General features: G+C 38.5%; 1 long non-coding RNA gene across 1 annotated transcript; it reads right to left on the reverse strand.

Moving 5' to 3' along the window:
- Positions 1-5,845: 5,845 nt before the first annotated feature.
- LOC113913519 lies at positions 5,846-112,674 on the reverse strand. The gene is made up of 4 exons (XR_003517245.1): positions 112,489-112,674; positions 20,754-20,857; positions 6,264-6,366; positions 5,846-5,934 (listed from the first exon to the last, which is right to left on the reverse strand). It is a non-coding gene; the product is annotated as an uncharacterized LOC113913519 (long non-coding RNA).
- Between the last annotated feature and the right edge of the window lie 31,505 nt (positions 112,675-144,179).

A 144,179-nucleotide genomic window follows, 5' to 3' on the forward strand; every position in this document is an offset into this window, starting at 1 on the left:
CTCTTTGCTGAGCAAGGAGCCCAATGTGGGGCTTGATCCCAGGACCCTGGGATCATGACCTGAGCTGAAGGCAGCCGCTTAACCAACTGAGCCACCCAGGTGCCCCCAAAGGAATTTTTATATGTTAAAATAGACTTACAGGATACGGGGAGCTCAGGCGAAGACTGCATTTTGCCCTTGGCAAAATATTAAGCAGCTGAGGCAGCTGAGTTCCTAGGGGAAAGTCACTCTGCCTGTTTTAAGGACTTGTCAATGGGCTGTAAGTAATAAGGAAGTTTAATTTTTCTTTTGCCTTTGTTTCCCACATCAATGTCTAATCAAATTTAAAAATTATTTCTTACTATCATCAAATAGACAGTCCATGCTCAAAGTTACTTGACTATTTCAGAGAGTAAATCTGCAATTATTTTGTTCAAATTGGGATTTACATCAAGTCTAAATACTTGATATATCAAGTCACTTTTTTTTTTTACTCTGTGACACAGTTTATTGAATGAATTTCAAATATACAGGAAGCAATGTAGGTTAACACATTTATGGCAGGATACCAGTGGGATAGATCATACTACTCAATCCCTCCCTCTGTCCCTCCTTCCTTTTCTACCATTTGCTCTCCTACATCAGCGTTCCCCACTATAATATGGCTATAAGGACCAGAGCTGAATGTAGTCAAAGTGGCTTAGCAGAAGGAAGATGTCTGGAAATAACACACAGGCTTATTTTATGGAAAGGATGCAAGGGCCAGACTCCTGGCCAGGAGCTGTAGCTCATTTAACTTGCTATGCAGCTATGGCTTGTTTCTACATGTCTCTGATAGAGGCTACATAGGGCCACATGGGTGACACAAATGGGTTCTTGATTTAAAGGTGATATAACTGTCATAAAATTTGATGCTTCTTGAATATGTAATACTTGTTCATTCTATCTCCTCCTCTCTGTGTCAGCACACAAATGATCTATTTACTTTATCTGTATCTAACATGTTTCAGAAGCTTCTTACTTACCATATATATTTTATTTTACTATCTTCTGTTGTTCATTTCTCATTCTCCTCATACAATGTACTATTCTTAAATCACAAACACAATAATGTCACCTGATCTGATCACAATAAAATTAAACAAGAACTCTGGAATAAAAATTTAACTGAAATAAAAATAAATGGAAACTTTTTAACAAATCAAAAATATTTAAACCTTCCAAGTTTTTAATGATAAAAACAACCATAACAAAAATCCTGTCACCTTTGAAGGGTGTAAGTGAACCAACGAGTATTTTGAAAAATGGTAAATAAAAGTAACTAATCTAGTACCTTTTCTCTTTTATATAAAAACTGTTCACCATGATAACTCAATTGTTCATGAGAAAGTTTCCTCTTTGCAGAAGCATCACAGCTAAAAAGGATTATTAGACTATCATCTCTTTGTAACCCCTAATGAAGTGAAAGATGCTGGCAATACTCACCAATTGCTCTAACATCACAGAGACAGATTATTTACTTCTAGATATAAGTATGAAACACTATCTATGAAGTGGTTTTGCTGAAACTTTATACCTGATTTTGATCAAACGTCTAAGTCTACTTCCCAATTCATAAGGGAAAGAGTAGATAAAAGACAGAAACATGTTAATAGACATGGGAATGTAATCAGCAAAATTCAGATTAAAACTTCCTAAGGTTATACCACCTGGTTTCTTCAGTAAAAAATAAATGCAGGGGTGCCTGGGTGGCTCAGTCGGTTAATTGTCTGCCTTCAGCTCAGGTCATGATCCCAGGGCCCTGAGCGCGCTCTCCTCTCTCTCTCTCTCTCTTTCTCTCTCTCTCTCGGTGGCTCAGTTGGTTAAGCGTCTGCCTTCCGCTCAGGTCATGATCTCAGGGTCCTAGGATCAAGCCCCGCATTAGGCTCCCTGCTCGGCGGGAAGTCTGTTTCTCCCTCTGTACTCTCTCTCTCTCTCCATAAATGAATAAAATTTGGTAATATGTCAATAGCTTGTACTAAATTTTGGCTTAAATTCTGCTTACAAAGTATGATGAAATCCACTTGGTTTGGTTTGATTAATCTGAAGAGAACCTGCAAATTCTGTAATTCAGGAACAAGGTGAGGATATCTGCTCTTACTACTTCTATTCAGCTTAATAATAGAGGTCCTAGCCATTTTTATTTTAACACCCACATTCCAACTGCAGACATTCTGACTCTAATGAGCAACTGTGGTTGAGATCCCTGGATTACTGCTTCAGCTGGAAATACAATTCAAAGGGCAGGTTCTATTGACAGAAGAACAATAGGACCTTTCTTAATATCAAAGGCAGCATATTTTATATCCCTGTCAGGTTACTTCCGTCTGCGAAGGGCTGGTGCTATCGCTGTTAAAGTCAACCAGCTCAAGTCACTTTTAACCTACAGTTCCCCCCCCTTTTATTTCCTTTATGAAGAAGCTAAATTATAGGTACTCTAGAGATTTCCATTGTCTGAATAAATCAAAGAGGTGTCATTTAACATGTTCCTCTTCCCCTGTATTTTCTTTCCAACTTGGTAACTGGATCTAGGGATTCAACCAGAATCAGTTGATATTTTGTCAAAAATATAGACCACGTGTTTCTATCAGAAAATAAATACTATAGGCTGTCTTCTTTTTTGTAATGTTAGCAGCACTGATGATCACTGCCACATTTATTCTTTCATCTCAGATTATAAAATTGTAGTATCTTAATTCTACAATGTCTTCCTTTATTAGCTAGAGTGTTTTGATAAATAAAAATCAGTATTCAGTAACTATTTGGTAACTCTCATGTATGGTCCCTAAAGAAAAATGAGGATAAATGCTTAATTCTTTTCTCTAATTTACAAGTTTTGAAAAGAATAATTTGATTTTCTAAAATCCTCCAAAGGTGGTGATGAGGTTTTCATTTATAGTATCATTATGAATTCATGGATTTAAATATATTTGATTTGTACAGTCTATTTCTGTGATACTTATTAATGTTCAAACTATCCTAGATTTAGCCCATGGGAGTCTCCTCAAGTTGATTCCTGAGTTCTTTTGATATAACCCTAGAAGGCTTCAGTAGCTTTCTTCTTTTCTATATGACAAAATGCATTTTTTAATTTAATATATTTAAAATTTTTTATTGAGATATAATTGACATATTGTGTAAGTTTAAGTTGTACATAATGTTGATTTGCTACACTTACATACTGCAATCTGATTACCACTATAGTATCAGCTAACAACTCCATCACATCACGTAATTACCATTTCTTTTTTATGGTGAGAACATTTAAGATCTAAAAAAGACAAGAAATAACAAGTGTTGGCAAGGATGTGGAGAAAAGGGAACCCCTGGAGCGCCTGGGTGGCTCAGTCGTTAGGTGTCTGCCTTCAGCTCAGGTCATGATCCCAGGGTCCGGGGTTCGAGCCCCACATCGGGCTCCCTGCTCAGCGGGAGGCCTGCTTTCCCTCTCCCACTCCCCCTGCTCATGTTCCCTCACTCGCTGTGTCTCTCTCTGTCAAATAAATAAATAAATAAATAAATAAATAAATAAATAAATAAATCTTTAAAAAAGAAAAGAAAAGGGAACCCTTGTGCGCTATTGGTGAGAATGTAAATTGGTCCCGCCACTATGGAAAACAGTATGGAGGTTCCTCAAAAAATTAAAAATAGAACTACTTTATGGTCCAGCAATCCAACTTCTGAGTATATACCAAAGGGAATGAAAACAAGAAACATAAAAGATATCTGCATCCCATGTTATTGCAACATTATTCACAACAGCCAAGATATGAAAACAATCTAAGTGTCTATCAATGGATGAATGGATAAAGAAGATGTGGTCTATATGTACTGTGGAATACCATTTAGCCATGAGAAAGAAGGAAGTCTTGCCATTTGTGACAATATGAATGGGCCTGAAGGGTATTATACTAACTTAAGTAAGCTACACGGAGTAAGACAAACACAGCATAGCATTACTTATATGTAGAATCTTTAGGGAAAAAAAGTCAAACTCATACAAACAGAGTAGAAAATTGGTTGCCAAGGACTTGCGGGTGGGAAAAATAGAGAGGTTGGTAAAAGGGTACAAACATGCTGTTAGAAAATGAATAAGTTCTGGGAATATATTGTACAGCACTGTGGTTATAGATAATAATATTGTATTACATGCTTGAAAGATGCTGAGACAAAATACATTTTAACAATTTAAAAAATTATTTGCCAATATTACATGTTCATTTTTGGAAAATTGAGAAGTTAAAAAAATTGGTGCAAAAAATTAAAAGGACACCTAAGTCACCTGTCAGAGATTAATCATGTTTTTTTTAATTTTATTCTTTTTATATATGTATATATTTTATCAAAATGACAAACTTTGTTTTACTCTTTCTTACTAACAGGCTTATTTACAGTAGTAGAAAACTGGAAACAACCTAACAGGATATGTGATTTTAAAAAATTATGGTACATCCAAAGAATAGAATATAATGCAGCTATTAGAAATAATATTTTAGCCAATAAAATGAGATATGAATAAGTCAATGAAAAGGCAGTGAAAAATAAGAAACTCCTGATTAATACTGCCAAATTATGCTCCAGGAAAGTACAAATTGGTACTTATGTCAGTAATACATGAGTGTCCATTTCCATGAAAATTCACTGGGTATTTTAAAGTATTATTTGAACTTCCAGGTACCCTGCTTTGGAGGCAAGTCCTACAATCAGCTTCAGTCTTCTGCTCCAAAGGATCATGGCCCTCTCTCCCTGAGTTACCACTACATTTTGTCATTTCTCAGAATCAAGTCTGGCTGTGATACTCTACATCTTGCAGTTCCTGGCTTCAGGTCCAATGTGACCTCCATCACACTGTGGGACCTTCTTTACAGTCATTCCTAACCTCACTTAAGTTTTAAAGAGCAAAGCATTACCACACCGGAGTTTTTTTAATGCCTATCCCAAGCGGTCCTAGAAGCATATTTTGTGGCTTTATTTTGGCCATTTTTTACGTCAGGTGAGATGCAGGAAGGGCAAACCCAAGTCACTGCAAATATAAGCACAGCAGCCAATAGCCGACTCAGAACGTGTGCCAGAAAGACACTTCTCTACGGTAAGGTTTTAGATTCTGTGACAATAAACTGTGAATAAGCAGTTCCTTACAGTGTAGTGAAAGTAAGGTGGTAGGACAAACATTAAACTTGAATGTGTTCTCAGGTTGTATCCACCCCAAACCAAATTATAGGAAATCATCTTCAGTGTTCATACATCAACTGGAAGTTCAAGCCCTCGTACCGGATTTTGTGAGAGCTCAGATGAGAATTGTTTCTTCTCCCCCAGCCATGACACATGATGGACCAAAAGGAGAGGGTAAACAAATTCCACTGGAGGATGGGCAAGTGCCATCCAAGAAAGAAGAGACTATTTACATGTTGGATATTATCAAGAAGAGATGTAAGTTCCATCTTCTCCTCTCTGATTGACGGGTTCAAGATGAAATGTGCCTTGGTTTGAAAAGACAAATCATCCCAATCCTCTCAGTTCTCCATAATAAAATGGATTTGTCTGGCTCATTCAGGTTATCAGCTTCCCAGGCACAAGAGATTCAAATATCTGACCCCAAGAGCAGAGTATTAGAACAGTACTTTCTAACAGTATTAGAACCAGGCAGGGTCAGGTTCTGCCTTATTAGGTGGATGATTCCATGCAAAATGCCTCCTAAGCTTCAGTTTCATCATTTATAAAATTGGGATAATGATATCTCATAATATATCTCATCACATTATGAAGGATTAAATAAGATAGAGTTAATCAAAACACATGAACCTTACCTACAGTTCCTGAAGAGGAGAGCATCCAGGGAATTTGGGACTCCAGGCTTGGTTTCGAAGGGTATAAAGGCAATTTTACGTGATGGAGAGGAAACAGTTTGATCATGTAACTCTATCAAAGGACAGAAATGATTTATTATGCCAGGCTTTTACTAAAATTATGAATGCAGTTAATGTTTCATTCTGTGGCACCGAAGGGAGTTGCTGATTCCCCTGCTGCAACACCAAGGAGTCTAAGACATAAACAGTGGGAAACTGATCCAACACAAAACCAGCCATCTATTCTCAGCACTGCTGCTACTTTACAATGCTCTTCCTTCTTCTGCTCTTTCCCATGTTCCTGCATCACTGAATCCAAAAGGAACTAAGCCTTAAAAATTGCAAAGCCCTAAGGAAGTAGGAATCATTTAAGATACCTACCCATACACTTTTACTACATACCTTTTTTGAAAGGTTGCTTGGGCATGAGTTCAGCATTTGCATTCTTCTGTCAATTTCTGGCTTCTGGAACCAATTCTGCTCACTTACCCCACATCACTATGCTCTGGGAGAAGAAAGTGATAATATCACAAAGATACTCTATAATGGAGCTAAGACCATTAAACAGGAAAGGAAAAATTATTATTTTCATCAAACTGAAGAAAAACATCAAGGATGTTTTGCTAACAGTGTGTGTGTGTGTGTGTGTGTGTGTGTGTGTCTGTTATCTATGCACGCTCACACTCATTTATCTTCCTTCCTGACAAAAAGATGAAAAAATATTAAAAGGTGAATACTTTTCTTCTTATTTTTTTCGTATTAAACTTTAAGCAGTCTTCAATAACATATAAGCAAACTAAGTCCAGAAACATAAAAAGGATTATATAAAGTGACCAAATGAGATTTATACAAAGAATGCAAGTTGTTTTCACATCTGAAAAAATAAACTGTACCAATAGAATATTGGACAAAATACATATAATCATCTCAATAAATGCAGAAAAAGCTTTTGAAAAAATCCTACACCGCTTCATGATAAAAAAACAAAAACAAAAAAACATTGGTGGCTAGGACTGGAGAACATTCCTACAACTCAATAAAGGACATCTATGGAAAACCCACAATCAGCATCATATTTAATGGTGAAAAATTATTTCCCCTAAACATCAGGACCAAGGTAAGAATATCTATTCTCACCACTTCTATTCTATTCAACATGGTACTGGAAGTTATAGACAGGGCAATCAGAAAAGACAATGAAATAAAAGGCATCCAGATTGGAAAGGAAGAAGTAAAACTATCTTCATTTGCAAATGACATGACTTGATATAAAGAGACTCCTCAGAAATCTATTAAAAATCTATTAAAACTAATAAAAACATTGCAAGGTGCAAGGGATAGATCAATATATAAAGATCAAAAATCAAATATACATTGGGGGTGCCTGGATGGCTCAATTAGTTGGGTGCCTGACTCTTGGTTTCGGCTTAGGTCATGATCTCAAGATCCTGAGATTGAGCCCAGCATCTGGCTCTCCCTGCTCAGAGAGGAGTCTGCTTGTCCCTCTCCCCTCCCCGCTCCTCCCTCTGCTCTCTCTCTCATTAAATAAAATAAATAAATTATACATCTATGCACTAGAAACCCCAAAATGAAATTAAGGAAACAATTCCACCTATACAGCATCAAAAATAAGAAAATACTTAGGAATAAACTTAACAAAAGAACTGCAAGACCTATGTTCTGAAACTACAAAACACTGCTGAAAGACATTAAAGAAGACTTAAATAAATAGGAAGACATCGGTTTTCATGAATCCAAGGACTTAATATTGTTAAGATATCAGTATTCCCCATATGGATCTACAGATTCAACATAATCCCTATCAAATCTCAGCTGACTTTCTTTTTTCAGAAACTGACCATTTGATCCTAAAATTCATATGGAAATGCAAGAGACCCAGAATGGTCAAAGGAATTTTGGGGGAAAAAATGTTGGGGCCATATACTTCGCAATTTCAAAACTTACTAGAAGTCTACAGTGATAAAGACAAAGTGGTACTGGCATAAGAGTAGATATATAGATCAACAGAATAGAACCAAGAGTCCAGAAATAGACCTTAACAATTATGGCCAATTAGTTTTTGACAAAGGTTCCAAGACAATTCAACAGTGCAAGAAGAGTCTTTTCAAAAAAATGGCACTGGGAAATCTAATATATATATATATATCTCCAGATGAAAAAGCATAGAGCTAGATCTCTACTTAATAGCATACACAAAAATTCACTAAAAAATGCATCAAAGAGCACTGAAAAATGTATATAATTCTTGAATCACTATATTGTACACCTGAAACTAATATAACACTGTATGTTAATTATATTGGAGTTAAAATATTAAAAATAAATAAATTTTTAAAAATGCATCAAATACCTAAGTAAGTAAGAGCTAAAACTATAAAACTCTTAGAAGAAATACAGGAATAAATCTGCATGACCTTGGGTTAGTCAACATCTTCATAGAGATGACACCAAAATCATAAGTGACAAAAGAAAAAATAAGTAAATAGACTCTGTAAAAATAAGAATATTTGTACTTCAAAGGACACCTCTGATAAGTACATAAAAGTAAAAAAATAAAATAAAAAGCTAACCCAGAGAATGGAAGAAAATATTTGCAAATTACATATCTGCTAAAGAATTTATATCTATAATACATAAAGAACTCCTACAACTCAACAACAAAAGACAACTTAATTTTAAAATGGGCAAAGGATCTGAATGGACATTTCTCCAAAGAAGATATATAAATTGCAAATAAATACATCAAAAGACACTCAGCATCATTAGCTATCAGGTAATGTAAATAAAAACCACAATGACATAATCAGTCCACACACAAATCAAAAAGACAAATAGTAACAACCGTTTGGTGAGGAGGTAGAGAAATGTGAACTTCCTGCACTGGTGGTGGTTCTATAAAATGGTGCAGCCACTTTGTAAAACAATCTATCAGTTCTCCAAAAGATTAAACACAGAGATTCCATATGATCTATCAATTCAACTCCCAGGTATATATCTAACATAAATAAAAATATGTGTCCACACTAAAACTTGTACAAAGGAGCATTATTCACACTAGCCAAAAATTAGAAACGACCCAATGTTTGTAAACTGATGAATGAAAAAACAATACATGGTATATCCATATATCCATACAATAATATATTTTTCAGCAATAAAAAGAAGGAAGTACTAGTATATACTACATGGATAAACCTTTAAAACAGTATTCAAAGTGAAATATGACAGTCATAGCATATATTGTATGATTCCATTTATATAAAATGTACAAAATAGGCAAATATAAAAAGATAGAAAGATTAGTAGTTGCCTAGGGTTTAGAAAAAGGAAGAAATGAGAGGTGACTCTAATGAGTAAGAATTTTCTTTTTGGGGTGATGAAAATATTCTAAAATTGATTGTAGTGATGGTTGCACAATTCTGTGAATATAGTAGGAGCCATTGAACTTTATGGTATGTGAATTATATCTGAATAAAACCGTGAAAAAGATTTCAGGTACCACTCTTTGATTTATGAACCTCCAAGTCAGGACAAAGAGCCATTTTCTATCTTACATTATTTTACAATGTTTGTTTCAGACATCTGAAGACACAAGTGGTATTTCCCTGTGGGAAACTTATTGCTTCCAGAAATTATTCACCTAATATTGAAAGAATATCCTTAATTGTCTTTTTCTTCAGATAAGAGTGAAGCTAAAGAATAAGCTGACTCAAACACTTTGCTGTAGAAAAGGGAGGCAGAAAAATACACAAGAGTTATTTTATTCTGCAGAAGATTTTTTTGTTTGTTTTTTGTCCTATTGTGGCCACTAAATCATAGTAAATGCAGGAGGATATGAAAGTTCTATTTTCTGACATGAAAACTCCAAGGTCATGCTTGTCTATGATATAGTACAGGACATCGTTAGATACATTCCGTTGAAGAAGGCCACCTTCTCCAGGATGGGATGAAAATACTCCCCCTTCTCACAAAATAGGAAAATAGTGAGGTAGCATTGTGTTTATTTCAAAACTGACCCAGGGTGAAAAGGAACCATTTATTCTGTGGCTGACAGTTTCAGTTAGTTAACGATTTGAGTTGAAAACTTCCTGATTGGCCTACTGTGCGAGGAAAAGAGTGTATAAGAGATTAAGAGAAGGTAGGATGTAGAGGGTTAAAAAAGATGGAAAGATAGCAACCTGAGAAAGTTTGAAGGAAGCAGGCAATAGAGAAAAATCCCAGGAGACCAGAGCTGGAAAAGTGATCCCAGAGGGGAAAATCTGATAAATATATGACCGTGGGTGTCCACAAAAGGGCTCACTTATTATAAGTGCCCCAACACTACTTAGTATCCTTGATGGCGAACCCAACAGGACTTCACCTGCCTGTGTGCACACATCACCTGGGCAGGAACATCTCTGGCCACAACAAGCCACCACCATGTGCAATATGGAAGATAACTCTGTCATCATCTGGATGTCCCTTACGCATGCCTCCCTGCAGTGCTCCAGGGACAATTATAAGACCAAAGAGTGGGGTTAAAGGGGAAAACTTCAACACCCATACTTGAAGGGACTGCAGTCAACAACCTTGTCCGTCAAGTGGATTCTCTGTTACATAAACGAATATTAATACAGATTAGGTGCTCAGGGCACACACTTTTTAATATGATTGCTCACTTAAAAAATCCTTTGATACTAGCCCTTTACCTGATATGTCATTTGCAAATATCTTCTCCCATTCTGTTGGTTGTCTTTTGGTTTTGTGGACTGTTTCTTTTGCTGTGCAAAAGCTTTTTATCTTGATGAAGTCCCAATAGTTCATTTTTGCCCTTGCTTCCCTTGCCTTTGGCGAGGTTTCTAGGAAGAAGTTGCTGCGGCTAAGGTCAAAGAGGTTGCTGCCTGTGTTCTCCTTTAGGATTTTGGTGGACTCCTGTCTCACATTGAGGTCTTTCAACCCTTTGGAGTTTATTTTTGTGTGTGGTGTAAGGAAATGGTCCAGTTTCATTCTTCTGCATGTGGCTGTCCAATTTTCCCAACACCATTTGTTGAAGAGACTGTCTTTTTTCCATTGGACATTCTTTCCTGCTTTGTTAAAGATTAGTTGACTGTAGAGTGGAGGGTCCATTTCTGGGCTCTCTATTCTGTTCCATTGATCTATGTGTCTGTTTTTGTGCCAGTACCATACTGTCTTAATGATTACAGCTTTGTAATAGAGCTTGAAAATCTATAAAGAACTTATCAAACTCAACACCCAAAGAACAAATGATCCAATCAAGAAATGGGCAGAAGACATGAACAGACATTTTTCCAAAGAAGACATCCAAATGGCCAAGAGCCACATGAAAAAGTGCTCAACATCATTCGGCATCAGGGAAATCCAAATCAAAACCTCAATGAGATACCACCTCACACCAGTCAGAATGGCTAAAATTAACAAGTCAGGAAATGACAGATGTTGGCAGAGATGTGGAGAAAGGGGAACTCTCCTACAGCACCTTGGTGGGAATGCAAGCTGGTGCAGCCACTCTGGAAAACAGTATGGAGGTTCCTCAAAAAGTTGAAAATAGAGCTACCATACGACCCAGCAATTGCACTACTAGGTATTTACCCCAAAGACACAAATGTAGGGATCCAAAGGGGTACGTGCACCCCAATGTTTATAGCAGCAATGTCCACAATAGCCAAACTATGGAAAGAGCCAAGATGTCCATCGACAGATGAATGGATAAAGAAGAGGTGGTATATATATATATATATATATATATATATATATATATATATATATATATATATAATGGAATATTATGCAGCCATCAAAAGGAATGAGATCTTGCCATTTGTAATGATGTGGATGGAACTGGAGGGTATTATGCTGAGCAAAATAAGTCAATCAGAGAAAGACATGTATCATATGATCTCACTGATATGAGGAATTCCTAATCTCAGGAAACAAACTGAGGGTTGCTGGAGTGGTGGGGGGTGGGAGGGATGGGGTGGCTGGGTCATAGACATTGGGGAGGGTATGTGCTATGGTGAGTGCTGTGAATTGTGTAAGACTGTTGAATCACAGACCTGTACCTCTGAAACAAATAATACACTATATATTAAAAAAAAAAAAAAAAGAAGAAGATAGCAGGAAGGAAAAAATGAAAGGGGGGAAGTCAGAGGCGGAGATGAACCATGAGAGACTATGGACTCTGAGAAACAAACTGAGGGTTCTAGAAAGGAGGGGGGTGGGGGGATGGGCTAACCTGGTGATGGGTATTAAAGAGGGCACATACTGCATTGAGCACTGGGTGTTATATGCAAACAATGAATCATGGAACACTACATCAAAAACTAATGATGCATGGTGATTAACATAACATAATAAAAGAAAATTTTAAAAAATCCTTTGAAAGAGGATTTTATTTTGTAGAAAATATTGATTATGATTTACAGTTGACTCTGATACTTGAGGTAGGATTAAGAATAAATAAATTATTTTATGGGAGATCCTACCATTTCTTAGAATGTCTATTGAGTGCAAGGCATGTTAGTCTACATCATTGGTGGTAAAGGTGTTGTTCCTTTTTTTATAAATAAGCTGAATCTCTGAAAGAACAAATGTCTAACTCAGGGTCACACTGCTAATAAAATCTCAGACTCTCATCTTCAACAGGGCTTGCAAAACATATTGTAACATTATTCTTATTTGGTTGACAAATTGCTTCTGAAGAATAAATGAGAAGTAGAGATATCATTTAAAAAAAAGTGCATGGTGATGCCTTTGTAGATAATAAGATAAGACTGTTCTACTGTAGGGGCACAATACGTATTTTTACATCAAATTAATTTTTTTATTGAGATGTGGTCATATTGCCTGAAGGAAGAGAAAAGGGCACAGAGCTGTTTAGAAAACCTCTGATGAGCCTGCATGCTATAATCAGAAGCCTTTTACACCTCCACCAATACCTTGGAATCCCCATTCCTTTGCTAATAATATGATTACACCCTTCCGCTTTGGTGTCGGATCCCAGCAACACCCCCAGATAACGCAATTCCAGAGAACACCCAAGGTGAAATTCTCTCTCTAGTTTCACTAATAATGAAAGCCATACATCACAGCTGCAAATTGCCAAGGACCCTAGAGTAGGCTAAGAGGAGATATTTTAATGGCCTTAGGTAATTACTAAGCACAGACATTTGCCATAATAGGAAATGAAAGAAGCCGTATCTCAGGTATAATCTGCATAGCAAGAGGGCTGACCCCTCCTTTCCAAAGCACTTTAAGATCAAATCAGCTTTGTTAAAAACAACCCGTATTGTAAGGCTGAACAAAGTTGATTATGCAGAAGAAACTGAAGTGTAAGACTGCCCCAATGGAAAAATAAAGAACTATACTTTTCTCCACTTACTAATTCATTTAATAAACCTAAAAACCAAGATAGCAGTCTAATGCTGGGATTATTATAAGGAACTGCTTTGAGAAGACATAAGGGAGATATCTTAAAACTTAAATGAGACTCAAAAGCATCCTGTATAGAATTACACATATAGGCCATATCTTTAAATGAAAGAATACAAATAAGTAATGTTTAAAAAATCCCTCAGTATCAACCAAGTCAGAAGTGAGCTTATTTTTAGCTGTCATTGCCTCTCCAGGATGTGATTGGGAATGCAACATGAGCCCTGTGGTTCTCTTAGCTCCTGTTCATCAGTGAGCACCCTGGGCAAATTTCTCATTACTTTACCCAGTATGGCTGGGTACTTCTTCTGAGGCCATGTCCTATATCTGTCTGTGGCCAAGCATTTAGTTCAATGTGACCACCTGGAGGTCTATTACTGAACAGGGGCAAGCTCAGCTTAATTTCCAAATCATACCAGCTTTCTATTCATTTAGTGTCAAGATCCCCAATGATTTTCATATTTTCCAATGGACAGTTCCTGGTCCTTAAAACACATTTTTCACTTGACATCCAGGATCCCAAACTCTCCTGGTTTTCCTCCTACTACTCTGGTTCTCTGAATTCTTTACTGATCCCTCCTCATCAACCTGCCCTCTAAATTTTGGAGTATTTTAGGTCTCATCTGTTAAGCTTTCTATCTCTTCTATTTGCATTCACTCCCTTAGTGATCTCATCTAATCTCATGGTCTTAAGTGTCATTTAAATACATTCACAAATGTATTTCTCAAGTTCTGATCTACTATTTCCTGAACTCCAGACTGTCTTCTGCCTACTCAACATCTTCATTTGTATGGCATATGAAATTTATAAACACGCACATACACACACACGTATGTGTGTTAAATATATAAAGTAAACACACACACATGTATACATATATATATGTATATATATATATATACACAGTTGATCCTTAAACTACATGGGTTTGAACTGTGGGGGTCAACTTATATGCAGATTTTTTTCAGTAAATATATTGGAAAACTTTTGGAGATTTGTGACAATTAAAAAAAACTTCACAGATGAACCACATAGCCTAGAAATACCAAAGAAAAAAACTAAGAAAAAGTCAGCTATTATTGTAAGAATATAGTATATAATACATACAACTTACAAAATATGTGTTAATCAACTGTTTATGTTATTGGTAAGGCTTCTGGTCAACAGCAGGTTATTAGTAGACAAATTTTGGGGAAATCAAAAGTTACACACAGATTCTCATTTGTGTGGGGGTTGGTGCCCCTCACCCCCATGTTGTTCAAGGGTCAACTGTATATCCATTTCTCTATCTCTCTATATCTATAAATGCATTTCATCACTTTCTCTTACAGTCCAAATCCAACCCAGCAATAAATCTCAATGGACTGCCCTTTAAAGTATATCCAGAAGCTTACCACTTTTTACCACACCCACCTAGGGATCCAAACAACTAACCTGCTTACCTAGATTAGCCTAACACACCTCCTTATTTTTGGCTTTGTTCCCTTGTATTCTATTCTCAGCACAACTAGAGAGATATGTTTTAAAAGTAAGTCAAGCTACGTTAGTCTTCTATTCAATACCTGCTAATGGTCTTCTATCTCACTCAAAGTAAAAGCCGAAGTCCTTACAATGGCTTAGAAGGCTTTTAACAATATGTGTCCCTCCCAATGCACCTCTCTGACCTCATGCCCTGTGATTCTCTCACAGCTCACTCCACTCTGGCACAATGGCCCCTTCTCACTCTTCACTGAACACCACAGTCAGGCCCCACTTCAAAGCTCTGCACTTGGTCTTCCTTCGCCTAAAATGTTCTTGTCTTCCTCCCTCACCTTCTTCAGTTCTCTGATTAAAATGTCACCTTATTTGTGAGACCCTCTCTGACCATCCCATTTTAAATTGTAACACCCTCTCAGAATGACCTATCCCTCTTCTGTGCTTTTTTCATTTTTCTTCCTAACACTTGTCATTATCTGGCATACTGTATATTTTATCCTTGTGGATATATTGTCTGTCCCTTCCCATGTATGCGAATTCCATGAAGTCAGGGATTTTTATCTCTTTAAGGCTGTGCTCCAGTTCCTCAAATAGTGCGTGTCAGATCCAAAACAGGCACCCAATATATATTCTGAAGGAATGAAAGAATGATTGAATGAGTGAATTCCACACTTATCCCCTTCATATTTAGTAACATGAAATATTTACTTAATGACTGAGGATCAAACAGCTATAGGGTGCCATGATCCTCAAAATCATCCAGTCCAGTGCCTCTCCCTCTACAGATAACAAGGTAAGGTCTGAGGTAGACTCATGTCCCCTGCTTCTTACTCTGGGTGCTGTCCATGAATGAGTCTCCATGGACCCTGTCCAGGCCTATTTCATAATCTGCAGCTCCATGAGAGCTACAGGGCCCTCCCATTTTCTTCAAGTCAGTTTTCCTGCCATTTTGCATCAATAAGGATGATGATGATGTGATAGCACTAGGTAACATTTATTGTTTACTATTTATTAGTCATTGTGCTAAGATTTTCTTTGCATTATATCACTTAATTCCCACAACAAATCTATCAGGTAGCTGGTATTATTAATCCCATCTTACAAACGAACACAAGACTTAGCAAGATTTAGCACCATGAGGGCGCCTGGGTGGCTCAGTTGGTTAAGCGACTGCCTTCGGCTCAGGTCATGATCCTGGAGTCCCGGGATCGAGTCCTACATCGGGCTCCCTGCTCAGCAGGGAGTCTGCTTCTCCCTCTGACCCTCTTCCCTCTCGTGCTCTCTATCTCTCATTCTCTCTCAAATAAATAAATAAAATCTTAAAAAAAAAAAAGATTTAGCACTATGAAAGAGTTCATATAGCTAATTAGTAACAAGAATCTGGTTATGAACTGAGATCTGCCTAACTTCATAACCCAAGATTTTGGCTCCTACCCTATACTGCCTCCCTCAAGTCTCTGCCTCAGTTGTACTTGGCCCCATCCAGAGATGTAGTCTCCTCTGGTGGTCCTGATCATGGCCACCATGAAGAGAGACATTTAGAAGCACCCAGATGATCCCTGTTTTGAAGTCCTTTAGGTTGTTAAGGGCAGGGCTCCTCTCCATAAATGACAAGAACAGAAATGACTGGCATAATTAATTTTAAGTCATCCATCTGGGTCTAAGCATAGCAAAATTAAATGTCACAAAATTTTCAATAGCAGCCTCTGTTTCTGTTTCCAATACTGGCTAAGACATTAGAAGGAAAATTTGGATTTAATGAAACTCTTAAAGCAAATGTACATTCTCTCTGGTTCATAAACAAAAAATAGCTACATGCAACCCTTTAAGGCTCTTGCCAGCTAGAAATTGACTAAATTAATGATCTTAAAAAGCAATTTTGAAAAATTACATAATGAATTTAATTCTTCTTTCATTAAAATATTTATCTGTTTATTCGCATGGACAAAACATGTATTCATCCCATGAAGCAAAATCCGGTAGACTATTCAAATCCTGGTTCCATTGCTTATTAGATAATAGATTACAGATATTAGGAATGGCTTTTAGCCATGACAGGCCTCAATTTACTCATTTTAAAGGAATTGAATGCCACCTACCTATCATGTGTTTTGAAGACTGAATGATGTTATATATAAAAGTACTTCGCACAGTATCTGACATATAATAAGTTCTCAACAAAGGTTAGCTTGTAATTAGGGGTCTCTAAACAAGTGTATTAATTGGCAAAGTGCAATGGCATGTTATCACTTGTTAAAGGAGTTTCAAAAGAATTTCTGAAAGGATTGTGTTAATCTTGTCATTTGGAGGCAGCAAGCCTTTCCATGGGCTCTTGTAGACCTCACAGATCTGTACGTATGAAGATTAGAAGTAAGATTCTGAGGTCCTGGACAGCCACCCACACATTATTATGAGAAACTGAAAATGTTTCTCTATGTGCTGACACTAAGCCAAGGCCCAGCATGTGCTCTTAGAGCAAATGATGGAGCCAAAATGTCTCATAAAGAAGAACAGTGTGCTCAGAGAAAGAGAAACACCTGATTGTATTCTTTATAATAAATATATAATTATTTTAATAATAATAAGGATTTATTATAAGGAATAAGTTCACATGATTATGGAGGCTGAGAAATCCAAGATCTGCAGTCAGCAAGCTGGAGATCCAAGAGACCAATGTATATATATTTCTGGTCATGGTTCTGCTTCTCTGATTGAAGCCTAAGTGACACATGCTATTATCAACACTGAAGCCTAGACAATGAAAAACCTTCATGACAGTCTATTCTGTCTTTTTTCCAGAAAACCAATTAGACTGCCTGAGGCCATACAAGACCATAAAAAACTGATTTATCTGCCAATAGGTAATAGTTTTAAGTATGTCCAGACATGTCAAGAGCCATAATGAGACTGAGGCGTCATTAAGATTATATGATGATAATATTTCATCAGAGAAACAAGAAATGTTCAAATCCTACTCTTAGCCTACACACCACCTTTTCAAAGCAAGACGAAAGTAACATTTAATGGATTATGGACCTTCGCAACTCGACTGAGATGATGCATAGATGGGTATATGTGTGGTGCATGGTAAGAGGCGCTGTAAAAGATGATTCAATCTCACCTTCCGTAGTGTAAATTCAACAGACCACGGTCAATAATTGAAAATTAACAAGTGCCAACATAAGCACATTACTTAGAAATACAGAGGTAAATATCAAAGGGGTAGCTACAGTAATAGAAAGTGGTTGCCTCGAGAGAGAAAACACAGTGATGAGGGGAAGGGGAGGTATAGTGTTGTTTTGTTTTTTTTTTTTTAAGATTTTATTTATTTATTTGACCGAGAGGAGAGTGAGAGCACAAGCAGGGGGCGTGGCAGGCAAAGGCAGAGGGAGAAGACGGCTCCCCACAGAACAGGGGGAGCCCCATGTGGGACTTGATCCCAGGACTGCGGGATCATGACCTGAGCCAAAGGTAGTCACTTAACCAAATGAGCCACCCAGGCGCCCGAGTGTTGTTTTTTTAATATGCCTTATACACATACGTACATGGTTCTTTAAAATATTGTATGTATAAGTGATCAAAATTTAAAATTAATGTAAAACTATATACACAAAGATTCCCATCATAAGTTCCTCTAAAAATAAGAAAATCTATATATTCATACTCACAAAATGAGTAACTAAATTACTATATGCTACATAATGGAATATACTACAAATGAAATAATTTTTAGAAGGAGTTTTTAGTAGATAAATGCTCAGGTTAATATAGAGTAGGCAGGCTTCAAAACTGTACAATCAGCATCATCTCAAATAGGAGAAAAATTAACTCAAGTAGGAAAAAAAATAACTGAATAATGAAAATATCTGGATGTATAAGTGGTGAGGTATAAATGAGTTTGTTCCCCGCTGCTTTTCAAATGTGTGTCGTGTTTTTCCAAAATTGTTACAGGGAACATAAAAGGGAGGAGGGGAAGAATAGGGAAAATCAGAAAAGAAAAGGGAAGAAGGAGGGGGAGGGGGTGGATGGGAGAGCAGGGCAGGGGGGGACGGTGCGCAGGTATGGAAGTTGCAGTGATGCCTTGAGCATGAGCAGGAGCCTGGCTGGTCCCAGCTGGAACCCTAGCTTCCACACCTCCTTGTCAAGTACACGGAATGGGGATGATGGATACCCTGTGCCTTCAGAGCTACTTTAAAGACTATCTCAGACCATTCTGAAGAAACTGAGTATTATTTTTTTTAAGGGCGGACTGCCCTAATAATTGCATAATTATACATACTCCTTTGCATTCCCTTTTCTACCTTTTAAAGTACAATTTATGAACAAAATGTACCCTTATAAGTTAATGCTTAGATGAGTTTTGACAAGTGTATACACCTGAGTAAACACCACTACAATCAGGATATAGAGCATTTCCATCACCCAGAAAGTTCTTTTGTGTTCCTTTCAGGAAATACAACACTCCCCTAGGAAATCAGTGCAGTTAACATCTATCTCCCATTTTATGCTGCCTGTTAAATACCTTTGTATAAATGTAAATGCAAAGTACATATTCTTTCTTTGCCTGGGTTCTTTTGCTCAGCATAATATTTTGGGGGATCCATGTTGTTGCATGTATGAATATATCACAACTGAATATATCACAATTTGAATCGAATATATCACAATCTGTCCATCTGTTGGTGGCTATTTGGATCCTTTCCAGTTTGACCTATTATAAGAAAATAAAACACTGCTATGAAAAATGGTGTACCTGTCCTTTTGAGGACATATGTCTTCATTCTTTCCAGCAAATACTTAGAAATGAGATTGCTATGCCATGAGGATAGATAGATGTTGAACTTTTTAAGAAATTGTGGAACTGTTTTCCAAAGAGGTTATACTCTTTTATACTCCCACCCAGAAATGTAGAATTACAAGTTGTCTCTACATTTTTACAAACATTTGGTATTGTCAGTCTTCTTAATTTTAGCCACTATACTTAGGTGAAAAGGTATATCTTATGATACTGAATGTGTTTACTTTTTGGCCATTTATATATCTTCTGTGAAAAATCCATTCAAGTTTTTTTTTTTTTTTTTGGTCTACTTTTACTGGGTTGTTTGTCTTTTTATTGAGAAATTGTGGGGATTTTTTATGCTCTAAATACGAACCAATTTGTCAGAAATATGCATTGCAAATATTTGCTCAAACAGTGGCTTGCCATTTTTTTAATGGTGTTTTGTAAGAAGCAGGGTTGTTTTTTTCATTCTTATGAGATTAAGCATATCATATTGTTTCTTTTTTAGTTATTGCTTTTTCAGTTCTAAGATATCTTTGTCTACCCCAAGGTGGCAAATATATTATTCTATGCTTTCCTTTAGGTACACTATTCATTTCAAATTAATTTTTGTATATGGTATGAAGAAAGGATTGAGTTTAATGATTTGTTTTGCTTTTCTATATGGCTCGCCAGTGGTTTCAGCAGGTTCATTGAAAATGTTTTACTTTCTCCATTGAATTACCTTTGTACTTTTATAAAAAACAAATTTGCTCTTTATTAGGGTCCTACAGGCACAGCTTTCTCCCAGAACAGGGGTGGTCGAGAATTTCTATGTTCACCGCTCGCAAGAACAAACAAGAAAGAAAAAAGCCAAATCATTTTGAAATCCTACCGCTTTCCTGAGATGTTCCCTGATGACCATTAAGTACTTCATCTAAGAAAGGAAGCATTTCAAAGAAGAAGCTACATAATGTAGAGAAATCTAAATCTAAATCTCATACATGTCTCAGATCCTCTCTGGTGCAAATCTTGGTGTTTCTAAAGTTTAGCAGAGGGAACAAACATTTACTGAGAGTTTATGTTTTGCCAGGTACTTGAGCAAGCACTTTAAGAATATTATCTCAATTAACACTCTTATTGATACTATGAAGTATGTATCTGAATTCCATTACATGGATAAGAAAACTAAGAGCTTGGCACTTACTTGGCCAGTTGGTGGTAGAAGCAGGATCCGACTCTGTGTTTGCTTACATCCAAATCCACAGTTCTTTTGGATATGTCATGTGGCTGGCCATTCACAGAAGAAATCTAAGGACATCCCCATTAGGAGACAAGAAAATAGATGGAGAATATTTGCAGTTATTCTTGACCAACAAGACCATCGATTGTCTTTCAAACTCCTTAAGTTGTTAGAGTTTTCTTCTCTTTTCCAAATTTACCACCTCAATTTTGGTCCTTGAGCTAAGTTTCAAATAATATAATACCCTGAAGGCCACTAGATTGTGAGCAGATCCCATGAATATTCTCAGGGACAGGGCTGGTAGAGTCAATTACAAGAGCAAATATAGCTTTTATATATTTACAAAGGAATTTTTAAAAATAAATATATTTACCCTAGAGCAAATTTATTGGATGACAAATGGAGAAATTTACTTGTAATTACTTCCTTCCCTGTCATGTGCACATACACCTTAGACACCAATTATTACAAGATTCCTTGACAGTATTTTATTTCCCCATATAGTAAATAATAATCGTCAGCTGTAAATAATCATAAAAAGACAACGTGTGCCAGTTGTACATTGCATAACAGAGTTTCTGTGGTTTGTATGAATGTAAAAGAAATACAAAAGGCAGACGCTTGCCCTAACAATCACAGAAATTTAGGGCGTGCAAGTAAAGTTGTCTTCTGTTAATCCGACAAAATCAGTTACCATTCCTGTATCTTTCTTGCCACATCTTAGAGCGCTGCTAGATTTTGTTTGGGGAGTGTTGTATGCAGCCAAGCATGTATTTATTAAAGTGCATTTGTGTTTTCAAGTAGACTGAAGCATACAGCAATAAAGCTATTCGTATTTGTTACCTCGCTCTCCATGATATTTGCTGGAAATGTGAGAAAACACACACTCTCCTTTTGAAATGATGGCACTGAAGAAAATGTAAGCTTGTGCTGCCATGAGCCTTCCTTTTTTTAAAGATTTTATCTATTTCCTTGACAGAGAGAGAGAGTGAGGCAGCACAAGTAGGAGGAACAGTACAGGGAGAGGGAGAAGCAGGCTCCCCTTTTTCCAATCATTCCCAGGAGAATTTTATAATCCCTAAGAATGAGGATCATCATGAATTGTTTTGCCTGAGAAATAGAGGGAAGCAAAGCACCACCCTAATTTCAAAGAACTCACTATGGTAGCAGGGATAAAGCTAGTGGTTAATAAGTACCTGCTTCTCCCAGGACAGGAAAACTCTTAAACAAGAAAAATTATTTTGGACAATCAAAGGCATTATTACAAAGAAACATTCCATTCTGGAGCTGAAGTCTAGAGGTGAAGTCAGAAGCTGTTTAATGTCCCAACATCAGGCCTAGGAATCTTTTCCAAAATTATTTTTCAGGATAATAAAAGAATCTCAGTTTCAATTATAGGCTTAGAACACAGGGGTTATTTTTGGACATCCATCTCCTCTTTGTTTAGAAGAGATCCACCAGCATGGGTTTACACTTGATAAGTCACTTAAATATCAGTGAGACTAGCCTGTCAGACACCTTCAAACTCTGTGTGATTGGATACCCTTGGGAAATTTCCCTTTAGGGGGCCTGACAGCCCTGGAAGTACCAAATAATGATTTTTTTTCCTTTTTCCAAGAATAGATGTGTTGAATAACTGTAGTTATTTTTTTATGTAACATATGCTATAGTCTCTGAACTCTTTCTAAAATATAAGCTACATATCTACAATACTCAGAAAAATGTGTGATCTAAGAAATTCCTCCCTTAAATTTTCCCTCTATTAAGAAGCCATGCTTGGGGCGCCTGGGTGGCTCAGTCAGATAAGCGGCTGCCTTCGGCTCAGGTCATGATCCTGGGGTCCTGGGATCAAGCCCCGTGTTGGGCTCCCTGCTCAGCAGAGAGCCTGCTTCTCCCTCTCCCTCTGCCTGCCTCTCTGCCTACTTGTGCTCTCTCTCTATCTCTCTGTCAAATAAATAAAACAAAACCTTAAAAAAAAAAAAAAAAAAAAAAGAAGCCATGCTTGCCTGACTTGGGTGTTTCTATAAAAACTGGGGAAGTGTTTGCCCTATGGTATTGGAAGTCAGGTAGGGAGTATTGTGATTTTAAGTGCATGTGATCCTTGATTTCTTTTCTGGGAGAGGAAATTTAAAAGGTTGGAAGAAAAGAGCATATTCCTGGAAAGTGTCTACTTTTTTGCAATTTTTGGAAAATAAATAAATGATCAAAACTTGGTCCAGAAAAGGGAGCCACTTCTTAAAACATCCTAGATGGAGAAGATATGGGTAAGATGGAGCATAAGACATTTTTGAGCACTTTCAATAACATAGATTCATGACATTTTGATGCTAGAAAATCCTTAGAGATCATTTATACTTCATTGGTTCCCAAACCTGGCAGACCATACGGATTACCCTAGACTTACTGAAACAGAATTTTCAGGGGCAGGATCCAGGAATACATATTAATTTTTAAATCCCCAAATGCATCTGGGATCATCTAGGGAGATGAGGAATTGGACGGATTAAACGATTTGTTGAAAGTTGCCTATCCTGTCAAGAGCAAGCAGTTCCAGAACCTGAGTCGCAAATTCTCAGAATTATAAGTATCTTAGAGAGTCTAGCGTATCTATCTAAGAGTGGTCCGTAGAGTATAAAGATTTGTCTGAGGGCTCTCAGACTCCAATCCCCAGCTGAAGGCATTCCCAAATGCTGACTGACTTGAAGCCTGGAAATACGTATTAGTAACAAGCCTCTTGGCTGATTCTGCAGGAGGTCAGCTCCAGGGCACAATTTAGGAAATTCTGCCTGTCAGTTGTCTGAGTCCCTCTTATGATGTTTCTTCTCTTGTTTAAATGCATTCCAGTTAAGGGAAGCTTATTGTAAATCTATTAGGAACAGCCTTTATATTTTTTCCTAGAAACCTGCCCCTGAAACTCTCCCCGACAGGATTTAATTCTGCCTTCGTGGGCCATACAAAAGGTTGGCTCCCAACACTGTATGTTAGCCTTTTTAACATTCATACCTTTTCCAAGACTCCTCTTTCTGGGGGAGATTGGGGATTGAAAATTCTAGTCATCTCTCACTTTGTGTCTTCTCTCATGGCCAAAATCCCCTTCTTCCACTAAGCATATTTAAAATCATTTAAAAAAAAGAAAAAATATATATATATAGTGGCTCACAGCCATAAATGTCATGCAAAGCCACTGGGTCTGGGTCTGGAAGCAGAAGGACCTGGCTGCACAGGAACACAGCCAAACCCGTTTTCCAACAATTAACTTTTCTCAGTCATAGTCATTCTCTGGGACAAAGTCAAAGGCAGAGTAACCTCCTTCCTCCCTGCAGCTTCCCCAGCCTCAAGGGTGAAAGGCAGCTCAAGTTGGGCACCCCTGGGAAAGCAAGTCTGAAAAGACAGACTCGCCAGGTGCCCTGTTGTTGCTGCCTTTTTTCTTCACGGAGCTTAACCGACAGGTCTGCCCAGCTCCCTGTCTCTGCTCAGCACACTCTTTGTTCTCTGCCTTTCCCAAACTCGCTTACTTCTCTGTGTTTGTTTGTTGTTTGCTTAGAACACAGTGCTTTCTTCCATGAAAGGGGTGGAAGCAGACACACTTCTCAGGGACTCCAGAGAGGGAGGGAGATGGAGGACTTATTTAAAGTTGAAAATCATTCAAGGGCACGTGCAAAATGCCCTCAAGCGTGGAGGGGAAACTAGAAACTGTGCTTAAATTTTTAAGTGTTTGAAGTTATTTGAGGGCACGGGCTCATGACAAAGGAACAGGGGAGTAAAGGGAAAGAGGAAGTTCTCAAGACTCAGAGTGAAAAAGACCCCAAAGACACCAGACTCGGCTGTACAGATGCTCAGACATTTCCTCGAAAGCCCTGCTCCTTCTGTCTGACACCTTCCCCCTTGCCTATCTTCTCCCGGGAGACACCAAGGGTGGTGATGTGCAATCACAATACAGGTTCTGAAGCTGGGTGGGCAGGGACTTGTGCATCCCTGCTCTGTCAATCACTAGCCATCTACTTAACTAGTCTGCTCTTAAGTCTCATCTGCCGAAGCTGGAGATAATAAAGCCTATTTGTATTAGAGTGGGCTAGGTTCGGCTAGTCCTCTCAAAGGTTCCGGGGCCCTTTTTGTCACTCAAGCTGCATGTCCCACACCAGTCAGCGGGGGGCTCTATCACCCACCATCACTCCCCATTCCTGCAGCCAGGAAGCCTGGGCTCAGTCATTGCCACAGGGGAAGAGAGGTGAGGAGAGCCTGAAGGACTGCCCGGGGGCATCACACAGCCGTGGCCTCAAAGTGAACTGTGTCCCTACCACTCAGGCGTCGTATTCACATGAACTGGCTTGGGACCTGGCACCTTCTCCAATCACAGTTTAAGTCACTGGGTTTGTGGTATTTTGTTACAGCAGCGATAGGAAACCAACACACTTCAGGATAAGTAATTAATTAGCTGCAGGCACTTAGCAGAGGTGGGAACAAATTTTCATGGAAATCAGTTGATAAGAATTACACTGACAGGTAACTTGGAGTAAATATATGTGTAATAAGCCAAATTTCCTGTAAACTATAATAAGTACCCTAAAATATATACCAGTAATTTTGATGCAGACCATGTAAAGACAAGAATATGAGTGCTTTTTCTGGAAATGAAAAGCAACTAATAAAAACAGAAGTGCACTGAATATCATTTACAGGTTTTACACATATGCTGGGGCATAAAACCTCATGGTTAAGAGCACAGGTGCTAAGGCCAGAATATTTAGCTGTCAGTCATTCATTCTGTTGACCTTGGGCATAAACACTCAAAGTTTGCATTTCCTTATCCATTAAAAAAAAAGGTAATAACATCTACCTTATGGGAGTGATAAAAATTAAATGGGTTAATTCAACATAAAACACAACACAGTACCTATATATAATGAGTTTAAAAATGTCATCTATTTGTATTATATTTTCACTCTTACATTGATAGAATTCTCATTCCAAATGTTGGCACTTTAAGCAAATTATTGTGTTGTTTTCATTAAGACCCGATTAAACAATTGCTCCCAGGATGTTACAGTGTTAGGATTGGGTGGACCCAATGGAAGAATCACCGTTCATATTCAGGTGCCACACAGTAGGAAAAGCCAGGTAAGCATCTCTGCTGCCAGAATTTTGTCTTAATGAGTGGTATTTCTGCCTGGGTGAACTACACATTATAGCAGCATCTGGAGCTAATCTCTGCACCCAGCGGGTGTTTGTGGACACCAATGACTCCCATTCCTACCATAAGAGAAAGGAGTGAAGAGTTGAAATCAACAGAAAAGGAAGGTAGCAGAAACACCCGTGGTTCTTGGCACTACTGAGCCTAAACAATGGCTGAATTGCTTCCTTATGAGGCAGCACAGATGCTACAAACTTGCACCTGTTCTTAGGTGTGAAAAAGGAGGGGGGGCGGAACAGAAACAAGAACATCAAGGGAAAAAGAGACCTGTTCTCAGAAATCACTTAGACCAAAACTCTACGATAGGAGAGTCAATAACCTTTTGGGGACCAATACTCCTCACCAAACTATGAGTTTTTCATAGAAAATGTCTTTCTCACTGTTGTGTCCCACACAGCACTCAACAAATATTTATTAAACTGAGTTTAAGGGTGAAATACTATAAATATAAAATTATGAAATATGTGGTAGGATAATTTAATCATCTATGATATATTTTCCCTACTGCAGAAGAATCAGAAGTGTATATGTATGTATGTATGTGTTATGTATATATATACATTTATATATATATATATAAATGACACCCATCCCTAGGGAGAAGATATTAGGCTTTGTATCCTGAAAACCAGAGACTTCCACAAGAGAATTAAGCTGATTTGTTTTTAAAAGCCAAGGTCTGGGGCACCTGGGTGGCTCAGTTGGTTGGGCGACTGCCTTCAGCTCAGGTCACGATCCTGGAGTCCTGGGATCGAGTCCCACATCGGGCTCCCTGCTCAGCGGGGAGTCTGCTTCTCCCTCTGACCCTCTGCCCCTCATGTGTGTTCTCTCTCTCTCTCTCATTCTCTCTTTCTCAGATAAATAAATAAAATCTTTAAAAAATAAATAAAACAGGGCGCCTGGGTGGCTCAGATGGTTAAGCGTCTGCCTTCGGCTCAGGTCATGATCCCGGGGTCCTGGGATCGAGTCCCGCATCGGGCTCCCCGCTCAGTGGGAAGCCTGCTTCTCCCTCTGCCTCTCTCTCTCTCTCTCTCTCTCTCTGTCTCTGCCTCTCATGAATAAATAAATAAAAAAATCTAAAAAAAATAATAATAATAAATAAATAAATAAATAAATAAATAAAACAAAAGCCAAGGCCTACAGAGACAAAGAACTAAAGTCTACACATAGGGTGCAAGATACAGCGCTGAGATATAGAATGAAAGACACAGCTAAAAGGGAGTGTCCTAAGGCAGACGAAGTGAGTTAGGGCTTTGGGGGAGATTTACAAGGATGCCGGAGAAACAGGATCTTTGACCAGGTGGCTTGCAGATGTTGGAAACCCCAACACTGAGAGCCACAGTGGTGAGAGCTGTGATTTTGAGGCCATAGATAAGCGCCCCGGTATAGTGGAATAGAGAAGAGGGATCAAAACAGCCTCATCAGTGAACATCTCTGGTGGGACTGTGATGGATTAAAGACTCACGGCCCCTCATTTCGGGGGTACCACGTAAATCCTCAGATTTCTTGTGGAACTCTAGGAAAGGAGGACAGCAAAAAGGATGCAAAGACTCATTTAGTTTGATCTGGAAAAATAAAAATGTGGCATGCTTCTGTCCATATAGTAGTAGGGCAAAATTCATACACCTATGTACAAAAGATAAGACTACACTGAAGCATTAAAGCAGTTATATCTGTTTAGGGTTATTATAAGTAATATTCATTTTTTCAATCATATATATATATTTCTTTTAATAATAAAAATACAGAAAGTCCACATTCCTACCCTTCTATTCTAGAGATAATGATAAAAGGATTTTTTTTTTTCCTGGTAATAATGCACCTCGCCTTTCTTTGGAACAAAGTTAAACTTTGTACCTGGTTCTGGCCCTTGAGTAACTGGAGAAGCTGTGATGTTTAGGGAAACCTCTGGCTCCCAAACAGTTTCCATCCTTGAAAAACTCTCAAAAATGGTCTGTTCCAGCCCACATAATGATGCTGTTAGACACTGAAAGAGTACAATGTTCTCCAAGAAAAAAACAAACAGTTCTTCCTTCCACTGGCAACATATCGTCACTGAAATTACTAAAATTTGAAATGTCTCTGTGAGAATCTATAGAAGTGGTGTGTGTGTGTGTCTCTATGTGTGTGTGTCTGTGTGTGTGTCTGCGTGTGTGTGTTTTAATATGTATTATTTCCAGTGCTCTTTATTTCTTTATGAAGATTCAGATTTCCATTCTGGTAAGATTTCCCTTCTGCTCAAAAGACTTCCTATGAGAGAAACATTTTCTTACATTGCCACTGTATAAGTCTCAAAATCAGGATATTACCACTGATATATTACTACCATCTAATCCTCAGACCCCATTCAAGCCTGCTATCCTAATAAATTCCTTTCTAGCAAAAGGATGTGGTTGCAGAATCATTTTGTTGTCATGGCTCTTTCATCTCCTTCACTCTGGAACAGTTCCTCAGCCTTTCCTTGTCAATGGCACTTTTGAAGATAAGAGGCCAGTTTTCTTTCTGTTTTGTTTTGTTCTGTTTTGTTTTGTTTTTGTAGTAAAAATGTATAACATCAAATTCACCATAGGGGAAAGCATTTTTAATGAGTTCACCAATTTCCAAAACTGAAATCTCCTTGATCTGAGGTATCATCTTATTCCTATATTCCTCATACCTAACAAGGTACCTGGAATATGATGGGTTATTAATTGTTGAGTGAACGAATGATATAAACCATTGAAGGTTAGTTAGTGGGCACAGGTTAAGAAATTGTTCTGTCTTCTAGATTAGTTCCTTTATCCATCCCTCAGAACATACTCTCTGACCACCTGCTCTATGCTGACCCTGTTGGTAAAATGATTCTTAATCTGAGGGGGCAGCTAGAAGCAAATCGTAACAATGCCATGACAAAGAGATATGCAGGGGCTATGCAGGGGAGAGCTTAGGACCAAATAAACTGCTACCCAGCCCAGAAAGGGAAGTGATTCACTATGCCTAATGAAATCAGGAAGCGTGTCCTAGAGGAGGTAGCAGTTGACATGATTCTTGAGGGATTAGTAAGTGAAACCAAGAGGGAGGACAGAGAATGTGAAAAGCGGTTTCTTCCTGTATTATCTAGCACAACCTTAAGCTTCCAATTGTAACTCGATATTACTGACTGATGAATAAGAGTAAAATGACTAACCAGTAACTCAGTTGAAATGAAGTGAATCCCAACTTTTGTCTATTCCACCCTGATTCAGTTAATTCGAGGACCTCCGCAGATCTCCTTCTGCATGAGGACATAGTTCATGCACATCCTTCTAAAGCATAAAAGCTGCCTCTCACATATTGCCTTGGTCTTAACATTTTTGGTTTCATTTAATTCCCCTGTAATCTCCCAAACTGAGATTTCTTTGTAATGATCAGATAGTCTGTAACAATGCTTGAATAGACTTGTTGCCTTAAGAGTAGATTTGATTTTATTGATTTTCTTATAATGTTTGTAATTGTTCCAGTTTGTTGGAGCTTTTTTCTTTCCTTTCTTTTGTTTTTCCTAATTGCTTTATCTTTAACAGAAAAGATCTGTTTGTGGCTTGTTGATCTTTCTTTGCCTTCATTAAGAATCTATGTTGCAAGCCAGGCTTGGTAAAGAAAGGCAAAACTCTATTATCAAAATTTCATTATGCCCTCTGATATATGTTTCTCTTTCATAAAAACACTACAAGATGTCTTTGTCCTTCACTTCATGAATAATCGTACTCTTTGGAGGGGGGGAATCTATTACGCTCAGCACTTTGATTCCAATATTGTGTTACTAGTGTTTGGAATAAAACATTTTAACTTGATTATTTGATCTTCTTTGTCCTTCTTAATGCCTCTGCATTATCATTTGCGTTTTAACAAACGAAATCAGTAGCCATCCAAGGTCAATACAAAAACCCTGAGGTAGAGCATTCCTTCCTATGCACGCATTCATTCAACAAACAGTTATTGAACACAAACACAATGCCAAGTAGGTTGTCAATTACTGGGGATAAAGACAACAAAACACAAGTGTCCGGACACTAAAGCTGGGTGAAATTGCAGAGGGGAATGAGGGCCATCAAAGCCTCTACTTGTGATGGTACACAGCACCTAGGTTTCAACCAGGAACTCTAGAACCACACAAGTTTGAGTTCAAGTCCTGGTTTTGCTATAAAGTGAGTAACCTCAGGCTAATCACCTGACCTGAGTTTCAATTCTCCTATCTATAAAATGTAGGTATTAGCAGCACCTCCCTCAAGATTTTTGTAAAAACTAAATTAAATACTGCAGATAAAATGCTAATCAGAATGTCAGGTAGAGATATAGTAAGTGCTCAAGGAGTTTTAACTCTAAGATGTACTGGAAATCATGCTTCATTTCCATTAACTTACTAGGCTAAAAAACATAGAAGGTTCCCAAGGGGAAAAGATGGCAGAGGAGTAGGAGACCCTTTTCCAACTGGTCCCCAGAATTGAGCTGGATATCTACCAGCTGAACACCCACTAAATCAGCCTTAGATGTTAGAAGACAGATCTGGATCTCTACAAACAGAATATTGCAAGTGATTGGTTTTGAGGTATGAAGTGAGGAGCCGTGATTCTACAGGCAGATATCAGAGGATAAATGGCAGTGGGAGGGAGCCTGGCCATGGGGATCCTACACCAGTGGTGAACAATAGCCTCCCACGCTGGGGACGGGGCACAGACTTGCAGACCGGTAGCAGCGGTAGCAGTGGGGAAAGGACTTTAGGGCAACAGCCACCCCACCCCCGAAAGAAACCCAGAGCGGCAAGGTCACATGTGCGAACTAGGGGTGGCTGGCGGTTTTAGAAGCACAGAGGGCAGAGACGTGCCCCGACCTGGAGGCAGGACTGGGAGCACTGTGGAGGGGTGCACAACCCAGGATGCTGCAGTTTATAGCAGCACAGACAGAAACAGCGATAGTGTGGCCTGGAGGGCTCACTAAAGAACAGACAGCAATCTCTCTGCTCTGAGGCAGAGGGTTGGAAATGGTCTCTTCTGCTCTGACTCTCAGAAGAGACAAGGAAAGCTGCCAGGGAAAGCCACCAGAGAACAAAAGCCCCCCAAAACCGGATTTCACTGAGCCCATCCCCTGGCACAAGTGGCAGGGCAACTCTGCCCAAACAGGGTTCCTTAGTAACAGCGCGGCAGGCCCCTCCACCAGAAGACAGGCTAGGAGAACAAGAGGCCAGTAACCACAAGGTCCCTAGAAAACAGGTACATCTTTCTTGGGTTCTGGTCAATAATTTGGACTCTATACATTCCCTCAACCACCCCTCAACAGAATGACTAGGAGGAGGAAACCCCAAAATAGGAAAGACTCAGAGATTATGACTTATGCCACAGATTTACAAATGGATTCAGATATAACCAAGAAGTCGGAGATGGAATTCAGGCTAGCAATTGTGAAGACAATGGCTAAAATGGAGAAATCAATTAACGGCAACATAAAGTCTCTAAGGGAAGAAATGAAAGCTGAATTGGCAGAACTTAAAAATGCTATCAGTGAGATCCAATCTAATTTAGATAATCTAACAGCTAGGGTAAGTAAGGCAGAAGAACGAATTAGTGACCTGGAAGACAATCTAATAGATAAAAAGGGAAAAGAGGAGGCCAGGGAAAAACAACTCAGAATCCATGAAAATAGAATCAGAGAAATAAGTGACACCATGAAACGTTCCAATGACAGAATCATTGGAATCCCGGAGTGGGTGGAGAGAGAGAGAGGACTAGAAGATATATTTGAACAAATCGTAGCTGAGAACTTCCCTAATGTGAGGAATGAAACAAACATTCACATCCTAGAGGCAGAGAGGACCCCTCCCAAGATCAAGGAAAACAGGCCAACACCCTGGCATGTAACAGTAAAACTCGCAAATCTTAGAACCAAGGAAACCATCTTAAGGGCAGTTAGGGGGAAGAGATTCCTTACATACAGAGGGAGGAACATCAGAATAACATCAGACCTATCCAGAGAGACCTGGCAAGCCAGAAAGGCCTGGCAAGATATACTCAGGGTACTAAACGAGAAGAACATGCAGCCAGGAATATTTATCTGGCAAGGCTGTCATTTAGAATGGATGGAGAGATGCAGAGCTTTCAAGACTGGCAGAAGCTGAAAGAATATGTGACCACTAAGTCGGCCCTGCAAGAAATATTAAGGGGGGTTCTATAAAAGGAGAAAGACCCCAAGAGTGATATACAACAGAAATTTACAGGGACAGTCTATAAAAACAAGGTCTTCACAGGCAACATGATGACAATAAATTCATATCTTTCAATAATCACTCTCAATGTGAATGGCCTAAATGCTCCCATAAAATGGCACAGGGTTGCAGATTGGATAAAAAGACAGGACCCAACTATATGCCGTCTACAAGAGACTCATTTTGAACCTAAAGATACATCCAGACTGAAAATGAAGGGATGGAGATCCATCTTCCATGCCAATGGACCTCAAAAGAAAGCTGAGGTAGCAATTCTTATATCAGACAAATTAGATTTTAAACTAAAGACTGTAGTTAGAGACACAGAAGGACACTATATCATTCTCAAAGGGTCTATCCAACAAGAAGATCTAACAATTGTAAATATCTATGCCCCCAAGATGGGAGCAGCCATCTACATAAGCCAACTGTTCACCAAAATAAAGAGTCATATTGATAACAATACGTTAATTGTAAGAGACCTCAGTACTCCACTCTCAGCAATAGACAGATCATCTAAGCAGAAAATCAACAAAGAAACAAGAGCCTTGAATGACACACTACACCAGACGGACCTCATAGACATTTACAGAACATTCCACCCTAAAACAACAGAATACTCATTCTTCTCAAGCGCACATGGAACTTTCTCCAGAATAGACCACATACTGGGTCACAAACGAGGTCTCAACCAAAACTAAAAGACTGAGATTATTCCCTGCATATTCTCAGACCATAATGCTTTAAAACTGGAACTCAATCATAAGAAAAAAATTGGGAAGAAATTCAAACACTTGGAAGCTAAAGACCACTCTGCTAAAGAATGTTTGGGTCAACCAGGAAATCAAAGAACTTAAACAATTCATGGAAACCAATGAGAATGAAAACACATCGATCCAAAACCTATGGGATACTGCAAAGGTGGTCCTAAGGGGGAAATACATAGCCATCCAAGCCTCACTCAAAAAAATGGAAAAACCCCAAATTCACCAACTAACTCTACACCTTAAAGAACTGGAGAAAAAGCAACAGATGATGCTTAAGTCACGCATTGGAAGAGAAATAATTAAGATTAGAGCAGAGATCAATGAATTAGAAACCAGAAACACAGTGGATCAGATCAACGAAACTAGAAGCCGGTTCTTTGAAAGAAACAATAAGATCAATAAACCACTGGCCAGACTTATCCAAAAGAAAAGAGAAAGGACCCAAGTCAATAAAATTATGAATGAAAGGGGAGAGATCACGACTAACACCAAGGAAATAGAAACAATTATTAGAAATTATTATCAACAAGTATAGGCCAATAAACTGAGCAATCTGGATGAAAGGGATGCCTTCCTGGAAACCTATAAACTGCCAAGACTAAAACAGGAAGAAACTGACAACTTGAATAGGCCAATAACCAGTAAGGAGATTGAAGCAGTGATCAAAAACCTCCTAAAAAACAAGAGTCCAGGGCCTGATGGATTCCCTTGGGAATTCTACCAAACATTCAAAGAAGAAATAATACCTATTCTCCTGAAGCTGTTTCAAAAAATAGAAACAGAAGGAAAGCTTCCAGACTCACTCTATGAGGCCAGCATTACCTTAATCCCCAAACCAGGCAAAGACCCCAACAAAAAGGAAAATTTCAGACCAATATCCCTGATGAATATGGATTCCAAAATCCTCAACAAAATCCTAGCTAATTGGATCCAACAATACATTAAAAGGATCATCCACCACGACCAAGTGGGATTATCCCCGGGATCCAAGGGTGGTTCAACATTTGCAAATCAACCAATGTGATAGCACACATTAATAAGAGGAGAGAGAAGAACCATATGGTCTTCTCGATTGATGCAAAAAAAGCATTTCACAAAATACAGCATCCTTTCCTAATTAAAACTATTCAGAGTATAGAGATAGAGGGAACATTCCTCAAGTTCATAAAGTCCATCTGTGAAAAACCCACAGCAAATATCATCCTCAATGGGGAAAAGCTGAGAGCATTTCCCTTAAGATCAGAACACATCAAGGATGCCCACTCTCACCACTATTGTTCAACATAGTACTAGAAGTCCTAGCAACAGCAATCAGACAACAAAAAGAAATAAAAGGTATTCAAATTGGCAAAGAAGAAGTCAAACTCTCTCTTTTCACAGATGACATGATACTTTATGTGGAAAACCCAAAAGACTCCACCTCCAAATTATTAGAACTCATACAGCAATTCAGTAATGTGGCAAGATACAAAATCAATGCACAGAAATCAGTTGCTTTCTTATACACTAACAATGCAACTGTAGAAAGAGAAATTAGAGAAACGATTCCATTTACAATAGCACCAAAAACCATAAGATACCTCAGAATAAACCTAACCAAAGAGGTAAAGGATCTATACTCTAGGAACTACAGAACACTCATGAAAGAAATTGAAGAAGACACAAAAAAAATGGAAAAACACTCCATGCTCAGGGATCGGAAAAATAAACATTGTTAAAATGTCTATGCTACCCAGAGCAATCTATACCTTCAATGCCATCCCGATCAAAATTCCAATGACATTTTTCAAAGTGCTGGAACAAACAATCCTAAAATTTGTATGGAATCAGAAAAGACCCCGAATCACCAAGGAAATGTTGAAAAAGAAAAACTAAGTTGGGGGCATCACGTTGCCCGATTTCCTTCTATATTACAAAGCAGTGATCACCCAGACAGCATGGTACTGGCACAAAAACAGACATATAGACCAATGGAACAGAAGAGAGAGCCCAGATATGGACCCTCAACTCTATGGTCGAAATGGAAAAAAGACAGTCTCTTCAATAAATGGTGCTAGGAAAATTGGACTGCCACATGCAGAAGAATATAACTCGACCACTCTCTAACACCATACACAAAGATAAACTCAAAATGGATGAAAGACCTCAGTGTAAGACAGGAATCCATCAAAATCCTAGAGGAGAACATAGGCAGTAACCTCTTTGACATCGACCACAGCAACTTCTTTCAAGATACATCTCCAAAAGCTAGTGAAACAAAAGCAAAAATGAACTTTTGGGACTTCACCAAGATAAAAAGTTCTGCACAGCAAAGGAAACAGTCAACAAAACAAAGAGGCAACCCACAGAATGGGAGAAGATATTTGCAAATGACACTACAGATAAAGGGCTGGTATCCAAGATCTATAAAGAACTTCTCAAACTCAACACCCATAAAACAAATAATCAAGTCCAAAAATGGGCAGAACACATGAACAGACACTTCTCTGAAGAAGACATACAAATGGCTAACAGACACATGAAAAAATGTTCATCATCATTATCCATCAGGGAAATTCAAATCAAAACCACATTGAGATACCACCTTACACCAGTTAGAATGGTAAAAATGGACAGGGCAAGAAACAACAAATGTTGGAGAGGTTGTGGAGAAAGGGGAACCCTCTTACACTGTTGGTGGAAATGCAAGTTGGTACAGCCACTTTGGAGAACAGTGTAGAGTTTCCTCAAAAATTTAAAAATAGAGCTATCCTATGACCCAGCAATTGCACTCCTGGGTATTTAGCCCAAAGACACAGATGTAGTGAAAAGAAGGGCCATATGCACCCCAATGTTCATAGCAGCAATGTCCGCAATAGCCAAACTGTGGAAAGAGCTGAGATGCCCTTCAACAGATGAATGGATAAAGAAGATGTGGTCCGTATATACAATGGAATATTACTCAGCCATCAAAAAGGATGAATACCCAACTTTTACATCAACATGGATGGGACTGGAGGAGATTATGTTAAGTGAAATAAGTCAAGCAGAGAAAGTCAATTATCATATGGTTTCACTTATTTGTGGAACATAAGGAATAGCGTGGAGGACATTAGGAGAAGGAAGGGGAAAATGGAGGGGGGGGAATCAGAGGGAGAGATGAACCATGAGAGACTGTGGACTCTGAGAAACAAACTGAGGGTTTTAGAAGGGAGGGGGATGGGGGGATGGGTTAGCCTGGTATTAAGGTATTAATGGGTATTAAGGAGGGCACGTACTGCATGGAGCACTGGGTGTTAACGAAAACAATGAGTCGTGGATCACCACATCAAAAACTAATGATGTATGGTGATTAACATAGCATAATAAAAAAAATTAAAAAAGAAGTGATTCAAAACAAAGCAAAACAGACGTTCTTGAAGTTAAAAAAATGATTAACCAATTTATAAAATAATCATCTAATTGAGTAATTTATTATGTTCTTTTAAATTCACTGTGCTCAGCTTAATACAAGTGAGTTTTGTGGTTGTTAAAAGAAAAAAAAAACAACATAGAAAGTTCCCAATAAATGTTTGCTGACTAAAGTCAGTCCAAATATTCTACCCCCAATGCAATCAGATGTAGTGACATCAGATATTAAACTGAGGATTTCCACCCTAAGTTGGGGAAGTTAAATGGGTATTGGGGGTAAGAGGGCAGGGGGATGAATGCATAACTGTGTACTGCAGTCCAAATCTCTCACATTAACACCAGCCTTAAGCTATTTCTTTTTTTATTGTTATGTTAATCACCATATATTACATCATTAGTTTTTGGTGCAGTGTTCCATGATTCATTGTTTGTTCATAACACCCAGTGCTCCATGCAGAACGTGCCCTCCTCAATACCCATCACCAGGCTAACCCATCCCCCTACCCCCCTCCCCTCTAGAACCCTCAGTTTGTTTTTCAGAGTCCATCATCTCTCATGGTTCGTCTCCCCCTCTGACATACTCCCCTTTTCTTCCTCTCCTGTTATCTTCTTCTTTTTCTTTTTTCTTAAAATATGTTGCATTATTTGTTTCAGAAGTACAGATCTGTGATTCAACAGTCTTGCACAATTCACAGCGCTCACCGTAGCACATACCCTCCCCAATGTCTATCACCCAACCACCCCATCCCTCCCACCCCCAACCATTCCAGTAACACTCAGTTTGTTTCCTGAGATTAAGAATTCCTCATATCAGTGAGGTCATGTGATACATGTCTTTCTCTGATTGACTTATTTCACTCAGCATAACACCCTCCAGTTCCATCCACGTCGTTGCAAATGGCAAGATCTCATTCCTTTTGATGGCTGCATAATATTCCATTGTGTATATATACCACTTCTTCTTTATCCATTCATCTGTCGATGGGCATCTTGGCTCTTTCCACAGTTTGGCTATGGTGGACATTGCTGCTATAAACATTGGGGTACACGTACCCCTTCGGGTCCCTACATTTGTATCTTTGTGGTAAATACCCAGTAGTGCAATTGCTGGATCGAACGGTAGCTCTAATTTCAACTGTTTGAGGAACCTCCATACTGTTTTCCAGAGTGGTTGCACCAGCTTGCATTCCCACCAACAGTGTAGGAGGGTTCCCCTTTCTCCACATCCCCGCCAACATCTGTCGTTCCCTGACTTGTTAATTTTAGCCATTCTGACGGGTGTGAGGTGGTATCTCATTGAGGTTTTGATTTGGATTTCCCTGATGCCGAGCGATGTTGAGCACTTTTTCATGTGCCTGTTGGCCATTTGGATGTCTTCTTTGGAGAAATGTCTGTTCATGTCTTCTGCCCATTTCTTGATTGGATTATTTGTTCTTTGGGTGTTGAGTTTGATAAGTTCTTTATAGATTTTGGATACTAGCCCTTTATCTGATGTGTCATTTGCAAATATTTTCTCCCATTCTGTCGGTTGTCTTTTGGTTTTGTGGACTGTTTCTTTTGCTGTGCAAAAGCTTTTTATCTTGATGAAATCCCAATAGTTCATTTTTGCCCTGGCTTCCCGTGCCTTTGGCGATGTTTCTAGGAAGAAGTTGCTGCGGCTAAGGTCAAAAAGGTTGCTACCTGTGTTCTCCTTTAGGATTTGGATGGACTCCTGTCTCACGTTTAGGTCTTTCAACCATTTGGAGTCTATTTTTGTGTGTGGTGTAAGGAAATGGTCCAGTTTCATTCTTCTGCATGTGGCTGTGCAATTTTCCCAACACCATTTGTTGAAGAGACTGTCTTTTTGCCATTGGACATTCTTTCCTGCTTTGTCAAAAATAAGTTGACCATAGATTTGAGGGTCCATTTCTGGGCTCTCGATTCTGTTCCATTGATCTATGTGTCTGTTTTTGTGCCAGTACCATACAGTCTTTATGATGGCAGCTTTGTAATAGAGCTGGAAGTCCGGAATTGTGATGCCGCCAGCTTTGCTTTTCTTTTTCAGTATTCCTCTGGCTATTCTGGGTCTCTTCTGGTTCCATACAAATTTTAGGATTATTTGTTCCATTTCTTTGAAAAAAGTGGATGGTATTTTGATGGGGATTGCATTGAATGTGTAGATTGCTCTAGGTAGCATTGACATCTTCACAATGTTGATTCTCCCAATCCATGAGCATGGAACGTTTTTCCATTTCTTTGTGTCTTCTTCAATTTCTTTCATGAGTATTTTATAGTTTTCTGAGTACAGATCCTTTGCCTCTTTGGTTAGATTTATTCCTAGGTATCTAATGGTTTTGGGTGCAATTGTAAATGGGACCGACTCCTTGATTTGTCTCTCTTCTGTCTTGTTGTTGGTGTATAGGAATGCCACTGATTTCTGTGCATTGATTTTATATCCTGCTACTTTACTGAATTCCTGTATGAGTTCTAGCAGTTTTGGGGTGGAGTCTTTTGGGTTTTCCACATACAGTATCATATCATCTGCAAAGAGTGAGAGTTTGACTTCCTCTTTGCCGATTTGGATGCCTTTGATTTCTTTTTGTTGTCTGATTGCTGTGGCTAGGACTTCTAATACTATGTTGAATAGCAGTGGTGAGAGTGGACATCCCTGCCGCGTTCCTGACCTTAGGGGAAAAGCTCTCAGCCTTTCCCCATTGAGAATGATATTCGCTGTAGGTTTTTCATAGATGGCTTTTATGATATTGAGGTAGGTACCCTCCATCCCTATACTCCGAAGAGTTTTGATCAAGAAAGGATGTTGTACTTTGTCAAATGCTTTTTCTGCATCTATTGAGAGGATCATATGGTTCTTGTTCTTTCTTTTGTTAATGTATTGTATCACGTTGATTGATTTGCGGATGTTGAACCAGCCTTGCAGCCCAGGAATAAATCCCACTTGGTCGTGGTGAATAATCCTTTTAATGTACTGTTGGATCCTATTGGCTAGTATTTTGGTGAGAATTTTTGCATCCATGTTCATCAAGGATATTGGTCTGTAATTCTCTTTTTTGATGGGGTCTTTGTCTGGTTTTGGGATCAAGGTAATGCTGGCCTCATAAAATGAGTTTGGAAGTTTCCCTTCCATTTCTATTTTTTGGAACAGTTTCAGGAGAATAGGTATTAATTCTTCTTGAAATGTCTGATAGAATTCCCCTGGGAAGCCATCTGGCCCTGGGCTTTTGTTTCTTGGGAGATTTTTGATGACTGTTTCAATTTCCTTAGTGGTTATAGGTCTGTTCAGGTTTTCTATTTCTTCCTGGTTCAATTTTGGTAGTTGATACATCTCTAGGAATGCACCCATTTCTTCCAGGTTATCTAATTTGCTGGCATAGAGTTGCTCATAATATGTTCTTATAATTGTTTGTATTTCTTTGGTGTTGGTTGTGATCTCTCCTCTTTCATTCATGATTTTGTTGATTTGGGTCATTTCTCTTTTCTTTTTGATCAGTCTGGCCAGGGGTTTATCAATCTTGTTAATTCTTTCAAAGAACCAGCTCCTAGTTTCGTTGATCTGTTCTACTGTTCTTTTGGTTTCTAGTTCATTGATTTCTGCTCTGATCTTTATGATTTCTCTTCTCCTGCTGGGTTTAGGCTTTATTTGCTGTTCTTTCTCCAGCTCCTTTAGGTGTAGGGTTAGGTTGTGTATTTGAGACCTTTCTTGTTTCTTGAGAAAGGCTTGTATTGCTATATACTTTCCTCTCAGGACTGCCTTTGCTTTATCCCAAAGATTTTGAACAGTTGTGTTTTCATTTTCATTGGTTTCCATGAATTTTTTTAATTCTTCTTTAATTTCTTGGTTGACCCATTCATTCTTTAGTAGGATGCTCTTTAGACTCTATGTATTTGAGTTCTTTCCGACTTTCCTCTTGTGGTTGAGTTCTAGTTTCAAAGCATTGTGGTCTGAAAATATGCAGGGAATGATCCCAATCTTTTGGTACCGATTGAGACCTGATTTGTGACCTAGGATGTGATCAATTCTGGAGAATGTTCCATGGGCACTAGAGAAGAATGTGTATTCCGTTGCTTTGGGATGGAATGTTGCCTTAAGCTATTTCTATTCATATAAAGTTAAGATGATGGTCAACAAGCAGTCTGCAAATCTGCTTATATTTCACAGTTCCAATTTCTGATTAAAGAAAACATAACATGAATGCTGAATCAGAATATACTTCTTAGTGCATCAAATTGTATCTTCCATTATTCAGGCCCAGCTTCAGTCCTTGACCTTACAGTAAAATGGGCATACCTTTAGAGACACGATACAAAGTATACAGGGTTCTGGTCCACAAGGTGTCACCTCCATGACAAAAGGAACTATAAAAATAATACTCCAGAAAAAAGGAGAATTATATAAATCCTTAATGAAAAGTTCACAAAAATTATAACGTCTTAAAAACAATCATGGAAAAAAACCACGTCAACAGTCTTGAGGAGGAACAACCAGTTCCAACAAGAAATCAATAACTAATTATTGAGCACTTTCTAAGCATTCAGCATTTTCCAAAAGCTCATCTAAGAATAACCTTGGAAATTCTCTGTCCATGTAGGTAATGACCTGAACAGGTATCAGGTATAAGAAATGGAATAAACTGAACTCTGCTGAACCAATAAAATCAAATCATCAAAAAAATATGTAGCTAATGTTACATAGCAATAAGGCTTCAGTATAGGACACAGAAAAGTGTTACGGACAAAATCTCTACGGAAGTTAAGAATAAATTTGTTTAAGCAATGTGTTTAAGGCATATCCTGTCAAAAACAGCACATAAGAAATGTAGGTAGTGACTGTGGTTTACAGAATTCTCCTTTTTTGAAGGTTGGTATTTACCATCATCCTGATAAATGCTTCTTTACAGTCTATTCATTCCTTGTTGGCCCATATCCCCCACCGCTAGTATTTATTGCATAAAGGAATGTTTCTCAGACTATTCAGAGATAAATCTCTTCATTGATGGAGGGTTTTCACACTGCCTATTATGTGCCTATCTAGACTCAGCCAACAATTTATTACCAGTTGAAAAAGGAGGCAATGAGGTAAAAGACTGAATTGTTTTTATGTCTGTCTGTATTTCTTAAAGAGTAAAAACCCTTATAAAAGAAATTCATCCTGGAACCACATGAACCACCATTCATTTGGAGTAAAGTGAGCTTGTTATAAAATATTGAAAACAGAATCAAATTCTATGAGGCTGTCACTATGTTTTACTACCAGGAGCTATTAAAATCTCCACCCAGTTATTTTCTGCCTCTTAACAACTAAAATAATGCTGTGAGCTTCCAGATATGAGTTCCTGGAAACACCACAGATTATTGGCTAGAATCAACACATAGCATTAGAACACAGGCCCTCATATCGCTCTCATTTAGGGAGAGTCCCCTCTATTGAATGTGATATGCTGCAGTTTTATTAGCCTTTAAGTATATAGCATGGTACAGTAGAAAGAGTATTAGAATGAGTCACACAATCTCCGTTGTAGTCCCAGGTCCATCACTAACATACTTTGTTAACTTGGACAAGTCATTTAACTTCTCTTTTCATTTTCCTAATGTAAAGAGTAAGAGGGTAGATGAAATAGCCTCCAAGATCCTTTTATTTAGGTTCCACATTACTTGAGTCTGTATTTATCAACCAATGCAAATGGTGTCCAGGCACCAGCCTGCCTCTCCACACCAGATCCACTATTGAGTAATGTACTTTAAGGGGCTGCCTACATATATGCTTTAGTGAGCATTTTCCAAAGCAAGACATAATTGAGCAACATCTATTTGAGAACATAAAGTTTTAACTATGACTAAATGTAACTTTACCAATAGCCATTTAAATTCAGTTGAATGAACAGTTATCATAGGGCTATTATTCTCCAATTGCTGGATAAAATAACCAGACCATTGGCAAAAATAAACAGATTTCTCTTTTCTTCCCATCCACAATGTAAGTGTTAGGATGTAATCACTATCCTGAATCTCAAAGTACAGATTCTAATGGGATCAGCACTGCCAAACCATGGGTTAAGAGTATTTAAGTATCAATTAGATTTTTGTGCCAAACAAATCAACAGAGACAATCTTATCAATAGATAAATATGTTCATCCTTGACTTGGAGAGAAAAGGCAAGGAAAGGCAAGGAAACGTAGAGCAAGGAAAGAGAATACATCATTTTTCAAGTTACTGTTGCTGTAATTCTTACTGTTCTGGCTGCACCATCCCTGGCCCTTTCCATTTTCTGAGAGATCCATTCATAAGCACTAGATGTCTTTGTATGACACTAGAACACCAGAGGATTATAGTCCATTCTGACTGTATATTCCTGCAATAAGACATATGTGGCCCAAACACAAGCCCTGAGGAATAGGCAGAGTGTCCTGATAAATACTCTCTTCAGGGAAGAGACAACTCATGTGCATATATAACCATGGGGATGTCTACCAACCTCATGAGGTCCCCTCCCATAGGTCTAAGAAGAAGGATATCTTAGCAGCAATATTTCCTGGTTCACTGAGATCTGTAAGAAGGCATACAAAAGATTTTGGATCCTCTGGCTCATGGCTGAAAGTAATTTTATCAATTTAAAAATATTATCTAGTTTTATTAAAGGGTAATGGACAAGCCACAAAATTGGCTGATTCTAAGTACACAGATTGATAAGTATTCACAAATGTATACCATAGTGCAACCACCACCACAATCAAGTTTGGGACACTTCCATTACCCCACAGGTTACTTTATGTCCCTTTGCAGACAATCCCTACCCTCCAACCCTAGAAAACCTAGGATACCCTGTCATTATGGTTTTGTCCTTTCTAGAATTTCCTATAAATGGAGCCATCATACAGTATTTAATTTTATATCCATCTTCTTTCATGTATGTTTTTGAGATGAATTCATATTATCAGTATTAATATTTTTAACTCTTTTATCACTATACAATTTCATACTATGACCATGCCAAAATTTATTTATCTGTTTGCCGACAGATGGACACTTGATCTATTTCCAATTTGGGGCTCTTATGAATAATGCTGCTCTGAAAAATATTGTAAAATTCTGCATGCAGACATATGTTTTCATTTTTCATGGGTAGACATAAAAAAAAAAAGAGTGGCTGGGCCATTTGGTAAGTGTCCATTTAACTTTGTAAAAACTGTCAAACCGCTTTCCAAAGTGGCCATAGTGTTCTTCATTCCCACTAGCAGTAAGGATATGAAAGTTCCAGTCATTCCACATCCTTGACAAGACTCATAATTTTTAGTCCTCTTAATTTCAGTTTTTCTAGTGGGTGTCTGATGGGATCGCACTGCAGTTTTAGTCTGCATTTCCCTAGTGACCAATTATGTTGAGTATCTTTGCAGGTTTCTTGCTATGTGCATTCCTTTTGAATGTATGTGAAATGTCTGTTCAAATCTTCTGCTCATCTTTAAAATGGGGCTATATGACTTATTATTGAGCAGGAGGATTTCTCTATATAACCCTGATACAATGTCCTGGTCAGATATGTTTTCTGCAGATGTCTTTTCCAAATGTGTGGCTTGTTTTTCATTTTCTTAACAGTTTTCAATAAACAAGTTTTAATTTTGATGAATCTATTTCATCTTTTTTTTTTCCTTCTAGGATTTGTGCTTTTTGTGTCCAAACTAAGAAAACCTTGCCTAGGGCACCTGGGTGGCTCAGTCGTTAAGTGTCTGCCTTCTGCTCAGGTCATGATCCCAGGGTCCTGGGATCGAGCCCCGCATCGAGCTCCCTGCTCCACGGGAAGCCTGCTTCTCCCTCTCCCGCTCCCCCTGCTTGTGTTCCCTCTCTCGCAGTGTCTCTCTCTGTCAAACAAATAAAATCTTAACAAAACAAAAAAAAAAACCTTTGCCTAACTCAAGGTAAAAAAAAAAGATTTTATCCTGTTTTTTTCTAGAATTTTTATGGTTTCACATTTTATGTTTAATCTGTAGCCCATTTTTAATTAATTTTTCTGTAAGGTGTGATAAAAGGATCGAGGTCATTTCTTTCCATGTGGATATCTCGTTATTCCAGTTCTATTTATTAAAAGTAGGATTCTTTCAATACTAAATTACCTCTGCACCTGTAATTAAGAGTTTGACTCCATTTTGGATGGAGGTTAAACTGCCAACAGCTTTCAAGCCACACTTGACTCTTCCCACTCTGCCCCATAATTGGGCAGGTACCAGCAGGAAATTCAGACCTTCCAAAGCTCTAGCCAGCATACAGACACTTTTCCCAAGGGCAACCCCCAGCCACTATAAAGTTCCAAGCACTCTCTAGACCTCACTCAAGGCAGCCTGAACCTGCTTGTGCCTTACCTGCTCTCCCCAGGAGTTCCTTTTGTAACTAATAGCTTTTCCCTCAAATCCTCTTAGCACAGGTAGTGTCATCATATCCCACCTATTAATTGGGAGGTGATCCATTCACCTTCTGTCCTGTCACCACAAAACATCTTTCTCAGAAATCAATGGACTATATGAGTATAGGTCCATTTCTTAATTCTCGATTCTGTTTCACTGATCTAAGTGTCTATTCTTCTGTCAAAACCATATGTTCTTGATTAGTAGAGCTTCATAATTCATTTTAAAATCACATAGCATAAGTCCCCCAACTTTCTTTTTTCAAAGTTGTTTTGTGTATTCTAGGTGTTTTGAAATTTCATATAAATTTTGGGATCAACATGTCAAGTTATAAAAAACAATTACTGGGATTGTGATATAGATTGTATTAAATCTAGACAAAAATTTATGGAAATTGCTATTAATAACACTGATGTTTTTCAAACCAAGAACATCATGTAATTCTCCATCTGTTTAGATCTTTATCTCAGCAAAAGCTTATAGTTTGAAGTGATAAGATCTTACACATCAAAATTTATTCCTAAGTATTTTTTGTTTGATGTAATTTTCAAATCTTTAGTTGTTAGCATCTACAAATAAAATATATTTTTGCATATTAATCTAGTACCCTGTGACCTTGCTAAATCCATTTATCAATTCTATTCCCAAAGGTTTTCAATAAATTTGACCTTGTCATCTTGAAGAAAGGCATGTTTACTTTTTCCTTCCCAATATGTGTGCCTCTTTTTCCCCTTTCTTTATTGTACTGGCATGGTTTTCCAGGTCAATGTTAAATAAAAGAGGTGAGAGTGAATCTCCTTCTCTTGTTCCTGATATTAGGTAGGAAGCACTCAGTCTTACATCCTTAGGCAGAGTAGACTTAATGCATTCTTTGCCCTACTCTTCACCTTTCCCTCTATCTACAACCTTTCCAGTATAATCTTACAGTATCCTACTACTCTAACCCTGGACCTAACCATGTGACTTTTCTTAAATCATATTTATTTAAATCCCGTTGGTCAAGGTGAGGTTGGAAAAAGTATTTACACATTTCCACTTACTCTCTTGCCCCTTCTCTTATTTCAATAAAAACATGTCTCAGCCTCCTAGAAATGAAGGACACGTGGAACAGAACCAAGTTGACCTAAGCATCCTAGCCACATCTATTGTACCCCATCATTCAGTGACCTCGAGACATATGAGCAATCCCAGCCAAAACCAGCCAAACCACCCAGTCAAGCTCCATCTGACTTCAGGTTTCTGAGCAAGCCCATCTGAGAGTACCTGAGCCGTGTCAAAGCAGCTAGAGCTAGAGTTTGCAAATACATTTATTCTGCCACCGAAATTTTACGTTTGTTATGCAGCATTACTGTGCCTCTAGTTAACTGACACAGTGGATTAGAATCAGCTTATGCCAATCCCATTTGATTTAATCTAAGAATACTGTCATATCTGCATTTCTTCCATATTCTCAAAGCATCAAACACGGCCCTGTTCTTTCAGCAAATGTTTCAGAGGAAAGGGCATGAGCTATTAACATCTCAGTTTCAATGAATTTTTCATATTTGGAAGCTTCCTGCAATAATATTTACAGTGTCCCTGAAAACAGCATTTTTATGTATTAGGGCACAGAGAAGGGAATACATAGCGTAGCTGGAGAGAACCAGGATTTGATAATATCAAATAAATTGGGGCATTGTTACATGCCAAGAGTGCTAGTCACCTGCCACATTTCTTCTTCCAGCTCCAAAAGCAGCCCCTCTTCCTTGCGCTCCATCACGAGAGGAGTTTTGGCAATAGAAATGCAACATTCCTCTTGCGATTTCAATTTCACAGTTGAATAAGGAACAAGCATGAGCAGACAGTAGCCTAAGAAAGGCATGACAAGCATGGCAGATGGGGGAGCCTAGTCATTTATTCTGCATCCTTCCTTCTTTCCTTAGCCCTTTCACTTTGTACAACAACAAAAAAATTGAAAGTGGGCTTCAGGTCCTGGTGAGGTACCAGATACAGCCTTTAACTTCCCCAAATGACTAGATTCCAATCAGGCAGAAACATGGGGTTGGTGTCCTTCCATTAATCTCTGATTGTGCTTCTGCTTTAAGGTTTATTTAAAGAAAAAGCTTCTTCCCCAGGTCTGTGCCACTGGAGGAGAAGGGAAGAGAGGACAGTGAAAGTGACATCTGTCGGCTAGCAGTAATTAAGCAGAGATGTGTCAAGTTTCAGTGCTCTAAATGGTCCCGTTAAAGCGTTGATGAGCAGTGAAATGTCTGATTAAATTTTAAGCACGGATAAATGGGCCAGCCCCACCATAGGACAAGGCTAATGGAGTAGTAGACTGAACAAATTAAACGAACAATGTGTCAGTGCTAGAGAAGGGACAAGCTGGCACAAATATGCCTCCTCTAGGGTCTAAACATAGCCTCCTCTGCATGATCACAAAGAACAGATCTTCTGCAAAGGACCCCCTGAGCTTCAGAGTATGTCAGTGTAGTGGAAAATGCATTAATTTAGATATTAGGGGATGAGAGTTCCAGTTCTGGCTCTGATGCCAACTAAATGACCTCAGGCAAATCATATCACTTCTCTGGGCCCCAGTTTTCTCATATGTAAAATAGGGGGTTAGTTCACAGATAGTCTTAAAGCTCTAAGAAGCTAGGATTTAAATTTCTTAAACGATTTAAGAAAAATCTGAAGTAGTGATCCACAGCTTTTGTAGTATACTTCAAAGCCTTAAAAATCATGGCAATAACTGCAGGGACAAGGTGGAGACATATTTTTTGTGGCTTCAGGACTTCATTCCATCATTGAACCACAGCAGGTTTTCTCTCATCTGCTTTAAGTTTTGGGTTCCGTGCACATTTTTTGTAACAGGCAAAGATTCTAATAAACAAACTAAAAATCACTACATTATTTTTTTCTGATTTTCTGCTCACACATTTTAAGGGAACAGGCAAATATGAAGAGGAAACAGGGATCAGAATAGAACAACAGAATAGTGAATTGTGCACTGATGGAATCTTGGAGAATAATCCATTTCCTCTGACACTGAGTCAGGAAGACCAGAAGCAGAGTGTCTCATGGCTTCTAATGACAAGACTTCAGAACTTGCAAAGGCACATGAGATGTCATTATGTACAAGAAATGCTGAAGATGCTTGTTTTCACTCTTACTGATCAGAAAAGCACTCAGATATCCAATGGAGGAGTAAAATAATTGCAAAGATCTAGAACTCAACAGGACCCTAAAGATGACCAAATCTGAATCTCCTATTTGGAGTTTCTCTCACTCTCTTATTATCTGCAATTATGATTTCACACCTTCTCCATTCTCTTACATTTTCCACCTCCTCCTATTCTCTCTTTCACATGAATGACTTTACCTTATACTTCATGAGAAAGTAGAAATTATTAATCATGAACTCCCACAGGTCTCACCACAAACATGTCAGCACCTTCACGATTCCTTTTGTTTTTAACAAAAGAAGTCCCCCAAACCTCCTATCAAAAGCCTTGGGTCCCCTTCTCCCTTGACTCTTCCAGTAATGTCAGTTCTTAAATTATTCTCTCTTTCTTATATTTTGTCTCTCTCCCTATGGAATCATTCCCATCAGCAATAAACATTCTCTACTATTTATTATTTAAAAAACAATCCATTGGGTCAGCCCATACTGCCCCCTTCTAGGTACTGATATTTCTGTTAATCAAAAATTTGTGCAAGTGTGTGTGCACACGCACATGCATACACACACACACGAGTCACTATACCATTCACACAACATATGGATGGATGGATGGATAGATGTATTTTACTGCTTCTCTCTTACATTATGGCATTTCCCTCATTTTTTTAAGTCAGATTTCGCTTTGAGAAGGATTCCTATTATTAAAGCAAAAAATCCAAGAGAAAGAAACCACTGTTTATATCAATTCTCAAAGCTGACACTTTTAGAGTATATAAACATACAATTAGTTTTGAAGGGCAAAATTGGTCAAGAAAGAAATTGAATTTTCAAATTCCAGAAACTATCTCTATAGAAAATAAAGCTTTTGGTCTGAAAGTGAAGTCTTACCAGGAACCATGGATTAGAGAGATGGAGGATATTATGTGAGCAAGTTTTCATCTCCCCACCTGACAGGAAGTGGGAGATGAAAGCCAACCTAGCAGGTTCTAGATAGGATAACCATGGGAGTGAGGGAGCAGGTGAAACAGTAAGTACATGTGTTCCAGCCCTCCATTCCGGGTCAAAAACCCATAGATAAATAAGCGTTTAAAATAAGGCTGTTTAAGGGGCGCCTGGGTGGCTCAGTCATTAAGCGTCTGCCTTCAGCTCAGGTCATGATCCCAGGGTCCTGGGATCGAGCCCCGCATCGGGCTCCCTGCTCAGCAGGGAGTCTGCTTCTCCCTCTCCCACTCCCCCTGCTTGTGTTCCCTCTCTGGCTATCTCTCTCTCTGTCAAATAAATAAAATCTTAAAAAAAAAAATAAGGCTGTTTAAAATATCCATAAAATTTGGATGCAGAGCAGATTTGAGCTTATTTCTTACTTCTCTGGTCACATATTGGGAAAATTTCAGTTTCCTTTAAAGAAGTACTGGGTTCAATAAGCTGCTATATAGGCTACCAGATAGCTGAGGGATAATTCTAAGAGAACTGATCAAAGAGAGTGCCACTAGAGTCTCCCTTTCCATCCATGGGCTTGGATGGTATCTAGAAATTCCTATGCATTCTCAGTGGAGGAAGCCAAAGATGGCTGAGTCAAGTGTAGGGCCTATCATGGAACTACCTTAAAAAGTCATGAAGCGTCTGATAGTAGAAACTAAAAGGTGATAACTGTATCCATGCATAAGATAGAAGGTGTTACTAAGCTTGAGACTGTCTGCTATGCCAGCCAGAGATGGCGCCAAGGGGAGAGGTATGGGCCCTGACAATGCCATGACAAAAGACTCGCTGCTTCATTAGTAGCAGGCCTCAACATCAGATGCCATCGGGATGCCCAATGACCAGATGGATTAAAGGACATCTCCATGAAATTTACCAAGGATTCCCAGGACGGTGTAATAAGTTACACATGATCTGCTGACCTTTCCCCACATTTGGTCATGAGAATACATATCTGCATCTACACTAAACAAGCAACTTGTCTAGAAGAAAAGTAAATTTGTGTCGGAGTGTTGGAAATGCAATAGGCATCTCTATTGTGCTCCATTCTCATATAGCCAACTACTAACTTGACATCTTTACTTGTATGTCCCAAAGGCATCTCAAACTTATCATATCAAAATAGAAATTCTTGACTTTTCCTTCCTGTTCTGCTCCTCCTTCAGATTTCAACTTCTTATTAAATGACAAATGGCACTTCGTGAACCCATCTATTCATACACTTGGGAGACATTCTTGAGACTTCTTTTATTCTCATTCTTAGAAATCTCATGAGGGAATCTACTGCTCTCTGTTTTCTACTGCCACCTCTCTGATCCAAGCCAGCATCATCTCTTGTCTGGGCTATTGTCCTCAACAATGAACTCAGAGAGTTTTATTCTATTTAAATGTGGGATTTCCAGACATGCACGGTGGAATTTAAAAATGTGTACATAGCTTCCCTCTCGTCAAGCCCATCTTAACTGAGAAATGAAAGAAAAGATGTATGAGTAAGATCACAGACTTCTACATGATGGAAATATGTTGGAAAAGCAGGCAGATCACAAAGAGCCAATTAGTCAGTGCCAGCAGAGAAGAATGCTGATGAGAAACCAACCAATTCAGTAATTTGTACTATAAACATCCCTGAGAAGCTCATGAGTAACAGGTGGCATGCTGGTAAGTGTTAAGCAACTAGCTTGTTTTGTAAAAACAAACAAACAAACAAAAGCACTGACTTGTACCATTTGCCGATTTCCATGATGCAAATATTCTGTGGTAAACTTCAAGTTACTAATGTAATGTTAGTGAATGCAGACTTGAAAAGAAATGTACACAGGGTGCTTGAATGGATCAGTTGGAAGAGCATGCGACTCTTGATCTTAGAGTTGTGAGTTTGAGCCCTATGTTGGATGCAGAAACTACTTAAAAATAAATAAACTTTAAAAAATAGAAATGTACACAATCTGTTAATAGAGATGATATAATCCCTAAATGATATCCATGGAGCACAAAATGTAAGGGTTATATAATTTTTCCCAGGAAGACCCTCAGACATTTGCTCTAGCAAGATGAAAGAGGATCCTGAAAACAGTGACTCTATCTCTGGTTAGAAGTGATGGGAAGTCCTAAGAAAAGAGCTGTGCAGCAGATCCTAAGACCAAGTCTAGAATAAAGCAGGAAGCAGGAGAACCCCAGGAAGTAGTGCTTGAAGAAAAAATGAAAAGGAACCAACATATTCTAGTGCTTAATAGAAATTATACAGCTTGGGAACAATAAAAAATTTAAAAAGAAAGAAAGAAAGAAAGAAATTATACAGCTTGGGAAAAAATTGGGTTTGGGATAAAAGAATTGGTGATAGAGGTAGAAAATTAATAGAGTGAATTAATGAAGAACTTATTAATGCCAGGTAACATGAACAGCTATGCACAAAAAAGAAATGTAGTCAGTGAACAATATTTATTTTGTAAACAATGAGTACTTATTTCAACCGTGTGTAATATTACTGTATTAGTAGAAAGCATTGGGGAGGGTGGTGATACCAGTATCATTCTCCATAGTTGAAACACAATATATAACATCTAAAAGTAAAAATAGAGAAGGAGCAATTGAAGTAACTAGAGAGACTGCCTCTCAAAGGATAAAAGAAGAGAGAGAGGCTGCTATTTTTCTCTTCTGGAAGCTTTGTCATCAGTGTGTGTGATGCTGGGGTTAAGAGCATGGGGTTAAGAGCATGGAGTCTGGCATCAAACTGCTTGAATTTATCACTCTGAGACTAATAGCTATATGACCTGGATGAGTTAAACACTCTCAGCCTCAGTTTCTTCAATTTTATAATGGGAATAGCAAGACTGTGCATTCCATAAAAGTAAATGTGAGAATTAAATGAGATAATATACGTAAAATGCCCAGAACAATATTTAGTACATAGTAAAGAATCAATAAATATTAACTTTTATGATTACTATTTGACATTTTAAAATTACATAGCCAAATTACTCTTATAAATTAAAAATAATAAATGTGATGGGTTGTAAGACTTCAAATGAAGTAGGCTTTATGGAACAAAGTTTATGTATGGGAGGGTCTCATCTGAGGTAGTAGTTTGGGTTTTGGGGGGGAAGAGCATGAGAAAAACTATAAATATGCAGGGTTTTGTTTCCTGGGTGGGAAATGGGAAACTCTGTAACCAGAGATCTTCCCAGGGGAAAAGGTTAAGACCCTAAACCATTCTTCCCAAAATTCAAAGTCATTAAAATTTGTCTAAGTGTGTTGACTTGACCATGATCTAAACCCAAAAACACAGAAGGGCAGTCCATCTCCTAATATGAATAATCAGTGTGAAGGAAGAAAAAGCACTGTGGGCAGGTTGGTACTAGCACTGAAAGTTTAGAATTTTGATATAAGAAAAATATTTATCCAAAGACCACTATCCTTACACAGTTAGTATATGGGCTTTTCCTCATATGCATATGGTTATGTGGTCACCATATACATATAATAACTTTGCTAGGTAGTCTTATTGCCATTTTTTTAATAGCTTTATAATATTGCTCTGGACAGTCATTCCAGAAGTTATTTAGTCAACTCCATAATGAAAGGTATTTTATTTATTTCTAACTGTTCACTATTATAAATAATTCTGTAATAAACTTCTTCTTATGTGTATATTCTAAATATATTTTTAGTTATAGATTTGGCATGCTAAACATTTTCAACTTATTTTGAAGCAAAAGTGAATTTATGATCTACAAAATGTTCATTTTCTCACCAATATACAAAAATACTCTCTTTTTTAATCAGCCAGCATTTGTGTATTAATACCTATTATAATAAGGTCCTGATTATATTTTCATGGTGTCAGATATTGCACTATGAACTTAGCATATATACAATTGGCTATATGAATAGCCCATTTCACCAATACCCTATAAGCAAATATCCTCAGGGTTTTCCTAATCATGAATTATCATGCAAATCATACAAAAAAAAATGGATATAAAAGGAGAAGCATACTCTCAGGCCTGTCATCCAATCTCCTTTATGTACTTAGAATTGAACGAGCTACTAGGCACATGGCCTGGTACTCATATCCATGGCTATAGCAAAACACCCTAGGGGAACTTGGAAGCATGTGCTATGAATTAGCTGATATGTAGGTCCCATCTTTCCATCTCTGTTTTCTGCTATTTGGTCAGGGCTCCTGGGCTCCTGTGCTAGAAACTATGCTACCCCTCTGTGGTGACAAGCAGTACCCTAAGTAACAAATGAGCCTATTACTGCTTTACAGTAGAGGAGACAGGTTAACCCTTTGTCACATCCCTGTGCATGGTGTCCTCTTCCTTGTTCCAATTACTAAGGAAGTGATGGCACTTTCTCATCCACAACCTTTCAACACCTGCTGACATGCATTTAGGACATGGCTGGGTCTGTGAGTCTTAAGCACACTGTGTTCAGAAATTCTCATGGAAAATAAAAGAAACAAAGGCACATAAGAGACTGAGATCCAATACTTTCTAGACTCAGGTGACACCCACTTAAAAACCAGAGGAAGAACTAAGACAAGCGGAGATTCTTTTTCAATCAAAATATGTATTTAAATCCAGAAATAAAATAATTACTGAAAAAGAACTGATCATAGAACATAGAATACCACCATTATCCAACATCTTGATTTTTACTTATGAGGAAGCTGATTTCCTAGGAATCATAGCAACTTGCCGAAACTAGTTTGTGGCACAATTCCTCTGGAAGATACGCCCAGAAACACCATTTGCCTTTTTTCATCATTAGCAATTCATATTTCCTCATTGTAAATAGATTTTTATTCATTCAACAAATAACTTTTGAGTGTCTTCCATAAAATTACTACAGTAGGCACTAGGGATTCAGCCAAGGTTGAAATGTAATGATGCTGGGAATGTAAAATCAAAAGTCATAGTTTGGCAAGGAGATAGGATTACAGACTGGTAATTAAAATGCAGTGTGATGAGTAGAATCAAAACAAATGGAACCCATAGAAGTGAGCTCCAAAGTCGGCCTGCAGGACTCAGGGATCTTCTCAAAAGAGGTGACCCTTGGAGAAGCAAGATGGTGGAGGAGTAGGAGACCTAAATTTTGTCTGGTTCCAGGAATTCAGCTAGGTAGGGATCAAACCATTCTGAACACCTACGAACTCAACAGGAGATAGATGAAAAGAATAACAGCAACTCTCTGAACAGGAAGGTAACCACGTTCTGGAAGGTAGGATGTGTGGAGAAGTGAATCCGAGGCGATATTCGGGAAGGTAGACGGTGGGGGGAGGAAGCCTCCGTTGGCCACTACTGGCAAGTGATAGAGCAGCGGAGCACAAAATCAGAACTTTTAGAAGTTGGCTCTGCTGAGAGACATCACTCCAGTGGCTAAGTGGGGGGTGGAAATCTCGCTGGGACAATGTGGTCTCAGGACCCTCGGGTTCACAGAAAGACCAGGGATGCCTGAGTGTGGCAGAGCTCCCAGGTATCGGAGCAGGGAAGCCGGTGGCAGAGACGGAGCAAGGAGTGGGCTCTCAGCTCGGGGTTACCATAAACCATGATCCGCCACACAGTCGGGCCACTGCTCTTCCAGCAGGGACCCAACAAGTGGCAGATCCAGGGAGACTCCCCTTCTTCCCCTGGGAGGAGCGGCGCAGGAGTGCACCGCAGGGATCTGCTGGGTTTGGAGACTGCAAATGGGGTCCGTGCCAGAGATAGAAACGCTTGATCACAGGCAGGGTGAGCACCAAGTGCAGCCGGAGATGGGGAGACGGGTGTGATTGATTACTTTTCTCTAGGGGCTCATGGAGGAGTGGGGCCCTGAGTTCTCAGCTCCTCCAGGGTGGAGAATGTGAGGCCGCCAATTCACTCTCATCCCCCAAAGCTGTACGGAAAGCTTACAGGGAACAAAAGCTCCCGAGAGCAAATCCAAGCAGATCACTTAGCACTGACTGGCAAGGGCGGGGCAATTCTGCCTCTGGCAAAGACATCTGGGAACCATGGCAACAGGCCCCTCCCCCAGAAGATCAGCAAGAACAGCCAGCCAAGACCAAGTTTACCAATCAATGAGAACGGCAGAACTCCAGAACTAGAGGAATACTGCACATAGAATCCATGGCCTTTTACCATGATTCGTTAGTCTTTCAAAGTTAATTTTTAACTTTCTTTAACTTTTTTTTTATTTTTTCTTTTTCCCTTTTTCAACCATCTTATCAATCCCTTTTTTAAAAAAATCTTTTTTATTTTTCATTTTTAAACTCATATCCTATCCCTTCATAGTAGTTAACCTTATTTTTGGTATATATACATGAGTTGTTCTCTCCTTAAAATTTTACGATACAATTTCTTCTAACAGAACAAAATATACCCTAAGTCTCTAGTGTATGGCTTTCTTCTATTCTCCTAGCTGATCACATTCTCTCCCTTTTTTTCCTAAATCCTCTTCTTTCTTTTTTCAAACAATTTCTTATCTTATCAATTCCTTTTATAAAATCTTTTATCATTTTCATCTTTATAGTTATATTCCATCCCTTCATCGTATTAACCCTCATTTTTGTATATACATAAGTTTTTCTTTCTTTAAAATTTTGGGAGGAACTTTCTTCTAACAGACACCCTAAATCTAGGGTGTGGCACTGATCTATGCACCAGCCTGATCATATTTGATCATATTCTGTTTTTTGTTGTTGTTCTTCTTGTTTGTCTGTTTGTTTGTTTTTATCTTTTTCTTTTTTTTTTCCTTTTTCTTTCTTTCCCATTATTTTCTCCCGGTTTCAGGTCTCTTCTGATTTGTTTAGTGTATATATTTCTAGGGACGTTGTTATCCTGTTAGCATTTTGTTCTCTCATTCATCTATTCTTCTCTGGACAAAATGACAAGATGGGAAAAATCACCTCAAAAAAAAAGAACAAGAGGCAGTACTGACTGCCAGGGATTTAATTAATACAGACATTAGTAAGATGTTGGAACTAGAGTTCAGAATCACGATTTTAAAGATACTAGATGAGCTTGAAAAAAGCATGGAAGATATTAGAGAAACCCTTTCTGGAGAAATAAAAGAAATAAAATCTAACCAAGTCGAAATCAAAAAGTCTATTAATGAGATGCAATAAAAAATGGAGGCTCTAAGTGCTAGAATAAATGAGGCATACGAGAGAATTAGTGATATAGAAGACCAAGAGATGGAAAAAAAGAAGCTGAGAAAAAGAGAGATAAACAACTACTGGAACAAGAGGGCAGAATTTGAGAGATAAGTGATACCATAAGACAAAACAGTATTAGAATCACTGGGATCACAAAAGAAGAAAAAAGAGAGAGAGGGGCAGAAGGTATATTGGAGCAAATTATACCAGAGAACTTCCCTAATTTGGGGAAGGGAACAGGCATCAAAATCCAGGAGGCACAGAGAACCCCCCTCAATATCAATAAAAATAGGTGTTTTTGTGGTTTTTTTTCCTCCTTCTTTTTTCTTTCTTTCCCTTTCTTTTCCCCTGGTTTCAGGTCTTTTCTGATTTGTATACAGTATATTTGCTGGGGACATTGTTAACCTCTTAGCATTTTGTTCTCTTATTCAGCTATTCTCCTCTGGACAAAATGACAAGACGAAAAAAATCACCTCAGCAAAAAGAACAAGAGGTAGTACCGTCAGCCAGGGACCTACTCAATACGGACATTAGTACGATGTCGGACCTAGAGCTCAGAATCATGACTTTAAAGATACTAGCTGGGCTTGAAAAAAGCGTGGAAGTTATTAGAGAAACCCTTTCTGGAGAAATAAAAGAACTAAAATCTAACCAAGTCGAAATCAGAAAGGCTATTAATGAGGTGCAATCAAAAATGGAGGCACTAACTGCTAGGATAAATGAGGAAGAAGAGAGAATCAGCGATATAGAAGATCAAATGATGGAAAATAAAGAGGCTGATAAAAAAAGAAACAACTACAGGATCACGAGGGCAGAATTCGAGAGATAAACAATACGATAAGATGAAACAACATTAGAATATTTGGGATCCCAGAAGAAGAAGAAAGAGAGAGAGAGGGGCAGAAGGTATATTGGAGCAAATAATAGCAGAGAACTTCCCTAATATGAGGAAGGAAACAGGCATCAAAATCCAGGAGGCACAGAGAACCCCTCTAAAAATCAATAAAAATAGGTCAACACTCCGACATCTACTAGTAAAACTTATGAGTTTCAGAGACAAAGAGAAAATCCTGAAAGCAGCTCGGGAAAAGAGATCTGTAACCTACAATGGTAAAACATTAGATTGGCAACAGACCTATCCACAGAGACTGGCAGGCTAGAAAGGACTGGCATGATATATTCAGAGCACTAAATGAGAAAAATATGCAGCCAAGAATACTATATCCAGCTAGGCCATCATTAAATAGGAGAGATAAAAAGCTTCCAGGACAAAAAAAAAAACTAAAGGAATTTGCAAACACAAAAACCAGCCCTAAAAGAAATATTGAAGGGCATCCTCTAAGCAAAGAGAGAGTCTAAAAGTAACATAGACCAGAAAGGAACACAGACAATATACAGTAACAGTCACCTTACAGGCAATACAATGGCACTAAATTCATACCTTTCAATAGTTACCCTGAATGTAAATGGGTTAAATGCCCCAATCAAAAGACAGAGGGTATCAGATTGGATTAAAAAACAAGAACCATAAATAAACTGTCTGCAAGAGACTCATTTTAGACCCAAAGACACCCCCAGACTGAGTGTGAGGGGGTAGAAAACCATTTACCATGTTAATGGACACCAAAAGAAAGCTGGGGTGGCAATCCTTATATCAGACAAATTAGATTTTAAACCAAAGACTATAAAAAGAGATGAGGAAGGACACTATAACATACTTAAAGGATCTATCCAACAAGAAGATCTAACAATTGCAAATATGACCCTAACATGGGAGCAGCCACTTATATAAGCAAATTAATAACAAAAGCAAAGAAACACATCGACAACAATACAATAATAGTGGGGGACTTTAACACCCCCCTCACTGAAATGGACAGATCATCTAAGCAAAAGATCAACAAGGAAATAAGGACTTTAAATGACACACTGGACCAAATGGATTTCAGAGATATATTCAGAATGTTCCATCCCAAAGCAACAGAATACAAATTCTTCTCTAGTGCCCATGGAACATTTTCCACAATAGATCACATCCTAGGTCACAAATCAGGTCTCAAATGCTAACAAAAGATTGGGATCAGTCCCTGCATATTTTCAGACCACAATGCTTTGAAACTAGAACTCAATCACAATCACTTCTCAGCCTTTTGGCTAAGATTAAGTGTAGAACTCAATCACAAGAGGAAAGTGGGAAAGAACTCAAATACTTGGAGGCTAAAGAGCATCCTACTAAAGAATGAATGGGCCAACCAAGAAATTAAAAAAGAATTCAAAAAATTCATGGAAACCAATGAAAATGAAAACACAACTGTTCAAAATCTTTGGGATGCAGCAAAGGCAGTCCTAAGAGGAAAGTATATACCAATACAAGAATTTCTCAAGAATAAGAAAGGTCTCAAATACACAACCTAACCCTACACCTAAAGGAGCTGGAGAAAGAACAGCAAATAAAGCCTAAGCCCAGCAGGAGAAGAGAAATAATAAAGATCAGAGCAGAAATCAATGAAATAGAAACCAAAAGACAGTAGAACAGAACAACAAAACTAGAAGCTGGTTCCTTGAAAGAATTAAAAAGATTGATAAATCTCTGGCCAGACATATCAAAAAGAAAAGACAAATGACCCAAATAAATAAAATCATGAATGAAAGAGGAGAGATCACAACCAACACCAAAGAAATACAAACAATTATAAGAACATATTAAGAGGGGCACCTGGGTGGCTCAGTCATTAAGCGTCTGCCTTCAGCTCAGGTCATGGTCCCAGGGTCCTGGGATCGAGCCCCGCATTGGGCTCCCTGCTTGGCAGGAAGGCTGCTTCTCCCTCTCCCGCTCCCCCTGCTTGTGTTCCCTCTCTTGCTGTGTCTCTCTCTGTCATATAAATAAATAAAATCTTAAAAAAAAAAGAACCTATTATGAGCAACTATATGTCAGCACATTAGATAATCTGGAAGAAATGGATGCATTCCTAGAGATGTATCAACTACCAAAACTGAAACAGAAAGAAATAGAAAACCTGAACAGACCTATAACCAAGAAGGAAATTGAAGCAGTCCTCAAAAATCTCCCAACAAAAGCCCAGGGCCAGATGGCTTCCCAGGGGAATTCTACCAAACTTTTCAAGAAGAATTAATACCTATTCTTCTGAAACTGTTCCAAAAAATAGAAATGGAAGGAAAACTTCCAAACTCATTTTATGAGGCCACCATTACCTTGATCCCAAAACCAAAGACCCCATCAAAAAGGAGAATTACAAACCAATATCCTTGATGAACATGGAGGCAAAAATTCTCACCAAAATACTAGCCAATAGGATCCAACAGTACATTAAAGGGATTCTTCACCACAACCAAGTGGGGTTTATCCCTGGCTGCAAGGTTGCTTCAACATCTGCAAATCAATCAATGTGATACAATTCATTAATAAAAGCTTTCTTTTATTAGAAAAAACAAGAACCATATGATCCTCTCAATAGATACAGAAACAGCATTTGACAAAGTACAGCATCCTTTCTTGATCAAAACTCTTCAGAGTATAGGGATAGAAGGTACCTACCTCAATATCATAAAAGCCATCTATGAAAAACCTACAGTGAATATCATTCTCAATGGGGAAAAACTGAGAGCTTTTCCCCTAAGGTCAGGAACGCGGCAGGGATGTCCACTATCACCACTGCTATTTAACATAGTACTAGAAGTCCTAGCCACAGCAATCAGACAACAAAAAGAAATAAAAGGCATCCGAATCGGCAAAGAGGAAGTCAAACTCTCACTCTTTGCAGATGATATGATACTTTATGTGGAAAACCCAAAAGACTCCACCCCAAAACTGCTAGAACTCATACAGGAATTTAGTAAGTGGCAAGATATAAAATCAATGCACAGAAATCAGTGGCATTCCTATACACTATCAACAAGACAGAAGAGAGAGAAATTAAGGAGTTGATCCCATTTACAACTGCACCCAAAACCATAAGATACCTAGGAATAAATCTTACCAAAGAGGTCAAAGAATCTGTATTCAGAAAACTATAAAACACTCATGAAAGAAATTGAGGAAGACACAAAGAAATGGAAAAACGTTCCATGCTCATGGATTGGAAGAACAAATATTGTGAAGATGTCAGTTCTACCTAGGACAATCTACACATTTAATGCAATCCCTATCAAAATACCATCTACTTTTTTTCAAATAAATGGAGCAAATAATCCTAAAATTTGTATGGAACCAGAAAAGACTTCGAATAGCCAGAGGAATGTTGTAAAAGAAAAGCAAAGCTGGCAGCATCACAATTCCGGACTTCAAGCTCTATTACAAAGCTGTAATCATCAAGACAATATGGTACTGGCACAAAAACAGACACCTAGATCAATGGAACAGAATCGAGAGCCCAGAAATGGACTCTCAACTCTATGGTCAACTAATCTTCGACAAAGCAGAAAAGAATGTCCAATGGAAAAAAGACAGTCTCTTCAACAAATGGTGTTGGGAAAATTGGACAGCCACATACAGAAGAATGAAACTGGACCATTTCCTTACACCACACACAAAAATAGACTCCAAATGGTTGAAAGACCTCAATGTGAGACAGGAGTCCACCAAAATCCTAAAGGAGAACACAGGCAGCAACCTCTTTGACCTCAACCGCAGCAACTTCTTCCTAGAAACATCACCAAAGGCAAGGGAAGCAAGGGCAAAAATGAACTATTGGGACTCCATCAAGATAAAAAGCTTTTGCACAGCAAAAGAAACAGTCAACAAAACCAAAAGATAACATGGGCGCCTGGGTGGCTCAGATGGTTAAGCGTCTGCCTTCAGCTCAGGTCATGATCCCAGGGTCCTGGGATCAAGTCCCGCATCGGGCTCCCTGCTCCTTGGGAGCCTGCTTCTCCCTCTGCCTCTCTTTCTCTCTCGCTCTGTCTCTCATGAATAAATAAATAAAATCTTTAAAAAAAAAAAACAAAAGATAACAGACAGAATGGGAGAAGATATTTGCAAATGACATCAGAAAAAGGGCTAGTATCCAAAGTCTATAAAGAACTTATTAAACTCAACACCCAAAGAACAAATGATCCAATCAAGAAATGGGCAGAAGACATGAACAGAGATTTTTCCAAAGAAGACTTCCAAATGGCCAAGAGCCACATGAAAAAGTGCTCAACATCATTTGGCATCAGGGAAATCCAGGTCAAAACCTCAGTGAGATACCACCTCACACCAGTCAGAATGGCTAAAGTTAACAAGTCAGGAAACGACAGATGCTGGCGGGGATGTGGAGAAAGGGGAACTTTTCCTACACTGTTGGTGAGAATGCAAGCTGGTGCAGCCACTCAGGAAAACAATATGGAGTTTCCTCAAAAAGTTGAAAATAGAGCTACCCTACGATCCAGCAATTGCACTACTGGGTATTTACTCCAAAGATACAAATGTAGGAATCCAACGGGGTATGTGCACCCTAATGTTTATAGCAGCAATGTCCACAATAGCCAAACTATGGAAAGAGCCAAGATGTCCATCAACAGATGAATGGATAAAGAAGAGGTGGTATATATATACAATGGAATATCATGCAGCCATCAAAAGGAATGAAATCTTGCCATTTACAATGACGTGGATAGAACTGGAGGGTATTATGCTGAGCAAAATAAGTCAATCAGAGAAAGACATGTATCATATGATCTCACTGATATGAGGAATTCCTAATCTCAGGAAACAAACTGAGGGTTGCTGGAGTGGTGGGGGTGGGAGGAATGGGGTGACTGGGTGATAGACACTGGGGAGGGTGTGCTATGGTGAGCACTGTGAATTGTGTAAGACTGTTGAATCACAGACCTGTACCTCTGAAACAAATAATACATTATATGTTTTAAAAAAAAGAAGTAGAAGAAGATAGCAGGAAGGGAGGAATGAAGGGGGGAAATCGGAGGGGGAGATGAACCATGAGAGACTATGGACTCTGAGAAACAAACTGAGGGTTCTAGAGGGGAGGGGGTGGGGGGATGTGTTAGCCTGGTGATGGGTATTAAAGAGGGCACGTACTGCATGGAGCACTGGGTGTTTTATGCGAACAATGAATCATGGACCACTACATCAAAAACTAATGATGTAATGTATGGTGATTAACATAACATAAAAAAAAAAAAAGAGGTGGCCCTTGAGCTGACTGGAAGGATGAACAGGAGTTAACAAGGAATGAAACAGGGAAAAGCATAGGAAGCAGAGGGAATATTATATAAATGGGATAAAGTATTTGAAAAGCTACATATAGTTTGACCTATTTCTTCACCTCTGATTCATCTTATTTTTGGTTTCCATGGCACCTTGTTTGTGTCCTCTTTCTCAGCTTGACTGTCAGTATTCCTAAGAGGTCTGTCCTCAGCCTCATGTCTTTTCTCTACACACTGCCTTGTCTTTCATTGCCTTGTATATATCTCCCAGGTCTCTCTCTTGATCTCCAAATTGGCAAATACAACCATATAATGGAAATATTCACTTAAATGTAACATAAACACCTCAAACATTAAATGTCTGAAAATATTTCCAACACTTTCTCTACAAAAACCCCATCCTTTGTTACCTCAGTAAATGGCACCAACACCAGGATAATTACCCAAGAAAGAAACCTCAGTATTACTTCTGACTGTTTTCTTTCCTTCACTCCTCACATTCAATCTGTCCCCAAATCAGCCAGAATTCTTCATGACATCTATTCCACTGCCCTGTCCCAAGTCAGTAATAGAACTCATATGTACTACAGCAGAAAATTTAATTAGCCTTCATGCCTCTAGTTGTATCACCATCTAAAACTATCTCTACACACCAGCTTAATTTCTGAGAAGCAGAACTAATCATGTTACCCGGTCCTGAATACTTAAAACTCTGACAGATTTGCAATTACCTTAGTTCCAATTCCAATTTCTATGATCCGGCCTCTAACTATGTTTCCCACCTCATCTCTTAAAATTACCTCTTCACCTCCTGTGATCCAGTGTTATTCTAACCTGCTTATTCTACTCCATCACACGAGATCATTACTCATATTTCCCCTACTATCTGGAATATATTTCCTTTTTTCTACTTTGCATATTTAACATATTCTTTAACTTTAGGTTTCAGATTAAATGTAACTTCCCCAAGAATCCTTCCCCGATGATATCCTAACTCTCCTTCTCATATCATATTATTCATCAGATTTTGTTAAGATGTTTCAAATGTCTGTCCCATTTCCAGCCAATCAATAGCTTTCTGTTGCTATGGATTAGTTTGCATTTTCTAGAATTTTATATAGGTGGAATCAAACAACAGGTACTCTTTTTAGTCTGGCTTCTTTCACTCAGAATGATTTTTTTTTTTTTTTGAGACTTTCTAATGAGTTTCCTGGCATGGACACATTCTTACCAAGAAAAAGGATCAAGAGAATACAAACTTTCAGATGAGTCAATATTGATTAGAGAGCTAATCAAAAATTGCCTTTCAGATTTTTTATTAATATATTTAAGAAAAGAGTGGAGAATTTTGGCAGATAAGTGAAAATTATTTTAAAAAATGGGTTCACAGAAGTAAACAATACTATAATTAAAAGTAGGAGCTCAGAATAGCTTGACACAGTTGAAGCGTGGATTAATTACATTTTTTATAAGTCCCTAGAAAATGTCCAGATTAAAATATAGAGAAAAATGAGCATAAAAGGGAAAAAAGAGACATATGGATACAGCAAAAAAATTTAACTCAGGTGTAACTGGAGTATGATAAGCAGTGGACTGTAAGAGAGGGCAAGAAACAATTTTTGAAGAGATTATGGTCAAAAATTTTGTGAAATCCATTAAAAACATCAACTCATGGGGCACCTGGATGGTGCAGTCAGTTAAGCATCTGACTCCAGGTTTCAGCTCAGGTCATGATTTCAGGGTGCTAGAATGGAGCCCTGAGTCAGGCTCCGTGCTCAGCGTAGAGTCTGCTTGAGATTCTCTCTCGCTCCCTCTCCCATTGCCCCTCCCCCACTGCATGCTCTCTATCTCTCTCAAATAAATAAATCTTAAAAAAATAATCAACTCACAGTTAAAAGAACCATAATGAAACCCAAGCAGAATAAAAAACATAAATAAAACCACACTTGGACATATCATAAGTGCTAAAAAGTAAAAGCAAAAAAGAAAATCATAAAAGCAATCAGAGATAAAAATGCATTACTTAACACAGAGCAACACTAAGGATTACAGATGACTTCTGGACAGAAATGGTAAGATTAAGAAGACAACGGAATTACGTTATTTAAATACTAAAAGTGTCAACTTAGAATTCTACACCCACTGAAAATCCTTCAGAAGTAAGAACCGAATACAAACATTTCCAGAAAAACAAAGATTGAGTGAATTAGTTACCAGTAGTTCCTCACTAACAGCAATACTAAAAATATAGTAATTTTTCAGGAAGAAGGACAATGACCTCAGATGTAAGTGAGGGAATACAATAAGAAATTAAAGTAGCATTAAGTATTAATATGTAGATAAACATAAGTAATCTTTACAATGCACAAAAGCAATGTCATGTGGTAATTTTTTTTAAAGATTTTATTTATTTATTTGAGACAGAGAGAGAGCACAAGTGGGGAGGAGGGTCAGAGGGAGAGGGAGAAGCAGACTCCCCTCTGAGCAGGTATCCCAGGACCCTGAGATCATGACCTGAGCCAAAGGCAGACGCTTAACTGACTGAGCCACCCAGGCACCCCTCATGTGGGATTTTTTATATACATAGAATTAAAATGCAGAATGACAATAGCACAAAAGATAGAAGAGAGTAAATATAATTAAAGGTTTATAAGATACAGCCAGAAGAAATAATAAAAGTATAAATTCATATTAAATTATAATCAATCAAGAATGTATGTCATAATGTCTCTAAGGCAAACATTAAAAGAAAAAGAAAAGAATTTATTATTAACAAACCAATAGAAGAGAATATTTAAAACAAAATAATCTATAAATTTAACAGGAGAAAAGACAGAGGAAAGGAATCATAATAAGCATGAGATAAATAGAAGACAAATGGTAAAATGATATTTATAAACACAAATGCATCAGTAATTATATGGCATGTAAATGGACTAATACTCCAGTTAAAATACTGATTTAAAACACCATTTGATTATAAAGTGAAGCAGAAGCCCCTTTTTAGAAACATGCAAAATAAGGAAAAAGGGTTTCCCATGTCAATCATCTTTCCAGAGAAAACTTGGAATAAGATGAGAAAGTTGACCAAAGCAAACCATGTATTTATCTATTGTAGAGTGCAACTACTGAATAACATATCACCAGCTTTGGGGCCACCCAAACCAGGACTAGAATCTTGACTCTTCCTATTACCAGCTGTGAGATTTTGAGCAAGTCTATCACAACATCTTACGAAAGTAGCTCAATGGATTTAACAAGAGTTAGAGTCTGTTTAGAATAGTCTGATATATCATAGGCCCACATAAAATCACATGGGGATGGTTCAAATGGGGTAGTCATTTACTGTCCATGGTAACTAACATAAAAGCACAGAAAAATGTCAGTGTGCATGAAGACTAGAGAAAAAAAGATTAGACAGATGAGAGAAGCAAGAAAAAGAGGGAGAGATTGTCAGGGTTAGAAAAAATAAGGACTGGTTTCAAATATTAGCTCAAAGTTAAAGATAAATGCTCTAGACTGCAGGTAGTGATTTGTGATTGAGTTACTTCTCACATAGACAACCCTGTGTAGATTACTCCCTGATGAGTAGCAGCAAGAACTGATTTAATATTATTACATTTACTACTTACTCTACAAGCTTTTATTGGTATACACTCAGTGCCAGGCACTAGGCTAAACATATAGTCAATGTAAGAGATATGTCTCTAGTTTTCAAGCATCCAAATTAGAAGACATGACTAGCATACAGGAAAGAAGCAGAAATAATCATTTTACGACATAGTTGGAGAGAGAGAAAACAATACAAGGGACTTAGAAAAGTCATCTCCTCATTAGCATAAGTTCTATTCCTCAGGAAGTCTTGTGATTGCTCAATATTACCCATTAATTGTGATTACATTTAAATCATGGAAAAGTCATAGAAAGCTCGATTATAGATCTGTATCTAAGTTCCATTTACCAAAATAGCTCTAATCAGATAAAGCTGAGATTTTATGGCTTGCCTGGATGGAAGACCCAGAGCCTCATCTCTGAGGGCTCTGAGCACTTGTTTATCATGTTGTTCTCAGATCGCAGCTGTTGCTACACTTGCCATTTATAGTTAAAACTTGGCATGGTAGTGCCAAGAATATGTCAAATATATGCCTCCCTGCTCCCATGCTATGGTAGCAGCCTTACTTCCTCATGGTGATCAGGGTCAATTTCCTCTTCTAGATTGGTAACTCCATCTGTTCCTGCTGATATATTGGCATGAGAAGCCCAAGGTGACCAGACAATAGCCATAACTTTAAGTTTACTGAGACTCTCAATAGGCCTTGTGTTGGAAGCATCTCCCTACTAGGAATAAGTACTCTGCATCTACAGAGGCTAAAGTTGTTAGGATGGGAACAACAAATTCCCAAAGTAGATCACTGGGAGTGATACAATGGCTGTTGGCTTAAGGGGACATATTACATGTGCTCTCTCCAAGTTGCCCCACAGCTGTATCTTCAAGGGACCATACCACTGCTCTATCAGGCCAATAGTTTCTAGATGGAGTGGCATCATAGATCCAGCTGGTCTGAACCTATGGTGATGTGCCCAGTGATGTACCTTCATTACTGTAATGTGGGTCCTTAAGTTCAAGGAGAAGTTATAAAGAATCCCATGTTGGAAGTGCTCTCAGACCATGACGTTGACTGAGAACTATAGCCAGAAAAGGCAAACCATTCCTCGAATACAGGTCAGGCCAATTCTGGGTGAATTTCTACCTTTTCCAGAATGGTAAGGAGCCTAATATAATCAACTTTACACCGAGTGAGTAACTGGTCTCCTCCAGGGAAGGTACAGTATTAAAGACTCGGTGTCAGTCTCTGGGACTGGAAAGTTGATACTCGGCAATGCCAGTAACTAGATCAGCCTTGGTAAGAGGAAGCCCAGCTTGTGACCTATGCAAAGGCTCCACCTCAGTCACCGTGGCTTTTTCTTTCACTAGTCCACTGTGCAATCAAGGGGTGACAGAGGACAGAGACCAGCTAACATCTATGGTAAGATTCTTACACATATTCAGTTTTTTTTTTTTTAATTCTGCAAAAAATACTCTGTGGTGAGCATTAATGTGGAATACAAAGATCCCCATAATTTTTACTTGCTCCCATAAGTCCAGCCACATGACATTCTCCCAGGCCTCCTTGTCATAGATCTTCCCATCTTCTCTTTCAGATTCCTAATCAACCAGGAAAGCAATTCATCACAGCATCTGAGTCTGTGAACTTCTTTGTCCATACAAAGTGATGACCAAGCACACTAACTGAAGTTTTTCCACTCTTCCCTTTGGGAGAATTTCCACTCACTACTATTTTAGAGGGCCACTCACGAGTAGGGCTATCCTGCAACCACATTCTATTTTTGGTTTACATTAATATATGAGGGCCAACTTCTGCATAAACCAAGCAGTTTGTTTGTTTCCTCCCCTATCAGCTGATCATAAAGAACTCCCCAGGAGGCCACAGGTATGAACTGAGGTTAGGGTCATGAGTGCAAGAATAATGAGTGACATGGAAGTCAGGGCCACCTCTTGATGCAGCTTACCTGTGACCTCTGAAACCAATTCTAGAAGTACTATGGCATCTTGCAATGGATTGTTGATGGGTCCACTAAACCTTAGACTTGGTGGGTCTAAGAGTACACAGTTTGTGATGAATACAGCTGGCTTCACACTCACTTGATTCCCCATGGTCACATAACTGGTTTCTACCAGAGCCCAGTATCATTCTAGCAGCTACTTTTTGAATAGAGTAGAGTTCTTTTTTGCAGATGGTATGGCCTTCCTCCAGAACCTTAGGGAGTCTATGCTGTAACTTTCCTATTGGGGCTTGGCAGAGATACCAGAAAGCATCTTTGCTCAGCACAAATACCTCTGGTAACATGGGATCCTCCAAGCCATATGGCTCAAGTGACAAAGCAACAGCCTGGACCTGCTACAAAGGATTTTCCGACTCTGAGCCCCATTCAAACTAATTAGCCTTCAACATCACCTAAAATGGATGAAAACAGTATTTACAACTGCAGAACATGCTCCTTCTAACACCCAAGGAATCCCGGTCATCCACTCAGATTTATCTCTAGGTTTCAGGAGATTATATTTCTTTAAAAGTTGCCAAGAAGGCCATCTGAATTTCCACACATTGCTTCAAATTGGTGATTCACATATAAGCACTTGCAATTTTCTTCAATGCATCAGTGGTGATTTGCACCACCACCCAATTCCACCATTCCTATGGGTATTGTTCCAGTGAAATTCCAGTGAGGTTGCAAAAGCTAATGTACTCCCTTCTACCTATAGCCTGTCCCAGTTCCTCACAGGTGGAAACCTAAGCAATTTTACTGCTGTAGCACGATACCAGGGCCCATCAATAATCCAACTACCACCTGTGATGGGGTCCTCACTGCTATTCCATCAGCAGATGATTCAACTCCAGAATCCCAGTCTTTAAAGTTAGCTTTCTAGGATCGCTCCTGGTCTTATATCAGATTCCCTAGAAGCAGAGTCTGAGATGGAGTTTTTGTGTGAATGATTTATTGAGAGAATATTCTCAAAAGAAAACTGGAAGAAAGAAAATGAGGACACAGCAGGGCAAGAAGCTCAGCAAAGATGTGATTTTGCTGAAATCTAAGCATTAGACTGATCTCTTGGTGAGCTCTAGAATATACATACACCTACAAAGTTGTCCCCTTTTGAGACTCTTGCACCCCATACTTGTGAGGCATTGACTGCAGTCCACCCCAGAGGATGGGTATAATCTCCCAAATATTTTTATACAAAGAAGCTCGTGTCAGCTAAGGAAAGTTCTCAGGAGATGGATAGCAGCCAACATCTTCAGCAACTAGAAAATAAGTGCACCAGCTTAGTAAAGCATATCTGTATGGGCCACCAAGAGTTTACTGCAGAAAACATGAGTTCCAAGATGCCTATCACTGCACTCTACCCTTGAGTCAAGTAATCAACTACCCTGCTGGTTACCTGCCTAGACTGCCACATGCCACCTTCACCATACTTCCCAAACATCACCCATTCACTGTGTTGTCTGGTACTGCCTGGTATCAACCATCTTTAGATTCTGCCACAATCAGAGAACATGTCTCATCAACCAGCATCGTGCCTAAGTATGAGTCACGGGAGGTCATCACACACAAAAAAATATTTTGTCGCCTTCTCCCCTTTAAATTTTCTTGGTGGGGAGACTTTTTTAATTGCTTCTAAGCGCAAACTCAGGTGGACTCTAGGATTTTTCTCACCATTGTTAAGCAGACTAGAAATTAAAATATCCAACCCAATAGTCAAAATTACAAATTAGCTGAATAGTTCAAGACTCTCCCTTCCCTCCATTTGTTTCCCTAAATTTGGGGAATGGGATGTGGTTTGTTTCCCTTTACACATTGGTGCTGAGGATGGAGGAGAGGTAAAAAGGTAAGGCAAGAGTGTTCTTACTTGACTGGCACTCTAGTGGGTTTCTTTGTACTCTCTAGGCTCACTGTATATAAAAGCTGCCTTTCTCTGAAAGGTACTGTCATGGCTTTTTTTCAAAAACATGGTATTCACCATGGAAATTTTCTTAACTGCAATTTTCTTGACCTTGACAAATAAACCTTATTTCAGCTGGTCGCTTACTCCTTTGTCAGTCCCTAGGAATCTGGTGACAATGTCAGTTTCTGTTGGCTGAAGAGTGTTTACCTATTCATGCAGCCCTAATGGGAATCAAATCCCAGTTCTACCCTGTATCTGGCCCATGGAAAACACATACTCATTCTTTCTTCTAAACCACAGGAATGTAGGCTGTGCCCTATGCTACAGTAACACTCCTTTGCTCCATTCCAAAGCAGGTGGCTGGTCACACTCTTGCCTTTTAGATTTCTCAAGTAGTTTTTAGAAACAGCCCACTGTGTCTTCCAAACCAGAGGGCAGCTGTTAGATACTAACTATTGAAGACACTCATTACGTTTGTGATACAAGTCAGGCAACTTCTCTCTTGCTTCGGGTGAGTGACGGGATTCACAGAACTACAAAAGGTTTCTCCAGAGTTCCTCTTTACAAAGTTTCTTTCCATTTTCACTTTTTCTGTCTTGTATACAATAAGCTCTAATGTGGGTAATCCTCTACCCCAAGAGTTCTTTAATCAGCTCCTTGGCTAAATCTTTCAAAAGTGCATCTGTATCTTGCACTTCACTTTGAGTATGGTGCCCTCTGTATCTCAGCGTTCCCACAGCATTTCACCTTACTGTCACAGCTGGCTTTTGGTTCCAGGTCTGACCTCTTCAGCTCTCTCTCAAAGCTGACATTCTAAAATCATGCTCTTTCACCATTTCTCTACAAGACTTTTCCATCAAGTCGTTTCATCTCACTTAAGCACAATCTTAAACAGACTTATTGAATAGCCAGCTGTTGATCTAAGATCAATTGCAGGCTCCGTCATTTATTGGTTGTGTGGATCTTAGGTAAGTTACTTAACCTCACTGACTCTCATTTGTAAAACGCCTGCCTTGGAGAATTACTGGGATGATTAAATGACATAGTAGCTATAAAATGCCAGTACCTAGTAGAGGCTTAACGAATATTAGGGTCTCTTGCCTTGACCCATAATTTTCCTTCAGGTTGTTAATTAAGATTTTTGCCACATAGAATCCAGTCAAATCCCAGCATCTTCTTCCTTACCATCTTCCCACACAGCAATCAGAAATTAACTATTTTCAGGAGTGATGTCACCAAGATGGAGGAGTAGGAGACCCCAGTTTCCATACCCCAACCCCGCAAAGATCAACTATTTGACAGCTGTCCATGAACACACAGCTCTGAGAGAGCTCAGGAGTCCATTTAAGAAACTTCAACAACAGAGTTGAACAGAAAAATAACTGCACAAAAAGGTAAGGAAAACTAGCTTCATTTTATCCGCATTATCCCACTCCCCAGACAGGCAGTGCTCAGTGTCAAGAGGGAATTCCTCACCTAGAAAGAAATCCCTTCCCTGAGAAGGGAGAGAGGAGTGAGCAACAAGCTTCCTTGGCTTCTTGGGGCACTACACAAGTACCCACCTTGGTATCACCTCACCCAGAGGGCAGCAAAGCTGACATGTACAGAGATGGCTAAGAATAAGGACAACCAATATCAACCTCACAGTGGGAGCAATTGCAGTTCTGTGACTTTCCAAGAAAAAGAAAGAGAGAGAGAACTCAAATAAATAAAATGAAAAATGTAAAAGGAGACATTGTAACTGATGCCAAAGAAAAAGGAACGTTCTTTGGAGACTACTATAAACAATTATACCCAAAATAAATTGAACAACCTGGAAAAAAATGGATAAATTCCTAAAACATAAAATCTACCATTTTGTTCTTGCATTCATCTATTCTCCTCTGGACAAAATGACAAGACGAAAAAAATCACCTCAGCAAAAAGAACAAGAGGTAGTACCGTCTGCCAGGGACCTACTCAATATGGACATTAGTACGATGTCAGACCTAGAGTTCAGAAACATGATTTTAAAGATACTACCTGGGCTTGAAAAAAGCATGGAAGTTATTAGAGAAACCCTTCCTGGAGAAATAAAAGAACTAAAATCTAACCAAGTCGAAATCAAAAAGGCTATTAATGAGGTGCAATCAAAAATGGGGGCACTAACTGCTACGATAAATGAGGCAGAAGAGAGAATTAGCGATATAGAAGACCAAATGATGGAAAATAAAGAAGGTGAGAAAAAGAAAGATAAACAACTACTGGATCACGAGGGCAGAATTCGAGAGATAAGCGATACGATAAGATGAAAAAAATTAAGAATAATTCAGATCCCAGAAGAAGAAGAAAGAGAAGGGCAGAAAATATATTGGAGCAAATTATAGCAAAGAACTTCCCTAATGTGGGGAAGGAAGCAGGCATCAAAATCCAGGAGGCACAGAGAACCCCTCTCAAAATCAGTAAAAATAGGTCAACATCCCGACATCTAATAGTAAAACATACGAGGCTCAGAGACAAAGAGAAATACTTGAAAGCAGATCGGGAGAAGAGATATGTATCCTATAATGGTAGAAACATTAGATTGGCAACAGACCTATCCACAGAGACCTGGCAGGCCAGAAAGGACTGGCATGATATCTTCAGAGCACTAAATGAGAAAAATATGCAGCCAAGAATACTATATCCAGCTAGGCTGTCATTGAAAATAGGAGAGATAAAAAACTTCCAGGACAAACAAAAACTAAAGGAATTTGCAAACACGAAACCAGCCCTCCAAGAAATCTTGAAAGGGGTCCTCTAAGCAAAGAGAGAGCCTAAAAGCAGCATAGATCAGAAAGGAACACAGACAATATACAGTAACAGTCACCTTACAGGCAATACAATGGCACTAAATTCATACCTTTCAATAGTTACCCTGAATGTAAATGGGCTAAATGCCCCAATCAAAAGATACAGGCTACCAGATTGGATTAAAAAACAAGACCCATCAATATGCTGTCTGCAAGAGACTCATTTTAGACCCAAAGACACCCCCAGATTGAAAGTGAGGGGGTGGAAAACCATTTACCATGCTAAGGGACACCCAAAGAAAGCTGGGGTGACAATCCTTATATCTGACAAATTAGATTTTAAAACAAAGACTGTAATAAGAGATGAAGAAGGACACTATATCCTACTTAAAGGGTCTATCCAACAAGAAGATCTAACAATTGTAAATATCTATGCCCCTAACGTGGGAGCAGCCAATTTTATAAGGCAATTAATAACAAAAGCGAAGAAACACATTGACAACAATACAATAATACTGGGGGACTTTAACACCCCCCTGACTGAAAAGGACAGATCATCTAAGCAAAAGATCAACAAAGAAATAAAGACTTTAAATGACACACTGGACCAAATGGACTTCACAGACATATTCAGAACATTCCATCCCAAAGCAACATAATACACATTCTTCTCTAGTGCCCATGGAACATTCTCCAGAATTGATCACATCCTAGATAAAAATCAGGTCTCAACCGGTACCAAAAGATTGGGATTATTCCCTGCATATTTTCAGACCACAATGCTTTGAAACTAGAACTCAATCACAAGAGGAAAGTTGGAAAGAACTCAAATACATGGAGGCTAAAGAGCATCCGACTAAAGAATGAATGGGTCAACCAGGAAATTAAAGAATTTTAAAAATTCATGGAAACAAATGAAAATGAAAACACAACTGTTCAAAATCTTTGGGATACAGCAAAGGCAGTCCTGAGAGGAAAGTATATAGCAATACAAGCCTTTCTCAAGAAACAAGAAAGGTCTCAAATACACAACCTAACCCTACACCTAAAGGAGCTGGAGAAAGAACAGCAAATAAAGCCTAAACCCAGCAGGAGAAGAGAAATAATAAAGATCAGAACAGAAATCAAAGAAATAGAAACCAAAAGAACAGGAAAACAGATCAACGAAACTAGGAGCTAGTTCTTTGAAAGAATTAACAAGATTGATAAACCCCTGGCCAGACTTATCAAAAAGAAAAGAGAAATGACCCAAATCAACAAAATCATGCATGAAAGAGGAGAGATCACAACCAACACTAAAGAAATACAAACAATTATAAGAACATATTATGAGCAACTCTATGCCAGCAAATTAGATAACCTGGAAGAAATGGATGCATTCCTAGAGATGTATCAACTACCAAAATTGAAACAGGAAGAAATAGAAAACCTGAACAGACCTACAACCACTAAGGAAATTGAAGCAGTGATCAAAAATCTCCCAAAAAACAAAAGCCCAAGGCCAGATGGCTTCCCAGGGGAATTCTACCAAACTTTTCAAGAAGAATTAATACCTATTCTCCTGAAACTGTTCCAAAAAATAGAAATGGAAGGAAAACTTCCAAACTCATTTTATGAGGCCAGCATTACCTTGATCCCAAAACCAAAGACCCCATCAAAAAGGAGAATTACAGACCAATATCCTTGATGAACATGGATGCAAAAATTCTCACCAAAATACTAGCCAATAGGATCCAACAGTACATTAAAAGGATTATGCACCATGACCAAGTGGGATTTATTCCTGGGCTGCAAGGTTGGTTCAACATCTGCAAATCAATCAATGTGATACAATACATTAACAAAAGAAAGAACAAGAATCATATGATCCTCTCAATAGATTCAGAGAAAGCATTTGACAAAGTACAGTATCCTTTCTTGATCAAAACTCTTCGGAGTATAGGGATGGAGGGTACCTACCTCAATATCATAAAAGCCATCTATGAAAAACCTACAGCGAATATCATTCTCAATGGGGAAAAGCTGAGAGCTTTTCCCCTAAGGTCAGGAACGCGGCAGGATGTCCACTATCACCTCTGCTACTCAACATAGTATTAGAAGTCCTAGACATAGCAATCAGAAAACAAAAAGAAATCAAAGGCATCCAAATAGGCAAAGAGGAAGTCAAACTCTCACTCTCTGCAGATGATAAGATACTGTATGTAGAAAACCCAAAAGACTCCACCCCAAAACTGCTAGAACTCATACAGGAATTCAGTAAAGTAGCAGGATATAAAATCAATGCTCAGAAATCAGTGGCATCCCTATACACTATCAACAAGACAGAAGAGAGACAAATCAAGGAGTCGGTCCCATTTACAATTGCACCCAAAACCATAAGATACCTAGGAATAAATTTAACCAAAGAGGTAAAGGATCTGTACTCAGAAAACTATAAAATACTCATGAAAGAAATTGAAGAAGACACAAAGAAATGGAAAAACGTTCCATGCTCATGGATTGGAAGAACAAATATTGTGAAGATGTCAATGCTACCTAGAGCAATCTACACATTCAATGCAATCCCCATCAAAATACCATCCACTTTTTTCAAAGAAATGGAACAAATAATCCTAAAACTTGTATGGAACCAGAAGAGACCCCGAATAGCCACAGAAATGTTGAAAAAGAAAAGCAAAGCTGGTGGCATCACAATTCCGGACTTCCAGCTCTATTACAAAGCTATCATCATCAAGAGAGTATGGTACTGGCACAAAAACAGACACCTAGATCAATGGAACAGAATCGAGAGCCCAGAAATGGACCCTCAACTCTATGGTCAACTAATCTTCGACAAAGCAGGAAAGAATGTCCAATGGAAAAAAGACAGTCTCTTCAACAAATGGTGTTGGGAAAATTGCACAGCCACATGCAGAAGAATGAAACTGGACCATTTCCTTACGCCACACACAAAAATAGACTCCAAATGTTTGAAAGACCTAAACGTGAGACAGGAGTCCATCAATATCCTAAAGGAGAACACAGGTAGCAACCTCTTCAACCTCAACCGCAGCAACTTCTTCCTAGAAACATCACCAAAGGCAAGGGAAGCAAGGGCAAAAATGAACTATTGGGATTTCAACAAGATAAAAAGCTTTTGCACAGCAAAAGAAACAGTCCACAAAACCAAAAGACAACCGACAGAATGGGAGAAAATATTTGTAAACGACATATCAGATAAAGGGCTAGTATCCAAAATCTATAAAGAACTTATCAAACTCAACACCCAAAGAACAAATGATCCAATCAAGAAATGGGCAGAAGACATGAACAGACATTTTTCCAAAGAAGACATCCAAATGGCCAATAGACACATGAAAAAGTGTTCAACATCCCTCGGCATTAGGGAAATCCAAATCAAAACCTCAATGAACTACCACCTCACACCAGTCAGAATGGCTAAAATTAACAAGCCAGGAAATGACAGATGTTGGCGGGAATGCAGAGAAAGGGGAACCCTCCTACACTGTTGGTGGGAACGCAAGCTGGTGCAGCCACTCTGGAAAACAGTATGGAGGTTCCTCAAAAAGTTGAAAATAGAGCTACCATACAATCCAGCAATTGCGCTACTGGGTATTTACCCCAAAGATACAAATGTAGGGATCCGAAGGGGTACTTGCACCCTGATATTTATAGCAGCAATGTCCACAATAGCCAAACTGTGGAAAGAACCAAGATGTCCATCGACAGATGAATGGATAAAGAAGATGTGGTATATATACACAAAGGAATATTATGCAGCCATAAAAAGGAATGAGATCTTGCCATTTGCAACGATGTGGATGGGACTGGAAGGTGTTATGCTGAGTGAAATAAGTCAATCAGAGAAAGACATGTATCATATGACCTCACTGATATGAGGAATTCTTAATCTCTGGAAACAAACTGAGGGTTGCTGGAGTGGTGCGGGGTGGGAGGGAGGGGGTGGCTGGGTGATAGACATTGGGGAGGGTATGTACTATGGTGAGTGCTGTGACTTGTGCAAGACTGTTGAATCACAGATCTGTACCTCTGCAATAAATAATACATTATATGTTAAGAAAAAAAAAGAAGAACATAGCAGGAGGGGAAGAATGAAGGGGAGTAAGTCGGAGGGGGAGACGAACCATGAGAGACGATGGACTCTGAAAAACAAACTGAGGTTTCTAGAGGGGAGGGAGGTAGGGGGATGGGTTAGCCTGGTGATGGGTATTAAAGAGGGCACATTCTGCGTGGAGCACTGGGTGTTATGCACAAACAATGAATCATGGAACACTACATCAAAAACTAATGATGTAATGTATGGTGATTAACATAACAATAAAAAAATTTAAAGAAAAAACCTCCCAACAAAGAAAAGCCCAGGGCCGATTGGCTTCACTGGTGAATTAGACCAAACATTTAAAGAAGAATTAATGCCAATCAGCCTTTTTAAACTCTTCCAAAAAAACTGAAGAGGAGAGAACATTCTCAAATTTATTTACGAGGTCCCCATGACCCTGATAACAAAGCCACATAAGGGTTCTATAACTAGAGGTCAATATCCCTGATGAAGATATATGCAAAAATCCTCAATCAACTATTAGCAAACTGAATTCAACAGCTCATTAAAAGGATCATTCATCATGATCAACTGGGATTTTGCTAAGCAATCTTTGGAAGAAGCTGGAGGCATCACACTTCCTGATTTCAAACTACATTACAAATCTACAGGTGTGAAAACAGGATAGTACTGGCAGAAAAACAGACACATAGACCTATGGGACAAAACTGAGAGCCCAGGAATAAATCCATGCATATATGGTCAGTTAATTTGTTAAAGATTTATTTATTTATTTTAGTGAGAAAGAGAGAGAGTGCAAGCAGTAGGGAAGGGCAGAGGGAGAGACAGAATCCCTGAGCAGACTCTCTGCTGAGCATGGAGCCGGACATAGGGCTCCACGTGGGGCTCAATCCCAGGACCCTGAGACCATGACCTGAGCAGAAACCAAGAGTCAGCTGTTTAACTGACTAAGCCACCCAGGGCCCTTATTGTCAATTGATTTTTGACAAAGCTGCCAAGGACACTCAATGGAGAAAGGATTCTCTCTCCAATAAATAATGTTAGGAAAACTGAATATTTACATGAAAAAGAAACAAACTAGACCCCTATCTTGCACCACTCCCCCCAAATTAAATTAATGGACTAAAGAATAAATATAAGACCCAAAACTTTAAAACTCCTAGAAGAAAACATTGGGAAAAAGCTCCTTGACATCAGTCTTGGCAATGATATTCTGGATATCACACCAAAAGCAAAAGTAAATAAGTGAGACCACATCAAATTAAAAACCTTCTGTACTGCAAAAACAAACAAACAAAACAGTCAGCAAAATGAAAAGGCAACCTATGTATGGAATGGGGGAATGGAAGAAAAATATCTGCAAACCATATATCCGATAAGAGGTTAATATCCAAAAGATATGAGGAAATCATACAACCTTCAATAGCAAAAACAAAAAACAAGAAACAAAAACACAAATCATCTAATTTACAAAATGGGCAAACAACCTGAATAGATATTGTTCCAAAGAAGTGATATTAATGGCCAATAAGTACATGAAAAGGAATTCAACATCATTAATCATCTGGGAAATACAAAGCAAACTATAATGACATATCATCTCATACCTGTTCGAATGGCTATTACCAAAAACAAAAGAGATAACAAATGCTGGTAAAGGATTGGAAGAGAAGTGAATCCTTGTGCTCTGTTCACAGCAATGTAAACTGGCACAGCCATGTAAACTGGCACAGCCATTATGAAAATAGTGTAAAGATTCCTCGGGGTGCCTGGGTGGCTCAGATGGTTAAGTGTCTGCTTTCGGCTCAGGTCATGATCACAGAGCCCTGGGATTGAACTCCACATTAGGCTCCCGGCTTGGTGGGCAGCTTGCTTCTCCCTCTCTCTCTACTGTTCCCCCTGCTTGTGCTCTCTCTATCAAATAAATAAATAAAATCTTAAAAAAAAAGATTCCTCAAAAACTTAAAAATAGAGCTACCATGTGATCCAGCAATACAACTTCTCTGTATATATCCAAAGAAAATAAAATCACTATCTCAACAAAATATCTACACTCCCACATTCACTGCAGCATTATTCACAACAGACAAGATATGGAAACAACCTGAGTCCACTGATGGTTGAATGGATAAAGAAAATGTAGTATAGATATATACAATGGAAAATTATTTAGGCATAAGAAAGTAGGAAATCCCGCCATCTGTGACAATGTGGATGGACCTTCAGGCTGTTATGCCATATGATCTCACTTATTCATTCTTCTTACGTTTTTACCTTTTGACCAACCTCTCATTTCCCCCACTTTCTGGCCCCTGGCAACCACTGGCTCTGCTTCTATGAGTTGAGCTTTTTTCAGATTTCATGTTTGAGTTCTGGGCATCTAATGCACAGCATGGTGATGACAGTGAACAGTACTATACTGTATACTTGAAAGTTGCCATGAGTGTAGATCTTAAATGTGTTCACCATAAAAATAAGAAAGTAACTAAGTGAAGGATGTGTTAACTGATTTCACTGTTGTAAACATGCCACAATGTACTTGTGTATCAAATCATCACATTGTATACATTAAACTTACACAAGGTTATATATCAATTACATCTCCATAAAGCTAAAAGAAAAATAACTATCCTATTCTCAAGGAGAGAAATATCTCCCTAGGATTTGAAACTATATGCAAAAATTTCCGAATTCAGGGTAAATGAATGAGTCAGGGTTACTGAAACAGGACCAGCTACATAGTTTGTAGAGCCTAATGCCAATCGAAAATGTGGGCCTTTTGTTCAAATATCATTAAGAACTACAAGATATCAATAGCAGAGTATTAAAGCAAGCACAGGCCCCTTCTTTGTGCCAGGCCCTATAAAGCCAGCCCTTCACAGAGGTCTGAACTCTGTGACTGAGCCCTGACCCCCTGTTTCCAAACTCCCTGCTGCATGAGCAAAACTTACATAGACAAATGAAATAAACTTGCTCCAACTTCGACTTAATTGAAGCTGATCAGGCAAAACCTTAATGAGCGAGATAATGACCCTCCCTGACTCTCCTTTGCAGAAAGAGGGAGTTTTACATGATTACCTGCTAGGCTCTATTCAGCTGACAGGCAGTATCAAGAGGCAAATTCTTTGCAGACCTTGCTACTATTTTAATGTCTCTATCATTCCAGGAAGCTTGTAGCTAAGCAACCTGAGGTCTCTGTTGTGACAGGGAAAAAAAAAAAAGGAAAGAAAGAAAAGGAAATGAAAGGGCTGAGAGAGAGAAAGAAGGAAAAAGAAGCAGGACAAGGAGGCAGAGAATTGTAGACCTCAGCAAAAAACAGGCTGAGGTCCCTGAAAGATTCATTCCCTCACCTACATAAGAGGAAATTTCTGACTTGTATCAGCTGTGTGTCAAAACACCAGAAGATTCTAGATCCTTCCAACTTGACCACTGCCCATAGGTCATGCACCATCAACTAAGGATGATTCCGCTTGTTCTGTCTGGATAATGGCAAGAAAAAGTGACAAACACTGTGAACCCACCTTAATGTGTACTTAGATCTGAGCAGTTTTATTATAGGTATGGTCTAGTATAGCAATCATGCCAAGGGAAAAAAAAAAGGGCCACCAGATTTTGTATTTCTGAGCTAGACAAGATCACTCAGGTTCTCCAGTAAATGAGGTTGGGCATCATGAACCATACACACATTATTTTGCAGAGTTTCTAAACGTTTTATAGAGTCCACAGAAATCACTGAGTCCCAAAACATCCTCACAGGGCAAGGGCTACAGAGTCCCTCATAGTGTAACCTCCCTAAGTCTTTTCATTACCAAAATAGAGACAATAATGGTACAACATGAGTGAACCTTTAGGAAATATCCTATGATAAATGAAATAAGTCAGTCACAGAAAGACAAATGCTACATGATTCCACTTCTCTGAGGTATATAAAATAGTCAAATTCATAGAATTAAAGAGTGGAATGATGGTTGCCAGGAGCTTGGGGGAATGGTTGGGTGTTATTAATCAATGGGCATAAAGCTTCACTTAAACAAAATGAATAGTTTTACATGATATAAAACATGGTACCTATAAGTCAATAATAATATATTGCACGTTTAAAAATTTGTTAAGTGAGTAGATCTCATGTGCTCTTAGCACAATAAATGGTGATGACGATGATGATGATGATGATATCCACTTTACAGGATCATTATAAGTGCTGAATAAGATAACTTAAGAAAAGTGCTTAAAATGCACATGATGGGCCTCCCTCCTCTTTATCTCTGACCTTATGTTACGTTGTATGGTGCATGTCCTGTGTACTGCTAGACCTCCCTTCAGGACTTATTCCCCCACTGTCACCGTGTTGGCAGCAGATAGCAAGCAGGGGAAGCTCTCATCTGATGGGGGTCTCCTCTCCCAAGATCATACATCCTCCCTGCAGAAGTTACAGTCCAAGGACTGGCAAATGCAAACACAGAAAGGCCTGGTTCCATTGCCTCCTTTCAATGCAACTCTAAAAAGCACTCCTAGAATCAAAGCTTCTGTAGCATTAGCTGAGGACTTTGTTGAGAATGGAGCTCAAGTCAACTCTAATACTGCTTCTTTCATGCCCCTAAAAGGACTTCTCTAATAAACTTATTGCATGCAGGTCTCCAAATTAGAGTTTGCTCTGGAAAACCTCATCTGTGACTGTCACCTCCAGAACCACATGAAGCCAAGATACGTGAGTCCATGGTCAATAGATGACTTCCTAAGAAAATGGGAGAAATGGCAAGTAAACATGCAGGTTCATGAGTGGCCTCAGGTCCATCAGATTAACGGAGGATGAGACTAAGGACAATAAGATTTCAATCCCTAGGAGAAAGTGAAAGCCTGGGGAATGAATGAACTGGATTCTTAAGCAAGGCCACTGACTCAGGTACAGAGCAAGGAAGAAAAAGGAAAGAACAAGACAGCTTGCCTCATGCAGGAAGCTGATTCTTAGAAATGGAAAGCAAGGCAAAGTAAGCAAAATGGTAAGAAGCTAGGATAAGAAGCTGGGCCCCAGCACTCTGGACCCACCACCCATCCTGCTAGGGCGATTCACTGATTTCGGGCAGAACATGCCAAGTGAGAGCTCCATGGCAGGGACTGGTGAAGTTTATGAATAAGGGGCTGAGCTGACCATGAAACTTAGGGACTAATTAATTCATGGCAGCAACCAGGTTTTAAACTTTAATAGGACCTGACATTGATGAAGACAGATGTCCCAAGGATATAGAGTTATATGGTTCCTCTCTGTGTACATTTCCTCCTCTGCTCAAACAAGATCTTACCAAATGCCTTGTCATTCCTCTGACCAGAACCAAAATTATCATTATTTTCTTATGGCTGTGAAGTCTCCCTTTCATGTTAACTCCTTTTTTATGGTTTTTTGATGTGCTAACATAACTTAATATATACTTAATACTTAATTTAATAAAACTTAATAAATACAAATATCAATGTGATTAACAGAGCCTTAGGAGGTGTTATTGATAGCATACTACCTCACTCACCTCTTAAATGGACATTCTGAACAAATCCTGTTTTACAAATAAACACTTCCTTCCCAGCATTTGCCCCTTGGAGCTTCACCCTGATTTGGAGATGTTTGTATTGGGAAGTCTTATCCCAGGTTCTCTTTGTGAGCAGCTCTCATTATCCTGTGCTATTCATCTTGCCATCTTTGTGCATGGAAACTTCCCCAGTGTGGGGAAAACTGAGGGCAAAAAACTGAGGGCAAAAAAAACTAGATGTGCCAAATCAACCAGAGAAAAAGCAAAGGATTCTATGACAGAAGGTAGTAGATTTTCCCATTAGTGACTCTATTTAATAAAGAAATACAGATAGCTGAAGAACATAAGACAGTAATATTAAACTTTGAGTCCAGGCCACTGCTATCTAAGAGTCCAAAAAGTTTACCAATTCCAACAGAAGCCATCCATAATATAGTATGACGACACTTGGAGACAGACAACTGAAGGCAGAGGTATTTCAGAAAGCTGTTATTTTGTTAAGGTTACTCAAGGGGCGTGTGAGCCCTTGATAACCATGTATTTTTCTCTTGGTCATCTCCAATTTGATCATTAGCACATAGCAAATTTTTTCATATTTATTTCGTTTTTATAAAGAACAGATTCTGTTCTGGGATTGGATAAGGATTGGCAACTTGCAAAAGAAAAACATAGTAGCTACTTTGAATTTCTAAGGTCTTAATCTCACATTCTATAATCAGACAATATATCCTGGCCTGGAGTTCAGTTGTTATCTAATGTGCTTGGGAGAGAGATGCGAGTGTACAGGAAGACAATTATTCCTCAGTCTTCCGGTTTCCAGGAAAAAAAATTTTCCTAAATGCTCCTGGCTTCTTTTCAAATTCCCTTGCTCCTTCCTTACAGATAGAGACATACTTGGTCAGATTTCTAGGGCAGGGATTCAATATTAGAAAGATCAATGTTGCCTCACACACCTTATTCTTTAATATCAACTTTATTAATGATAAAATTGATAGTCGTTTCCAGTTGCCTATTCTTTTGTCTTATCTCTCATTTAGCTTAAAATTCAGAAAAGTACTACTTATCCAGCCCCATCAAAATCTACCATTAAATATAGGATACTGGCTTGGGGCAGGTGGAAAGATGAAAGAAAATGTTTTGAACAGTTGTGAGCTATAGCCAAAGAGTGGCATCTCAATAGAGTCCATGGAGGGTATTTTTTACAAAAAAAATCCTCTAGACTAGGAACTAGAAAACCTGAGTTGTAAACTCAGTATTTGTCAATTTTGCCTCTACTCAGAATAAATGAGAATAAATGAAGTAAAATTTATCTCAATCTCTGAACTAGATGATTTCCATGTGTCTGTTGAGCTTGTATTCCTGGAAGACATTTATACCATTGGGTGCCAAGCATTAAGGTAGGCACATTCACATACCTTGCTCATTTAATTTAATTAAGATCAAACCCAGAATTTAGCATCGAAATTTCCAGCACCATATTTACATATAGAAACTAATATTTCAAATGGCCCATTAACACACTCCATTAGCTGCTTGATTTCTGATTTTCTATTTGAAATGATGCCTCCTAGAGTGTGGGGCTGATACTTCCTCTAAGCGAAGACCCGCATATTCCTAGCAGTTAAATTTAGCTGCACCACTTCATTGCATTCTCTTTCAAGCGCTCAGCCAGTCTTCTCAGTTAGTTGGAGCAAGTCTGAGCTAGTCTGGTAACAAAGACTCATTGTTCCACAGTCCCAGAACTAGTTCCTAATGGCCTCAAGACTTTTGTGTAATTCTTATCTGATGGAGGTAGACAGAGGAATGGAGGAGAGTGAGAGGCAGCCCTACAGATGACCTTGGAGCAGCATGAATGATGTCTAATGTTCAGCAGTTATAGGCTATCAGACACTAATATACTCTCTGGGCTGAACCGAATAGGCCCATTACTCTCAACTGCAATTCGCCATCTGTGAAGTGAGCTGGTGGCTTCAGACAAGACTACAAATTGCACCTGATACTGAAAAAGACAGGGAGGGGATTATGATGTAAAACCAAGGGAAGAGTAGACAGAGACCTAGACTGACCAAAGGCCATATGAGGATAAGAAGAAATAAAACTTAGCCTTCAGAACAGCTCCCAAATGACCCCGACCATTCACAAGATTGAATTCATGGATCCTAACAGACTGTATGGAAGTTTCTGAGATCAAAGGTTTAGTGTCATTAGGAGAGATGTGCACAGCTGGGGCTGACAAAACCCTCCCACTCTCAGGCAGCTCCTTTCAGTCTGTTGTCACAATTCATTAGCTCCTTCTGACATTCATTTGACATCATTTCAGGAAAGGGATCTAATCGCGGCCAAAGAAAGGAAGGAGACTTTGAAAAATATGATGGCTATAGATACAGAGCAGTTTATTGTTCTGAATAACAATGATGAGGATGATAATGACAATCCATCATGCTGACCAATGACACGTTTTCATTACCATTATGGGCAATGCCACTTGGCAGATGTGGCTTTAAAATTGTACATGAACACCTTTCAACCCTGACTCTACCATTACGAGCTATAATGGACTGAACTGCATTTCCCCCAAAATCGGGATGTTGAAGACCTAACCCCCCAATGTGACTATATTTAGAGATAGGGCCTCTTACGAGGTATTTAAGGTTAAATGAGATCCTAAGAATGGGGCTCTACTCTGACATAACTGGTGTCATTATAAGAAAAGGGAAGATGCACCAGAGATCTTTCTCTCTCCACATGAACACAGAAGAAAGGCCATGTGAGGACACAGAGCGGTGATGGCCATCTACAACCCAGGAAGAGAAGCCTTTCCAGAACTCAACCCTCTGGCACATTGATCTTGGACTTCCAGCCTCCAGAACTGTTAAAAAAATAAATGTCTGTTATTTAGGACACCCAGTCTCTAGTTTCTTGTTAAGGCAGCCCGAGCTGACTCATACAGGAGCAATGCTGGCTCAGACAAGCAATATCTTGGGCAATTTGGGAGCATACCCAATATTTACTGAATAGTGAGGGCTGAGCATAGCGGCTGGCACATTGTAACTGGTATCTCTCAGCACCTTCCCAATGACATTCCAAGCAAAAGGACTATGTTGAGAATGCATAAGCTCTGATGTTCTTCCGAAACTGTAGTCACCAGGTACCAGACATCTATGAAAGCTCAGCCCACTCTGGGATACAGGAAAGGCCTTTTCAGTCTACCTTAAGAAGTATGAAAAAGGACCTTCATTCATTGAGCATCTCTATGTACCAGATACTGTAATAAGAACCTCTATGTTCATTGTCTTATTCTTATAAAAACTCAGTGAAGGAAACAATTACTGCTCTGAAAACTTAGGGGGCTTGTCTAAGAATGCATAATTAAGGAGCGGAGATGAAAACCCCGATCTCACAGACTGCAGAGTCATCTAGTATGATCCACACGGCCCCTCCAAGGTAAGCTTAAGTCCAGAAGACACTCAGCCTGGAACAGTGAGCCTCTCTCCTGAAACACACCCGGGGCTAGCAAAGAGAACACGGCAGTAAGTATGATCAGTCAAGTACTGTGGAGAACTTAACAGCTATCTCTTCCATACTCAAAGGAAGAGTATTAAGTGAAAAGCAGCATATACAACTTTTAAAAAGTATGATTCCACTTGCATGTATTATCTATGTATACAGATACATACCTATGTATGTTGTACATAAACATATGTATATTCATTAAATTTGTTTGACATGCATGAGACATTATCTCAGGAAAAAGATACATCTTGTAGTATGCACTTAGATATGTATGTCTTCACATATATAAAAGACTGGATAAAACATACTGAAATGTTTATTTCATAGGAAAAAAAATTGGGCCTCTTCATACTTCCAATGTTTTCCATAAATTTAAATAATTATGTATTAACTTTTTTTATTCACTGAAGTTCATACATTAATCGGATTTCGTCAGTTTTAACCTAATTTTTTTTTCTGTCCTAGCATCCTATCTAGAATATCACATTACGTTTAGTGGTCATGTGTCCCTAGGCTCCTCTTGGCTGTGACAGTTTCTTAGACTTTCCTTGTTTTTGATGAGCTTAATGGTTTTGAGCACTGTTTAAGTATTTTGTAGGATGTCCCCTAATGGATATTTGTCTGATGTTTTCTTGTGATAGACAGGGGATATGTGTTTTGGGGAGGAGGACCCCAGAAGAAAAGTACAACTTTTATCACATCCTATCAAGGGATCATAATAACAACATAACTTATTACTGCTGATTTTGAGGTAGTGTTTGTCAGATTTCTCCACTCTCAAGTTACTCTTTCTTTCCCTTTTCCATGCAGGTCCCTTTGGAAGAAGTCACCCTGAGCCTGCTCTTACTAAGAGGGGAGTTACGTTCCACTTCCTTGAGGGCTGAGTACATAAACTATTTGGAATTCTGCATGAGAAATTTATCCATTTTTCATCATTAATTCCTTTATTTAATCATTTATTTGTACCAGTATATGCTCATGGAGATTTATCCACTATACACTCATGGATATGTAATCCAATACTACTTAATTTTATTGCTCAAGTTTTTCCAACTTTGGCCACTGGGAGCTCTTCAGTTGCCTCCTGTGTCTCTGACATATTATATTATTCTGGATATTTCGTTTTGTTTTTTAGAGCAGTTCTTTACTCTCTGGTACTAAAAGATGCTCCAGATTCATCTCATGTATTTTCTGCATTAGTCTTATAATCAGCCATTTTATCCACTCTAACAGTCTCTGCCTTTTAATTGGAATATTTAGGCCATTCATATTACAGTGATTATTGATATAGTTGGTTTAATATCTACCACATGTTTAGCTGTTTTCTATTTATTCTATTTATTCTTTCTTTCCCCATGCTCTCTTCTTTCACTTTCTCTGATTTTAATAAAGCACTTTTTATGGTTGCATCATATCTCCTCTTTTACACTTCTCAAAGTATTTACTGGTTACTATAGTTTCTAATGTACGTTTTAAACTAATCTGATTCCACTTTGAAATAACACTGTACCACTTCACGTGTAGTGCAGGTATTTTAAAATAGAGTATTTCTAATTCCTCCCTCTCATTCTCTGTGACATTGCTGTCATTTATTCATTTATTCATCTGCTATAATTGCCTAGTTCATTGTTACTATTACTACTTTAAAGCTATCTTTTAGATCAATTAAGACTAAGAAAAATAAAACATTTCATTTTACCTTCATTTATTACTTCTCTGATACTTTTCCTTTGTTTATGGAGGTGCATGATTCTGACCTATATAATTTTCTTTCCTCCTTCAGAGCAGTAATTAACATTTCTTACAGGGCAGGTCTGCTACTGATGAATTCTCTCAGCTCTCATCTGTCTGCAAAATTCCTTGTTCCTCCTTGACTCTCAAAGGATCATTTCACTGGATATGGAATTCTAGGTTGGTGGGGTTTGCTCTCAACACTTTAAATCCATTCTCTTCTTGCTTGTATATTTTCTGATAAGAAGTCCACTATAATTCTTTTTTTTTTTTTTTTTTTTAAGATTTTATTTATTTATTTGAGAGAGAGAGAATGAGAGATAGAGAGCACGAGAGGGAAGAGGGTCAGAGGGAGAAGCAGACTCCCTGCCGAGCAGGGAGCCCGATGCGGGACTCGATCCCGGGACTCCAGGACCATGACCTGAGCCGAAGGCAGTCGCTTAACCAACTGAGCCACCCAGGCGCCCAGTCCACTATAATTCTTATCCTTGTTTCCCTATAGGTCTTTTTTTTCTCCAGCTTCTTTCAAGATATTCTCTTTCTTTTTGGTTTTCTGAAGTTCAATATGATATGCTAAGTTTTGGTTTGTTTTGTCTTGATATTTATTTCACTCTGTTCTCAGAGCTTCCTAAATGTATGCTTTGGTGGTTTTGAAATCATTGCAACCATTATTTAAATATTTCTTCTGCTTCATTCCCTCTTCATCTTTTGGCATACACACCTTTGAAACTGTCCTATAGTTCTTGAATGCTCCGCTCTGTATTTCTTTTTTCACTTTTGTACTTTCCATTACAGCTTGCATTTCAGTTTTGAGAAGTTTCTGTTGACGTATCTTCAAGCACACTAATAGTTTCCTTGGCTACATCTAGTCTACTGATAAGCCCATCAAAGGCTTTCATTTCTTTTTGATTTCTACCATTTCCTTTTAGTTATTTCTTAAATTTTCCATTTCTTTGTATGTATTACCCATCTCTTCTTTCATGCTATCTACTTTCCCCACTAGAGCCCTTTAAATATTCACCACAGTTACTGTAAATTCCCTAATGACTCTACCATCTATGTCTTATCTGAGTCTGGTTCTGACGCTTGCTTTGCTCCTTCAGACTGTGGGGCTTTTTGCCCTACAATTTTTTTCATAAAAGTTGGATCCAATGTTAAACTAGGCAATAGGAAATGAGGTAAATAGGTGCTGATGATTTTATACAAACGATTTATTTAAATCATTTTATGGGTGATGATTTATATAAATCTGGCTAGGAAGTGGGCTGGGTTTAATGTTTTCTGAAGCTGTAAGTGCCAGAAACTTCAAATTCTTCTAATGTCCTTGTTTTTGTCTCTCCTCCTGACTTTCGCCTTCCCTAAGTACTCCTCCTCAGAGAGGGTTTGTGTCTTGCAGCTCTTTTAGCTGGAATCCACTGTTACTACACTAGAATCCTATTGATACAGTGGGGAGGTGTTGCAGAAAAGAAGCATTCTATACTCTTACGATTAAATCTTGGTCTTCAATGGGCCTGTGTTCTGGGTTGTGACTTTCACAAGTAATGGTCCAGGGTATAGTTTCCTATTCCCCACCACCACCTCAGCTGAGACAGGAAAGTTAGAGGGTCATAAAATAGGAGGAATGCCCTTCCCCCAGTTGGGATAAGACTCTCTGTAAAGTCCTTTCCCTTGGAGACAGTTCTTTGTTATGCTGAATACATTTCACAGTGATTACTTTATTCCTTCCCCTGCCAGACCCATGGAAGGATCTTTCTCAGATCTTGCCAAGAGAACCTGATAAAGTTCCTGTAGGTAAAGCCAACATAAGTGTGCCTGTCACTGGAGGCAGCTTATCAAAGTTATCATTGATAACTTTGCCGGTGTTCCTACCGGCTATGGCTCTAGTGCCTTCTTCTCCAGGTAAGCAGACCTCAGCTATTACTTTCTGTATTTACCTGTCTCTCTAGATTACAGGGGGATGGTTTGCCTTACTATCTCAGTTCTCTGATGGGTCCAGTGTCATTGATTTTCTGTTTGTTAAGCTTTTTCTTGTTGTAAAGACAAGAGTGATGACTTCCAAGATCTTTACATATAAGAGCTGAAGCCAGATATCCATACATGCTTTTGTAAAAACAAACAAACAAACAAAAACATGTTAAAAGAAAGAAAAGGAAAAAAAAACTTTCACTGCAACCATTGGTTTAACAAAACCACTAGCCTCAATTTTAACTACTCTTCTGGGGAGAAAATTAACTACTTTTATTTTTTAAAGTAAATTCCTATCTTCTATGGCCTAGGTCATACCCTATATAGCAGCCTAAGCCAGACTCTATATAAATTTTCAGTGTAGCCCCATTGTGGGAGCATGATGTTTGCCTAAAAACACATTCATATTTCTGCCACCTACGAGCTGGGTCAAGTATTTAACCTTTCAGATTCAGCCTCTTTATTTGCTAACTTAGGATAATATTTATATCTTAAGGATGTTATGATAGTCAAATTACATAATCTACATGAAAAATACTGCATAAACTTCAGACTTTTATTCCTAGACAAATAATTGATCGATCAGAAGCCCTTTACAAGTATGGATTCACACACACACACACACACACACACACACACACACACACACACTTCCTAGAGCTGTGAAGATCCATCTCACTGGAAAAGAAAATGCTATTCACCCTTCCAAGGTGATCCCAGGATGATAACATACCACCCTTTATAGACTGCTTTTTGGCCCTTATTTGGACAGAATTTTGTTTCATGAATCCAAAGGCAACCATTTGTCAGGTTCCCAACTATCATGTCCATGGAGACAGAACAGAGAAGATTAAAAAAAAAAAAAAAAACAGTGTGGCCTGAAAATGAGTCACTGGGATGTCCACCTAATCTCACAGCAAGCACATCATAAAGGCAAATGATGACAGACCTAAAGGATTTTGTAACCCACCTTTTCTGGCACTTCCCTAACATCAGACATCCCTCCTGTCATCTCTCCAAATATTTTCTTTAAGGCTGCCAAAGAAGTAGTGTCTGGGAGTCTCCAATTCCAATTCCTCATGTAGCACAGGCTAAGCTTTCCAAATAAACAAGAACTTAAGAAGTCCCGAGTTCATTAAGAAGGCATCAGCGCATTGGTAATAGTGTGAAAGGTTCAGTGGCACAGAAGCAATTCCACATGTAATGTATTTGGTCTCTTCCCTTAGAAATGGGTGCCCAGGTTTTTTGAGTTAGGATCCAGTGGCCGAGAAAGGGAACAATATGAAGAAACAGCTCCCTTTCTTACTGTCTGTATATACCTCTTGTTATAGACACAATGTCATTGTTGTGTTGGATAAAGAGAAAGAGAGAAGAAATGGAATAGTGTTAAGGTGAAGGCCATAATCTTGTAGTCAGGGACTGGGTCAACTGGAATGTTGATCATCTGGAAATGAGGGGTATCTTTTAGACAAAAATTCTCAGTCATTATAATGAGGCTATTTCCCTAACGTTTCAATTCTCAAATTGGTTGCCCATGATTTGGAGAATTTCATAAAATCCTCATCCTAGAGGTTCAGGATTTAGTGAACAAATCCTTGTTTTTACATTATCCTAATCTACATTATAAGCAATACTGTAAGTTTCACACACATCAGTTCTGCTCCTATGACCTCGGCACATGAAAAAAAATCTCAATACCTAGTAATACCTAATGTCTATTTGGTTCATTCTGCTACACACTAGTTCCCCAGGGTTTGGAAACAGAAGAACTGCTCCTTATTCTTCTTTGATTCTCTAATTAATCTGCAATAAATGAAGCCTCCAAGTGTTTTATGGCACTTCAATTTCCCATTCCCCTTTGACATTTGGAGGAAAAATGGAATACACAGGAAGACCTCTGAACAAGAAGTAATAGCCATTAAATTGAAACACGATGCTCTTCTTAACCATGAGTTCATAGTATGTGTACTCATGGAAAGTGATGTGCTTATTGCCTGCAGCAAAACGAGATGCTCTCTGTTTTCAGTTGACCCATATTGCTATGGGGTTGGAGTTCAATGTCTGAATTCAAAAAAGAGAATAAAAGGGACAGTGTGATAAATCTATCTTCAGAGGTCACACAATAATCATGATGAGTAAAAATACAGTGCGTTTTGGATTCCATGCAGTGGAATCTAGCATAGAATAATGCAAAAATAATTACACTCATAAACTGAGACTTGGGATTGTATTCCAACTTCACTGCTTCCCAGATATTTGACCTTAGGTAAGAAGAATAACTATCAAATAGCAAAACTGTGCCATTTAAATAAAATAATATATATATGGACACCATCTAGTACCTGCTCAATAGAGGTTGTATGCTGAAGAAACATGTGAAATGGACATTGTAATATTATGTTTAAATATCATAGTTTATGTGTTGTATCTAGAGATGTATTAGTCAACTGGGGCTCCCATAACAAAATACCACAGACCAATAGCTTAGTAGAAACTCATCTTCTCACTGTTCTGGAGGCTGGAAATTCAAGATCAAGTTGCTGGAAGGTTTGGTTTCTCCTGAGGCCTCACTCCTGAGCTGGCAGATGCTGCCTTCTGGCTATGTCCTCACATGGCCTTCTCTCTCTGAATAAGCAGCTCTGGTATCTTTCTCTTCATGTAAAAATCACCAGGCTTAGTGGATTAGGGTCCCACCCTTGGGACCTCATTTAACCTTAATCATCTCCTTTAAGGCCCCATCTCTAAGTAAATCTATGTTGGGTCTAAAGCTACAACATATAAATTGTGGGGGCACAGTTGAGTCTATAAGAGAGATATTATAAATACTGTTTGATATAATATTCTAAATACCACTTGAAAATAAAAAATCAAATCTAGCTTGTCTCTGAAAAACAATAAAGCATTTTGCTCCTACCCAATCTCTATTTCTGCAAAGTAAGCATCACTTTTAGTTTCTGAAACACCTGGATGTCAGCTTCTCTGAATGACTCTGACTGGGAAGCATCCCAGAAAAAAGGTAAACTGACCAGACCTTCTCTTATTGAAGTCAGGGTTCCCTTTTGTAGTGCCCTGCCACTAAACTAAGAATTGAAGGACAGAGAGATTCCCAGTAATGAGCTCAGATGCTGGGAACATACGAACAACATGGGGAATAATTCTATTCCCTAGAGGACGGATGTATACATATATAGCTGTTTATAGATAAATATAAATATTTAAGCCCATCCTCTCCCTTATGTAACCAATTGCACTTATTGCTGCCAAAGCATTTTCCAATGCCATTTAAATCATTCCACTTCTTCCTACAAAAAAAAAAAAATCAAGAACCTATTAGGGCCCTCCCTTATTTTTTTTCTACTAAATTTTTCTCAAATTTCTCAGGATGTCCTCTGAAATCTTTCCCCCAAATGCCGCCACCCAGATCACCAGATCATTTCTTAGTCCCCCATTCCAACCCCCACTACCAGGAGAGAGAGTCCTTGTTCAGACATTGCCACAGAGCACTTTCTGGCAAGTATGCATCAGGCCAGAGCTCCACTTGCCCAGGGACTTTGTCTTTTCTCCACTGACTGCCTCATTGCACCCGGCACAGGGCCTAGTACATAAAAGGTAAATAAAAGATAAGTGATAAAGGAAGGGAATAGTTCCTTTTTACCTAGTTAAAATCCAACCAGCCAACCAACTCACCATTTTTTGACTGTTAGGCCCCCATCTTCTTTTTTCTTTTTTTGGAGGTAAAACATAGTCAATTTTACTCTTCTTAAACCACAAAATAGTCTTTGGTTGTACAAACATTAGTAGTTACAGTCTTGCCAACAGGTCCCAGCTGGGGAGGGGGGCAGTTAGCAGACAGAACTCCTGAGGGTTCTCTTTGAAATGCTAACACCTGGGGGCACCTGGGTGGCTCCCTCAGTTCAGCGTCAGACTCTTGGTTTCGGGGCTTAGGTCATGACCTCAGGGTCCTGAGATTGAGCTCCTAGCCCATCTCCCAGCCCACAGCTCAGGAGGGAGTCTGCTTATGGATCCTCTCTCTCTTTCTCCCTCTTCCCCCTAATAGTGCTCTCTCAGAAATAAGTAAATAAATCAATCTTTGTTTAAAAATTTTTTTAAAAGTTAAAAAAAAATTAAATGCTAACACCCATGTTAAAAGACTCCAGGCAAGGGTGGTGGTGCAGTTGGCAGGGCCCCTATCCCAAGTTGGGGTGTGGTGCCCCATTTTCATACTTTCGTTAGACCCTGGTGACAAGCACTTATTGACAAGTTGCTTTAAGAATGTCTTTTCGTTAGAAAGCCATTTATTAGGAATGCTCCAAGTCACCCAAAAGGAAGAATGAGCCTTTGTGCACGGTACACTCAAAAGTTATATTTAATCAACAAATTAATAATTCACTCATTTTCATAACCCATACCACCACTTACTTCTGAAGGTTTCAACAAAGCCAACAGACACAACATTTATTACTAACCAATGTTTTAAAGTGCTTCCTTTGCCCAGGAATTGGACTGAGGACTACACATGCATGATTTTCCATGATCCCCACAAAAATCTTTGAGGGAAACTGAACTTAAGCCAGTTTACCCACTAACCCAAGGCCACAAAGAGGACCACGGAGTCAGGATTCAAATTCAAACCATGTGACTCCAGAACCTTACATGTATCCCTTTATGTTTATGTTTTGCTGTCTTTAAAATTAGATTGTCTACTTATTCCTGTGCCAAAAAATGATCTTACAAGATGTTTCTCCTTCACACATTCTACAAGGAAAGAAATCAATATGAAAACAATGGGTCGTGGATCACCACATCAAAAACTAATGATGTATTGTATGGTGACTAACATAACATAATAAAATTAAATTAAATTTAAAAAAAATAATAGGGGCACCTGGGTGGCTCAGTCATTAAGCGTCTGCCTTCGGCTCAGGTCATGATCCCAGGGTCCTCTTTCTTTAAATCCAGCTTAATATTTTTCAAGTCATTAATTACAGATCCTTTCAATCTTTGCCCTGGTGAGAGGAAAAGATTAAAAACCACATGGGCACACCAGAGGAGGTGCTTTCAAGAAAATGCAAAGTTTATTCTTCAAGAAAGAGCTAGAGAATAAAAGGAAATGTTTTTTAAATACATCTAAAACCAAGAGTTCTGATTGAAGTCTGGTTGGGTGTGATTACAGGGAGTTTCTGATTCCACAGATGAGTTTTAATCCTGTTGGCCAAGGGAGATGGGGCCATACATTTGCTGATTTTGTATGTAGATATTTCACTGCTCGCTTTTTCATTTAAAAGATACAGAATGAGATATTTCTTTTTTGGAACAAGTTGAAGTTGGAGAAAAAGAGAAGATATTCTGAGTTTTGAGATCCTTTATTAATAGCTCCAGGGAATACCTAGCTATTAGAAAACTAAAATGGTATCACAAGGAGTAAAAACATCTATTTACATAGTGTGTGTGTGTGTGTGTGTGTGTGTGTGTGTGTGTGTGTGTTAGTTTCATTTACACACTGTCAGAATGAAGCATAAAGTCAAGCAGGGCAAAAACCTTTCATCTTAGCAAGTCCTGGGGTTGGACACTGAGTTAAGCTCATGTAGAAAGATAAACTTTCAGGATCTCACATTAGCCCCATCAAGCCACATCCCAAATATCAGGACTTTAGCTGAGAAAGATTTCAGGTACAAAACCAAGGAAGGAGGTGCTTCAAGAGTGGGAGAAACTGGTATATTCATTCTCCACAAAATGCCAACTTGACTTTTTCAGTAGTACAAGTTTGGAAAGGGAAATAAAAAACCAGGAATAAACAAACAAGATATTCATTTGCATGTGACTTTTGCATGTCCCTTTGCCATTTGACTTTGCAGTCCCCTTTTACAGGTGCAATGATCTTCCCCACCCCTTGTCTTTGTGATGTGTCATGTAATTCGCCTTAACCAATGGAAAGTTAGCAGATGCTACACAAGGAGAGGCTTGAAATGCACTTGGAGGGCTGTGCTTTCACTCTCATGCTTCTGCCACTGCCATGAAAACATGTCCCAGGTGGGTCACCAGACCCAGAAGGATGAGGGACACCAGGAGCAGATCTGATCTGAAGTCACGATCTGGAGCAGAGTCCAGGTGGCCCCAACAGACATCAGCAGAATGACCCTGGCTGGCATACAAGCATGTGAGTGAGAACAAATTATGGTGGCTTAAGCCACTGAGTTTTAGAGTAGTTTGCTATATTGCATTTTGTACAATAATGGACTAATAGTTAACTTGTTTTTGTTCAAAGATTTCTTTGAGAATATGTTGAAAGCTGTGACCTTCCTCCTAGGAAAAGCATATGCATAAATTTAAAATTTTGTGTGCAATTTCAGAGTATTCATTGGCCTCCTAAATCATCCAAGAGAACTGGTTACTAAAAATGGTTTATCATATGTCTAAATAAAATGTCTGAGCAAAATGATAGTTACACTTAGAATGATATTCAGAGGAAAAAAATGTATCTGTTTTGTTTTGCAAATGATTTTTAACAATTTCTTTAAGCATGTTCTCTTTGTCCTCAGCACCCACATTCAATCCATGAACAAGACCTACTGGTAGCACTTCAAAAGCATATTTTGAAATTTTCCACTATTCTCCACTTCCACGACTACCATCCTAGTTCAATCCACCATCATCTTTCACCAAGATGATTGCAAAAGCTTCCTAACTGACCTCTTTGCTCCAGTCTTGCCCCTCTACGATCCAGTCATCCCCCAACAGCCAGTCTTTTCAAAGATTTCCCTCAGGGATATTTTGTTATTCTAATTCAAAGGGCACTATGCACTTATGTCAAGAAATCACTTCAAAATTCAGTTAAGAAGTGAAGTTATAGTCTGCCCAGCACGCACAATAGGAAAAAGGCAAAATGCTTTTAAAATAGGTTACTCATCTATTTATTCATGTGCCTAGCATAGTTCATATAAAAATAAATAAGACAGTAAGAAATCTTACAGAATGGAATGGTTTGTGAGTCTGCATGTGTGCTCATGCAAAAAAATTTTTTTTAAATCTATAAATGAAGGGAAATTTAGAAAAATCTATAAAATGAATGCACAACCTAATATTAATTGGGCAAAGCCAGTAATGTGTTGCTAGTTGGGAAAACTCAAACCTACAAAGCCATAGCACATATCTGGGATTCTCATCAATTTGCAAAGTTTCTCACTAAGAAAGAATTAGAAAATAATTTTATAGCATATTTGCATGCATTTCTGATTACAAAGGCCTTACCAATAGGCACAGTTTACAAATGTATAAGATACAATAAAAAAAAAATCAATTCTCCTGACATCTGCAAATCTCACTCTTCTAGAAGCAATGTCTTGATACATGTTTCCCTTCTTTTTGGCCATTCCATCTTTTGGAAGTTAGAGGAGGCTATAAGACTATCTGGATTGGATTGTGGGAAAACCACTGGTGATATGTAAATCACGGGAACTCAGGAAGATAGTAGGTCATTATGTAATATCATAAGTTAAATTATCCAACCAACAAGATATGACATTATCAGGTATTTCCTACAACTTAGGAAGGCAGATTTCTAAAGTTTCAAAGGAAAAATATATGATCCTAGGGTCAGAAACCCTCAAAAGGAAAAATTTATCAAAATAGAAGAGAGAATATATAAAATGAACATCTAGCTTTGCAGTAGTTATGGGTATAGAGGGAACTCTTTGATAGTCTCAGAACTAGACAGTGATTCTAGTGATGATCACATGAAGTGTCCCTTGCTCAAGTCAAAGCCCAAGAATGTTCCTTGAACCTTTTATTGTCCTACCTATAGCATATAATATGCTTTAGTCTTGCACATATAGCTTTATGCCAATCTTTTTGACACCGTTAATAACAGGTGTCCTGTCATCTTCATACACAGCTTTCAAAAATATGAGCCTATTAAAAATGCTGAAGACAACAGACAGTGCTTCTAATTTATCTTTATTATTTATTTTACATTTTTATGTATATATATTTACATAAATAATACAACAAATAACCACTCATCTACTTGAGGAAGGTGGTATAATGGTAACAGAAAATATAAGAAAAAAATTCAACATTCATTTCACACCTGCTTTGTGCCAGACATTTTGGTAAACTCTGTGGATATAGCAACAGGGGATACAGAAACTGCATGTGTCACATTCTAACAAGAGGAACTATTTCAATATAGATGGTCAAGGTAGACCTTTCTGATGAAGAAGTTTAAACTGCTGCCTGAATGGAAAGAGAAGGAAATCATAGGAAGAAGCGTGATCAACTAATACAAGGCCTAGGGAAGTTACAAATGGGGCATGTATCAGAAATAGTTTAATACCATAAACAGCTGAAGCATGATAAGGGTAGACATGAATGAAATAAAGTCCAAGAGTCAGATAGAGACAGATCCTATGGAACTGTCCAAAGTATTTGGAATTTATTCCAAAGGCATGGGAAGTCACTACGTGATTTCAAGCAAGAAAGTGAGTGACATGATATGATTTTCATTTTGGAAAGATCATTCAACTGCTGCCCGAAAAACCGGCTGTAGAAGGGCAAGGAGGGTGGGGCAAGGGGACCAAGTCAAGAGGTCACTAAAATAAATCAGAAGATAAAGACAGTTTAAACTATCTTGGTAGTAGAAAAATGAAAAATGTCAACAGATTCTAAACGTGATTTGAAGGTACCTCCATCAGGTCTAAATGATAGATTAGATTATGGGGTACAAGGAGAAGAAAAAAAAACTGAATAATGATACCAAGGTTTTTGGTAACAATAAGAGCAAATGATAACCAATCGAATAATGTAGAAACGCATGGGTCAAAACTGATATAAATAAGCAAATTAAAGAATGAGGAGAGAATTTATTTACAGTGGAATGGCAACTAATAAATGTTGCAGGAATGACATTTAAAAATCATCATTTGGCAACCAACATAGTAATGATGTAGCCCAAAGTACCAATAGATGCTACAACTTATGGGTAAAAATTTGCATATTTACATAGTCTCATAGTACCTTCCAAAAATACTTACTAATACAAAGTAAGAGTCACTTTAGAATGGTGGAATTGATCAACATTAATATCGTTAACAACCAGACAAACTGAAACTTCATGCAACCTAATAGGATGCATGGGTATCCATGCTAAAATTGCATAACCACTATCTAATCCTGAGGAAACATCAGAAAAAACCCAAATTGAGAAATATACAAAATAACTGGCTTGTAATTTTTTAAAAACATCAAGGTAATTAGAGCTAAGAAAAAAACTAAAGAATTTTTTCCAAATTAAAAGAGGCTATAGAAAGAACTATGACAAATAAATAAAACACATGATTTTGGAATGGATCCTAAAGAATATTATTGGGATAAATGGCAAAACTTGAATGAGTTCTGTGGATCAGGTGGTAGTTAATTACTTATGTCAACTTCCTGATTTTGATAGTTGCATTGAGGTTATATAAGAGAAAGTCCTTTTTTATAGGGTTTACACACTGAAGTACTCAACGGTTTTGAGGTATTATGAGTGCAACTTCCTCTCAAATGGTTCAGAAAAAAATTCTTTGAACTACTTTTGCAATCTTTCTGAAAGTCTGAAAGCATTTTTTAAAAAACAGAAAAAAACCCAGCCCAATTACTACACTACTGTAAATTTATTTTGCTTTCAGTTTTTGTTTTTGTTTTGTAGAGAATGGTCTTTAAACTGAATTGAGAAATAGAGGGTAAGACAAAGGAAAAGATAGTAAGAATCTCTGAACCAGAAGGAACTAGACAAAAGAATACTGAAACCCAGATACGTTCGAAGAGTCACTGATTGAAACCTCTGAAAATTTACAACAAATGGAAGAGATGCCACATTACTGATGGGGAAATCCCCTCTCCGACCCCATTGTGGATTTGAAAACTACAAACCTATAAACCTGATATTTATCCCAAGCAACATTTTGGAACAGACTATTAAGGATATGGCTTGAAGCATTTTGAAAAAGACTAGTGATCCTTTGGAACGAAATGAACTAATTAAAACCATGTCATGGTTCCCTTTCCTGTTCTTTAGACAGGTGATTTTAGGTTGATAGATCATGGTTTTCTTGCAGTTTTTCTATTCACTGAGGACATGCATGTCATCTTCATCATGTGCTAAACTAATACTCTGCAGAGATATAGTAGGTGTTCAACAATATTGTTAATGAGAGAAGGGGAGAGAGACAAAGAAGGAAACAAGGAAGGAACAAAGAAAGGAAGGAAGGAAAGAAATGAAAAGGAAGGAAAGGAAGGACAAAAGGGAGGGAGGGAGGAATTGAAGGAAGAAAGGAAAGAGGGAGGGAGAAAGGAAGGAAGGGAGGAAGGGAGGGAGTTGGGCAGGCATGGTATTTTAAAAGTATTCAGTAGTTTGTTTAGGTGAATCAATAAATAACCAGATATCCATACTGAAAACATTTCATTGATGAAATTATGTCAATCTATTCAAAAGTTAGCATATTTATCTTCTAATGCCTTCAAGGTCTTTCTGACAACTCTAGTTCTCCTACAACCTGCCAGTCTTCTCTATTCAATACTATGAAAGTAGAGTCTAACACCAAGCTCTACCTTTACTTCCACTGATCCTTTTCAGTACATGGGAATCTGCCTTCAGCTCCATTATTCTACAAAAATTGTTCTCACTGGACACCAATAATACTCTAATTTCCAAATACAAAAGCATTTTTTGCACCCACTCCCATAGAAAGCAGCCTTCCAAGATCATTTCTAACTATAATGTGACTTTTAGCTCTTTTCATCACATGTGTGCCTGTGTTTAAGGTAGACTTCTTTACGGTATGGAGAAGATGTTATTAATAGTGTTTATACCAGGAGCACCTGGGTGGCTCAGTCGTTAAGCGTCTGCCTTCGGCTCAGGTCATGATCCCAGGGTTCTGGGATTGAGCCCCGCATCGGGCTCCCTGCTCCGTGGGTGCCTCTCCCTCTCCCACTCCCCCTGCTTGTGTTCCCTCTCTCACTGTGTCTCTCTCTCTATGTCAAATAAATAAAATCTTTTAAAAAAAAGTGTTTATACCAATTTCTAAATTCAGAACAATTTAGCCTTTCAGAGAACTTTTAAAATACATTCTGCATCATTCTGCATGTGTCATATGATTTAAGAGACTTTGAAAAGGCAAAAAATAAGAAGAGATAAAGATATATGAAATAATGAGAATGCTATGCACACACACACACACACACACACACACACATAAAACTAATGGTGTGATCTGATTAACCTTGTCCTGTAATACAAAACTATGACAGTGTTTAGATCAAAGAAAAGTGATTTACAAATGTAAAATTAACCTATGGAGCTCTGAACCAAGGGGTATTATTGAAGTATATTGCTCAGCAAGTTTAAAGATGTTAATGAGTAACCTTTAAGATAAGGAGAAATTGCAGAGTCCATTCCAGAGGCTGGGATTTTTTAAATGGTCTTAGTTCCCACATGGAAAGCAGAGGTAATCAACATCTTAAGCCCTTACAGTCTACTGTAGCTAGAATTCTCAGCATACAAAATAGAAATTCTTTGTTTAGACGGAGCCCAATTAGATGTACATATATATGGTATACATGTGTTTGTGCACATACACAAACACAAACACAGACACAACAGAACCCTGTTAAGAAGAAACAAAAAAAGTAAATAAATGCAAACATAAAAGAACTAAAATTAAATGTCTAAAATTTTCCCTAAGAAAAAGGAATATGCCTGATTGAGTAACATCCTTTCTATAACACTGTGTTAAATAAAGTACCAGTACAGTTCCAACTCTTTCTCTAATGGTTAATTTTATAATATGCACCATAACTAGAGTTTTTGGTGGAAAAATACATTATTGATTAGCCTACCAGTCTGGAAAAGGGTCCAGAGTCCAAGGTCCTAGTTTAGGCTGTGCCTTTGACCAGTCATAAGACTTCAAATGCCAGTATGTAAAGAATAACAGCTTTGAAGCCACACAGCCCTGGGTTTGAAATTATCAGAGTGGAATGTCTTCACCAGTTGTATAAGTTTATTTAGTTATTTAAATTATGAGTCTATTATGTACCTGCAAAAGGAGACACTCACTGTAATGACTGTAACAGTGACTAAAAATTCCCTTTGTAAGAACCCAATATTGTAAAAACATTGTAAGACCCAATTGTAAGACCCATGACATTGTAAGAACCCAATAAATAGAACTTGTTTCTTCATTAACCAGCCAAGGGTTTTAGTTTCCACATCTATAAGAAGAACATAATTATTATTGGCCAACCTATCATAAAGGGTTGTTGAGGGGATAAAATGAGTTTATATATGTATAAATTACTTTGAAAAGGGAAAATTAACCACAAAGATTATGGTAGTATACTATCCTTATTACTCATTATTGACTAATGGAGATGTCGATGATAGATGATATGCCAAGAATAGATAAGAACTAAAGACTAAAGAAAGCATTTGTATTTTTTTATATTTAACCACTCTTATTTATGAGGATTATATAATAACGATGTCTAACTTCAAAAAAAGCCTGTATGATCAACAAAGTATTGAATCTTTACACTGTCATTTATCAGCAGGACAGTAGAGCTCACTTGAATGCCAATCCTGTACTAGGCAATATTCTAGGTCCATTATAGATATCTCATCTGAACCTCATAACAATCCAAAGATGCATTATTGCTTCTTGGCAATTGTATGGATAAGATCTGTGTACAGAAATCACTGAACATGATATACAATAACAAGCATCCAATAAATAAACACTATCGTTATTCTTACCATTATGCACCGTGGAGAAGGTATCTATAGAGAATTTCATTTCTTCTATAGATGAGAAAGTCCAGACCAAAGAGGAGAAATGGTTGCATATAGTTATAAGACCAGTCAGGCTCATATGCATCTAATGACCCTTTAGACTCAGATTACATATTTATCAATTGCTCTTTTGAAAACCATTCCAAAAGTCAGAAAATCTGGATTCCACCTAAAGATTAATCAGTGCATATTAAAACTTATTTTTATCTATAACTTTGAGACTGCAAAAAAAAAAAATCAAATTCTGGAGCACACCTCAGAACTGAGTTTTCCTTTACTAGTTCTGGTTCAATATGATGTGATGTGCCCAAAGAAAGCGCTAGAATAAAATCAAGTGATAGCTTTCCTGGGCAATGTGATCTACTGCCAAACTGTCAGTGCTACCATCTCTTTCAGGTGCTTCCTAGAATCCTTTTATTATATGGGTTTAAGTCAGAGTTTGCCAATGAGAGGAACTCATACGAGATTTGGGAAGTACAAATAAAGCTGAGGTCATCAATCTTAAGAGGTCATCAATCTTAAGAGGTCATATGGGTCAGATAAGGCAGCTTCCACTGATTTGGCAGTTTTCCAGACCTCTCCAGAAGGCCCCCAGTCTCTAATCACAACAGCTTAACTGGACTTGTCATGAGCTCCCTCTTTGTAGTAGCCAGACTTGATTCATTTCTCAAACTTCCTCAAAAGCTCCCAAGAGTCTCCCCATGATAGGGTTTTGGACTGATGTAGTTAGTCAGGGTTTTTCCAGTCCTCTTGCTATAGCCTTCACTCTCCAGCTCCTTCCTCATTTACATAAATGTTAATTCCCATATTAAAACATTTACTTCTTGGGGTGCCTGTGTGGCTCAGTCATTAAGCATCTGCCTGTGGCTCAGGTCCTCATCCCAGGATCCTGGGATCAAGCCTCGCATTGGGCTCCCTGCTTGGCAAGGAGTCTGCTCTCCCTCTGCCCCTCACCCTGCTTGTGTTCCCTCTCTCTCTGTCTCTATCAAATAAATAAATAAAATCTTAAAAAACAAAACAAAACAACATTTACTTCTATGTTTTTTGTAGTGGTTCTGTTTTTCTGACCAAACCAGACTTTTCAGCTACCCTCAGAAATGCATTTTGAATTAAGCCACTTTAGCTTCTCTTTCTCTATCCATTTGTATAGTTAAATGTCACTCTGTTCTTTTAAAATATGCAAGCACTTTTGCTACTTTCACGAGTAAATCCTATTTTATTTTAGACAGCAGTCATTTGGAGTTGGATGTGAGTAAGAGTCATTCATTTAATAAATACTTATTCGCTCCTATTCTTTACCAAACTCTGTGGAAAGCAATAATGAGACATGGCCCTACCCCCCCCCCATGGAACTTACAATTTAGTAGGAAAAACTGACATGAATTAAATATTTAGACAGGGAAATGTAAAATTTCAATTTTGACAAGTGTTAGGAAGAAATTATGGTCTGCCAGTCCATAGAAGAAGGTTTCACCTACTCTGAGTCCTCAGGAATTTCCCTGAGTGATGAAAATGGAAGAACAATAAAACTAGTCAAGAGGGAAGGCAAGGGTATGGCTTGCAGAGAGTACAGAAAGTGTAATACACTTTGGTGGAAAACCAGCCTGCTGAGAACGGTAAGTAGGAAGAACTAAAAAATATGTGGCTAGAGCAAAATGGTGGTGATGGGCCAAGTGCAGATTCTGAATGGTGTGAGGTAGGAAGTGACCAGACCAGGCAAGTCACTGATAGCCATGGCAGCATTTCGTTTAATCCTAAGAGCAGTCGAAAGTCACTGAATGTTTTTAGGAAGAATACTTTCATGATCAGATTTATATATCCTAAATTTACTTTATCTATACTGGAATACTTTGCCCAAGAAAGGTGTTTTTGGAAGACTGAAACATATTCACATTTGTTCTCTAGAGGATGAAAGTATGATCTCATATAGGTAGGAATTAAGTCGTGGTGTAGGTAATGGAGATTCTGAATTTTTTTCACACAAGATATTTTCAATGAGCCTTACTCAGTATTTAAATCTTACATCAGGATCATAGCTACACAATGAGAAATAATGATAACCGTGAATTTGTCTTCTCCCACCCATCCAATTCTCCACCATCTGTTCCCACTTTATCTCTACACCAAAGCAATGAATATACACATCCCACCACTACTTCAGATTCATATTGATTGAGTCAACCTTTAGTACAATTACTCATTATCAACAAAGGATATTATTTTGGATCTATATGCTTATTGTAATGGTCACTTTAAATGAATAGATGGTTTATTTGACTCATTGTGTCTTCACTATATCTTTAAAAATCCAATTAAAAACCTCCTCAGTACTTCTGAAACAAATAACGCAACATATTTTAAGAAAAAAGAAAAAGAAGAAGATAACAGGAGAGGAAGAATGAAGGGGAGTAAGTCAGAGGGGGAGAAGAACCATGAGAGACGATGGACTCTGAAAAACAAACTGAGGGTTCTAGAGGGGAGGAGGGGAGGGGGATGGGTTAGCCTGGTGATGGATATTAAAGAGGGCACATTCTGCGTGGAGCACTGGGTGTTATGAACAAACAATGAATCATGGAACACTACATCAAAAACTAATGATGTAATATATGGTGATTAACATAACAATAAAAAATTAAAAAAAAAAGAAAAGTGAATGAAAAAAAAAAAAAACCTCCTCAGTGTAAGAAACCATGTGTTTCTCATGGTATGACTGATCTGGCTGGAGTCACAGAAACTGATATACAATTAAGTTTAGATGTGCTGTTGTCCATTTAATCATTCAGTATTTGCTGAATGTCTGTTATAGGTTATAGGCCCTCAAACACAAGTGTTTGAGGGCCTATAACCTATATGTTAAATTAAAAATGAGTGTAAGCAGAGTACAGATAAAAAGTTATAGGAATTCTTTTGTGTGGTCATGCTAATTGTGGAGTATGAATACAGAGTCTTGAAGGAAAGCTGAGTGGATAAGTGGAGTGGTGAGGGAGGCATTACAAACAAGAATGAGACGATAAATGAAGGCAGTGTGATGGAACAGAGAGGTGAACAGAGACAGCAAGAAGTAGGTCGGCTTATGGGGCGCCTGGGTGGCTCTGTTGTTAAGCATCTGCCTTTGGCTCAGATCATGGACCCAGGGTCTTGGGATCAAGCCCCGCATTGGGCTCCCTGCTCAGTGGGAAGCCTGCTTCTCCCTCTCCCACTCCCCCTGCTTGTGTTCCCTCTTTCGCTGTGTCTCTCTCTGTCAAATAAATAAACAAAATCTTAAAAAAAAGAAGTAGGTCGGCTTTAATTCTGCTGATTCTCACTCTCACCTCTAGGTCTCTGTACATTGTGCCCACTTATCTTCATTCATAGAGCCATACCCTGGTAGCTTATACTTCTCTTGAACATAACTCTGGGGAGCCACCCCTAACTCTAGACTAGATTAAGTGTCCTTCTTTCATCCTACACTTCCCTGGTCATGGCATTCATCACTCTATAATAACTGCCTATCAACCTGTTGGTTGGTGCCCCCCGCTAGGCTGTGGATGGCATAAGGGTGAGGATTCTGCAGTAGGCTAAATAATTACCCTCCAAAAGATGCATGTCCTAAGCCCTGGAACTTATCAATATATTATCTTATATAGTAAAAGGGACTTTGTAGATGTAATTAAGTTAAAGACCTTAAGACTGGGAGATGATCCTGCAATGTCTAGATGAGCCCAATGTATCACAAGAGTAGTTATAAGAGGTTGATAGAAGGATCAGTCAGAGAGAGAAGATGTAATAATGGAAGCAGAGGTCAAGAAGAGAAAGCTGCTGGCTTCGAAGATGGAGGAAGAGGCCATGAGTCAAAGAATGCAGGTGACCTCTGGGAGCTGTAAAAGGCAAGGAAACAGATTCCCCCTACGGGCCCCAGAAGGAACACAGCCTGCTGATGCCTTGATTTTAGCCCAGGAGAGCTGATTTTGGATTTCTGACCTCCAAAACTGTAAAATAATAAATTTGTGTTGTTTTAACCTACCAAGTTGATGGTACTTTCTTACAGAAGCAATGAGAAACTAATACAGACTCTATCATACATTTCCCCCCAACACTTAACCCAAGCACTTGCTCAAAATACACATTCAATTAATAAAATTATTAGATGAAAAAAATGCTGTCCTGCTATATGGAGATTGAAAGCCAAACATAGGAGTGATAGAGGTGTGACTAATATCATAGGGAATCCTGAATGATCCTGAGATAAACTCTAATATGAGCTGGGGGTCAGTAGCAATGCAGGGAGAGTGACTGTTTTTCTTGAAGAGCAAAAAGAGAAGAAAGAGCTGAAAATGACTGGCTAGATGAAAGCGTTCTCTCTCCAAAGGGAGTCAGTGACCATCTTTAACAAAAAGATGTTTTCACTGTCCTTCCTTCCTGCATCCCTGCATTTACAGCTTCTGCCTTTACTCCCTCCTTCCTGTGTGAAGAGCAGAAGACCTCTAGGCTCCCAAGTGCAGGGTGGGAGGGAGGAATAAGTAGAGGAAGTCCAGAAGAGAGCTCTGCCCACACCAGTCCTTGCTTCCCCTTAGGTGACATTTCTGTTCTGGTCAGCAGCCTGGGGTAGTGTTTCATTTCAGAAGCATCATCCACTGAGGCACAGCCCAATCTCCAGCACTGAAAGCAAGGCCGGCTCCCTCTCATGCAATGAGAGAAGGGAGAAGCCTGAGCCCAGTAGTCAGAGATCCATTTATTCCTACACCATACTGGGAAGGCTAAAAAATTGCTTACCACATCCTGGCCCCTTCTAAGCTGCAGGATGCCCTTCCAGATGTGCCCTCGCAGGAGCTCAATCAGATGGCACCCACCTGGCAAGACCTCAAAACTCCAAGCTAAGGAATCCAGATGTTGAGGATCTGCCACAGGGAGACTTGCAAAGACCAGGAAACAACTCCTTGACGTCCCACGCAAAATTGTCAACCAGAGCTTACGGCAATGCTGATGACCACTTCGGCCTGCCTTGTGACAAGGGGAGGGTTGCAGGACTCAGAGAGATGGAAAGGAGACTATTAGGTCATTCATAAGTGAATTCCTGGGCTGAATTTAGTCCTGAATGCCTGAAAAATGCAGAACCTAGAAGAAATGGTTTGGCAGGCCCAGAAAGCATCTTATGCTCTCCTGTCTTAAAGGGGAGTATTGGAACCAGCTTGGGAAGGCCCTTCTGGTACAAACTCCATACCAAACTCATCCTCCTCACTGTGTAAGAACAGAGACAGGCAGAGATTCAGAGTCTGCTGGAAAGAACTCCTCAGAGTAGGTAGGTGGACCAAATCAGACAGCATCTCCTCCACATAGCTCTATTTTTCCCTCTTCTGTGCCAGCTCAGCAATAATAATAACAATGAGCATTTCTACTTTCACTGTAGCATTAGGTCACTTTTCACATGATTAGACATGGATTAAATATGATTAAATAAGGCCCAGAAAGTCTGTCACATGTCTAAGCTCTTGCTGGTAGCAGATGTGAAAATCTGATCCCTTTGACCCTGGAAATTCTTCACTCAGCAAACACTGTATTAGCTCTCTCCTGCCTGCCTTTATACAGCTATTTCTCACCTTAAACGACTGTAATTTATTCATAGTAGTCTGTAAGCTTGAGGGCAAGAATGAGATCTTATTACCCCACCCATCTCGCACAGTACCAAGCACAATGTAGCAGCAAACACGTACAGAGCGCTTTCTCTGTGCCAGGCACTATTTCCAGAACTTCGTGAAAATTAATTCATTCAGTGCTCTCAACAGTTCTATGGTGGTGATGCTATAATTTGCCCCATTTTATGGAGGAGGAAACTGAGACACACAAAAGTTAATCAACATGTCCGGGGTCACAAAGTTCATAAGTGGGGGCCCTGCGAAGACTGGGTCCAGAGTTTGTGCTAACTCCTATATTAACTCCTATATGACTCTGCCTTTGAAATCAATAAATGGCTGTAGGTTGCATATTTACCCTTTCAGCTCAGCAGTATTTCTCAGCTTTGCTTCCACAAAGCAGGTGCCCCATCCAGGGTACATAGAGCTAAGGCATAAGCCTGGTAAAGTGTTCAGGTCAGAAAACAAAATCTAACCCTCACACTCTGTACCTCTTCCCCATCTCCATCAACAAACCAGCATTCACTTTTGTCATCAACTCTCAGGCTTTTGTCATGAATGCTTAACGTTATCGCTTATATTTCTATAAGACTGAAGCTCACTTCAATTACTCAGAATATCGTTTGTCTGTTTCCTAGGTGTCAGAGAGCTAAATGTTACCCAAGAGTCTGGAAGAATTACTGAAGAACTAAGAGGTTCAATGCAAAAAAGTCCTGCTTGACCCTTGGGTATCTAGCACTTATGTTAATATCTTTATTATAAATCTGGTCATGTAAGACAGAAGGCCCCAAAGTGCATTATCTAAAACATTGGTTTTGCAGACTATAATAGATTACTTATATAAGAGATTCTGTGATCCAATAAATTTGAGAAATCCAGAGTTAAAAAGCAAAGGCAGATTCCTTCCTGCAGGACTTCTCAGAGCCATTAGCATACCTTAAGTATGTACTGTGATTCTCCTGGCCTGACCTACATAAAATGGCTTTTCAGAAACTGGCCAGAAAGAAATGGGGACATTGGGTTAGAAATAAGACTTGCAATTACAGTCGCATAGAGCATAAAGGAGAAATCATGTTATACATTGAATAGAAGATAACATTGTTTATGGCATATTTATAATTGGGATTTATCCTGAATCCTGGAACCCAATCAGCACATACAGTGAATGATCAATATTCAAGTAAACACTTAAAGGAGCAAAAGTAGACATATGAGTAGCTGAGAAGAAAAAGGATTATCTGTTAGGGCTGAAAAGTTCAAAAAATTAAAGACACTGGATTTCACACCTAAATTATCTGCTCTGAGATTGATACCTAGAAATTTATCTGCAAATGCAAGCATATCATCTGTCCAAATTCCAGATCACATAATGAGTACTACAGAGGGAGTGCATGATGGTTTGATGATAAATCCTGATTGCTACAATTCTCACCTACAGGGTTACCTCACCTCTAGATCTTCAATAGATCTTAACTCATAACAAAACTAACTGTAAAATAAAAACACAATGTTCTGAAGATTTTATAAAATCTTCTAATGGTTGCTCACTGCATTTTATCTAAAATCCAAACTTCTTACCTTGATATTCAAGGTCTTTCATCTGGTGACCTGAACTTTTTCTACCCCACAAGGACTCCAGTTGGGAGCTGCTCTCTCACCAAACCCCTCCTCCCAGTCACACCAAACTGCCTGCACCAAATCACAGTGCTTCACCATCCATCCCTCTACTCTTTCTCACAAGTGGACTTTCCGTCTAGACACAACCCCAGTCCCTTCACTTCCTGCTAAAAATCAGTTCTAACATTCCCGTCCAGGGAGTCTTTCTTGACCACAGACCAAGATCATGAACTCATCTTATCAGTTCTCATCACCCCACGAGTAAACCTATCATCACATGCATCTAATTCAATCTCCACGTCCTTAAAAACTAGCATGACACCACATGGCACACAGCAAGGAGTAATATAAGTGTAATTAGAGCATCCCACTTTACAAATGGGGTGGGAACCAGAGCTTCCAAGTATGGCTTAAATTCATGCCATCCACCTACCGTAAGCAAGAAATCTAGTCTTTCTCTATGTAACACTTACCCTACATGTCCCATAACCTCCATCTCGAAAAGGCTAATTTCTTTGTCTCAGGACAGGAACAACCCCTCCCCGCTCAGTGGTGCCCCCTTGTGTCTGGCACATCCCACAATAACTAGAAAGTAGGGTGCTTGGAAAAGAGCCATCAGCTAATTGTTCTGTGCCAATCATCTCATCTAAAGCAATGAGTTTGAGGCCAGATCTGCTCTGTTCCCTGAAGCTCGGACAATTCCTTGCCAAGAATGCAAATGTTCTTCAAAGCATGAGAAAGAAAATTTTCTCCCTGTATACCTGTCATGCCTGTTCCACACCCAAACTGACCCAGGTTTCCAGTATCACAACCCAGGTTCCAGTATCACAACCCTGAAACAGTTTCTCTCTCCTTTTCCCTGGGGCACAGATTTACCACAAGAAGGTAAACAGAGATAGGAAAGGACCTGGCCCATCATTTTGCCAAAGACATTGACTTAATTCTTCCCCTTTCTTCTTTTAATGGCTTCAGTGCCAGTTTGCCTGCCGCATCTCTCTTCTCTCCCAGGGAGATATTATAATGGGAAGCCTTGGGGCGCTGGCTGCCCTGGGAATTTGGTCAGGGCTAACCCAGTCTACTCACCTCAAGAGATTCCAGAAACCTTCCATATTAGATGAAGAGTTAGGATCTCCATCCTTTCTCCCAACCCCTTATGGAAATGGGTCCACATAACACTCTCATGTGCATATATATTTTTTTTTTCTTTTTTTTTTTTAAGTGAGGGAGAAATCCAACAGATCCAAGCAGCAAACCACACAGGAAAAAAAAGGGTGGGGGGCAGAATGACGGAACATCAGGAAATACCTCCTCCTCTCACATACCTACTACTCCCTGGAAAAGATTTCTTGGTCCCAAAACCAAATTCTCCCTGGAGTTAGGAAAGGTCGATCCAGGCTTCCATGCCCTGAGCCCAGCCAGTGCTTGCGGAATCAAGCCAAAGGTATTCCCACCGGGTTCCAACACCCCTTGATTGTTTCACTTTAAAAATGCATTGACATATCTATTTCTCATTAATCAGCTTTAACATATTTTACAAACTGTCCTCACACAATCACCAGTCCTCTGGTGAGGAACTCACCTCACTTACTAAATATCACGTTTGGCAGAACATGTGTCATTTTCTACAAATATTGAAAAGTCAATAATTGCTGCCAGAAATCCTGTATTTGTTCAAATCCCGGGTGAGATAAATGATGAACAGAAATACCATTCTCTTTTAAAATTCAGAAATAAGACAGATCTGATTGCTTATTCTTTTGATGCTTCTACAATGTGCCTGGCTTCAATAATCATAGGCACAGCCTGCCGCCCTGACTCTTCCTTCTGCTGTATTTTTATTATTTTATGTCTGCCTCTAAATGAACAGTTAGATTTAGCATACCACCCTCATCATGCAGGGATAACAGACACAGGTATATACTGGGAGCAGATACACAAAGTTGGCTGGGATGGGAAGGAGAGTGGAGTTAAGTACAGACACACTGTCCTAAAGTGATGAACCAGCAATAAAAAATTTTGAGTTCTGTCTGTCTCTCTCTCTCTCTAATGTATAATATATTTTGTATATTATATTAAATACAAAAATATATTTGTAAATAGATTTATGGATTTAGCATAATTTATATTTAACATAAATATATTATAAATATATTTATATGTGTAATACAAATATACATATCTCTATATTTAGTATGTTGTCACGTTAAATAAATACTATATATTATATTAAATCTGTTTTAGTTATATACAGTCATTAAATACTGTCAAGATGTATAGCAAGTATTAGGAAAGTTTACTCTTTATATATTTCAGAAAGAAAATGAGATAAAGAAGGTATAATATATATACATACTATGGAATATATACCATATATATACCACAAGAAAGAAGGAAATCCTACCACTTGCAATAACATGGATAGAACTTGAGGACATCAGGTGAGATGAAATATGCCCGACAAATATAAATCCCCCATGGAATCATGTATATGGGGAATCTAAAGAAAGACAAAGTCCTAGAAACACAGCAGAAAAGTGGTTGCCAGGGGCTGGGGGAGGGAGGGAGATAGGTAAAGGTTAATAAAAGGGGACAAATGTTCAGCTATAAGATGAAGAAGGCTGAGGACCTAATGTAAAACATAGTAACTGTAGTTGATAACACTGTATTATATAAACTGAAGTGTGCTCACTTATTTGTATAAATAAGTGAGGTGAGGACCATACCATTAACTAGATGAGGGCAGTCCTTTCACAGTGTATAGGTATATCAAATCCCCACAATGAACATTTTAAATATCTTCCAATTTTGTATGTCAATTATATCTCAATAAAGCTGAAATTTTAACAAAAGAAAATGAGAAAAAACACAAGCTGAAATATATTTCTCGGTTCTCCCAATGGGTTGTCTTGCATACGACCTGGCTCACAAGCCACTCGGAATCCACTAGTTTAAACTCTTTTCTGTAAAGGGCTAGCAAACTTTCCCTGTAAATGGAGTGTCAACATGTTGTCCTTTTTGGGCCATGTGGGCTGTGTCACAGCTTATCAACAATGCCACTGTAGCATGAAAGCAGACACACACAATGCAAAAATGAGTAAGTGTTGTTGTAGTCCCATAGAACTCCACTTACAAAACGAGGCAGCAGGCCAGATATGGCTCTCCTTACCGGCCGGCTGTAATTTGCTGATCCGTGGCTTAGAATATATATAATGAAGAGATGCTCAAAGAAGTAGTGTGGAGGCAAGCTCAGGAGGACTACTGAAAAAGTCATTAAAGCTGCCAATTTTTTTCTGTATTTATTCTCCCCAGAATTCTTTTCTTCCTCCTAGCTCCAGACCTGCTGCCCCTGATTTAGAGCCTGGATCTGAAAAGGACAGAATAAGATCAACACATATTTATACAAGTGGCATAAAGAGGATCCTGACATCATTTCAGCACCCAGGTCCAGCTATCCCTGAAATCAGAAAAACCCTAGATACACCTATACTTTCCCATTCTTTCTTAGGTTCCCAGCTGGGTCTCTGTAACAGAAGAAAGATTAACAAAAGGAAAATATAAATTTATTTAATATAAGTTTTACATGACATAAGAGCCATCCTAAGGAAATGAAGACCCAAAGAAACATTTCAACCTGAGTGTTCTTATACTAGGTTTGATGAAGCATAGAAAGTCATGGAAAAAATGTGATAGGACAAAGGAGTATGAGCTAAAAGTAGTAAACTGGGGGGGGGTTAACTTGGCAAAACCTGTTCATTCAAATTCCTTTTAGCATCCCTGCTTCTTTGGAGATAGGAGGCTCCTTTCCTCCACATATAGGGACCCCCATATGAGAGTCTTAGGACCTGCTTCAAGGAAATGTCTGGAAGTCCTTCCTGTACCAGCTTAAAATAGTCAATATGCCAAGGTGCCACAGTTTGGGGTAGCAAGCCCTGAACCCTATCAAGTCCCTAAATTCCCTTTGAGTTTTTGGGAGTTTGGGTTGGATTTTTGTCATTTGCCGCTAATAGGGAGTCATATATCCTGACTAATGCATTATTTCATTTCATCCTAATACAACTCTGTAAAAGAAATTCTTTCTCATCTTATAACTGAGGGAACTGAGGTGCAGAGAAGCAAGTTGTCAAAGTACCCCCTTCTAGGAAACAGTAGGCCCAGGTTGTGTGTTCTGATGAGGCTGATGAACCCCAAGCTCTGCAGTTAAGTCCCACTGGCCCTATGATCCTTGACAGCCTCTCCTGAAAACTCACAAATCTGATGTAGCCCTCACAAAAGAATAAACACACAGAATCAGTTCCAGAAGCCACCACTTGTGTCACTGAGTTAAATTCCTATTTAACTAAGAGAAAATGGGTATCGACCACAGTTGGCTTGATTGCAAATGTCAGGCTCTTTGAATTATTAGAAACAGCAATGAAAAATTGATTACATTTAAAACATCCTGTGAAAAGTTTTACAACTGCACATTAAGAAACGGTGTTAAGCAAATAAGAACTAATTGTTCTCAGCTGCACTGGTAATAGTCCTGTCTGCCTTCCCATTACAATGCATATTCATTTTATTTGAACGGGAAAAGTAAATAAAAATAAAAAGTCCCAGATCTCATTCATATTCAATCACTGCAATTCTGAGCCTAAGGTTATCCTCTTAAGGGAGGGTAGCAATGCAAAAACTAATGCTTTTCCCATCAGTTCAAAGTGGTCTAGAAAGGTCTATCTGCCCACAGACATTGCTGAGACCCAAAAAACATTCACAGGGCAAGAATACCACATACCATGCAGTAGATGTGCATCCAAACGTTTATGTGAGGATTTGAAAGGTGAGTTAAGGGTCCTTAGGGAATTCACTTGAAAAACAAACCAAAAAATGTCAAAGTAAAATATACTCTCTGACTTCACATACCTCCAGCATCAGAGTACCATTTAGAAGTCTGAGGTTAGCTAACCCCACTGGCCTCACTACCTCTTACTTCAGGAGGAATCAAACAGAATGCTCTAGTCAGCTCCCCGCATCCACTCTTCTCATACTGTGATTCCTCTCCTCCCGTAGTAGTCAAAATAGGCCAGGTTATGTTGCAGTCACCATACCGAAATGTTCAGTAGCTTAAAACCACAGAGATTTTATTACTCATTCAGGCAAAATGTCCATCATGGGGTCCACAGGTAGGGTGACCAACTCTTCCCAATTTGCCTTGGACTTTCACAGTTTTTGCACTGAACGTCCCAGCAGACTGGGGCAGATGGGCACCCTATCCACAGGACAGCTCTGTTAGCATATTATACCATATCGTCAGGCAGCATATGCTTAGTTGGACTTTGACTTTGAGGTAACCCCATTTACAGTGGATGTGATGACCATGCTCTTAATTTCATGCTTGCACCAATGCTAAGTTTTGTTCTTTATGAGTCAAAAATTTTCTAAATTATGTCTTTTTCTGTTTGGAATTGGGAAGTAGTTTCCTCTTCCAACTGTTAAGTACATTTTTGTGTATATGATTTATTTCTTTTCATGCCTGCTTGCAAGTCTGCCCTTTTCCCCCCCAAATATAGCCATCTGCAACTAACACCCGATACTAATGGTTTGTTCTCTGAGCTTTTGCCCTGGATCTAAACATTCATACATACGCGGTCTGCCTCCCGAGTCACCTCAAGTGACCAAATGCTTTAGCACAAAATAGCATGGACTGTCAATTTTCCAGCCTCTGAAGCAGTTCCTTGTTTTTCTACCTGCGCCCCCTTCCCCCCGCCCCCAGTCTCTTAACAATGCACAATACTGAACTTTTTTCTTTATGGTAGCACCATTTTGAGGCACTAGTTCTATATAAGTCAGAGCAGGTTAGGTTATGCTGAGGTAACAAAGCAAATAAAAATTTCTGTGGCTTAAAAAACACAAAGGTTCCATCCCTGTTCCTGCTTCCTGTCTATCATAGATCAACAGGAATGCCCTGGCCCGGGACCCCAGGCTGATACAGACTTTAGTATTTTAAATGTCAGTGATTGCCAAGACAGAGGGAAGTAGATAAAGTAAATCCCGAACTAGCTCTTAAAGCTTCCACATAAAAGAAACACATATCACTTCTGCTCACTTGTCACATTGGTCCAAGCAAGCCACAGGCCACCCTTGATCACAGGATGAAGGAAAGGGCAATCGTGCCATGTGCCCTGAAGAAGAGACAACTATAATATTTGTGGTCAGTCCCAGTGACTACCAACTCCATGCAAGCCCTCTGACATTCCACATGTACCCTCTTCCTTGGTCATTAAAAAGTGTATCTGATCCCAGAGTATTCTCTCTACCTTCCGCCCCAACGACAATCTGTCTCTCTCTTAGATAAGCATCCCCATTCTGTACTCCTATCCAAACTTTCCTGCTCTTCTTCCCTCCTTTCTCTCTCATCCACACGGTCACCAACTACTCTTCTCAGAGGAAGCATTTAGGATCGGACTACTTATTTTGTGATACCCTACCTCCAAACCATTATTCTTCCATCCTTGTGTAACAAACATCTTTCTCTGAGGTTCTCACATATGACTCTAACGCTTCTATCCCCTATATGCCCAGCTTCTCTGCTCACTGACCTTCCTAACTCCAGTGACCTTCACTTACTTTCTAATTCTACCACTCAATTCCATGGCCACACTCTAGTTCTTATACTCACCTGGAACCTATACTCCACCTTTGAAATCTTAAGTTTGAGTTTCCTACTTTTCTAGTACCAAGCTCCTGTTTCTCATTCCTGTTTGAGACTACCAGTATTATAGCTCTCAGTTTCTTTCTCCAACAAGAGTAATTCAAATGCAAAATTGACTGTCTCCCACTTAAACAGCTTACCTGCCTAAACCCCTTGGCAGGTTCCCCCATAGCACCATGATTTTCCAAACTTGGTTACATACTAGAGTCACTTGAGTAGCTTCTTAAAAATCCCAAAGCCAGACCACACCCCAGATGAACTGAATCAGAATTTTGGGGGTATCAAGCACCAGTATTTTTTTTAAGTTCTCAGGTGATCCCAATGTGCAGCCGAAGTTGAGAACCACTGACTTAGAAGATAAAGTCCAACCATGAAAGCTAAATTACTTAAAAAACTATCATTTTTTTTCCCCAAATGTCTTTTTCCAGCCACCTGCATCGGAGTAATCAATGTTGCTTATTTTCCTGGGCTCCACCCCAAGATGCTGAGTTATGGTGACTCTAGCTACAGTCCCAGAATCCAATTTTCAATAACTCTCCAGGTGATTCTAGTGCATGCTGAAAACTGAGAATCGCTCTCTGATATGCATATTAACTTAGTCACACTGAACTTTTGATATGTCCCTATGAATATAGTTTATGCTCAGCAAAGTCCATCAGACAGAACTGTGAACTAGAACACATAACCATGTCTGCTGCATTACCAAATTGTGGAAAACATGAAGGAAACTAATAGAAGGAAATAAAGATACCATAAGAGATCATGAAGACTAAGGGAAAAGACGTCTGTAGAGCCATCCCAGATACTGATGTCTCCTGGTCAGGTCTAGGGTATCTTTCCATTAATCCCCCTTTCCCTAAAAAAGGTCAGTGTGAATCTAATCCTTGAATCACAAATCCATTCACAAATCTAGTGAATATATTCCCCATTTTTAGTACTCTTCCAGCAATGACCCTCTCCCACCCAAAATAAATAAATATTTGTTGAATGAATCATTCAGTCTTAGTGCCCCCAAATTTTAAGTTAAGGGTAACAGAATTTCTGGGTACCTCTCTGCCACTATGAGAATCACTATAATGATGTCATATTGTTCAACTTAGTACAGATCTGAAGTCTCAATCTACCTCTACCAAAATATTTCAGTAGTCTTTCCCCTCTCAAAATACAGAATTTTCTCCCACATGCCAACCAAACATTAACAGCATCACATTTCTGGCTCATCTAAGCCAGATCCCTTCCCCTTACCCAGGAGCACCTAGAAGCCGGCTCACAAGAGCTACTTGTTAAATATTCAGGAATTTTGTGAAGTGGTTTTCACAAATTGTTTGTTTGAAATCAGCTGTGGTGGGAGTATTCCTACCACAGAAATTGGCAAATGCTACAAATCAGAGCTAGTTTGTTTTGTTTTTTGGTAAAAACAGTTTACTAGTAAACTTTCCATGAATTTCTTACTTATATAGTCATCTAGAGTTCACGAACTTTTTCAAGTCCATTATTACGCTTAAATTGGCATGAAAATACTATGAAGTACTATGTTCCCCATTTTGCATAAAGAAAACTGAAGTTAAACGTGATTAAATAACTTGTCTATTATCACTGAGATTTGTAAAAAAAAAAAAAAAATCTGACTTCTACTTTATACCTCTTTCCAAAGCAGTACTTAATTGAATAAGGTTAATAACTTGTAAACCTAAGGCAAAAGCTATCAATTCTCTGTGTGATTATTCATTCCCATCTATCATTCATCAACACCCATTTTTTAACTGACTACTATGTGTCAGACTCTGTGCCAGATACTGGGATTACAAAGATAAATGAGACACAGTTCCTGTCCTCAAGGACCTGCCTCTCTATGGGGGAAAGAAAGACATCTTAGCATATAAATCACAACAGAGTATGGTATATTGAACCTTGGGCCCTGGGCCCACATATATTCACGGTGGTCAGGAAGAAGTCAGATGTCTGCCAATGAACGCTGTCATTACTCTTGACAGTAATGAATTTTATCACATTTAGGACAACCAGGAATACCATTTTAAAAACCTCATGGCCTCACCACCAATACACATAGCAGACAACAGGACAATTCTACGAAACCTATCACTACCTATATAACGTGTCCAAAGACCAGGGATAAGAACAAAATACCCATTTTTCCCTCTCAGATATGCATCCAAGCAATCCAAACATGTCATTGGTTTCCTTACATCTGCCAAGAGGTAATATGTCAAATAAATAATTTAGACCAGCTGAGGCACCACAAGAAAACAAAGCCATCAGTCATCTCGGCTGCGTTATTGATTGCCAATAACAAGATACTTGCTAAGACAAATGACTCAGCTATTATACTAGTGAGCCTTTAGCCTATCTCAACTACATAAATCATATTGAACTGTTTGTTGTTTCGAGGTGTACAAACATATCTATAATCATTTTTGCCCCCATTTTCGCAGTATAACTTAGGCGGCTCTTCATATGCAGAATCTAGATTCATTATTTCCTCACGCAATTTTTCTTTTTCTGTGTAGATGTTACCAAACGTCTGCTTCCTCTATTTAATGGAGAACTACATTTGTTTATGCTTATTCCTCTAAGACCTAGATATTTGATTTGAGATAAAAGAGAAAGAGTAAAACATAATTAATTCATTAATCAAATTAATTCATTTCAGATAAATCAAGGTATGACAGGATTAATGCACAGCAATTGGAGTCAGAAGTCATAGGTTCCAGGGTACCTGGGATACCTATTTCTTATCGAAGTCTTGGTTTCCTTTATAAAATTGGAATAATACTACCTGACCTGCCTATCTCTTGGTTATTAGGAGAATGAAAATTTTAAAATTGTAAAGCACTCTATATAGATGAGGAAACTGTTTCAACATAACCTGTCCTTTTATGAATTATCAAGTATGGGTCTATCTGTTTGGTATTCCAAGCAGAAAGAGATGGAACACTCAAATTAGGATAATTCCAGGGGTCAGGGGGTGATTTACCAAGGGACTAATTACAAAATGTAGGTGGGAATAGAGAAACCACAAGGAATAGGGCAGGAACTTGAGACTAGCAGCATCATGACTGTGATTTCACCTAAGCCAGAAAGGATGTAAAGTGGGAGAGATTACCTATAGGACCTAGAATGACAGCATCATGAAGATCCAGTTACTTGAAAAGAGCAAAGATCTTCTCCCATAGACATAGCCAGCCCGTGACCTCATAATAAGGGAACCAAATGGATGGAATCTGATTTCTCCCCCTGGGCTACACCCTTCCAGCAGCCAGGAGACACAGGAGCTTTTGTATAGTAACTCACACATGTCAGAATTCTAGGGCAAAAAGTAAGGTAGAAAAGGGAGGAGAGCATATCTTGAGGGACAGAGGCAGAAATCCAGCACGGTAGGGAACAATCTGTTATGATTATTCTACCACTCTAGACATCAACCCCAAGGTCATGTTCTACTTTTCCTCTCCAAAGCTCTGTTTCAACTCAGTGATGAAATCATGTCATCTTTCTCTCTCCCATTTCTATCACATCCATCTCCTGATATGTAGGTCTATTGCCTTTGCCCATGCCCATATGAGGCAGGAATCTTTGATTATGAGTTGCAGAGATAAGCTCAAACTGGCTGAAGCAATAAAAGAAACTTGCTGGCTCATCAACTGGAAAGTCCAGAAAAATTATGCCTTCATCCATGGTTGGATTCACAAGGTGAATCATTTCATTATGCTTAAGTCCTTTCTCTCCTCTCCAAGTCATCTTTCCCCGGTTGTGCTTTAGGTTACTGTCTTCCATGTTGTGTAGGCTCTCTTCCCATGGGGGATTCTGAACCCTGAATCACAAAGGCAAACCGAGTCTATACCTGTTTACATTCATATTCATATGCAACAGCATGGGAGCTTATAGAGCCATTTGTAGCCAAATTCCTAGCTAAGAATTATTAGTATTTATTTCCCTGGAATTCCTTCCCTGCTCATGTCCTTTAAGGAAGTGAGTGACAATAGCACTGAGAGATAGCGACAATCATTATAGATGGAGAAGTAGATTATACATTTATGAATTCTGGCTCATCTTAAAATCCATTTCACCCTTGACCCATATTAGAACTCTTCCTCACCTTTTCTTGGAAAAAAGAGGGGAGAAAAATCCTGAATAAGTTCTACAGTTTAAAATTTAGCGTATGTGGCCAATCTCCAGCTGCCTTGTTGTGAATATTGAGTGATATCCTTCAAAGTACTCACAGAGATGATGGGTCAATAAATATTAGTTCCCTGTGCTTACATCTGTCTTATTAATACTCCAGAGACATAGCCAAGAGTACACATTAGAATTCTCACTTCACAAACTGAACCTTTCAAAATTACTCTGTCAGTAAGTAGAAAGCCATGATTCAAATCCATATTTGACACCAAATCCCCAAAGTTTTCTATTTTTACCAGGATGCCATCTTTATGCCTTTATTGCTAAGGAACAGTCAAGCATAGTAGCTAAGAATCATTCTGAAGCATGAAGTATTTAAGTTAACAATACTGGAGTGTTTTCCTTTAAGCTTGTGTGAGATAATGGAGAAAATATATATTGATCTCTGCCCCTGGTTCCTGGCACAGAGCTCTTGAAACCCTTGTATTTCCTGGGTGATAGGGGTGTCTTTTGTCCTAATGAGGAGACTCTGGGTGGGCTTCTGGATGAGCGCCAGGCACTGGAAAGAACAAACCATGATTAGAAGGTTGGAACTTTTAGCCCTGCCCCCCTTCTCCTGAGAAAGAAAGAAAGGCTGTAAATGGAGTTTATGATCAATCTTGCCTACATGATGAAACCTCCATAAAAATCCCAATAGTATGAGGTTTGCAGGGCTTCCAAATTGGCAAACACATCCAACACTGGGAGGGTGACACACCCAAACTCCATAGGGACAGAAGTTCATGTGCTCCGGACCCTCCCAGACCTCGCCATATGTATCTCTTCATCTGGGTATTCATCTATATCCTTTATCATACCCTTTAATAAACTGATAAACATAAGTTAAGTGTTTCCCTGGGTTTGTGAGCCACTCTAGCAAATTAATCAAACCTAAGCCGGGGGGGGGCGGTTACAGAAATCTCCGATTTGTAGCCAAAAAGAGATGGAAGTTGTGGGTAACCTGGGGACCTACTAGCAATTGGCATCTGAAGTGGGGTGGGAGGAGTCTTGAGGGACTGAGCCCTTAACCTGTGGGATCTGAAAATACCTCCAGGTAGAAAGTATCAGAAATGGATTAAATTATAGGATACCCAGCTGGTGTCACAGAGAACTGCTTGTTGTGGGGGAAAAAATCCTTCATATAAAAGACTCAGAAGTAAAGCACTGTGAGTTGGTGGTAATCTAAAAGTAAAAGAGAAACACACAGGAGAACAGTTAAGTTTTTCTTTTACAGCTGGATATATCTAGCACCATGGGAGAAAAGATGCCATTTAGGTCAGGATATATGGGGGCTCTAGAGTGAACCACAAAGCAACTGTTTATACTTTAATCCGCAAATATACCCCGGATTCTTCTTCAAAGTTACTCAAATTCATCCTGCTGAAAGATGAATGAATGCATCAGAATAAAAATTTTCTAAGTGATCTCTCCAACTCGGTTGGAGTTCCCTTTCACTTCCTTTCTAAAAGATGCATTTCATTTGTTATTTTGTGTGTTTTATTTATTAATTTTTTGTTTTTCAGTTTGGGGGGTGGTTGGTTTTTGTTTGTTTGTTTGTTTGTTTCATTTGTTATTATATGAGCAGCCAAGAGTGGCATAATTACAGCTGTAAAACAATTCTCCTGGGTACCAACGTTTCTCCACTCTAATCCACCATCAGCTTCATCCGAATGCCCAGACTGCCATTCACCTTACATTGACTAGTGGAGAGGTCAATACACTTCCAGAGGTGAAACAGGACCCAAGAATAAAGCTTTAATATGGACCCAGCTTTAATGTAAAATCACACTATCCATACCCATCCAGGGTCAAAGAACAGACGTAGGAGGAAACTGAGCTCTCCATTTTGATGGTGTTTTGTTTCGTTTTCACAAGAAAGGGATGTAGATAATCCTAACTTCAAATCCCACATACTGTCTTTATGATTTTGGGCAAATTACTTTCCCATTCTGAGCCTTGGTTCCTATATCCAAAAAATGCAAATAATACCAGCTGTCTCTGGGTTTTTGTGAGGTATGCAAAATTCATAGCACAAAGTTGGTGTACAGTAGTATTACCAATCGTCAGAAGGCTTTAACAATTGTGAGCTTAGTTTTCTAGTTAGAAAGGTGAATCTAGGGGCAGCAGCAAGTCTAGAGGCTTCTTCATTCCCATTATATCAGGCCTTGAGGTCTGAGATAGGTGAGGGCCTCACGAGGTAGCTCCCTGGTAAGCCATTCACTCAGCCAAGGCTTGTGAATAAATAATCCTTTAGAAATGGCACTCCCTAGGAGGAACAAATTGGCTGATAGATTCATGTTAAGTAGATAAAGCTTTTTTCCCACACCTGTTTTTGTTTGCTTACTTGTCTGTTATTCTCACGTGAGCAGGACACTTGACTAGAATAAAACTCCTACCATCCCACACTCGGTCTTCTCTAGAAAAAGCAAAGCTACTTAATCCCATTAGTGAGTTGGGAAAATACAACTGGACATCTGTAGACCATTCTCTTCTTCTCTGTCCCATTAGGTGTCAGCTCTCCCAAACAGAATGTGTACAGCTGTGCCCCTCTTTTTTTTTGAGAGTTTCACAGGGGTCCAATACCACCTGTGACTGGGTAAAAAAAAAAAAATCCTTATAATTCTAGAGTTCACTATTAATGAGCTGACTTGCCTATAGTTATATGCCACAGTGTCCACTGGCTTTATTTAATAAACAAAGGTGGTATTTTTGTTTCTCATCTGACTTGCTCTTTTGTCTTCATTCTCAACTGATACAGTACTTAGACCAGAAAGAGGCAGTCCTCTCAAACACTAACAATAGGTTTTCACAACCAGACCTTCATTGCCACACCAATTTACTACACCAAAACCATTTCCAACTTCCTGATTACAATGATTCCCCCAGAACAGACTTTGCGATTTTTTTAAATTTTATTTTATTTTATTTGACAGAGAGAGACACAGTGAGAGAAGGAACATCAGCAGGGGGAGTGGGAGAGGGAGAAGCAGGCTTCCCGCAGAGCAGGGAGCCCCATGTGGGACTCGATCCCAGGACCCTGGGATCATGACCTGAGTCAAAGGCAGATGCCTAATGACTGAGCCACCCAGGTGCCCTGTGCAATTTTTTTTTTAAAGAGTCACTTCGTGTCTGCTACAGTTGTTAGGCTATTTACCATGGAAGCTGCAGTGATTTCCAGCCAGCTAAACCCGACATCCAGTTCCCCAATTTCTTTGTTAAACCTTTTTCTGAGGTGGAACATCAATGTATAATTTTTATATCAAAAAGACATAAAAAACTATAAATACCCTATTTCTACGGCACTTTTTATTTATTTTTTTTAATTTTTTATTGTTATGTTAATCACCATATATTACATAATTTGTTTTGGTGTAGTGTTCCATGATTCATTGTTTGTTCATAACACCCAGTGCTCCATGCAGAATGTGCCCTCTTTAATACCCATCACCAGGCTAACCCATCCCCCTACCCTCCTCCCCTCTAGAAACCTCAGTTTGTTTTTCAGAGTCCATCATCTCTCTTGGTTCGTCTCCCCCTCTGACTAACTCCCCTTCATTCTTCCTCTCCTGCTATCTTCTTCTTTTTCTTTTTTTTTCTTAAAATATGTTGCGTTATTTGTTTCAGAAGTACAGATCTGTGATTCAACAGTCTTGCACAATTCACAGCGCTCACCATAGCACATACCCTCCCCAATGTCTATCACCCAGCCACCCCATCCCTCCCACCCCCGACCACTCCAGCAACCCTCAGTTTGTTCCTGAGATTAAGAATTCCTCATATCGGGGCGCCAGGGTGGCTCAGTTGGTTAAGCGACTGCCTTCGGCTCAGGTCATGATCTTGGAGTCCCGGGATCGAGTCCCACATCGGGCTCCCTGCTCATCAGGGAGTCTGCTTCTCCCTCTGACCCTCTTCCCTCTCGTGCTATCTCTCATTCTCTCTCTCTCTCTAATAAATAAATTTAAAAATTAAAAAAAAAAAAGAATTCCTCATATCAGTGAGGTCATATGATACGTGTCTTTCTCTGATTGACTTATTTCACTCAGCATAACACCCTCCAGTTCCAAAGATTTTATTTATTTATTTGACAGAGACACAGTGGGAGAGGGAACACAAGCAGGGGGAGTGGGAGAGGGAGAAGCAGGCTTCCCGCGGAGCAGGGAGCCCGATGCCGGGCTTGATCCCAGGACCCTGGGATCATGACCTGAGCCGAAGCAGATGCTTAACGACTGAGCCACCCAGGCACCCCAGCACTTTTATTTTAAAAAATAAAAATAAAAAAGCTTTTACATAGATGTTGGCTTTGCTTTCAATTTGCTTTCACATTTTTATTTATCTTTTATCTTCATGTCTGCAAATTAATGGTAAAGTGGCAAGTATGAATCTAATAATTTTACAGATGAAAGAAATAAGCTTTAAAGAGGCAGTGTTGATCAAGATCATATAGACTGTAGCACAGTGAAACTGAAATTTAATTAATCCAATTCTCTGCCCTCAAACTGTATATAACCTAGTAGAAGAGAGACAAATAAACAAGAAATCATGACCCAGATAGCAGACACCATAACAGCTACCTTGGGAGACCACACAGGATGAATATATGTTAACACCTTTTTTCCTCTTAAACCCAAACTAAAACAGAAGACAACTAGAATGTAGTCCCAAATCAGTCAAGACTGGCGCACCAGGGCATTACCCCTAGTTTACCTAAAAAGAGCATTTCAGTTTAAATGATAAACCTAAACCTGAAGAAAATTTTCCAAGATCAAAGAGCCACACTTCCCAGCAACCTACCACTGCACAGTGGCCACCGCCTCCCCGGGCTCACTGATGAACAACTTCTGTGTTTTCAGGCAGCTGTGCTTGGGCATTCCCACGGAACGTGACTGTGGGAATAGTTTGATTTTCGGAACTTCAGTCTTTTCTTTCCCCTTTCCTTCTAGGAAACAATCAACTTATCATAAGGCATTTTTAAGTATGTACACTTTTTTTTTAAACATATACACGTTTCATTCTCCTCAAAACAAACACACACACTACACGCACATTCATTTGGAACTAGGTGTCTTCCTAGACTGGCAAACACACGCTAATATTAAGTGGATGTACATATAAGAATGGCACATCCAGAATATACAACAGTAATAATTCCTTATATTTGCATGGTTCTTTGTATTTATAATTTATACACAGCTGCTCCCAAAAAGAATGAGACAGCTACAGCACTTTATAATTTATAAAGCATTCTATCTCACGACAACCCTGTGAAGCAGGAAGACCAGATATTAAATAGACTTGTCAGGAAAAAAAAAAAGGACACTGAGCCTGAAAAGACTAAGGTGACTTCTCCAAGCCCAGAGGCAGAACTCTGAAAGCCTTGAGCTGTGTTCTTTCAACTGCATCAGGTCATCTCTTTTAATGTGTGTACCCACCAGCTCTCCTTAAGGACCTCCTGAGGAAGGTAAAAAGTCATCACGAGTATGAGAACAGATTCCAAATACTCTACACTTACTCTTCACGTCCCCACTCTCAATCTCTCAAGTGTTAAAAATCGTCGCCAACATCTGAGTGCCTAGAATAAGAGCAGTGTCCTAAGTGTTTTACAATTAAATGAGTGTATTACCCCATTTAATCCTCTGTCTATGGGTATATGAGGTAGCTGACATTAATTCTGTTTTATGGATGAGAAAAGTGAGGCAAAGAAAAGTTAAATAATTTGCCCATGTGGATATAACTAGTAGGGTTCAGAATCAGATTTTATACAAAGGCAGTCTTCATCCAAGGGCTTACTTGTTTAAGTGCTATGTTATTCTTGTTTTTTGCCCCCAAAATTTCTTCCAAATAGATGTGTCACAAGAAATAGGTTTTGTGCTCCAAACCAGGTAATATCTATATCTATACATATATACAAAGATACATATTTATAAACATTTGTTTAAACATATATATTTGTATATATATTTCATATACATATATTTGTATATGCTGTGCAGTGTGCTCTTCTTTTCAAACATGCCTCAAGGGACCAGTGAGTCTTCTAGATGACCCACACAGTCTTTTCAGGATATCTCTAAACCCTCCCAAATTCACATGCAAGGAGATTTTCTAAGACAGTTCTCTCCCTAATTGCAAACTTCTATCCCCATCATAACCAATCAGACTAGAGTCACTGACTAGAGAGGACAATTTCATTTGACCCATAAGTTATTTTGGAAATGGAGAAAATATCAAAATATTTTGTACTTAGGTGCAAAGGATTTCTATATAATAACCTTCAGATTTATTTTCAGAGATGTAATGGTGAATCATGATGCCCCTTTGCATTAGTATAACTATACTACAGTGCCACCACCCAGCCACCTACCACTATACCCACCAAACCCTTACTTTCCCACTTCCATCCCTGCTAAGCACAGGTGGCCCTGAATCATCACTGTACTTTGCAGGGTCTCTGAATCTTGTAAACCTGAACCTCTAATGACTGCTCCCCAACTTTGTCCAAGCATTCTTAACCAGGTAAAGAATTGACATCACCCAAATTGATTCTGGGTCATTAGAGACACCAGAAAGAGGAAAGAGTTAGAGATTAAAATAGAAGTAAAAGGGAAAAGTTTCTTGGACAAGTGACAGTAAAAAAAATAATAATAATAATTCCAGGGAGAACAAAAGGAAAACTTAACCACTGATATTACTTTTGGATAATTACAATTGCCAAGTAAGAAACTGAAACTAACCATGGCTGAAAGGTACAATGATTAAAGAATTTTTTTTTTTTTTATTGATCCAGGTATGATGGAGACTGCTGGTTGCCTACCCAATACCCAAATTTTGTTGGGAGCCATAATATGTCTAGCTACAAGGAGAAGGGGGGGCAGAAGGAGGAACAGGAAGAGCAAGAAGATAAAGAAGAGGAGAAAGAGAAAAAGAATGATGAAGAAATGAGAGAGGAAACCACATTTCCCAGACTCCCTTGAATCTAACAGCATTTATTTGAGATGTGACACAGTACTGGCCAATAAAATATAAGCAGAAGTTGCTGGGGAGGTTTTTAGGAAAAGTCCTCGAAAGATGGCCCACTGCCTGGGTGAATGCCCTTTTCCTTTGCCCAATACCTTCTTCTTGCATGGAATTCAGACATGAAACCAAGAGTGAATGACCCATCTTGAGACTGAGAAGACAGATAAGAGGCTATGTCCTGACATAAACAGGCTACCATACCAGCCATGGGTACCAAACCTATCCTATGCTAAAAAAATAAAACTCCTAATTTTTCAAACCATTATTTTTAGAAGTTGTATTTCTCACAGCTGAATGCAATTTATAACTGATGTACCATACCATGCTAACCTCTTCAAATGTCAAGATAAATACACAAACTTATTCCAGCAGAACAAAACCCCCAACAGGATTTTTCCTAAAATGGACATCATCATTAATTGAGTTATGCTGGAGTACTTATAGGTTTCCTTGCTTTTATTTTCTATCTTGATCAAAATGATTAAAATGTTGTGATTTTTATCACATTAAGAACAAATAGTGTCATGAATAATGATTTATAATATACACACATAAATACTCCCAAGTATTTCTGAAAATTCTAATATGTATTTGACAATTGTAGTTTCTTCCTCCAGAGACAAGGGCTAAGTGTTAGAGTGGCATAAGTACCTTGTCTCCCTCTACAAACCCCTATCCACCATTGAGATTATATTTATATTCCCTGGCTGTCCTATGGGCGTAAACAATCATGTCCCTAAATGGCTAGGATATTCCCAGAGTACCAGCCAACCAAGACCAAGACCTTCTGCAGATAGGTCATCTCCCTACTGATTACATTACCTCTAGTCCTGAAACACAGGCAAGTGAGATGGGTCAGCCATCACCAATTCACAATCTACTCCCCCAACCCAACATGTATTGTTCCTTTTAGAATACATGCCTAAATGCCATTTACACCTACCTGGTTCAGTCAGAAGAGCACTTGATCTCAGGGTTTTGAGTTTGAGCCCTATGATGGGTATAGAGATTACAAAAACATATAAATAGACTTAAAAAAAAGATATTCTAATTTTGTAGCAAGGATATATGATGATTACCAGTTCAAATAATCAATATCAGAATCAATCTCATGTGATTAAAAAAAATTCCCTTCTACTTTCATTGAGAATGTCCTTGTTTAACTGAAAGGAATAATCAAAGTATGAATTGATATTTAAGAATGTCAATATTTACATAACAAACTCAAGCCATGTACCTATGCACTTGTCATATAATACCTGGAGATAAAGACAAGAGTAACTAAGAAAAAAATTGGAGTATCTTTAGTAGTAGAAAATATTAACAATGAAAGAACATATATGAAGTTTTTATATTTGGGGCGCCTGGGTGGCTCAGCCAGTTAAGCGTCCAACTCTTGACTTTGGCTCAGGTCATGATCTCAGAGTTCTGGGACTCAGCTTCACCTAGGGCTCCTTGCTCAGCAAGGAGTCTGCTAGAGATTCTCTCTTTCCCTTTCCCTCTCCCTCCTTCCCAAGCCCCCCTCCCCCTGCCCCCGTTCTCAAATAAATCTTTGGGGGGGGGGAAAGAAGTTTTTATATTTAAATATTTAGAAATTATTGGTAATATTTTAAACGATATTGAAAGCTTACTAAGTGCCTGGCATTATGCTAAGTGCTATATCTGTATCATCTCATTTATTTGTTCTACCTATAAGGTAGGTAATATTTAAGACCCATCTCCCATTTTAAAGACAAATATCTCCAGCTCAAATAAATTAATTGTCCAGTCACACAACTTGTAAGTGGGGGAGCCAAGATTCTAACAAACTCAGACTGATCCCTCAGTGAAATTAAACATTTCATTCTATCCTCTCTCAGCAAGCAAAAGGAAATTAGAAACTAAATTAAATGCTGATTATTTTAAAAATTGATTTTAATAACAAACAAACTAAAATTCCATTCAATTGCAACATATACTTTGGCAGCGTGCTAGTAGGCAGAGGGAAGAAAAAGTGTGCTATGTTTGCCTTGTGTGATAGAACCGGGTATGAATTAACTCTGAAGTTTGTTAGCAAAATATAAGTTTACACATATTTATTACAAATTTTTAGTCAATCACTGGTAAACTAAAAGTAAAATGTATAACTTTGAAGCCAGTAGCAGGAGAAGATGGAACAAAGCAAACTGTATCAATTCAATAAAATATAGAAAAATAAAATGAAAATATAAACCAGATGTAGCAGATTGTATTTTCCAAAGGTGCTCACACCACAAAATATACCATCCCATATGTTCTTCTTAAAATGGGCTGTTGACACATCTCCATTGACGGATGGAGTCTAATGTTCCCTTCCCCTGAACCTGGACAGAAATTTATGGACACCTCAAATAACAGAATTCAGCAGATATAATGTTTCATAACTTCTGAGGCTAGGTCATGAACGACAAAATGGCTCCTACCTGGCTCCTTCAGTACCCTTGCTCTTCAAACCCAGGCACTATATTGTAAGAAAGTCTAACATATGAAGAGACTGTGAGGAAGTTCCATCGAAAACCTCCAGCTAGATTCCTTGCCAACACCAGCAACTACTAGACATACAAATGAATGAGCTTTCAAATGATGCCACCTGAGAACATCAAAGAACAGAGAAATCCCATCTCTGCTCTGCTCTATCTGAATTCCTTACCCACAGAAACTATGAGAGATAATAAAACAATTATTACTGTTCTAAGCCACTAAGTTTGGGAGCAATTAGATATATAGGAACAGATAACTTATAAAAGCAGAGAAAATAAAAATACAAAATTAGATGGCAGAACAATTCCAAACATATCAGAAATCACAATGAACATAAAAAGAGTTAAACTCATCTATTAAATGAATAAGAAAAATTAAAGACATCACAAGATTGAAAACAAATGAATTGCAAAAAGAAGTATCAGGCAAATCTCCTCAAAACAAATCGTATAATGATACTAATATCATGGGTACTTCATACTGTTAAAAGAACAATTATACAAGACATAGGAAACATAAATGTGTATTCTCCTAGCAACATAATTTTGAAATATACAAAGATTAATTTATATACATATATATGTATATAATCAGAAAAAATATGGAAATCTACCTAATCTACTCATAATAGTGGCTATATCTGTGATAAAGATGAGGGGACTGGGTTTGATGATACTAATTCCAAGTGAGCCACTCTCCACAACACACACAAACACACACACACACACACACACACACAACTATGATGATAATTTAGCATCTTTGAAGAACAAAATGTTAACAGCCTCATATGCCTACTTACATGAATGTTGTTCTTTGTTAGCTAAACAGATGAAAATACTCCGAGATAACCAATCTGTATTTCCAATATTACTTTCATTCCAGCAATATTCCAACAAAATAACTCTAAGGGAAATGCAAATAAGAATACACTGATACAGAGGTGACACAAGAAGTGCATGGTCCCTGTGCTACAGCCATTTCTTTGGTAAACAAATAGTTGAAATTATACCATACGCCTTGCACTGTGTTAGGCAGAAAGGACACAAAGGTGATTTGGACAGAATTGTTCTCGGCTCGAGGCTTACTATTTATTAGTGGACATAGACTCTGAACAAACAAACCTACAAATGACCATACGTTCTCAAACTGTGTAAGGATTCTGAAGGAAGGTAACAAAATGTTATAAGGAGAGGGAAGCCTACCTTACCTAGGTTGATCAGGAAGGGCGTACCTGCAGGAGAGAGATTAAACCAGGGACTAAAATTATGACTAAGAATTAGCCAAGTAATTACTTATTCTGACAAAGATGGAGTAATAAAGACCAGTTCTACCTGTGGTCTGAAGTAATTAAGAAACCAGATAATTATGTTCAGACACTGAATGTTAGGTAGCAGGGGACAGTGATCCCTGAGAGGGGAAATGAGGTGTGCCCTCTGACTGCCCAGCTTATTGCCTTGAATTTCTAGTCCTCAGCAGAGGGGGGTGGGGGGGCATCAGGTAGAGCCCAGTGATCCTGCTGAATCAAGGAGAGAGATTTAGAAGTTTAAAGAAGACAAGAAGGCTAAAATTCACGGGGCAGAGCACCAAATAGGGGAAAGCTGTACAGAGAGAGAACCTCAAGGTCTACAGAAGGTCCCACTAAAGTCTTCATCCAAATACTGACCAGAACATGCAGGTAAGAAAACTACTCAAAGCCAGATAAAGAAAGACCTAAAATAAACAGAAGGAACCAATCCTAGAGAACACACAGAACCATAAGTATTTCTATTCCCACAACCCAGAATGAAAAACTTTATAATTAACCAGGAGTGGGGTAGGATATTCAACAGCATACTGGCTCATTATAAAACTAAACTAGTTCTGGAATAAACACTGTTCTGCTCCCACCTAGCAAAACTTAACAGAAAGCCTGGAAGGGACCAAACTATTTGAAGGTCAATTAAATACACCTCAAAACAAAACTCAAAAATATTTACGGGAATACAAAAATATTCAGCACTTAACAAGGTAAAATTCACAATGCCTATCATCCAATCAAAAAGTCAGCAATATACAAAGAGGCAGGAAAATACAACCTGTAATGAGAAAGTAAAACAACATCTTTAAATTATTGAAAGAAAAAAATGTCAGCTGTTAATTATATTGCAAAAAAAATCTATAAACAAAGGAAAACAAAGAATGTTTAGACATATAAAAGCCAGAAGAATTAATCACCAGCAGATCTGTGCTACAAAAATGTTTTCAAAAAGTTCTTGGGACAGGAGGAAAATGTTCGCGGACAGAAATCGGTATCAACACAAAGGCATAAAGAGCACCAGAAATCATAAAAATGTGGGTAAATATTAGAGTTTTTTTCCCTTATTTTTAAAATCTCTTTACGATAGCTCATTAGAGAAAAATAATAATAATATATTAAGGGGTTTATAACATATATAGAAGTAAAATGTATGACCAAAATGGCACAAAGCCTGGGAGGAGGAAAACTGGGAGTAAACTCTTATATAATTTCTTATATTATTCATGACGTGGTATATTACTCCAAAAATACAGTGTAATAAGTTAAAGCTATATACCCTATAGACCGTCAGATTGAATTTTAAAAAGAATAATAAATTATATGTTTCCTATAAGAAACAAACAAGCAAAAAAATAGAAACATATATCATGCTAACACTAATCAAAGGAAAGCTGAAGGGTCTACATTTCTCTCAGACAAAGCATATTTTGAAACAAAGAATATGAGCAGGTATAAAGAGTGTCACTCTATAAAGGTAAAGAAATCAATTCAGCAAGAAGATATAACAATCCTAAATGTTGATGCCTCTAATAACAGAGCTTCAAAATGCATGAAGCAAAAACTGATAGGACTAGAAGGAGAAATAAACAAATCTGTAATTACATTGGGAGATTTCAACACCCTTCTCTCTGTAATTGATACAAGCAAGCCCCAAATCAATAAGGATATAAAAGACTGGAATAACACTATCAAACAAATGTCAATTGACCTAATCGACATTTATAGAACACTCCATCCAAAAACATCGGAATCCACATAATTTTCAAGTGTACACAAAACACTTACCATGACAGACTATATTCTGAATCATAAAAATAATTATATTTGAAATGGTTCAAATCATATAAAGTATGTTCTTAGAATACAATACAAAGTCAAAAACAGAAATATTTTTAGAAAACCCTCCACTTTTATAAACAAAAAAGATTTCTAAATAGCCCATGAGTCAAAGGAAAAATCAAGAGGGAAATGAGAAAATATTTTGAACTGAATTAAAATGAAAATACAGATGTATGGTGATTAACATAACAATAAAAAAATTAAAAAAATAAGTAAAATAAAATGAAAATACAGTACATCAAAATTTGTGGAATACATGTTCATCAATCCTTGTAGTAAAGCTGTTCTTCATTCAATGATTACTTTGTTTAATGTAATTCGATTCACATCAGTGGTCTTAAAGGAAAACTTTGAGTTTTGTGCATATCTCCGTGACTTCTCTTTTCCATTAAAACAAGATGTTCCAACTATTTTTTGTAACCCATACCCACTACCTCTTAAGAAATTAGCTGTAATGTATTATTATTACAAAATACATTAGGATAATGGAAACATGAGAGTTTAATATGGCAAATACCAATGTAATTACCACTTAGATTTTTAACAATAAGATTTTATGAAATAAAGTCCCCTGTGGGCCCTGCCTGTTGCCATTTTTCTCTATTCCCAGCCCTGGTAGTTAATCATTACCCTGAATTTGGCCATTATCCCAAGGCATGTTCAAAAACGTTTCCTGTATATCTATGCATCCACAAACAATACGTAGAGTTGTTTTGTAGATTTTAACATTATATAGCCAGAATCATATTGTACGGGTTTGTGGTAGGCATGAAAATGTGCCACTAAGACTTCCTTGCTCTACTATAGAGGAAATGTCCGAGTGCGACATCTGCTCTTCTCTGTGTCCACCCCATCTTGTGCGGTGCTTCCCATAGGCTACCCCTACCCAAGAACGGGCGATGAGAGGGTTGCTAACACAGGCCCATTCCTGCAAAATGTAGGACTCCTTTAACAGGCCACTTTGGCTCCTGATCTCTGTTGCTCTTGTTCCTTTACAGAACTTAGACCTGCATCATGGTCTGAAACCTCTCCCCACCTTCTCCAGGTCCCTCTCTTCCTCCCTCTTAAATGTTTCCCCCAATAATTTACTTTCACATCGAATTTTGTCTTGGCACTTGCATTTTAGAGGACCTGAACTAACACAGTATTCTTTTGCAATTTGCTTTCTTCATTTAGCATGTTTTTGTGATTTATTCATATGGATACATTTATCTCTAGTTCATTAATTTTAACCACTGTAAAGAATTCTGTCATATGAATATAGAAGAATTGATTTATCCTTTCTTCTTTTAATAGACATTTATGTTGTCTCCAATTTTTTTGCTATTACAAGCAATGCTCCAATGACCATTACATCCCCATACATAGGTCACAGGGCAGGTGCTCCTTTGCTAGCTAATGTCAGTAGCTCTCCCAAGTCACTGCATCAATTTGTACTTCTCCCAGAGGTGTATGCAAGTGCCCGTGGTTCTACTTCCTTCCAATAACTGAAATCATTGTTTTAATTTTGTTAGTCTCATTGGTACTAAAATGATAGTTCATTGTACTTCTAATCTGCTTTTTCCTGAATACTATTGATATTATGCATTTTTTTCACATGTGTTGGCCTTTTGAGTTTTTAATTTGGTGATTTATCTGATCATATTCTTGGTCTGTTATTAAATTGAATTGTTTGTATATTCCTGTCTCCTAAGAGTCCTCTAAGTATGCGGTACAATGATCCTATATCTGCTATTTTTGTTTAAAAAGCTCTTATTCTGTGACAAATACCTTCCCACTCTGTTTTTGATATCTTTTGATGCAGACAGATTTAAATATTTAACATAGTTCATTTTATCAATCTTTGCCTTTATAGTTTTGCTTTCATTTTCTTTTTTTTTTTTTTAAGATTTTATTTATTTATTTGAGAGAGAGAGACACAGCGAGAGAGGGAACACAAGCAGGGGGAGAGGGAGAAGCAGGCTTCCCGCTGAGCAGGTAGCCCGATGCAGGGCTCAGTCCCAGGACCCCAGGATCATGACCTGAGCCGAAGGCAGACACAATGACTAAGCCACCCAAGCACCCTTGCTTTCATTTTCTAAAGAGATCCTTCTCTATACCAAAGTCCTACTGATGTTTTCCAACATTGTGTTCTAAAAACGGTTAAATTTTTTTTTCACACAGATTCTTAATCCAAATAGAATTGATCTTAAAATATAAGGAATGGATCCAATTTCACTTTTTTCATAAGGATTAACTAATTGTCCCAGACTCATTTCTTAAATATCATCCCTGATCTGCAACATTACCTCTGGCATATATCAAGTTTTTATATGTATACATTTCTGTATAATCTTCTACTATGTTCAACATCCCTATTTCTGTGTTAACAGCATACTGTTTTAATAAAACATAAGGATTCTTGATACCTAAGTTTGAATCCCCTTATTTTGATCTTCAAAACTGCTCTGACCATTTTTGATCCCTTGGTTTTCTATATAAGCTTTAGAATGTGCTTGTCAAATCAAGGAGTCGATCCCATTTACAATTGCACCCAAAACCATTAGATACCTAGGAATAAATCTAACCAAAGAGGCAAAGGATCTGTACTCAGAAAACTATAAAATACTCATGAAAGAAATTGAAGAAGACACAAAGAAATGGAAAAACGTTCCATGCTCATGGATTGGGAGAATCAACATTGTGAAGATGTCAATGCTACCTAGAGCAATCTACACATTCAATGCAATCCCCATCAACATACCATCCACTTTTTTCAAAGAAATGGAACAATAATCCTAAAATTTGTATGGAACCAGAGAGAGACCCCCGAATAGCCAGAGGAATCTTGAAAAGAAAAGCAAAGCTGGCGGCTTCACAATTCCGGACTTCCAGCTCTATTACAAAGCTGTCATCATCAAGACAGTATGGTACTGGCACAAAAACAGACACATCGATCAATGGAACAGAATCGAGAGCCCAGAAATGGACCCTCAACTCTATGGTCAACTTGTCTTTGACAAAGCAGGAAAGAATGTCCAATGGAAAAGAGACAGTCTCTTCAACAAATGGTGTTGGGAAAATTGGACAGCCACATGCAGAAGAATGAAACTGGACCATTTCCTTACACCACACACAAAAATAGACTCCAAATGGTTGAAAGACCTAAACGTGAGACAGGAGTACATCAAAATCCTAAAGGAGAACACAGGTAGCAACCTTTTCGACCTTAGCCACAGCAACTTCTTCCTAGAAACATCGCCAAAGGCACGGGAAGCCAGGGCAAAAATGAACTATTGGGATTTCATCAAGATAAAAAGCTTTTGCACAGCAAAAGAAACAGTCCACAAAACCAAAAGACAACCGACAGAATGGGAGAAAATATTTGCAAATGACATATCAGATAAAGGGCTAGTATCCAAAATCTATAAAGAACTTATCAAACTCAACACCCAAAGAACAAATAATCCAATCAAGAAATGGCAGAAGACATGAACAGACATTTCTCCAAAGAAGACATCCAAATGGCCAACAGGCACATGAAAAGTGCTCGACATCGCTCGGCATCAGGGAAATCCAAATCAAAACCTCAATGAGATACCACCTCACACCCGTCAGAATGGCTAAAATTAACAAGTCAGGGAACGACAGATGTTGGCGGGGATGTGGAGAAAGGGGAACCCCTCCTACACTGTTGGTGGGAATGCAAGCTGGTGCAACCCCTCTGGAAAACAGTATGGAGGTTCCTCAAACAGTTGAAATTAGAGCTACCGTTCGATCCAGCAATTGCACTACTGGGTATTTACCACAAAGATACAAATGTAGGGACCGAAGGGGTACGTGTACCCCAATGTTTATAGCAGCAATGTCCACCATAGCCAAACTGTGGAAAGAGCCAAGATGCCCATCGACAGATGAATGGATAAAGAAGATGTGGTATACATACACAATGGAATATTATGCAGCCATCAAAAGGAATGAGATCTTGCCATTTGCAACGACGTGGATGGAACTGGAGGGTTGTTATGCTGAGTGAAATAAGTCACTCAGAGAAAGACATGTATCACATGACCTCACTGATATGAGGAATTCTTAATCTCAGGAAAGAAACTGAGTGTTACTGGAGTGGTTGGGGGTGGGAGGGATGGGGTGGCTGGGTGATAGACTTGGGGAGGGTATGTGCTACGGTGAGTGCTGTGAATTGTGCAAGACTGTTGAATCACAGTTCTGTACTTCTGAAACAAATAACGCAACATATTTTAAGAAAAAAGAAAAAGAAGAAGATAACAGGAGAGGAAGAAAAGGGGAGTATGTCAGAGGGGGAGACGAACCAAGAGAGATGATGGACTCTGAAAACAAACTGAGGGATTAGAGGGGAGGGGGGTAGGGGGATGGGTTAGCCTGGTGATGGGTATTGAGGAGGGCACGTTCTGCATGGAGCACTGGGTGTTATGAACAAACAATGAATCATGGAACACTGCACCAAAAACTAATGATGTAATATATGGTGATTAACATAACAATAAAAAAAATTAAAAAAAAAACCACACACTAGCAAAATAAAAAAAAAAAAAGAATGTGCTTGTCATGGTCCATTCTATTTGACATATTTGGATTTTGGATGGAAAGAATATGAATTTATGAATTAATCTTTAGAGAATGAGGAATTTTATGATTTGAGACTTCCCACCCACAATCATTTTCTGCACTTATTTGGGTCTTTAACATCTTTCAACAGAAATTTAAATTTTCTCCATAAAAATATTATACTTTTTTATTTTGACAGTGATTATCTTTTCTTTATATTACATTTGCTGTTTGTGGCTGACATAAAGAAACTAAAGATTTTTATTTTTGGTAATGTATCCAGTCACTGTATTGAGCTCATTAATCCTGTTGCTTATCTAAAGCTTCTCTTGGATTTTCTATGTAGACAATAAGAGAATCTGAAAATACTGATGGTTTTGTTCGTTCCTTTTTGTTATACTTTTTACTTCATTTTTGTGTCTTATTATACAAGTGAGAGTCTACCGTGCAATATAAATAGAAGTTGTGATAGATGCATCATTGGTGAATCCTGGTGGTTAGAAGAAATACATTTAATATTTTCCCCTCAGGCATCATATTCTCTGTTTTGTTATATACCTTCACATGGTTAAAGAGGTTCCTATTATTATTGTTAGTTTGCTAAGAAGTTTAGAGTTGTTGCTATTTCACTTGTCTACATCTAATATATTTTATCTTCTTTCATCTGTTAATGAGGTAAGTTACATTAATAATTTTCTAATTATAAAAATTCTCTAATAAATTCTTGAAATAAACTCAAATATCTCATAGTGCATTGTTTTCTTAAACATGCCTGCGTTTATCTTGCTTTTATTATTAGAACTATTTAATCTTGTGTATCAGTGAGATTGGTCTCTAATTTTTCTCTCCCACATACGATTTCAATATCAAAATTATACTTGATTCTTAAGTGAGCTGAGAAGCATTATCTCTTCATCTCTAGAAGAGTTTGCATAAATGGTTGATGGAACTTTCTTGTAAAAAGTCATTCAGGCAATACAATTTCATCTCTTCTTTATTTTTTAGATTTTTTTAGCCACTCATTTGCTTTCTTTAAATATAAATGTAAATATCCCACTTTTCTATTTCTTTTTGAGTGTTAGTAAGATATAGCTTTATAAGAAATTTGCCTAACTTCAAATTTATTGCTATAGAGTTCTTAATAGTTTACATTATATTTATATTTCTACTATAATTGTGGTATGTTACATTTTTTATTTTTAATCTTTTTATTGTGAGCCTTCTCCCATTTGTTCTTGATCACTCTTGCAAAAATATATCAATTTTATTATACTCTCCAAATAACTTTATTTTGATCTTGAGTTTTTATATTGTACCTTGTTTTCTTATTCATTAATATCTGCTATTATATTCACTACACTCTTCCACATTCCTAGAGTTTACTCTGCTTTTCTAACTTTGAGTTGCAAATTTAGCTCATTAATTTCCAGTCTTTCTTCTTTTCCAATATAATCATTGAGAACTTACTTTATTGACTTAGTTGTTTGATGTGCACTATTTTCAATTTTACCACAATTTTAGTACAATTTTAAGTATTCTTCTGATGTCCACTATGCTCTATTTTCTGATTCTCCCATCCGTGAATTGTTGTTGTTTTTTTTAAGAATTTTTATTTTTTATTTGACAGAGAGAGAGAGAGTACAAGCACGGGGAGCGGCAGGCAGAGGGAGAGGGAGAGGGAGCCCGATGCAGGGCTCAATCCCAGGACCCCGGGATCCTGACCTGAGCCGAAGGCAGATGCTTAACCATCTGAGCCACCCAGGCGCCCCCCATGAATTGTTTACAGTAATTTTATTACATTTTCAAACCTACGTTTTGGAATACATATGTGTATTATATGGTATGTATATTTTATTTAATTATATATGTGTGTGTGTGTATTTAATATCATATATATGTATGTATACATATATATGATATATATCAAAATTTTCTTCAGGTTAATATTTGATGTGTCTTTTCCCAACCTTTCACTTCCAAACTTTTTCAATTTTAAGACTAGTAATTGGGGTCTGTCTCTTATAAGCAGCGAATCACTAAATTTCTGTTTTAATTAAATACAACAAACTCTGTCTTTAACTGGCAAGTCCATTTACAATTATCTACTTTATATTTTGAGCTATTTATATCATCTTGTTTTGTACTCTCTATTTTTCCTTTTCTATGGTTATTTTTTTCTTCTTCTCCTTCTTTCCAACTTTGTCTTTTTTATCTTCTCAGTATCTTCCAATAGTTAAGAAGATGTTGTGGAACTGTTTTCCCGGGGTTTTATTTGCTTGAACAACAGGATATTAAACATGTTTAAAGAAGTACAGGGTGCCTGGGTGGCTCAGTCGGTTAAGCGTCTGCCTTGGGCTCAGGTCATGCTCCCAGGGTCCGGGGATTGAGTCCCATACAGGGCTCCCTGCTCAGCGGGGAGTCTGCCTCTCCCTCTGCCCTTGAGCCCTGCTCATGATCTTTCTCTCTCTCTATCTCAAATAAATAAATAGAATCTTAAAAAAAAGAAGAAGAAGAAGTACAGAGACCCCTTCTCCCTATATTCAGGTATTTCCCCAGGGAGCATTTCCACAGTTGGGGACCACTGCTTTGAAATGTACAAAGTCCAATCCATCTCAAAAATTTTTTGATGTTATCCCTACACTACTTTTTTCAGAATCAAAGGTACCTAGCACTTGTGCAGAGACTCCTGTGGTCCAAAACATAAACTTTGTATCACTATTAAGGAAATGGCACAGAAAGCTTGAATGACTTGCCCAAGTTCACGCAGCTGCTAAGGGCTGGAACTGGGAGTTAGAGCTACACCTGTCTAATTCTAAGCCCAGTGGACTCTCTGGTAGTCCTGCTTTTTCTCTGCTTCTGAGAAGTAAACATGGATACAGCTACTCTTGTTAGGAATTCATTTCAATATTCACAATATCTTGAGAAAGCAGCAGAGGCGAAGGGGCGAAGAGAAATCAGCATCATCAGAAAAACTGATGAAATGCTGTTTAAGCCTTTCAAAAAAAAAGTCTCAAATTTGAGCTGATCACTTGAGAACATATAGATGTTAGCTTTGTCCCTTTGCTACTTTTGAACAGGACTGAGGAGCTCAATGATGAGACACCCAAACTTCAGGAAGGCAACAATACACTTGAAATGGAGACTGACACAGAATGATTCTGGATGCTGAGCAGCTGTGCTTACTAATCAGAGTGTTATTGTGTCCAAATTTCACCAGTATCATCTCATTTGCAAATTCTCCACATGGGTTCGACCCCATATTAGCCCAGTTGTCCTGAAGGCAATGTGTTGACCTGCATGTGTTCTATTACATTTGATTTCATTTTTTCCTTGGTTGTGAAATTCAATTAAACCCACATTTTACGGCCTGACCAAAGTAGAGAGTAGATGTGCAAGGCATTTTCAAGCCCCCAGTTTACTATTCCTGTGAAGTCAGAGCAACCACCATTGACAATCTTTTTCACAACTTCCCATCCTATAGAAGACTCACTTCCCCAATTTAGGCTGTTAAGTTCTATGTCCTTAATCCCAGAGCTTGGGAACATTAGCCTTGACTCTCAGATCTGGATATAGTTATAATCTTATCTGATATGTTTTCCTGCTACCCACTAGAAAATAGGCCAACAATTCAAGTAGGTGCACAGCCTAAGCTTTCTCTGCCACCACCTTTGGTATTCACTGATGAAGGTGGATTCAGTGGGTCTATTAAGGAGTAAAAGACTTTAAGGAAGATTGGATGTACCCCTATACCAAGAAAAATATTCACAAAAGAAGCACTGATGTCTATGAATGGGAGAAGACAACATGGCAACACTGGGAAAAAGAAAACGAAAGTTCTTGCTTAGCTTTCTCCCTTCCCTAGAGACAAATCAATGCATAACTGAAGATATGTAAGAGATTGTAGAACAGGGGTGCCTGGGTGGCTCAGTTGGTTAAGCGTCTGCCTTCAGCTCAGGTCATGATCCTGGAGTCCTGGGATCGAGTCCCGCATCGGGCTCCCTGCTCAGCGAGGAGCCTGCTTCTCCTTCTGACCCTCCCCCCCCATGTACTCTCTCTCTCTCTCATTCTCGCTCTCTCAAATAAATAAATAATCTTTAAAAAAAAAAGAGAGAGAGAGAGAGAGACGTAGAACAGGTCTCAAAACTCAGGATTGTTGAATCCAGATGAGCCTTCCCCAAGTTGTATCAACACAGGTGGAAGTGGCCAGGTTTGACTATAATGCCTCAATTTCTCAGCCCTCATGAGCACACCAGCATTAGCTTTAAATGCCAGCAACTAGCTCCATGTTCCCATGTTCTCCTAGCACAATTCTGTTTCTGTTCTTTAAGTACTTGCAGCAAACTGACCATATAACAGATTAGATGCAATATTTATCCAGGGCCTTCTGGTGGTCATGCCACAGAGGTAACCACGCAAGGTTTAGCTAAGGGTACCACATCAAGATATGGTTTGTAGCATACAAAAATATGGACCAAAGACACAGAAACAATTCCTAAAGAACTAAAATGTAGGGTGGAGCCACGAAGTGTTTCCCTTACAAGTTTCTGCTCAAGCAAAGTATACACATTATTAAAAAAAAAAAAAAAAATCCAGAAAACATCCCCACAAAGTAGGGGAAAGAACACAAGCTTATGACTGAATAAGCTGAAACCAAATACGATCACAGGCAATCTGCTAAGAGATTGCAAAAACAGGAAGAAATCTCACCCTTTTCTATAGCCAAGCAGATACAACTCATTACATGCTCACAAGATAAACAATAACTTGTCCTCAAGTAAGAAAACTTGACAGCGCCATTCGTCAAACATAGTTTATCCTAAATTCACTGGGTAATTGTGGTGACCATCTGTGTTAGCTAGTTGGATTTATCCAAAGGAAATATAAACTCATATGTTTATGACAAGAGTAGTTTTGCAACTTGGACTGAGGCATCTGCTCAAATTAGGTTTCCACCCTTCCACAGAAACTGAGAAATAGGGGTACTATCTTCCTCGACGATTCCATTTTAAAGAAATTGATCCCAGGTCTAACATTTTTTTAAAGATTTTATTTATTTATTTATTTGTCAGAGAGAGAGAGAGCACAAGCAGGGGGAGTGGCAGGCAGAGGGAGAAGCAGGCTCCCTGCTGAGTAAGGAGCCTGATGGGGGACCCAATCCCAGGACCCTGGGATCATGACCTAAGCTGAAGGCAGAAGCTTAACTGACTGAGCCACCCAGGCGTCCCAAGTCTTATTTAACTTTTAGAAAGATTTACACATATTTGAAAGAGACAGAGAAAGAACTTGCAATTACAAATTTCCTAAAGTAATTGTCTAAGAAAAGGGAGGTGGGCTCAGTTTCTTCCTGATTTTCAATAGGAATAATTTTCTTTATCGAACTTCTTTGAGTTATAAATGACAACTTAGAAATCATATATTTTTAAGATGTACAACTTGATTATTTGATATATGTGTAGACTGTAAAATATTCACTACAGTCAAAAGGGAGGAGCCTGGTTAAGCTCTCACAAAGGAAGGGAATGACAGGTTTTCCATCAGGCTGATGTTCCCTGTCTCAGTCTGTGGTCCTGGTACTCTTAATTCTTCATGCTCTCACATTTAAATATTGTATTTCAGCAAAAAATTCAGTATTTTATCTCAAACAATTTGTGCAGATGCAGCTCCCAGACCCTTGGAACGCTTCAGCTAGTTTGTCCTGATTTGCAATCTCTAATCAACTGGCAAGACAAGAGCTGCTATTGCAGCTCCAAGAAGTTCCATCTACTTCAGGAAAGTGTGTATTTTGTGAGGTTAATGACAAATGTTACATTTATCCACTGCACAGAATTATGCATGCATATTACTGGTATTACCAGTTTACTATTGAATGTGCTTTTCATGAATAAGATACAACAGTTTTTATATTAATTATAATGAGAACTGAAAGATCTTCGATAAGAGCTTTCACCTACAGGTGTGTGTGAGTGTAGGGAGGGGGAGTCTGGAACTAATCATGTCCACAGATGAAACATAAAGGGCACAAGAGCGTATAAGAAGGCAGGATAATCTCATGGGTAAAGTGCAGGTGTGAAGAAGTCTTGCGTTTCAGTTCCGACTTGACCACAGATTAGCTACAGGGATCTTATCCAAGTTATTTATTCACTACATACACACACAAACACACACACACATTCCTTAGAGTTTGGTTTCTTTATGTGTCAAACAGAAATAAAAATAACTTCCCTACCTGTTTGATAAGGTTACTAAGAAGATAAAATAAACTCATGGATAGGAGGGAGTTTTGAGAAAGATAAAAGTACCATACAATATAATGATTCACTATCATAAAATTAACCATTATGAACAAATGCTAAATCCTATAGGATTCTGGAGCTGGAATTTCACTGGGATCTGGCAAAAGGAGGGATCAGGGTAGGTACAATGTCTGATGTATACCATATTTATTGATAAAAACCAACATGTTAAGGAGCAGCATTATCATACAGGTATGTTTGCTTGAACAGGGAGGAATGCTTTGCCTCCAAAGAGATGGAGAGGAGAGACGAAGGAAAAAGAAGTTCCCAAAATGGAAAAAGAGCAAGAGTCAAAGGAAGCATCATTTGTATGATGTGGAGAGGGATGGAACTTAAGAAACCATCATTGTTAATATTACCCGGGTCTCACAAATGCAAACGGCCTCCTGAGCACAAGCAGCCCAGAGAGGACATGCATTCACTTAAATGGGTGCCTTGATTGCACCACTTGGGCTTAGCATCAAGAGGTCCAGTAGGCGAAA

This window comes from Zalophus californianus, chromosome 11, assembly GCF_009762305.2.
Source record: "Zalophus californianus isolate mZalCal1 chromosome 11, mZalCal1.pri.v2, whole genome shotgun sequence".
Classification (NCBI taxonomy): Eukaryota; Metazoa; Chordata; class Mammalia; order Carnivora; family Otariidae; genus Zalophus; species Zalophus californianus.